Genomic DNA, 144,179 nt, shown 5'->3' on the forward strand with positions numbered 1-144,179 from the left:
TGCTGGATATCCTTATGATCCTGAAAGCTACTGAAGTTAAAGTGCATTGGGGTCTGGCTTCCCCTCCCAGGGATGGTTGAAGGACAATAGACATTCCTGATCTTAGGAATTTGGAGGCCCTTCATTTGGAGATCTGGCTGTCATTGAAGGAATGGAGGTAAGCCAATTATGATGGTGACTGCATGTGGAGATATGGTGGGATACAGGGAGTGAGTCATTCTATTCACGGGAAAAGCAAAACAGTGTTTTTTATCCTGGTTTTATATTCAGCCTCCTTGATCACTTTAGACATTCAGAGTCCTTTGCTTTCAGCTGTTCCTTCTAAATGCCAGGTTGTCTTAAGAAGGCCTCCATCATTCATGTTTAGCATTCATTACCAAACCTGGCTGGGAATAGAAGGGAGGTAGCTTTTTGGAGATATGCCTAACTGGGGTATATCTCTAGGACAGGGCTGAAGGTGTGGTGATTGTCATCCAGGAATCTCTTATGGCTTTCAGAAGCACTGCATCAGAGATCACTGGATGTAAGGTTATGTTTAATACATTGGTCTGTAGGGATCAGTTGGAATTGTTGCTGTTGTGGAGTCCTTGGTGTTCTCTTCAAGTGTCAAAGAAATTATAAGCTGCAAGCAAGTTGCAAGTATCCAGCTGCAAGCAATTTAGAAGCAAACAACCAAGCTCAGAAAGCATCAATAACTTCACAGTCCAACCCTCAGTTACATATATCCAGTTTTTGCTGTTGTACAGTCTCAATGCTGCATAGGAATTTCTTTGCTCCATTACTTCATTTCTGTGTTAGGTGAATTCACTATGACAGAGGTGGGCTGCTACGGGTTTGCACAGGTTTGGATGATCCTCTAGCTAAGATTCTGCATGGTTTGGCAAACCACCAAATCCCACCCCTGTATACCATCCAAAATACTCTTTGTGAGATGGGTAGTTATATAAATTTGACAAACAAACAAACAAATGAATAAAACCAAGCTCCTTTCAGTGCCTTCCACTTCAGTTGCTAAAACTTTATCCTTAACTTTGCAACATGCAAAGGGGATGGTGAAATTATTCAAAATCTTACTCTTGCAATCAGTTTACTTAAGAGCCTTAGAAAAATAACCTTCTGCTGCTACCTCACAAGAAAATAGTACAGATATCTCCTTTATCCCAGCTTTTGAAAATTTGTAATTCATAGGAACAAACAGCCCCATGGCAGGACATCCTTGGTAGCAAAACTCTCCCATATCTGCTGCCTGGTAACATTTTACCGAGGCTCTGCAGAAACCATCTGATATGCAGTGAAGGTTGAAGGAAAATGAAGAGTAAATCTACTGTGTCTGGTTTCCAAATTAGACAGATCTGGCTTGATCCCCAGAGCAGAAGCTCTTAATTCTCATTATTTAGTAAAGCATAAATGGATTGTATATTTTGTTTGTTTTTTCATTCATTGGAACTGAATAACATCTGATGAAAATTAAAACACTGTAAAAAGAGAAGAGGCCTGCCAAATTTCATAGTTGTTAGTACGAAGGAGTTTAAGATACATTTTAAGCCTTTTTGTGGGTGTGTGAGGTGTGTGTCCAGAACTGAAAAGTCACTTTGTGGGAGAGGACAAATTGTAACAAATTTCAAAGTGCATATAAGCCTGAGTACAGCTAGAAAGGATGAGGATTTATAACAAAATTGTCCCTTCACCAATACAGGGCTGAAGTGAAATCTAGAATAATAATTCCACATGGCTTTTCATCAGGGGAAAAAGATTCCTGTTAACCTATATATTTTTTTATGCCCTATGAAGAAGACAATGGCAAATCACTTCTGAAAATCTTGTCAGTTATGTAGAGACTAATTCTGGGAATCATAAAAGTCAAATAAAAAAATTCTACATCTTTTCTACTACCTGACATAGTTGTTCTTACAGCTCACAAAACATTGTGTGCAACCAAAATGATTGGGAAATATTATGGTGTAGAAAACAGTTTAATAATTTCTTTTTCTTGAAAGCTCTCTTCTCCTCTTTTAAGATGCTATGATTGAGACGACCATTTGTGATCTGATCCCAAGAGCCATTATGATCTGAAGGCAGATCCATCAATCCAAAAATATTTCTCATTTCTCTTGCCAACCTGGCAGTTTACATAAATAACAAACTCTCCCTCTCCTTTTTTTTTTTTTTTTTTGACAGCTGCTGTATGTAGCACTTTCATTTAGATCTGATCAAAGCTAAGCAAATAGGAGTGAAGGGTTTTTCAATCAGAACAAATGACTTCGACATATTCAAGTAAAAATACAAGTCATTTAATCTATATATGATTTGGGCTTTGCCTAGTTTTACTGCCACTATCATTGAAGTGGCTAGCACCATTGCCATAGCCTACTTTAGGGATGCTCTTTATTACCATGAAGATACCAGCCAAAATTTCTATCCTTGCTGCAGACAATGGGAAGACAGCTGCTAGGTGTACTGGTGTCTCTGTAACATATTGCCTAATCCTGGAAGCCAAATTTTCTGCTGGAAGACTCAGTCTTAATAGATGAAACAACAGGCAATAATTTGGTTGGCAGAAGCAAAGTTTAAGCAACCTAAGAAATAAATGGTTTCTTTATCAAAGGATGAAACAGAAGGGGAGTTGCTGAAGGAAAGGTAGATGAATCTTCAACAATAATTCTGAGTAGAGAAGAGTAGAGTAGAGTAGAGTAGAGTAGAGTAGAGTAGAGTAGAATAGAATTAGAATAGAATAGAATAGAATAGAATAGAATAGAATAGAATAGAATAGAATAGAATAAGGGGTGGGATTCTAATGGTTCATCCTGGTTTGAACCAGTAGCTCCAAGGATCATCTGTGAGTGAACCAGTTCAATCCTATGATCAGCTGTTGGGCCTGCCCACCTGCCCTGGCTCTATTCTAACTTTTATTTCCTGGTTTTCAAGCTCAGCAGCTTCGTGTGGCACAGTGGATTGTGGTGCATCAGCTGTTTAACACACAGGGAGATTGCAGGATTGCAGGAGAAGGTCCATAGCAAACCCTTTGTATGCACAAAGCAAACCAGTTGTTACACTGGTTAAAACACACCATAGAATAGAATAGAATAGAATAGAATAGAATAGAATAGAATAGAATAGAATAGAATAACTTTATTGTCTCTTTGAATGTATACTAATCGGCATACATTAAAATGAAATTTTGTTGCATACGTTATTTAATTGAAGAGAGTGACAATGTCAGACAGTATGTTTTATTCTTTTCACAATTGTTATTCCTTTTTGTAGCTTCTGTATTTCTGTTCTTAATGTCTCAGATTAAATTTAAGTTTCACAAATGCAAAACACAAATAAGGAGAAGAACAATGGGATTGCCTTTTTTATGTGTAACATTTGGCTCTGATTCTGCTGGTCTTGTGGCCCTTCTCGCCCAATGTACGAAGGATCTTCAGTCTTCAAACGTTTGAAAAAACTGCTGGCTTACAGGATTGCTGCAGGAGAGATTAATAAAACATTTTGATGAGTCTCCAAATAGTAAGTACAATAGCTTCTGTAAAGATTACAGTTTAAATTCATACTTCTCACAGTGAGATAAATCACAACATGTACTCATTCTGGCAAAAAATATAGTGTCCTGCTGAAACTGCTTCACAGTTAACATACAAATTATAATAACAGATTAAATAAAATGTGCCCTTCTTCTACCTTGTATTTAATTTTCTGGAAAACAACTTGGTGAAACAACTTGGGCTTTTCATCTGCAGTGTCAACTTTTATTCCATGCCAGCTTATATTTTTCCAATATTAATAGCATTTCTTTCATTTATTTCTGAATGTCCAGATGATGTTCCTCCCTACCTATTTCACTGCTGAGTTTTCTTTGTGACAGGAATGTTTTTGAAGTACTTTTTTTTTTCAAATTGCTCTTAGGGAATGACATTATCCTGACACATGCATATGGTCTCACCTGGCTTGAAGAGTAATTAGTAATGGGATGGGCCATATTTTTGTCATTGCCTGTTAACCTCTTCATGATTAAAAGATAGTGTTCCATGATGAAATATTGCATTGTTTTGTTATTTCATGTCCCACTTTCATCCATAATATAAGTCATATCTTATGAAGCTGAACAAGTGGCTTCCCCAATTAGAAGTAAGGAGATAAACCTCTCTGCAGGGGTGGGTTTCTACCGGTTCTGTCCACCTCTGTAGAACTGGTAGCTCTGAAGAGCAGCAGACATAGAGCTGGTTCTATGTCTGCTGATGTTTTTGCCCACCCGCTCACCCGGGCTCTTACCTGATGTTTATTTCCTGATTTTTCAACTTCAGCTGCCATGCGAAGAACAGCTGCAGTTTAAAACAAGCAGGAAAAGAGGGCTGTTTCAAAGACTGCTTCTCTTCACGCAGCGTGCTTATGGCGATTTACAGGCGTGCGTGTGCAGCATGCAGGGAAGCACATCATAAATCACCGAACCAGTAGTTAACCCTGTTGTATCCCACCCCTGCCTCTCTGCCAAAGAACTAGGGAAACTCTATCATTTGTGAATTAGAGATACTTATTTTGAGATTCCCATCCAGGATTGTAGGCAGCTACCTCAAACCCTCTCATTTTAGAATCCTCACAATCTGCTTTAGCTATATGGCCATTCTAACAGTACCTTTCATGGAAGTATGTGGCATCATTTCCTGCTGTGGAAAGAAATATAAAGCAGTGGTGGGATTCAAATTTTTTTACTACCGGTTCTGTGGGTGTGGCTTGGTATACGTGGCAGGGGAAGGATACTATAAAAGCTCCAGTCAGAGGTTGCATTTGCAGGTTTTCCAAACTACTCAAAATTTCCGTTACTGGTTCTCCAGAACTGGTCAGAACCTGCTGAATACCCACCTCTGATATAAAGTCTATATGTGGCCTTTCCTGCCTTATGGTCTTGAGTCCATCAATTTCTTCCACTACCCTCACCACCCATAAAAAAATTAAGTGTGTCCACGGACCTGGCAATAACTAATAAAATCCACCAATATGCAGAAATGGTTAGACTAACCATGTTACTAAAAAACAAGGAAGAGGGGAGTTTTTTACAACTTGGAATATATGTTACAAATGGTTGTATAAAAAGGAAGTAAAGATGTCTAGTGAAATAGATTAAGCAAACAACAAAGGAAAATGGAAATAAGGATAAATGTATATATAGCTATGTATATATGCAAAGTAATATAATTAAATACATATTGTATTATAAATGTAATAATAACATAAATAAGGATTTAGGAAACAAGTTATAGATTTACTTGTAGCAAATGACTTTAATTGGCACTTATAGAAATGTACACTGTGATGAAAACATTGCAAAAATGTGAGAACATGTTTCTCTTTCTTAAAATATTTTTTTGAAACTTTTTTTTACAAAGTTTTTATTTTTTACAACAAACATACAAACAAAACATAAAAACATAAAGCCCTCTTTCAATTATATACATACAGTGTGTCAGTTGGTTACAATCTTTCGTGCTATCCTTTTTTTTACCATTACTCACAAGTTATATAAATTCTCACCTTATCGATCTAGCTTGTGCTTATATAATATCAATTATTAAACATTCATTTGACTATTTTTCCATCATTTTATATGAGATATTCTAATTTTCATTATGATTTAATCTTATACATTCATCCAATGGTTATACATTTTATATTGTATTCTTTATCAGTCTATTAACTTTTATTGTAAGGCTTACTAATCTATTTCTTTACCATGTCTTTCTATCTAGCCATTGATAAAACAAATCCCATATCATATAAAATTGTTTATCCTCTTGTTCTCTAATTTCAAATATCAATTTACTCATTTCAGCACAGTCCATGGTTTTCTTAATAATTTTCTCCTGCATAGGTATTTTTTCATTTTTCCAATTCTTAGTAAATACAATTCTAGCCGCTGTTAAAACATTTACAATCAAATATTTCAATTCTTTACAATATATTTCTGGTATAATTCCCAATAAAAATACCTCAGGTTTAAAGTCTATGTGTTGTTTTGTCATTTTTTCCAACCATGTGTGGATTATAATCCAATATCTTTTTGCATCCGAGAATGTCCACCACATGTGGTAATATGAACCAGGTATCTGATGACATTTCCAACATTTATTCGATTTATTCTTGAACATCCTCGCAATCCTCATCGGGGTAAGTGCCACCTGTAAAACATCTTATACAAATTTTCTTTATGTGCAGTTGACATTGTCATTTTAGAATTTTGAGACCACAATTTTTGCCATTTATCTAAATCAATCCCATATCTGAAATTTTTCCCCCACACAATTATTGTTTCTTTTATTTGTTCTTCCTCTAATTTAAACTCTAGCCATTTTTAGCAAGAACCAAAAGTCAGGGTTAGAACTTTAATTTTGGAGGCCCTCTGAATGCTTACATTTTCCCTGGTGAAAAGAATTTGGAATGCAAGCACTGCCTTGAATTGAACTAAGTCACTAGTCTAGCAAATTCAATATTATCAACATTGATTGGAAGTAGGCTATCTCAATTTCCACTCTATTTGCTTGGAAACTCAAGGTATTGTTACACTGAGTATGCCTTTTCGATCATTTAGCCCTGCCATTGAAAGAATAAAGGTTTCATCAACATTTGAGAGTTTTTTTCCTTCAGATTAAAATCAATAGAACTTTATTTTTTTTCTACAGTATTTTAAACCATAACATGGCATCTGACTATTTTTGTTTTTTAAAGAAAAACAGTTTTGGGCTCATATATTTCTAGCTTTAGATTTCAGCAATTACTGCATTGGCACATTGTAAATGTGCCTTTTGTTGTGAGTATTTCCTGTCTTCCAACCTATTTCATATCCTAGACAAACCAAACCTGTTAATCATTATGTCATTCCTGCTATGGCTGTCACAAAATTAACAGGCTTGCATCAAAGCACAACATAATGCACTATTCATCCCTTACTCCAGTTCCATAAATTAATGTGTGTGTTTGTATGTGTGTACATACATACATACATACATACATACATACATACATACATGCATACATATTCATATATACATATGTTCTGGAACTAGTGGAGAGTTACCAACTTTCATATTTCATCCTTGCCTCCACCATAAAACTTCACCTGTTTTTTGAAACTGGAACTGATGAAATCTGATTTACAAATAACTTTTTCATTGCATGCTCAGAAAAATGCCATACGCTGATGAAGTCTCTTTCTCCACTTCTTTAGAATGTTGCACTTGGAAGAAAAAGTAAAACCTGAATGGTGGATATTCATTTAGAATTCTTCATTGCTTCTTCTTTTTCTGAGCTAATTCTATCATAACAAAGAAATGTTTTTATGACTGCCATATCTTCTTATACCAGGCAACAATAAGCATTAATGTCTACTCAAAAGTAACATCTGACAACAAGCATATGAAAGAATGTGGAAATGCACCCCCCAAATAGTTACACATTTCAGACTCAATTCAGTCAGTGTTAAAAGAAGTCCAGTTCAAATCAATGGAACAGGTGCAGAGCTGTGTGCTTAAATTTTGTGGATTTATTGTAATCAAGTGTGCATTTGTTTTCTCTGCATTACAGTGTAACCACATTCTCCAGAGAAAATGGCTCTTACAGTTGCTTAGCTGATGCAGTACAGAAAAGTAACTATAGAGATTTCCCAGTCAATTTTCATTCTTCACTTTTCAGATGTAAAGTTCACAGCATACTCATGCAATATTTGTACAAACCTCAGCCTTAGTCTTTGGGCAGATTATGTCTGCAATTGATGTATTTTGTCTTATCCTGATTACAGTTTTTTTTTTAGCTGCCTGTAATATCTACAATTTTCAAAAGGTATAAAAGTAGAGGTTTGCAGTGGCAAAATCAGTACTGGAAATTATCATCTACTTCAAGTAGAACAAGCAGTTTCTCATCTCCCATTTTACATTATCCATTTCAGTTTATTATCAATTTAAAGAGCAATATTTCACACAAGGAAATGACCTCTCATCTCCTTAATACCTTAGTCTTTGTAGAGAAACATAACTGTGTTTTTATCCTACCATTATTCAGTGGCATTTAGATTTTACATTTCTGTATGTTTCATAGACCTACTAAATTATTCTTCATATCCTGGTCCTTTTATGAAGTTGAGGTGACATAGACTAACCTAAGAACTAAGGAATTCACCATTCCTTTTTCCTGCATCACAGAGAAATGCCTTGAAGGCTCCTTCCTCTAACAGCAGAAAGAAATCTTTCTTCCTTTGGTATCCATCAGAGATCTTATATCTCCTTTGGAATGTTACAGCAAGCAAGGCTTAGAGGACATCAAACGAGGGAAAAATGGCTTAGAAAGTTGACTAGAATTGAGTAGATTCAGATTTAAATCCACAATAAACCATGAAATGAGGATCTCTGTAAAGACAATTAGTATGTCCCAGCCTAATTTCTCACAGACTTATGGAAATATGTACCTTTTGGGAAAGTCATATGTTTTTTTAGTTTGTAAGAGGAAAGATAACATAAAAATGTAACTAAATAAAAAGAGGAAGTTAAATGGGCTGAATCTTTTCAAGACTGGATGTACAAATAAACAAGAATGTTTTTGTTTATTTTTTTTAAATAATCCTGATATTAGTAAAACACTACATTTGGTTTTCAGTTTTTTAGGGATAGAGGAATCAGGAAACTAATATTCTTGTGAAACTTGTCAAACATAGTAACTATAAAAGTGTGATAAACCATGAATCCTTCTAACTGAACATGAATCCTGGTGATTTCACAGACACATCTGTGCAGTTTATCTGGCAACATTACAGAAATGGCTTCCAATTGCTTTCCTCTAGGATGTCTTACAATTTCCCCATTTTTCCTACAGTCCTGGGAGTTCCTGGATTCTCCTACCCAGGCATTAAGTGTTTAACTTCTGAGTTAAGACAAGGCTTTTCTTACCTGCAGAGGCAAAGAGGATTGAAGAAATATTTATTGTTAGAAGAGACCCACCCACAATGGGAGAATTTCTTTAAATGTTAGTTCACTTCCCAAAATGTCTACACCTGAATGTGTTGTATAATTCAGTGGACAAAATATGGTCTTTCAAAAGTTCCAGAAGAAGCTGAAGTTTTCATTTTTAGAGGTGACGAGTGGTCATTATTAGAAACCACTTCTCTTAAGTTCATCCTTGCAACATCTGCTCAGTTAAAACATTTCATGTTCAATAGCTATCAAACCAAAGTGTCAGCTGTATATTAGTTCACTTACATTTTGGGTGAGTTACCCAACTTGATGGTGGAAGTCATAGATATTTTAACAATGGAAGTTTAGCCATTATTTCTATATATCATATAGAAATTGTACCTTGCACAAAAGTTGATTGGTTCTATTGGACTGAAAGGCCAGTATGATGGAAAAAGAATTATTGTTATTAGAGCTGACAAATGGATAATCAGCTGTAGTTGGAAGACTGGCAGGTAACATTTAACATTTAGCATCATGGTGCACAGGAACAATGACCTCTTATTTTTCTTCTAGCAGGAATAATTACCTAGTTCTGCTTCACTAACTTGATTCCTATCAACTACACATTGCTTTCACTTGACAGAGAAGAAACAGCCTAACTCTGTTGCATCAAATGAAATGAAATGGAGAGAGACTAATGAATATAGAGTGAATCCCTTCTTCATATATTTGTCATGCCTTCTAAAGATTTAGACCATATAAATATGTTATATATATATGAGTGTGTGTGTTTCTTAAGTTTTCATGGGTATTTATATGTATGGTATTCAGCTTTTGGAGGCATTTTCTCACATCATTATAGTTGTGTTTTTAAAGTTGTACCAACGTTTATCAGAGAAGCCATAGAGATTGAAAAAAGACCTGAAAGCATGAATGGAAGAGGTGACTCTACCAGACTGTCAATTATCTGGAAGCCTGCATTCACAAACAAACAAAAATCTCCACACCACAAGCCAGGCAAATATCTGGGCACAAACAGACCCCGCCCCCAGATATCTCCAGCTCAAACACACCCCAACCAGGCACCCAGATGAAACCTAGCTTCCTAATAAATGATAGCCATCCATTTACTCAGAGCCAAGCTGCACTAAAGGCCTCCAATACAGGAAACACAATGTTGCCAGCCAATCAACAATAAAAAAAGCTACAAAACAGACAGAAGATATTAGAAACACCAATCAAGCAGAACACAGCAAACTCTAAGACCAATAAACACAGACCAAGACTCCCAACCAATCAGGATGAAGAAAAAACCATTCTGGCACAGCAGTAACCTAGCCCCAAATTTAAAACCGAAATGGCTATGAAAGGCTGACTCACAGACAAACACTATACAGAAGCCTGATGATGGCAGATGAGATTCTGCTGAAATGTTGCTACAACTTTAAAAGCACAACTATAATGACGTGGGAAAATACCCGAACAAAGCTGAATATCATCTATCTATCTATCTATCTATCTATCTATCTATCTATCTATCTATCATCTATCTATCTATCTATCTATCATCTGTCTTTCTTTACAATACCGTTAATAAGCTAAGAATACTACATAGACCTGACTTTGACTTGGTTTTCTCTTTAGGGTTCAAAAACATATGGATTTGGGACTACTGATATATGACAGATACATGCAAAATACTCCACTTTGTAAAAACCTTACTAAACTATATTTAATCCACTCGAACTTGAGTAATATTGCTGCTGAGAGTCATTTAAATGGCATAAATAGTGAGCAGAACTTTGCAAAACTGTTTCTGTTTCAAATTTCAAGATGAAATGGCAATCTGAACTCATGAATTGCTGCTGTTGCAAGTATTCAATTATTCCAAATCTTATGAAAAGGAATAATAGCTGCTCTCTTCTTCTGAAAATACCAGCTGAAGCATAATTTATGCCATGGACAAAGCATTCAGAGATCTTTCCTATGCTGGCTATGAATTTTTATTACTGCACAAGATAAAATGTGAATTAAGTTAACATATTCATTATTTCACAGTAACGATATTCTCAAGATCTAATATTACCTACATCTATTGGAATGTCACAAGAGTTATTCTTGGGCAAATTAGGACACTCAGTATTTGTGTGTGTGTGTGTGTGTGTGTGTGTGTGTGTGTGTGTGTGTGCACGCGCATGCCTTCTCATTCCACTTCTATGAGACAACAGGGATTTAATCAAGCCTTAAAGAAATTAGAAAGAATGTGTTAAACCTACTTAATGGCATCTTTTTTGCAACAAGAAAAATAAATAGTGTGAAAGTCCTTTCAGATTAAAAGACTAAAAGTCTGTGGAAATGACATAATCAAGTGGCAGCTCATCTACATTTTAAATGAATGTACTGTGCTTTGGGGTAAGTTGAGCATTAATAATTATATTCTGTAAAACACATTTATTTCTAGGCAAACAAAGGGGAAGATATATTCATCCATCTATCTATCTATCTATCTATCTATCTATCTATCTATCTATCTATCTATCTATCCCCAGTAATGTCTAACACCATTTAGAAGGACAGGTTTTCTGTATAGGCACTAATAAAATAGCAGAACAGTGTATTACAAGAAAATTATATTTTTCACTCCATGCAATCAGGTGCTTAAATGGAATCATTTTGAAATGAATGGATTTTCATGCATAAAGAATTAATCATCATTCCTGATGAAAAAAAAGAATACACAATGAAATGGTAAACAGGACAGATAACAGTAAAAGTATAATTACTGTGAAGATATGGAAATTTGGAAAAGGATATGTAATAAAATTAGAAATGAATAAGTTGTAAAATAAAGCAGAGGAAAGTAAATGCAGAAAAAGTTAATGAAATCTATAGTGATAAGATATGAAATTAAATATAGAAAAATGAGTATGTAATTAAGATTATATCTGTATTGAGATGTGACAACCTCGAAACATGTTCTCTAAAAAAAAAGATGTTTTATTTTTTAATATGTTTTTTTTTGAAAACCCAAATAATTTTTTTTACAAAAAAAAAAGAATTAATCATCATTCTGTGGGATAAAATAGTATAGAATCTGTGAGAACATTTCCCAAGAAGTAGTGGGAAGAGACAACATATCGGTCAAAAGTCCAAAATGCAAGGACACCAGGAGACATTTTAAATGCTAAAGAAAATGAAGACAATGACCCTTTTATCTTGAAAAATATAGGTCCAATCTTGCCACAGATGAACAAATATTACACTTGGTGCTAATATGCATTCTGTTGTAGATCCTTTGGAAGCAAAATAGCTAAATTCATTTCTGGTGGGATCCATGCAAAAACCTTGGGGAATCATCTTTCCTATCATTTTCCTGGTGGAATTCCTCTCCATAACCATCAATTTTTCTTTTAACCTTCCACCATGTTTAGCTGCAGATAGCATACCAGTGACAATAATGATTCTGTATAGAGTACATAATGGGAACTGAAATGATTCATTCTCTGAATGAAATGGTGAACACAACAATCTGGAGAACCATAAGATTGTATCTTATTATTTTTGATGAATGTATTTTTATGTACACTGAGAGCATATGCATCAAAGACAAATGTGTGTCCAATCATACTTGGCCAATTACAACTTCTATTCTATTCTATTCTATTCTATTCTATTCTATTCTATTCTATTCTATTCTATTCTATTCTATTCTATTCTATTTGCTGTGATTGCCTAGATCTTTTGCTACACAGATCTGATAGTTTAAAATAATTATTCTTACTTTATGCTTATCAAATCCAGTTTTGTCTAACTATAAGAGTTGCAGTGACTCAGTGGTTAGAATGCAGTACTGCAGGCTACTTGTGCTGATCACTGGCTGCCAGCAATTTGGCAGTTTGAGTCTCACCAGCTCAAGGTGGATTCAGCCTTCCATCTTTCTGAGGTGGGTAAAATGAAGACTCAGATTGTTGGGGACAATATTATCCTGACTCTGTAAAGCACTTAGAGAGGGCTGTAAAGTACTGTGAAGCAGTATATAAGTCTACTGATATTGCTATATATTCTTGAGTTAGAAGAAGTTTTTTTTAAAAAAAAAAACAATCTCTAGTTTTAAACCCATATACTTATACAAATAACTTCCTGGGAATGAGGAAAAATGAAGAAAATTGCCAGCAGCTCTAACAGCAGTATCCCCGAATTGAATTGATCTCAACTGCTCTTTTCCTTCTGTGTAGCTTATAACATCGTAGAAATGGAGAATTAATGGAAATTTAGCATACAGAAGGACTAGAACCATGCTATTATGAATAAAGGTGAGAAGGTAAATGGTTGAACTGTGAGTTGGGGAAGAGAATTTAATTATACAACTTCTGTTTTATTTATTTATTCATTCATCAGATTTCTACACTGTCTATCTCACATGTCTCACATGGACATGTCTCTTATTCACTACTTCCTCTATTTTTTCTCAGCAATTCATTAACATCAACTCCTTCTTATGACCTTTGAAGAGCCAGAAGTCCCTGGCTACTGATCTTTGCCTTCACTCCATGCATGGAGAGGGTAACAGTTTCTGCAGAATCAAAAAATTCTGCTGTAATTGGGTGGTGGAAGCCTTACTAACTGGTTATTTAATGAGTACCTCAGCTAATGGTGCAGCTCCGTGTTTATTTTAAATAGAGGAACAAAAGGTTTTCAATATAATCTGAACATCGCTGACGAAATGGCATCTCATTTCCAGATCCACCTATCTACATTTGGAGAACATAACACCACCACAACATAACTGATCAGCTTGATTCAGAGACAGAAGGAAAATGCCAGAGGCATTGCTGGGAGATTCAGGCAACTACTGAAAGAAGCAACTTGAACCCCCTTGTGTGTTTCCCAGCATTTGGATATGGTGAGCTGAATGCTGAACAGGAGTCTTGTTGACACAGGAGAGCAGCAACAAATGTACAAGCTGAAGCAAGGCCTACGGCAAAGAACCTCTTTCTGAAGAAACATGACCAAGGCAGAGACAGGATTGTGTTAAACACAAGCTGAAGGCATACGGCAAATAGGGAAATAAATCACCCTTGCTACAATTCTAGCCACGGCGCTTGCTTTTTCTGTTGTTGCAAAAGGAATGGGTTTCTTCTAGACTACAGAATAGAAATACATACTGATGTAAATAACTTGGGAGGTGGTTGGAAATGCCTAAGAAATTCTGAATTGACCTTTGAAAAGCTGCTGGCAATGCTTTTATTTCCACTGCCCATATTCCCAGCAACAAAACACCTTTATCAAACTTAATGAGCCAGTAGATATGGTTGGTAAATCTTGTTGGGTTTAAGATTCACAGTTCTCTTGGCTTGGAGTATTTGCTTGAAGATCTTGAAACTCCATCAATAGCTTTAAAAAAAAACACTTAGAAAAAATTGATATTTTGGGGGGAATTCACTGGCTAGTAATCTGAAACAACCAGCAAGGTCCTGATAAACAGCCAGTGAGTTTAGTACATGAAGGCTTATTAAAGGTGTCATGAGATTAAAAGAAGAAGAAGAAGAAGCACAGTTACACCTCTTTCTGAGAAGATGGAGAGAATGAAACATTTTGAAAAAGAAATAATAGGATATAGATAAAATTCACAGAAACTGGTGAAAGAGTTTTGGTCATAGAATTGTTCTTCTTCCTTCTGGTCTCTTTAGATCCCTTGATCCTTTCTGTAGAGTGCAAGATGTGATATGGGAGTGGTGTGGTGGCCTAGAGATGGAGCTCTCACCTCACAATCAGGAGGCTGTGAATTTGATCCTAGATTGTGGCAGATATTTCTCTCTCTAGAGATGATGAATAATTATCTCCTGCAAACTCCATGTAAGGGTCAGAAAGAGCATCTGATCAATAAATGCTCAAGCTATATTCAGCTACCCTGACTCCACCCCAGTGCAAGAAATTACAGGGTCATTAAAAGAAAAAGAAAAGATATGGCATGGAAAGCAAGCATACATGCTCTTGGATTCCATCCATGAACTTCCTGAATTCTCTGGAAATGTTTCAGCTGTGCATAATATTGTGATTTGTGCATAATATTCTGCATAGGGAAATAATACTGCACAGGAAGATGGAGGAAGAGGCAGTCAAAGTGACTAAGTTCTACTGTGGCAGGTGAACTTTGCAAGTGCAATTTGTTAGGGCCTGCACTTGGAGTAATACCGATTTCTAAGTTTGTAACAAAAGTGTCATATGTTGTTACTATCAAATGAGTTTAGCTAAATTGATGCATTCCTGGAAACAAACAATACCAGGAAAACAAGGAGTACATTTCTGTTCTAACCAATACATTCCAAACACATGACTGCACTGAAGGGTATTAGATTTTATAAATTGATTTCATATATTATATAGAACTTCTGAAAATAAGCTTGTTGGTAGTATGCAAAATTGATAAGATGTAACAGGTTTTCAAATCAGCACTGAGTCCTAATTCAACATGAAAAATGTGACAGCTTTTCCTTTTGCTGTAACATACATGGGAAAAATGGAATAAATATACAATAACTCTCACACCGAGCAGCATTTTTAACTGTACATTCCTTACTTGTTCAATACCACATGATTGGGAATATTTATATAATATACTGTACATGCATCATGTTATCTTAGATTTTTCATTCCGATTTCAGAATACTGAGATAAAACCATATTAATTTTGTAATCTAGTGATAGCATAAACTCAACTATATTGTGATAGGTAACAGGGCAATCATTAACAAACCGTCCTATAAATGATAGTTCAGTTTTGCTTTTAGAACTATTGAATCAGCTTTCCTTGGCTTCATTGATCTAATTCATACAAATATAATTGCAATCGCTATGTCCGATCAAAATTATAAATCATTAAACTGAGTTTCTTCTACAAGAAAAATGACACAAACAAGCTTGGTGACCCTGTGAGGAAAGTGAAATGTTGACCTGAATGTTCGGTGGGGATAGTAGCATCCTGCCTATTTCACAGCTCCAGAAAAAACACTGCCAGCCTGTTGGCAATTTCTTCTGAGGCAACAGTTGAGCTGAAAGTTAACTGGAACATTTGTTAAATGCAGTGGCAATTCCATTGCTTCATGGAGACATGGGAATGTGTGCATGGAATAGGTTTAATCCTACTATAGTATAATAGCAAATGAGTCCTCTTGGTTATTCGAGCAGCATCCAACAATGGAATACCTGAATAAAATAAGCCCTTAGATAATGAAAGTTTATATGTAAAATGATATATTAGTAACATTCTGCTCCTAGAGAAAATGGGACTTATTTGTCACAACTCTGGGCAGGGAGCATCAGAAATCCTCCTTTCCTTTCCTTTCCTTTCCTTTCCTTTCCTTTCCTTTCCTTTCCTTTCCTTTCCTTTCCTTTTTTTTAAAAAAAAATATTTAATAAAAATAAAATGTATTTATTTTATTTTTTTACCCTAACTTTATTACTTAATAAGGCAGTGATCATACATTACATTCCTTCCTCTTCCTATTTTCCCACAACAACAACTGTGAGGTGGGTTGGGTTGAGAGGGTGAGTGAGTGGCTCAAAGTCATCCAGAAGGCTTCCCATGCCTACCAGAGGACTAGAACTCACAGATTTCTGGCTTCTAGCCTAGCGCCTTAATCAATAGACCAAACTGGCTCTATAAACATAACAAACGGACTCATACATGGTTTACAGTAATTGCTGTAAATTTTAATTTCAGCATCTCCGTGACCTAGGACGTATACATAATGAGACTTATTGGTCATAACCCCTCTCCTAGGGAACATTTCCCCTAGGATTAGAACATCTTCAAAATGTTTAGAGTTCAGGAAGGCCAAGTGTTCTGGGACAGTAGGGTAGACTGAGCATGACTCTGCTTTTTGCAGAGCCAACAAACATAACTGAAATAGGAACAAGTGAAGGAACTGACTCTTTGGAACTCCTCTCCGGATTAAGGAGAAGACAAGGATTGGCCATGTTTAACTCCTTACAGATTCTTGCACCTTTCAAAGAGACACTGAATTCTTCTACTTCCTCTCTTAATTAGTGTAGGAAGTTGCTTATTATTGATTTCTTTTGAGTCAAGAACTTTCTAAAAGACAAGCTGCATTCCACTGGGAGTTGTTGTTTTTTTCTTCCACTCTGGACAAAAGAAGCTATGTGTAAGGATTAACAGGAGAAGCTTTATTTAAAAAGAAGAAGAGGAAGAACAGCAAAAGGGAGACTAAAATGTTGATCCAGTCTCCCCATTGAATTTCTTTTGGGGAAACTGGCAGGAAGCATCAAAAATCCTCCTTTCCTTTCCTTTCTTTTCTTTTCCTTCCCTTCCCTTCCCTTCCCTTCCGTTCTCTTGCCTTCACCTTTTTCTTCCTTCCAAATGTGGACCTAGAGTTTACAACATGTTGGATTATAAAAATGATTTAGAAAAAAGTGTGCATCTGAAAATAAACTTTAAAATACTGGAGCATATGAGTGATTTGTAAAAATGATGCCAAAATGGATTTACAATTGAAAACAGCCGATATTTTAATAATCAAAGGAGACATACAAATAATAAATCACACGAGTGACTTGGAAGCCTTCTTACTTTGAATTTACAAAAGAATGTGCGGAATCATGGCAACTCTTGCTGAGAAGAGATATAGAGGAATGACTCAAGCTGTTCCTGAAAGAAGGCAAAGTTATAAGAAATCAACCTGTGAGACAAAGGATCAAGTTAAGAAAATGAAAAGAAGATTTATAAAGTCATTCTACTGGATATGTGTTATGGCTTCTGGTAATTGTTATTTTTGTCTTTTTTAGGGTTTTGGGGTTTTTTTTGGCTTCTGGTAATTGTTAATGGGATTTCTTTTTTATCAGGATTGTAAAACGAGGCTTTAAAGATTTGTTTATAAGTGGAGACAGATTTATTCTGTTTTATTTTTTAGAGAAAAGGATAAGTCTGGATTATAAAATTGATTTTTATTAAGATTAAAATATATGTGTTAATATTTCTCATAGTTCTTAATAGACTTTTGCTGATTAGGATTAAATGATGTATTTTTTTTATTTATTTTTTTGTAATTTGACTACTGATAAAGGATGGGATATGGGAAGAAGAATGTTCTTTTTAATTGAAGCACTAGAGAAGATATTAAGTGACCCAAATTATTTATACTTGTCTGGAGGGAGGAGGGATATATATCTATCTCTATCTCTATCTATCTATCTCTGTGTGTGTTTGTGTATTCTGTTTTCTTTTTCTTTTTTTCCCAATTTTCTTATTTATATTTTTCTTAAATTGCATTTGTTTTTATTTTTTTCTCTTTATATTGGTGCAGTTTAATAAGATTATTGGGGAAAACATAGATTTCAAGGAAGTTATTAAGATCTGGTGGCTGCAAAAGGCCTTCAGAAACTAAATGTCAGACTCTCAACTTGGTCAATTAGAAAAAGAAGACTCTCAAATCCATTGTTAATGAAAGTACACTTTATTAAAGTCAAGTGGTTACAGAGTAGCAAAACTGGATCTGAAGTTTCACACCCGAAGCATCTGGTTTACCTTTCCCTTCTCCCCATCTGGTTATCATGGACTGTCCAATTACATTCAAACAACCTTCAAACAGCCAGTATCTCCCGTGGGACTGCACAAGAGTAGTTTTGATATCCCTTATCCCTCTCTCCCCTCTATATCCCTGCAGCTCCCTCCCCCCATTGGCTATGGCAGGCTGGTGTCTGATGAAGCATGGCATTTGTAGCAGGATGGCAGTTCTGACACTAAAGCAGATGTGTAGCCCAGCAGTTCGTTGTTTTAATCTGTATGCATTGTTTTAATTATTATGGGTGGAGTGTAGGCCAGACAAGGAACAATGGATGGAAAATGAACAAGGAGAGATTTAACCTGGAAATAAGGAAAAACTTTCTGACAGTGAAAACAATCAACCAATGGAACAGAAGTTGCCCTCGGAAGTTGTGGGAGCGCCATCACTTGAGGCCTTCAAGAAGAGACTGGACTGCCATTTGTCAGAAATGGTGTAGGGTCTCCCACTTGACAGCAGGTTGGACTAGATGACCTACAAGGTCCCTTCCAACTCTGATTATCTGTTACCTGAGTGTACTTAGTGTAGAATCTCTATGGTTAAACTGGCTTCTAAGCAGGGAGGGAGGGAAGGAGGAAGGCCAATTTATCCAGGAAATCATTTTTATATGAATTAAAAATTGAACTCTGCAAATAAATAAACTAGAAGGAAAAGATGTGGTGATGAAAATAGCATGTGGAGATGTGCAGTATTCTCACACATAACTCTTGTTCATGCTGGTGGATTCCTAAAATTCTGACTCATTCTGGGATTACAGATAGGCACAGTGTCATCTAGTGCCAACATTGTGAAAGTACACATAATGAAAATCATATAGAGTACTCTTACATTTCTGGCAATGAATGCAGAGTTTATCAGTAATGTAATATATGTATATATATATATATACATGTAATATAATCAGAAACAAGAACTTAGTGGATGATATTCTGGTAATAATGCATATGAATTGTAGAACAGAAATAATAAATAATTAAATAATAAATAAATAAATAAAAACATATATTTCTCATTTTTACTCATCACTTTAATGTACATCCCCCAATTTTTAAAATGCATGTTAAAACCTGAATGGAAGGCTCATAAAAACAACCTTCAGTTCATACCTTATTAATCACTTAACTTCTATTAATTCAACACAGTATTCATTTTTTTTATAGATACAATTTAATCATTATAATTTCAAAATTGAATTTTTTTGATGACTTGATGATTTTTCTCAAGATATAGAAAGCAAGTATGCACCGAGGTATTTTTGCATGTTTAATTATGGAGCATGGGGTAATTTTGTTTCAATTTGAAAGCTGACTTGGGATGCTTTTCACAAAAATGAACAGTGAGGGAGAGATATCACTAAGATTAATTAAGAATATCTTCAATTGCATGGTTTTTGTTTTATTCATCGCGTTTTGCATTTCACCTTTGCTCTGCATTTTTCTCCAAGCAACTTAACAGAAGTATCCTGGGATTGTGCCACTTTACCTACTAAAAATCACTTTAAAGAATAATGATTTATCCATGAAGGTATAAAAATGTGAATTAAGTTTTCTACTCTTCTATCAAAGTCCAAGATTATTTCCATTATACAATGCAGGGAATCCTCAGTTTAGCACCATAATTGGAACTGGCAACTCTGTTGCTAAGCAACGTGGTCATAAAATAAAAAGTCATGTAACTCCACCAACTTACAATGGAAGTTCCAGCATTTCTAGTTGTGGTCATTAAGCAAATCACCAGTGGTCATCAACCAAGGTATCACCAGACCATGACCTGTGATTTCCTGTGAGCTTCCCCATTGATTTTTCTAATTGGAAGTCAACAGGGAAGGTCACAAATCATGGTCATGTGACTGCAAGATCCTGAAACTATCCTAATTGTGTACCACTTGCCAAGTTCCCACAATGATGTGATCTCAGGGATGCTGCAGTAGCTACCACTTTGAGGACCTGTCATAAATGTCCTCATTCAATGCCATTGTAACTGTTGGTAGTTAAAACTTACCCCACTCCTAGGAAAATAAAATATTTTAGGATATACCAAAAAAGCAGAATATTTCCCCTAAAAAGAGAAGTAGAAACTCAGAAGCATAAACTCCCCTCAGAAGCAGAAGCTCTCCCCCACCTTTGTTAATAGGTGGGCCATTAAGGCCTGGGCTGGAGTATTCTACATAACAAAGCCCTCTACCCATTTTACCACATGGCCTGGGATGATCCAGCACTCAGGTGAAGCCATGTGGTCCAGACCAAACCTACAAAGTTAGCTAAGAAATGTAGCCAGTGGGATACATTTCTTACCACAGGAACAGGAAACACTAAGGTGGGCCCAACAGAGAGTATATAACTAAGTGTCTCTCAGCATCTTTCCCCCTTTTTTCTTTTCCTTCACCCAACATCTTGAAGCATGTGATCATCCTTTTCACTTTGGAGCTCCAAACCATGTGATCCTGTCCACCATTAAACCATCTTTCCAAACGGCCTCCAGTGTCTTTTTTCCCCACTTGGAACTGAACCCAGAAGGATATTTCTTCCAACAATCTTTAAACAATCCTGAACAAATGGTCACTGAGTGAAGACTTCCCATGGAAGGTGTTAGCCAGGAAAGAAAAAAAACTGCTAAATTTACTCAGTTTATATTTTGTATTCTATTTTTCATTCCAAACAAGTATATAATGTCTTCTTGAATATGTGCTCACACATAATGTGCAACACAACTTAAGCCTTCATTAGAGGATATGAAAAGTAGTGGAAGGGAAAACAAAGTAGAATTGACTGGGCCTATAAGCTTTTTTATACTCAGTCATATGCAGATTTATGAAGAGTTTAGCTAATATGGGGTAACATCCTTGGTGCTTGGAAAATGTTGTTTAGAGTATTTTCAGATTCAATTATGTATCTTTTATAAACAACCTAAAATGTTACAAAGTTCTGGGTGAAGAATGTAATATTTTGGGAAATATTAAAAGGCAGAATATTATATTTTCCTAAAAGAGAAATGGAGAAGCATGCTCTTAAAGATTAGAAAGCAGACTCAGTATTTCTTAATAACCCCCAGCAGATATTTTGTACCCATTAAGAAAGATTGGGCCAGGACCTCTGATTTGGACTTCTTTGGTGACGGACCGAAATCGCAATTTTCCATGGTTTTGATCTGTGCTTGCCGCTGGAGCACCCTGAGCCACCCGGACTTGGGGCTGAAGCCACCCTGTAGAGGTGGTGAAGAAGGGGGAGCCATCAGTGGGGTTGAGGAGAGCTGCATCTCTCCTCCTTGGCTGGCCATTACTCCCTTTCCCAAAGGCGGTTGCAGTGGTGGTCAGAAATGGCCACCTCAGAGTTCCGGTTTGCAGCGCTTTGGGGCAGGCAGGAATCCGCAATTGTGCATGGTTTCTGCCTGCGCTCGCCACTGGAATGCCCCGAGCCAGCCGGCTTCGGGGCTAAGCCACCCCGTAGAGGTGGTGAAGATGGGGGAGACTTGGCAGGGTCAAGGGGAGCTGCACCTCTCCTCCTCAGCTGGCTAAATTCCCTTTTCTGAAGGCGGTAAGAGCGGCGGTCAGAAATGACAGCCTCAAGGAAGCACTCAGCCAGAAAAGAAAGTGCAGGAGGAAGTTAAGAAGAGAAAGTTTTTGGCTGACCAGGACAAAAAGCAACAACTAAGGTACCCTGGAATTTAAATTTTGCAAAAGATACATTGCTCCCAAAGAAGAGTCGGAAGCAGTGAACAAAAGTGAAACGGGAAAGGTTTTTTTTTTTTCACTCTCCTTCCTAACGTTGACAGCGAACAGAAATGAATGAGAAATCGGAAAAACCTGCTTTGGCATCAATAGGTAATTAAACTGGATAATTAAATGTCAAGGAGATAATAAGGATTTCTGAACACTAAAAAAAAAAGCACTTTTTTTTCTTGCTGTAAGTGGGAAGGGAGAGGAAAAGAATAAGAGCAGGATTTGGAAGGAGGAGACTGCCTAGAACTTAAAAGAATCTAATGAAATACTAACAAGGCTTCTAAAAGATACATTTTAACTGGAATTTTGTAACTAAACAGTAACCCCAGGAAGAGAAAGTGAAAAAAGAAGAAAGTGTCAAAAGAAACAGCTTGTGCGTATTTGGATTGTTTGGTGACTTTGGGACTTTTGGAAATTATATTTGAATGACTAAAAAAACTTGGGTGGTTGTTTGAAAAAAAAATCTTTTTTACAATGGCATCACTTGTGGATGAACTGAAAATGGAATTTAAAAAATACAAAGAAGAGGAACAAGAAGGGAAGGGCTCTCTTGGCTCTCTTTTTCAATTCTTAGAAATGGCGATCTGTACCTACGAGAAACTACAAGAAAAGACTGCGCAACAAGAGGATTGGGACAAAGAAGAAGCCATCTTTAACAAACAAGTAACTTTACTTGGGGAAGAAAGGGGAAAGGAGGAAAAGAAAATGGAGATTTTAAGATCTAAAAAAACAACCAAAACAGGGATAAATAAGGAGAAAAGTGGATATAATGTTAGAAAACAACAGAAAGGGGGAATACAGAAGTGGAAAATGGAGGTGGAGAGACAAGGGAGTAAAAAGGGCAGAGAAAAGAAACAAGGGAGGAAGGAAAGGATGAGAAGCTTCAAAGGTGTCGAGCAAGATGTAAAGAAACAGGACTTACTTAGAGATAATGAGTAAAAACTTAACTGAAAAAGTGATTCTGCAAAGGAACATAAGATTGTATTGTTATATTTGTATTAGAAATAATGTTAGAAAATTGGAAACAACATGTGATTAAAAAGTGGGATAAAATACTCAGTGTAATCCAGTGAAACTTTTGTGAACAAAAGGAAGGAAATGAAATAAATGAGAGAATTGAATTAGGAAGGGATGGGAACATTTTAATGACACAATGTTTTAAAATATAAGTGAAGTTGGGGGGAAATAATTATGGAAAGTTTATAAGTGTTCCCATAGAAGTATGATACTTATTTGAAAAGTAATGTGTAAAATGTTTAAGATTTAAATGAATATTAATATTAATGATAGATTTGAATTGGTATGGACTGTTTTAATTATATTATATATTTATATTTTTTTCTCTTTTTAAAATATAGTGTGTAACTTTAGAATGTACTAAGCAGAATCCAAATGGAAGTTATGTATTATACTAAGTGTTATAAATTTAGGGGAAAGATATAAAGGCGTCATACTCCAATCAGTGATTACAGGAGAAATTTTGTTTAAAGAGAAAAGATAATAGACAGCTGGAAATAGGACAAAGAATATAAGCATAATGATCTGAACTGAGATGAGATAAATAAAATAAAACTAAGAAAGTTAAAAGAGGGGAGAAGCTATATAGAAAATGTAGAATGGTAATAAGATATGGAATGGTATATAAAATGAGCATGAATTTGAATTTGTGTCTATATGAAGAGATGTAACCTGGGATCAAGCTGCTTTCAAAAAAGATTTTTTATGTTTTGTTCGTTTGTATTTGTTTTTGAAAATAAATAAAATTTGTTAAAAAAAAGAAAAGAAATGGCCACCTCAAAGAAGAACCCACTAATCCACTTTGACATTAATAGGCTATTTCTAGCTGAAAATAAAGTGTCAAAGGGATAAAGATTCTTGGATAATTTAAAAACTTTCTTTAAAAAAAGAAAGAAAGTAGCGGAGGGAAAAGGGAAAAAAGGGGGTGGAATCTGGAAAATGGAGGAGACCACCTGGAACTTAAAAAAAATTGTGGAATTTTAACAAGGCTTGCAAAAGATGCATTGTAGCTGAAACTTTGTTACAAGAGAACAAAGCCCCTGGAAAGAGAAAGTGAGAAAAGAAGCAAGAAACAATTTTGGATTATTGGATGATTCCTGGAACTTTGGATGGAGGATCCTAATGAAATAAAATAAAATCAACTGGGGGTTGTTTAATTTTTTTAAAAAATGACATCACTCCTTGAAGAGTTAAAATGAGACTTAAAGAACAAAAAGAAGAAGCACAAGACGGAAGAGGATCTTTTTGGCTTCGTATTTCAATTTTTAGAAATGGAGATCTTGAACTATGAAAAACAACAAGAAACGCTGGCAGAACAAGAAGGGCGGGACAACGAAGAAGCCATCTTTAATGACCAAGAAATTTTAAGTGGGGTAAAAAAGGGAAAGCGGGGGAAAGGGAGTTAAAAACTTAAGTACTGAAGCAACAACCAAAAAAAAGAGTAATTTGAAAAGTAATCATAATATCAGGAAGAAGAAGAAGGGAGGATCACACAAGGGAGAATCAGATAGAAAAGGGAATAAAAAGGGGAGGGAGAAGAAGAGAGGGAAGAGGGAAAGGAAAAGAAGCTACAAAAGACAAAAACAAGATATAGAGGTACAGGAAAAATGTACAAGAATTAAAGGTATAAACCTATTTAAAAGACACAGAAACAATGTTTAATATTTAACTTAAGGAGAGGATTCTGCAAAGGTGCATGGGATAGCATTGTTATATTATATGTTAGAAGATTAAAGTGATAGAAAAAATTCCTATGGATGTGTAGTGGAATATTTGTTTGTAAAGAGAATAAGGCTCTTGATGATTTAAAAAGAATGTTTTAAAAAAATGAAAAGAAACATGGAAGATTTTTATCAGTTGGTAAGATGAACTTGAATAAGAATAATAACTTTATTGACTACTGTTAATAACTATTGTTTGGTTTTTTATTTAAAGACAGTAATAAATAAAATATGAAATATAGATGATTAAAGTGAAAAACAACTGATATTACTTGGTAATGTTTGTTAAAAGAAATAGAAATGTGAAAGATTGTTATTAATATTAATGGCAGAGCTGTACTTGAATAGAATAATTATTCCATTTACTATTGTTATACATATATACACACATACATATATATATATATATATATATATATATATATATATATATACACACACACACACACACACACACACACACACACATACACACACACACACACACACACACACACACACACACACATATATATATATATATATATATATATATATATATATATACATATATACATATATACTTTTTCTTTTAAGAATTTAGTTTTAAGGGAATGTACCAAGCAGAATTTGATTGAAAATAGGTATGTGTTAGAAAATAAAGGTTAGAAAATGAATGTTATAACTGTAAAGATGTAACTTAAATTTTTAAATAAGATTTGAAAAAAGATACAAAGGTGTTATACTCCAGTCTAGTAATTACAGGGGAAAGTTTCTTTTATGAGAAAAGATAATATGAAATTGTAAACAGGACAGATGAAAGTATAAAAACATTGACTAGAAAGATTTTAAAAATTAGAAAAAGATATGTAATTGAATTAAGAAAGGAATGAGAAAGGAATGAGATAATTTAAAGTAAGGCTATAGGAAGTAAAGAAAGGGAAAAGCTATTGAAAAAAATTGTGAAAATAGTTATAAGATATGGATTAGAATGTATAAGATAAATATATATTGAGTTTATGTCTGTATGGAGAAGTGATAACCCGGGGCCACGCTGTTCTCAAAAAAAAATATTTTATTTGTATTTGTGTTTTGTGAAAACTTAAATAAAACCTTTATTTAAAAAAAAGAAAGAAAGATTGGGCCAGCCTATTCAGAAACAAAAGGCCTTCACCTCCAGCAATCGGATTAAAATTTTACATTCTCCTTCACCCAAATTCTAAGAACAGGACATGAACATTTAGGATTAACCCACTACCATTTAGCAGATGACCCAGAGCTTACACAATTTCCTAGGGGTATTTCAGACACTGCACCACACACACACACACACACACACCCTGCAGCAGCATTTCAGGATTTGTATAAAATCCTGCCACTCATCTAGCTAGTGGTTCAGCTGACCCAGAACCAAAAACCCTGGTGGTTTTGTTCATCAAGAAATTGATATTCTTTCCAATCAGCCTCCATTTTATTTCCAGCGTCTTTCTCCCAGCTTGGAACTGAACCAGATGGATTTTCCTTCCAACTGTTCAATCAAAGGAAAGAGGTTTTCAATGAAATAGTAAGCATGGTATATAAAAATTAGTTTATTGGCCTTAAGAAAAATCCCCAAATCTATTTCATGTATTTTGTGATCTCTATATAGCTAAATTAAAGACCTCAAAAATGTGCTAATCAAATTATCTACCATCAAACTAGATGCCTTTAAAAGGAAGTTGTGCAGCGAATATTATAATAAATGGAGAATATACCCGATCAGTAAAAATAGAGAAGGGAGTTAGGCAGGGATGTCCATTATCTCCCCTGCTCTTCATATTATCCTTGGAAACATTACTAACTCGAATCAGACAGAATCCGGAAATAATGGGGTTAAAGATTAAGAAAGAAGAGTATAAATTGCAATCATTTGTGGATGACATGGTTTTTTTTCATTGAGGACCCAATAGAAAAAGGACAGAAACTAATGAATGAGTTAGAACAATTTGGAATAGTTGCAGGACTTAAAATTAATAGAAAAACTGAAATTAATAACAAAAAATTTAACAGAAAAACAGAAATTAGAACTAGAAGGGACGATGGGACTACAAGTGGTAAAGAAAATTAAATACTTAGGAATATGGTTGACGGCACAATGTTATACAATGGAAAATAACTATGACAACTTATTACAACAGGTAAAAAAGATCTAGGGATATGGGTTAAACTGCAACTCTCATGATTAGAGATGATTGCTATTATCAAAATGTCCATTCTCCCTAAATTCATCTATTTATTTCAGTCAATACCAATTAAAATACATAAAAACTACTTTGTGGAACTTAATAGGACAATTGCAAAATTTATTTAGCAAGGGAAAAAAACTGAGAATAAACCTAAAAGCAATGCAAGGTATGAAGAGCAGGGGAGGTATGGCCCTCCCAAATTGGGAGTTATATCATTGTGCAGCTTCCTTAGTATGGCTGAAAGAATGGGTGAATCTATCTAGTAAAAGAATACTAGTTTTAGAAGGTGATGATATACAGAGGAGGTGGCATGCTTTCCTATGGGATATCGGGAAAACCAAACAAAAATATTTTCATAGACATTTAATTAGAGATTCTCTATTGGCCAATTGGAATAAAATAAGGAAAAATATTATTCAAAGGTCCCGATCGGGATTTCAACAATGGAGGTGATGATTCACCCGAACAATTTGGATATTAATAAGATGTTAAGGTATAAAGATCAATTGGATATACAAGGAAATTTGAAATTATGGCAAGACCTTCAGGAACAAGGGTTACAAATTGACCGGTGGGTATATCTCCAAGTCCAGGGTAGATATAGACAGGATATGAAAGATTTTGGAATCTATAATAAACCACAACAATTCTATTAGGATAAAATTCTATTAGGCCCAGATAAAAAAAAGTATAACAGAATTTTATAGCTATTTATTAGAGATAGAATTAGAGGAAAAAATAGTTAAAGGTAATATGATAGCTTGGAGTAGGAATATAGGCCGTAGTATTACCTTAACAAAATGGGAGAAAATCTGGAACAGAAATAATAAAATTACAAAATCGGCATCATATAAAGAAAAATGCTTACAAAATGTTCTATAGATGGCACCTACCCCCTTAGAGATTAGCGAAGATGTTTCCCAACATGAGCTCTAAATGCTGGAAGTGCAAAAAGAAAGAGGGAATGCTCTACCACATGTCTTGTACAGAAACCCAAAGATATTGGCTGAGAATAAAAAAATGGATGAAGGAAATTACAACTGAGCAGATTGAACTTAAACCAGAATTCTTCCTACTAGGGATACTCAACAGACAATTCCCCACAAAAGTTAAATATATAATATTATATAGATTGACGGCAGCTAGATTGGCCTTTGCATGATGCTGGAAACAATCCACCAGAGGAAATGATTATTCAGAAAATATCAAGCTGTGCAGAAATGGATAAATTAACTCTAGACTTCTGATAGGCTCATAAACTTTTGTGGATCATAGAAAGTGGATTAGTTTTTATTATGTTTTTTGCTGCAAAATTGCACTTCAGGAAAGTGTGCAACAAAGGTTTTGTTTGAGTCACTTCACATGTTGGCTATCTATCTTCTTTTGAAACCAGGCATGACATATCTCTATCCATGCAATGCCTTCTCGCTCTGAGCAGCCAATTTCTGCTTTCCCAAAGGAATGGCTGTGTTCTGCCAAGGGCCTTTTCTGTCTGTTTTTTTTTTTTTTTTTTGCTTCTGTAAGCAGCAGGATCTTATCAGAGCATAGCTACCAACTGTCACAAGAAGTGAGAGGTTACCACCAAGTGGATATATATATTGGAAAATGTTCAATACAAAACCTCTTGCCCGTGTGATCCAACATCTGGGCCAGGTGGACATCATTTTTCTTATCCAAAGAAGAGAAGTTTACATTAATTCATCCAGTCCCAAGCAATATAGTTCTGTGAAATTTTACATCTCATTAGCCACTCTTCAGATTCACTGCTTTGCAAATTATTTTTATGGCCTCATTTGAGAACAGCTTCTAAGAAGAAAACAAGTCTGGCAATTCCACAGACCTCCTCTGTATGATTAAAGCCAGATTCTAGTACAGGACCTGATCATAATCAAGATCTTTTTCTTTCCAGAAATCTGTTCTAGATGAACCAGTGAAACGGCCTAGTAGCTCATGTAAACAGCAGCAGTTCAGCAGGCAGGAAAACACAAAAGCATTCATATTCAGAGATGGTAAAGATGGGAATAGACTTCTATAAAACAGCCTTGTGTGCCTAGATGGCTTTAAGTCAGATGGGAGCCAATTGTGTTACAGCAGAGTGGCTCAAATCTTTGGGATGATGCTCTCTGAATATTACAATACCTGTGGCTAAAAAACAATAATTATCTCAGGATAACCAGTTACTTTGAGGTCTTGAGTCCTGACTTCCTGAAGGACTATCCGGATACATCAGCCTTTTATTGCTTTTGCTTTATGATTGTTGCCTTCTAAATCTTGCTTAAAATCTTTTGAATTATAAACTGTTCTAAGTGTCCCACTAGCCATGAAGTTTGGTCTCACTCTGTATATTTTTATGTTCCCAAATACTAGCCCTGCTTGGACAATGAACAGAGGGGTGGTGGTGAAAGGAGGATCAGCATTTGTTTCTGAATCTAGCCCTGATAAAAGGTAAGGAGATTTCTGCCAAGGTCTAATATTTATAATATTTGAACACTGGGCTGTTTATCACTGAAACTCAGCCCTCTATTATTATTTTAACTTGGCAATCAGATTTAAGTAGTCCATATTTATGTCCATAAATACCTTTGTCCAGAGAGTTTAACTTACTTATTTATTTTCTCATTGTCTAGCACTTCACTTAAATAAATATTAGTAGGAAGTGCTCTTTATAAGGATGTCTAAGTTTTTTCTAATGACCAAGTGTAGGTCAGTGTAGGTTATAGTTAAGGTTAAGATGAAGCATGGCTGTAATCTGTCTTCAACCATAGAATTTGCCTGAGTGACTTTGAGTCAGTCACATTCTCACTCAGCCTCGGGGTTGTTTTTACAAGATAAATTGGAAGTGGGTGTGCTATGCCCACTGTCTTGACATTCTGGATTAAAACCAGGCTATATATCAAATAAATCTTGACTTTTTATTGTCTTATCTGACAGATATGAACATGACTTGGTAAAATGATAAGAGCCTAAATGGTATTTCTCAAGTTGTGATATTATTAAAGGACTTCCTTTTGATATAGCTTTTTTCTTTTCTTTAAGGTAAGTAAAAGTACAAATTTAAAAGGAGTTAATAGAAATCAGTTTTATCTTCAGTAATGAATGCAAGATGAAATTTAACCACAAAGTTCTCTGTAGCAATTTTGTGAAACAAAGGCTAATACATTTGTAAGTAAGTAGGGACATATTTATTGCCATCGATAAAGGTATAAATTACCCTGTCTGTGTTTTGGGTAGGGATAAAACTGCAGTTCTTGCTGCAATTTTAATCCCATTAAATTAAGATTAAATCAACAGTCCCAAGAGAGAAGAGAGGAGTGGGGTACAATTATATTCAAAGATTGTTATCTTTCCTTTATACATAGAAAAGTCTAGAGTGACTTTGAATAAGAAATGGTGGGTGGAAGAAAGCTCCGAAAAGCAGTACCAATGACTGGCAGAATGAAGAGCTGGCAAGTTGACTGGCATTTGGATAATTTCTCTTCAGACAAGGAGAGGACTTGAAATTGCCCACAAGTGCTCCAGAGAGATGCTCTCATAAGGTGACCATAACATAGAAATCTCTAGTGGGATTATAGCTCTGGGAATAACCAGGAAGTAACCATCTTGCTCAAATTGGTAATTGGCACCTTTTACTTACACTACATTTGCATACTTTCTTTATGAATCACATTTGGAAATGTTTATTAACTGTTTTTCAGCTCTTAGGAATTTTTGGATTGATATTTTGTACATTTTGTAACCAACAATATTTACATAATGTTACTTGTGGTTTATAGGAAACATTCTTTTGGAAAAAACGTTTTGACTATTGATTCAATGCATTTTAATGGTGCAATAGCTAGCTATACTTTCTCCTTTTAATATTTAAGGTGTATTGTAATCATGAATAACTATTAAATATTTAATGCATTAGTGAGTCCATCCAAATTTCTATTTGCATTCTAGTATATATATCTTAAAAGTGTATATTCTGATTGTTTTTATGTTTTTATGTTATTTTTTTTTTAATAAAGTTTTATTTGGGTTTTCACACATACAAAATACAAGTAAAACATCTTTTTTGAAAATAGCATGGTCCCGGGTTGAACTTCTTTATGCAGATACAAACCCAATTTCATGCTCCTTTTTGTGTTCTATTCCATATCTTATACTATTCTACATTTTCTATATAGTTTTTCCCCTCTTTTAATTTTCTCAATTTTATTTTGATTATCTTATCTCAATTCAAATCATTATATTTATACTTTTGTCTGTTCTGTTTCAATTTCATATTATCTTTTCTCATTAAACAAATTTTCTCCTGTAGTTACTAACTGGAGTATGACACCTTTATATCTTTTAATTGCATCCATTCAACTCTTATTTAAACTTCAATATATACCTTAAGGTCATGACCTTCAATTTAATACATAATACATAACTTCCAATCAAATTCTGCTTGGTACATTCTTATAATATACACTATATTCTTTTTTTTAAAAAGATTATAAATATATGTAATTATAAACCCTCATTCCATTCCAATTCAGTTCTATCATTAATAATCATTAAAATCTTAACATCTTTAACACTTCTTTTCAATTAAATATCATACTTCCTTAAAAACACATCTAATCTCCATAATTAATTTTGCCCTTATTTCTCTTCACATATGTTTTATAATTCATTAAATAATCATTTTGTTACATTTATTTATTGACAAGCATTCTACTGAATTACGATAGCTATTTTATCAGACATTTTAATCATACATTGTTTCATATTTTCTAAAATTATTTCTGTTTCTAATATAACAATACTATCTTATGTACCTTTGCAGAATTCTTTTTTCCATTAAATTTTCACCCATTATCTCTAAATAGGCCCTGTTTCTCTATATTTTGTTTCTGTCCTTTATGACTTCTTTTCCTTTCTTTCTTTCCTCTCATCTTCTCCCTCCCCCTTTTACCCCCTTGTCTCTCTAGTTCTAATTCTCTCTTCTGCATTTCCCTCTTCTGTTGCTTTCTGATTTTATACTTATTTTTCACTCTATTTTTTTTGGGGGGGGGGTTGTTTTTCCCAATCTTAAACTTTCCATTCTCTCTCCCCCCTTTCCTTTTTTCCCCCATCTAAGATTACTTGTTCATTAAAGATGGCTTCTTCTTTGTCGCAATCTTCTTGTTCAAGGCATTTCTTGTTGTTTCTCATAATTCCAAATCTCCATTTCTAAAAACTGAAATACAAAGCCAAAAGAAGCTCTCCCTTCTTGTGCATCTTCTTTGTACTTTTTAAGTTCCATTTTCAGTTCTTCTAAAAGTGGAACCATTTTAAACAGTTTTAAACAACCACCCGATTGATTTTAGTTATTCAAACACAATAACCAAAAATCCAGAAATCATCAAGTAATCCAAATAGTCCCAAGTTATATCTTCTTATTTCTTTTTCGACTTTCTCTTCCTGGGGTTTTTGTTGCGATATTTCAGTTAGAATGTATCTTTTGGAAGTCTTGTTGAGATTTTGCTGTAAGTTCTTTTTAATTCCAGGCAGTCTCCTCCCTTCCAGATCCTGCCCTTTTATTCTTTTTCTCTCCTTTCATGTTTTCAAAAGCTTTTAATTATCCAGAAATCTTTATTATCCCTTTGACTTTTTATTTTCAGCATTAAATGCCTATTAATGTCAAAGTGGATTTTTTTCCAATTTCTTGCTTAAGTCTCTTAGCTGTCAGTATAGGAAAAGGAGAAAAAAAATCCAAATCTTTTCCCTTTTCTCTCTCCTTCACAGCTTAAAAATCTTCTTAGGAAACAATGTTATTGTTTTTTTTAATAGTTTCAATTTCAGGGTACCTTATTTGTTGCTTTTGCTCTTTGACCCGTTCAACCAAAACTTTCTCTTCTTATCTTCCTCCTGCACATTATTTCTGGTCGAGTTCTTCTTTGTGGTGGCCATTTCTGACCACCACTACAGCCGCCTTCGGGAAAGGGAGTAATGGCCAGCTGGGGAGGAGAGATGTGGCTCTCCTCAATCCTGCAGGCAGTCTCCCCCTTCTTCACCACCTCTACGGGGTGGCTTAGCCCTGAAACCAGCTGGTTCGGGGCACCCCAGTGGCGAGCACAGATCGAAGTCTCGCAGAAATGAGGTTTTGGTCTGTTGCCGAAGAGCTCAAACTGGAAGAGCGTTTTTATGTTTTTATGTTTATTTTTCCGATAGTTGCTGTGGCAGGACTCATATACAAAATATGTCTTAAATTCAGATTGCTGATGACTTTCATTGGTTCTTCCATATGGGCCCTAATATGAATAGATGGTGTATTTTTTTCTCTGCTATACTAAAGGTGGGGAGGAAACCAAAAAAAACCATATTTCTGGAAAATACTATTGATGTCTAGTAAAATCACAGTGAGCCATGTGTCTCATTGTGCAAATAACTCATGACATGTGATCCTGTCTCTCACATGCAAACACCTCTGCCTCCTGTGTATATGTGCATTTATGTAAAATATTAATATTACCACTCATTTTATAGAATATAACCCTGTGTGGCTTATAGCAATAATAAAACCAAGGCTTTCCAGAAAGCTAAGCATTAATCTGATTTCAAATTGGAAGCCCACATTCTTATCTTATGGGAGATAACATCATTCTGAAAAAAGCAAGAAATAACCAGCCTTCAAATTCCAGGGAAATGTGTAAATCAGGATAGCCATGAGGCTTTAAATTGGTGTAATGAGACCAACAGCATGATTCAATTGGTACACAGGGATGTTAACAACTTGAAACTAATGAAGCAAGAAAGAGGTGGTGTTTTACAAAATGGATATGGTTGATTTAGATATAGATACAAGGACCATTATTCAGAGTAGATCTTTTTAAGAAAAGAAAGCAGCATTTGACCTGTTTGTAGAATCACAGAAAGGATAGAAAACCCTAAAGGGAATGTTTGCCTAGAACTTTGTATATGCACTATATTTTTATTTATTTTTTTCATTAAATTTTATTTAGTTTTCAAAATTTAAAAAACATAAAATAAAACTTTATACATCATTATATCAACATCAAGACATCTTTCACATTTCCTTATCATCTTCTATATACACATTTCTTTCATTATATAATTTCAACTTAATATATAAATATAGATAGATATGAATATAGATATAACTATTTATATACAGTAGTTTCTTATTCTTAACTGAATTGTAATCTTAATTCATTTGTCATTTGATAGAATATTTTTGGTAATGTTTTCCTTTTTTTTAATCCATATTCCTATAGTCTTTTTCTTGATTCAATATCACATTAAAGTCACCTAGCAAACATATATTCTCATATTCCAGTTCTATTAATTTTTTTATATAATTTGTCATAGAATTTTTCCTGTTTCTTATTTGGTGCATATATGACAGTTAACATTTTTTTTTAATTTACATATACTTCTAACTTTAAAATTCTATCTTCCTCATCTGCATAAACTTGTTTTGATTGTGTTTTCTAATATATATTGCTATTCCCCTTTTTTGTTGAGCAAAATATGCATATAAATCTCCCAATTTTGTTGATTCTCACAATTTGCTCTGATATTTATGTATATGTGTTTCTTGAAGGCATACAATGTCTATATTTTGTTTCTGTAATTTAGTTAATATTTTTTCCTCTTAATTGGTGAGTTTAAGCCATTGACATTTATAGAAACTAATTTGATTTTTTGATCCATTTTAGTTTGTGTTTATTATTTATTAATGCCTGTTTGTTTTTTGTTTCTCTTTTTTATCTTATTTTTATTCCTTCTCTTTTTTGTCTTTCAAATTTTTCCTGTTCTCTTTTCTCTTGTTCTATTTCTCTTTCCTTTAGCTGTTGTTCTTCTTGACTCCTACTCTCCACTTCTTTATTTGTTTGTATATGCACTATTATATGACCTTTTAATTTAGAAGTGAATAATTAGGGATGTGTTGATTGATCAAAAATCCAATGTAACCAGTGGTGGGATTTGGCTGGTTCGTATCAGGTCAGGTGAACTGGTTCTTAAATTACCCACTCACCTACCCCACTTTCAAAGTGGATCCTGGGCACTGCACTGCAATGGAGAAACAGGCAATGGAGTGGCTGGGTCAAGGGAAGGAGAAGGTCGCTTTCCCTCTTTCTTCTCCCTGCTTTCTTCATTCCTTCATGCTGGCCACTCCGTTGCCCATTTCTCCATTGCTGTGCAGTCTCCAGGATCCACTTTGATAGCAACCGGTAATTTAACAACCAGTTAAACAACCAGGGTCAGGTTGGCTGCCATAGGAGGCTCATCCTGCATGTGTGGTGGAACTGGAGGTTGGGATGGGCCATGCCTCTCAAGATAGCCAACCTAACCCTGAGTAAACCAGTTGTTCAATTATTTGAATCCCACCACTGAATGTAACTAAATAATGGCTGATGTTAGATTGGGAATTTAGGTCTCTCATTAACCATTTTAAGATGAAAAAAAACAACCTGCCCAGACTTGGCAATGTATGCCTTGAAATGCATCTTACAGGTTGTGTGATTCATTTAATATTCTGTTTTTGTATACTTATATATGCTTACCATATACTCCATCCCGAACAAGATAACATGAATATTGTTTCTCTTCTTTTTCATGTACTGATCCATTGAAATGCAGGGTAAGAAAGACTATTTCTAATGTGAACAATTTATTTTGTGGATTAACTTTACTCATGAAATCTTAAGGTATCAATCTCAGAAGCATGAGGGAAAGATTAAAATTAATTAATCCATACAATCGGTAGAATTTATTTTGGTCATTGACCAAATGAAGTAGAAGGTATATAAGATAAAGACAGAAGATGAAAGAGAAAAGAAAAATAAGTCATCCACCTAGCCCTCAGAAATTGAAAAGATAAGTATTTGTATGAATGTATTCTGCAGTATCAGAGTCCAAAATCTTAAAACTAATTAATAAATAAGTATTATAATAATGGTAGTCAGTATTTCAATCCTAGAAAGCACATTCAGAATCAGATTTACAGAATCAGAATTACAGATTTACAGGCATGAGGATGTCAGTCATGTGTGACAATCAACTGTTTGTGCACATCTACAGCAGCTATGCAGATAATACTTCTGCATAGATGAATTATATTTTACTATAATATAATTAGAATGATATAATGATTATGCTATAATAATTACACTATAACAATGCTTTTCTTGTCTGAGAAGAGTAAATTGACATGAAGTTCCTTAGGATTATTTGATGCCTGCAGCAAGAGAGGAGGATGAGTTTTCTTCAAATATAGAAAAAAGAACAACACAGCAGGATGCGGAAAATAGATTCAACTGAACTATCAGGTAGGTTTGGTTAATCATCTTTTCTCAAAAAAAAAATCTCATGTAAAAGTGCTGGGATAGATTACTATATTTGACTTCAATAAAAGTTTGTTAGTTTGGAGAAATGATCAAGTTGATGTAATTGGCACTGGTTACTACCTAACATGGTTAAATGGAGTTTGAACAGAAATCAGGTTAAGTCGTCTTTTATTCAGTACTTCAGCAGCTAAAAGCCTTTCTTCAACAATTCTCTTAGCCTGAATAAAATGAAGAGGATATAGGGAGTCAAAGGAAAGACCACATGATAGAACTTTTTACATGTTGCTTAAGTGCAAGAGGATTCAAATTCATCAGGGAGAAGGGATGGAATAAGTTCAGATAAAAAAAATAACATTTAATCCAGTAATTAAAGATTAATAACCAAGTTCTAACCTCAATCTTCAGCTAAGCAGACTTGAATCTCAAAATTCCATTATATGTGCATTTGATGGCTTGGAACACTTGCTCTTAAAGGGACTCTTGTTCAACTTCCAGAATTCATGAACTGGCATGCTAGCTGGGAAATTTTGGGAGTTTTTGTCCATCCAACTTAAAATTGCCAAGTTGGACAAACATTGGTTAAAATGCTTCATCCTTCCTGGAGGAGTGAGTATTTTATATCCAGATGAGTAAGTAGAGTTTGGTTTTTAATTGCTAGTTTATTATATTTAACTCTTAAGGAAATAGTCGACAATCCAGTTTAAGTGACTTGGATTATAAAGTTTAAGGGGAAAACCTATGAAGAAAAGACTGAATCAATGATTAATTGAATCTGATATATTAAAACCATATTGAAACCATGATAATTTTTTAGCTTTGAAAAAAGTCTGAATAAATTTTTTAAAAGAACATATGGTTTGGGGTTTTTTTAAGTGTATTTCCATATTTTTCACATTCATTGATATTTTCCTTTTAAGAGACCTATGGAAATTTTGTTCTATTTCCCCTAAAAAGGGAGTTTTGGTAAAATATGCACATAGATTCATGACAGCCAACATTGCAGGTAAAAAAAAAATCAAAAACTCCATATGTAAAGCTACCTAGAAAAAAATAATCCTACTGAAACTGCAGTCTTCAATCATTGACAGCAGCATAGATCAGCTAGTAATATATAAAATCAGTAAAATGCTCTTCAGTTGAACATTTCACTGGTGATAATATCTGCAGTTATATCCAATGTGCAAGCTGCATTTATCTTTACACCAATTTACTTTCAGAGATTCTCTTAAAGGTGGGAAATAAGGCCATGTAAAAGAATTTGGATTTCTCAAAATGATGTAAGCAGCCAAAAGGAAAGAAGGGACATGCTCCAACACATCTGACCATAAGTTCAATAAGACCAGTGGACGTGCTGCTTCTGGGTCACTAAGCTTTTTACTGGCTCCTGCAAAATGAGAAAAGTTTCATTACAGTCAGTTTCAAAAGACAATAAAAGGTCTTTTCTCTCCTGAAATTCCTGCTTTTGATATCATTCAACCAGCTCTGAATCTCAGGATTTGATGCTTGGAAGACTGTGTACAATGCAAAAATTCAGCATTTGGGCTACATTCAAATCCCCATTTTGGCATTATGCTGAATTATCCCTGCTTCACTTTGAGCTTTCTTGAATGTGAGAAATCACATAGAGATACATGACCATCTTTTCCAACTTTTTTCTTTCATTGTTATGTAAAGCCATCATTCAATAAGTTATTTCTAAACTGATATGCAAGAGGAATAGGAAATAAATTAGGTTCATCTTAATCATATATACTGAACTCAATCACTGATGACTGTAACAGCTAGCACACAGCATATGGATATACTCTCTTCCTCCAGGCTTATTATTTCATTAGTAAAGTTCAAACAAAATCAATAAATAAAGATGAATCCCAATGATTGCATTCATCAGTTGGTGTTATTGTTTCCAGATACCACATTTTCTTTACTAACTGTATGTATACTTTAAGCTACTCCATTTTAGAATTTGATGGTTTGATTCTAAAATAAGAAAAGCCCTGTAAAATACAATTGATTAAGTAGAAAATCCCACTTCCATTATCTATTTGTGACTTTCTTATCTATGAGTCATCAGGAGAAAGTTGTTGCAGCATCTCTGATGAATAAATGATCAACTGTTTCACATTTTGGAACTTTTTAAAATATGCAGCATTAACTCATGCCTGTTTTCAACTTTAACTCATGTCTATATGCGGGAAAGTAGCACACTTTAGAGAACATGAAATGAAATAGTGCTGGTGAAGAAAATAAGTATTGATTTACAATCTCAGCTGCATTTAGTTAGCTTCAATGGAGTGTCTGATTTTTGTGTGAAACAGACTTTGCTTTTATCCTCTTGTATAGAATTGAGAAATAGCATAGACTGTTAATGCTTGCATTTAAAAAAAAGTGTTACACAAACAGAAATAACAATTGAAATCAAAATAACTTAAATGCAATGTTTTATTTATTAAAGTACTTCTATACTGCTGCTTGCTGCTAAATTATGAGTCAGGATGCTGATCAATGGTGTCTAACAAGTCAATAGTAAAATTTCTGGGAAGAAGGGAAGACTATGAAAAGAAGTGTAATTTTAGTAAGATGCACATTGTGAATTAGTGATATTTCATTCAGAACTATGGACAGTTCTTTCTTTAGCTACCAATCCACATTCTATCCTAGGTGGTAATTATTTATTTTATTTATTTTATTTGTCAATCGCTTACAAGATAATAGATTTAAGTATAAACATGAGTAAGAATACAGGAAATAGGTATTAGGCAAGAGGTTACCACCAAGTAGATATATATATTGGAAAATGTTCAATACAAAACCTCTTGCCCATGTGGTCCAAGCAATAGGGCAGGGATGGTAGGCATGATTGTGCACTTATGCATGCCTCTTACAGACCTCTTAGGAATGGGGTGAGGTCAACAATGGATAGTTTGAGGTTAAAGGAGTGGGGGTTAGAGGATGTAACAACAGAGTCAGGTAGCGCATTCCAGGCATTGACCACTCTGTTGCTGAAGTCGTACTTTCTGCAATCAAGTTTAAAGTGGTTTACATTGAGTTTGTATCTGCTGTGTGCTCTTGTATTGTTGTGGTTGAAGCTGAAGTAGTCATTGACTGGTAGGACATTGTAGCAGATAATTTTGTGTGCTATGCAGGTGTAGGTGGCTTAGTTCATGGTTGTCCAAGCCCAAAATCTCAAGCCTGGTGATATAGGGTATTCTGTTGCAAGCATAAGAGTATAGTACTTTTCTTGTGAAATACTTCTGGACTTACTCAATTGCATTAATGTCCAATATGCAGTGCAGATTCCAGACTGATGAGCTATATTCGAGTATTGGTCTAGCAAAAGTTTTGTATGCTCTGGTTAGCAATTCGATATTTCTGGAGGAGAAGCTTCGTAAGATTAGATTTACAACTCTTAATGCCTTTTTGGCAATGCTGTTACAGTGAGCTCTGGCACTTAGGTAATTTCATATGAGTACTCCAAGGTCCTTGTCAAAGTGAGGATTGTCAATGAGGTCATATCTGCCTAGTTTGTATTTGGTGTGCTGATTTTTTTTACCAATGTGTAGGACAGACTATTTGTTGGTCGAGATTTGGAGTTGCCAATTGTTTGACCATTCACACACATAATCAAGGTTGCTTTGAAGGACAGTAACATTGTCGGTAGTGTTGAATAGTTTTACGTCATCCCTGAAGAGGATGCAGTTGCTTATAAGGTGATCACAAAGGTCATTTATATAAAGTATAAAGAGTGTGGGTCCTAGAATGCTGCCTTGGGGGACATCGCTGTTAACTGGAGCAGGGTTTGATATAGTGCTAGCTATTTTTACTATTTGTTGCCTGTTTGACAGCAACACAGTTATGAAGGGATCCGGAAATGCCGTAAGAGTTTAGTTTTAACAGTAGTTTGTCATGTACCTCTGAATCAAAGGCTTTGCAGAAGTCTATGTAAATTGCATCTATAACTTTACCCTGGTCAAGTAGAATAGTCCATATGTTTTTGCAGTGTAGGAGTTGAAGATTGCAAGACAAATTTTTTCCTGAACCCAAATTGTTTTTTGGAGAGTAAGTTGTTTGGCCTTAACAGCTTCATTGTTGCAGTCTTTATTACAGTCATTAATAAGACCTTAATCAGACCTGTATTTGATTTGGGATGATTTCAGTATTAGAATTATTCCTCTTTATCAGTTTTAGAGTTGCATTTTTATTCTTTATTTCCAAATGAATAGAACATTCAGTACAGTTTACATGAAAATAATGAATATAAACACATTTAAAATAATATTTAAGATGATGAAGAAAACCTAGTTTCTATTTGGAAAAACTAACTGGCACCTAATTCCAAAAGCAGAGAGAATGGAATCCAACTGTAATTTTACAAAGAAACAACTGAAGAAGATTTACTTCTACTATATATGCACACCCTTTTCTCCATGGAAATATATCAGAAGGATCTCTTCAGCAGATCTCAAGATTCAATGGGATTCAAAATGGGAGGAATGATTTCTTAGGTAGTCTAGATTTAAGTCCAGTTCATCTACCTTTCATTGTGAAGACTTATATACAGACTGAAAAAGTATGTGTCTCTTTCAAAAGCCATGAAAGGAGGATTAAATCTCAGTTCTTCAACATATTAAATTATAATCCATTATCTAGGTATTATATGAGCTTCTTCTGATGAAGGGATTCTATATGATTCCATCCAAGTTACCCAGGAGCTTGCTATTCCTGAGACCATCATCTGCGAACTGTCCTTAAATATCACATTTCAGTTCTTACTATGTTACAGAGCCCCTGATTATGACATCAAACATGCAAACAAGCTAAATACACTAACATGGAGAGCATCCTGCCCACATGCTTTTATCTTTCTTGGTGACTTCAATCTACCTCATATTAACTGGACCCTTAATGAATGTACAACTGAACCCACACATGCAACCTTCTACAATGCAGTAATAAATCTGGGACTAGAACAACTAGTAACCAACAATACTAGACTTAACAACTGCCTCGATCTCATCTTCTGCAATAGTTTGAATTCAATTTACAGAATACAAATTAAAGAACCCTTTTCCAACAGTGACAACAACATGATTGACTTTTGTCTCAACATATGTCCACATAAAAATCATCACAATGACGGAATCCCCAATTATAACTTCAGAAAAGGCAACTATGATCTTATAAACAACAATCTCTCATCCCTTGATTGGCAATTTCTATTCTCTGGATGCAATACCGTAGAAGATCATTACAACATATTTTTACTTGAAGTCAAAAGAGTCATCAAACTATATGTACCATTAACAACTCCCAAAACCAGAAAACACAAATTACCCAAAACAATAAGGAAGCATCAATCCAAAAAGAAATCACTTTAGCAGAAAAACAAATCTGGTCACGTTGCCAACTTCAAAAGCTGATACAAAAATTTATGCCACCAAATAAAAACTGAATGCATCAATTATCACATTAAACAAGAAGAAAACCTTCTATGCACCAATTCCACCCAGGCTTTCTACAATTTTGTAAACAACAAACTAAAAGACTCAAGGTCCATCCCACCCCTGAAAGGACCTAATGGTAAAGACTGCAATGATGAGACTATTAAAGCCAACCTCTTTAACACATTCTTTGGCTCAGTATTTGTAAACAGCAGTGGATCATGCCCAGTATTTCCTAATCGAAGCACAGACAACAACAATGATCAAATACATATTGATTTTACAGTAGACAATGTTGAAAAAGCATTATGCAATCTAAAAACACCTCTATCTATTTGACTGGGTGGAATATGTGCCTACTTCTTAAAAAAGCTACCCACTGCCATAGCCAAACCTCTAAGCATAATCTTTGAAAAATCTTTCAGGACCAGCTCCTTGCCAAAACTATGGTCACAAGCCATGGTCATCCCCATCTTCAAAAAGGGAGACCCCAGCCTAGTTGAAAATTACAGACCAATCTCTTTATGCTGCATCACCTGTAAAGTCATGGAATCAATTATTAACCAATCCATCATTCTCCACTTAGAAACAAACAACCTACTGTTCAATAAACAATTTGGTTTCAGGAAAAAACAATCATGTAATCTGAAACTCTTACACTGCAAAAACATATAGACTACAAAACTCGATCAGGGCAAAGCAATAGATCTACATAGACTTCTGTAAAGCCTTTGATTCAGTGGTACACGACAAACTACTCCTAAAACTAAAATCTTGTGGCATTTCTGGACACCTGCATAACTGGATAGAAGCATTCCTGTCAAACAGACAACAAATGGTCAAAATTGGGAGCATCCTATCAAATTCTGTACCTGTCAATAGTGGTGTCTCCCAAGGCAGTGTTCTAGGACCAACTCTTTTCATACTCTATATAAACGACCCCTGTGATCATATCAAGAGCAACTGTGTTCTCTTCGCTGATGATGTAAAGCTATTCAACACCACAGACAATACTGCTACCCTTCAAAAAGACCTTGACTATGTATCAGAATGGTCAAACAAATGGCAACTTCAAATCTCAATAAATAAATGGTCTGTCCTACATATTGGCAAAAAAAATCAGAAAATAAAATACAGGCTGAATAGTCAAGACCTTGTTGATGATCCAAACTCTGTCAAGGATCTTGGAGTATTCATCTCAAATGACCTAAGTACTACAGCCCACTGTAACTACATTGCCAAAAAGGCATTAAGAGTTGTTAACCTAATCTTACATAGCTTTTTCTCTGGTAATATTACACTAATAACTAGAGCATACAAAACATTTGCTAGACCAATACTCAAATACAACTCATCAGTTTGGAACCCACATTACGTATCTGATATTAACACAGTTGAGAAAGTCCAGAAATATTTCACAAGAACAGTTCTCCACTCCTCTGCTCATTGCAGAATACCTTATGCCACCAGACTTGAAATTCTAGATCTAGAAAATCTAGAACTATGCCGCCTTCGGTCCGATCTAAGTATAGTGTATGAAATCATACATTGCAATGTCCTACCTGTCAATGAATACTTTAGCTTCAACCATAACAATACAAGAGCAAACAATAGATACAAACTCAAGGTAAATTGCACCAAACTTGACTGCAGGAAATGCAACTTCAGCAACAGAGTGGTCAATGTTTGGAATACTCTACCTGACTCTGAGTTTTCTTCCCCAAACCTCAAAAACTTTAACCTTAGACTGTCTACTATTGACCTCAGCCTTTCCTAAGAGGTCTGTAGGGGGGGTGCATAAGCACACCAGTGTGCCTAAGGTCCCTGTCCTATTGTTTCCTTTATATTTTTTTTATTTTTCTTATATGTATCCATGTATTCATAACTATGTTTTTACTTATACCTGTTATCTTGTAAGCAATTGACAAATAAATAAATAAAATAAAATAAATAAATGGTGCAAGTTTTCAGTGTTCTGTATCTATTGTGATCACTGAAAACTGTAAGTGCACGCATCTCCCATACACACACATGGATACACAACATCACCATAAGTAGTGTATCTATAAACCCATTATTTCATATATGCCTATGGTAACAAACCTTCATTCTTGTTATGACACAACAGTGCCCTCTAAAGCATTTGATAATGTGTCTCCATGCTGAAAAGAGTGAGTTCTTCCCCCAGAAAAACATATTTTCCCATGTAATCCATTTGTTTAATGGCACAGATGGTAAAAATTAATACCTATATAATTTTACCAAGCGTTGTTAGGAAAGTGGGTGTATATTATTTCTGCTTAGCTGGCTAGAACAAGACATGATTGATCGAATATTTTCTTAATTGGGCAAAATAACAGCCAATTTTCCCAGTAAGGCTGGTTTTCATTTACCTTCCACACAACTGAAGCATTCTCAGAAGAATGAAAAAGAAGCAATAAATAATCTTTCTCCAGTCATCCTCTCTGCACGATACTCTCATGCTGATTCAAGAACTTTAAAGCTGATCCAAGCTTAATTTATTTGAAGTAATACAGGGTAACTATACTGAGTTTATTTGAAATTCTGTGTCTATGTTTGTTGTCTTCTCTTGGTTTTCTTGTATTTCTTTTTCCACCATATTTTTTAAAAAATATCCAGAATTCTGTTTTTAACAGAAGCTTAGCAGGAAATGTTCTTGCTAAGAAACTTTTTCATGTGTAACAATGCATGGTGAATCATCTTTCCTTGAATTTAAGTACAACATTTGTATGTTAGGCTTTGGGAAGAAAGATCCAAAATATTTTTTTTATTTCCCAAAAGCTTTACTGAAATGAAAAATTCAGGGCACAAGATCTTACAATTCACCAACAAGATTGAACAAGGGTCTTAAGAGCTTCAACCAGGCTGATGGCAGCCTATCCAAAGCCTCTTTTTTTAAAAACAGGGAAACTCTTAGAAAAAGGTAATGCCAATGAAGTTTTAAATTGGACTGTCTCCAGGGCTGTAAAGACAACATAAAAAGCAATAATGTAAAAAGGGATGTTTTAGTTTCCCTTCCATAATGTACTGAAGTGCACTTTTTGTGTAAGTGCTCCTATGAAATTGGGAGAAATATGAGTACCACAAGTTCCTAAGTGCTGGCTTTGGTTAAAATGTGGAAAAATTGATCCAAGTCAAATGATCAGGTAGATGGGGCCCTATCATGTCTCCTTCTCATAAATGTATTACCTAAATCAGAGTTCCCCAGCCTTTTTGGCTTTGCACCCAGCGGGGCGGGGGGGATGTTCTGCACAAGCAGTGGGCAAGAGCATGTGCATGCACAGCTCCATTTGCATGTGGCACGGGCATGCATGCATGCCCTCACAGAAATGGAGCATGCGCTTGCCCGCTGCTTGTGCAAGTTGGGATGCGCACATGCACACACTGACTTATAAAAAAAAACACCAGACCCCATATGTAAAGGACCGCTATATTGCTACAGAAATGCATGAAACCAAAGGTGAAAACCTCCTAGAATGCACATGGGTCAATATAAAAGAAAAAAAGAATGACATGGCCATAGGTGTATATTATAGGCCACCCAATCAAGCAGAAAAAATAGATGTCTTTTTTGCCAGCCAACTAACCAACATATGCAGGAAACACACAACAATAGTAATGGGAGACTTCAATTATCCTGATATCAATTGGAAAACTAATTCTGCACCAAGTGAGAAATCAAATAAGTTCCTAACCAACCTAGATGACAACTTTGTTGTCCAAAAGGTAAAGGATGAAACTAGAGGGACAGCCATACTGGACTTAATTCTTACAAACAGAAGAAGTGATAGAGGGAGTTGAAACTGCAAGAACCTTGGGTGAGAGTGACCATGTCATACTAGAATTCAACATAACAGAAACACAAGCAACAGAACATGACACCAATGACACCAGAGTCTTGCATTTTAAAAGAGCTGATTTCAATAAACTCAGAGAGAACTTGCGAAAGATTCCATGGATGAAAATCCTAAAGGGGAAAAGAACTCAAAAATCTTGAGAAACTCTAAAAAGTATGAACATAGAAGCCCAGACCAGCACAATACCACTGAGAAAGAAAAACAAGGAATCCAAGAAGAAACCAGCATGGCTGCACAAAGATCTCTCTGGCAAATTGAAAGAAAAAAGGGACAAGTACAAAAAATGGAAAGAAGGACGTACAACTAAGGCAGAATATTGGCAGATAGCCAGAATGTGCAAAGATGAAGTCAGGATAGCAAAGGCTCAGAATAAACAAAGACTTGCAACAAAAGTCAAAGATAATAAAAAAAAGTTTCTTCCAACATATAAATAACAAGAAAAAAAATCAAGGAAATAGTCGGTCCACTAAACAGAGAAGACGGCAAGGAAGTAACAGGCAACAGAGAGAAAGCAGAACTGCTTACCTCATTCTTTGCATCCGTCTTCACGCAAAAAGAAACTATAGCTCAACCCACCAAAAACATAACTGTAAAAGACAGACCAGAAATAAAAGTTAAAATAAGCAAAAAATTAGTAAGAGAACACCTGTCTTATCTTGATGAAAACAAATCACCGGGGCCTGATGGATTACATCCCAGAGTTTTAAAGGAGCTGGCAGAGGTCATCTCAGAACTACTGCACCATATCTTTCAAAAATCCTGGAGCACCGGGGAACTACTAGAGGACTGGAAAAGAGCTGATGTGGTTCCCATCTTCAAAAAAGGAAAAAAAAACAGACCCAGGAAACTATAGACCAATCAGCCTAACATCAATACCTGGGAAGATACTGGAAAAGATAATAAAAAAAACCAGATCTGCCAACATCTAGAAACAAGTAAAGTAATAACTAGCAGTCAGCATGGGTTTGTTAAGAACAGATCATGCCAAATCAATCTTATTTCATTCTTCAACACAGTGACTAAATTAGTAGACCAGCAAAATACTGTGGACATAATATATTTAGATTTCAGCAAAGCATTTGACAAAGTAGACCACAACCTACTTCTTAGCAAGCTAGAAAAAAGTGGAATAGATAGAACCACCACTAGATGGACTTGCAACTGGCTGTCAAACCATACTCAACGAGTAGACCTTAATGGGTCTAAGTCTACATGGAGGGAAATAAGCAGTGGGGTACCACAAGGTTCCATCTTAGGCCCAGTACTCTTCAATATCTTCATTAATGACTTAGATGAGGTAATAGAAGGGGAACTTACCAAATTTGCAGATGATACTAAGCTGGCAGGAATAGCTAACACCCAAGAAGATAGGCTCAAGATCCAGATGGATCTTGACAGACTAGAACACTGGGCCATATCTAACAAAATGAAATTCAATGTAGAGAAAAGTAAAGTCCTACACTTAGGCAAGAAAAACCAAAAGTACACATATAGACTGGGTGAAACTAGGCTCGATAGCAGTAACTGTGAGAGGGATCTTGGAGTCTTAGTGAACAAACAGCCAAATATGAGACAGCAGTGTGCAGCAGCAGCCAAAAAAGCTAATGCAATCGTAAGTTGTATTAACAGAGGGATACAGTCAAGATCAAGGAAGTACTAATACCACTTTATAAATCCTTAGTAAGACCACACCTAGACTACTGAATCCAGTTTTGCTCACCACATTATAAAAAAGATGTTGAGACTCTAGAAAAAGTACAAAGAAGAGCAACCAGGATGATGAGGGGACTGGAGACTAAAACATACAACGAACAGTTGCAGCAACTGGGCTTGGCTAGTCTAGTAAAGAGAAGGACCAGGGGAGACATGATAGCAGTCTTCCAATATTTGAGGGGCTGCCACAGAGAGGAAGGGGTCAAGCTATTTTCTAAAGCGCCTATAGGCCAGACAAGGAATAATGGATGGAAACTGAACAAGGAGAGATTTAACCTGGAAATAAGGATAAACTTTCTGACAGTGAGAACAATCAACCAATGGAACAGCTTGCCCTTGGAAGTTGTGGGAGTGCCATCACTTGAGACTTTCAAGAAGAGATTGGACTGCCATTTGTCAGAAATTGTGTAGGGTCTCCTGCTTGTGGGGGTGGTGGACTAGATGACCTACAAGGTCCCTTCCAACTCTGATTATCTGTTATCACTTCTGCAGCTTGGTTCCAAACAGCTCAAGGCCCAGTAGTGGGCTGCGGCCAGGGGTTGGGGATCCCTGACCTAACTAAGATTGAAACAATGTTTAGCTCGGATCTCTGGCCCTCATTTCTTCATTAGAGATTGTGCTAGCAATTCAAGCCAAGCAAGCAATGGATGCATCATGGAAAGACTCTATTTATAAATTCGTTCACAGTGCAAGCAAAATGCTATGCCTTTCTTTCCAAGAAAATGAGATAACTTAGTGACTCCACATCTCAAAATAAGGCTTATCTCTTAAAATGCAAGGGCCATGACCTGAATTAAAGTTCCAGTCTTAATAACATCACATTTTTATCAACTTCTCAGTTTAAGCTACAGCCTTGGGATTTCTTAAAGCTATTTCATTTAAGTGTGGTAGACCGCACTTAGTTTTTTTCAGTGTCATGTAGATATTACCATCTGCTATAAGATGGTGCTTTGTGGACACCCATTTTAAATGTTATTATGCCAAACTAATTGCCCAAAGGCAGAATATATCAGTGAAATCTATAATGATGATTATAGAAAAAAGAGGGGCTTTGAAAATTATCTAATAAACAGAAGAATTCTGAAATTAGTCCATACAGCTTAACGTATCATTTCTTGTCAATTTTTTGAAGACACAGAGAGAAACCCTGAACACAATATATTGCACAATCTATTGCTCTAAATCAAGTGCAAATTTCTCCTTCCAGTGCCCATTTTAAGTGTGTATGTGTACTTTAATATACTATTGATAGTAATGCGTATTACTATTACTCTAACAACTTCAGGAAGAAGGTCTTGTGAAGCCAGCAGCTGCCTTGCAAAGGGACAAACCAGGCATGCGTTGTCAGCAACGAGGGAAAAGAAGACAGCTAATGTCCAGGAGGGATTGCAAGGGTGGCAGAGCACAGGGTGACAGGGGTGGCAAGAATGGTGGAGTGCAGGATGGCGGGGGAGGCCAAGGGCAGGAAAATGACGGTGGCAGACCACAAAGCAGCAGGAGGAGTGGTAGAGTGCAGGGAAAGAGGGATGGCAGAGCACAGGGCTGTAGCAGTGGTGGGGCATAAGGCAGCAGGGATGGCAGAGCACAGGCTGGCTGAAAACAGCATAGTGTGAGATGGTGTGACAGCAGGAGGTGGGGTGCAGGGTTACAGGGGTGACGAAGGGCAGGGGAGTGAGGCAGAAGGAGTGGCAAAATGCAGGGATGAAATGGTCTGTGGAACACTGGGGAACCCAAAAGGCAGAGATGTGGGAAGATAGGTGGGTAGGGAAAAGTTGAAGCACACATTGTAGTTGTAAATGGTGGTGGATTTCCAAATGCCTGAATTTTGATCATGGACCATGGAGGAACTGCAGTAGCCATAATATCAAAGACTGAGTGTAAATGCCATTCATTCTGTCAAATTTTGAAAGGCTGCCAAATGAATTGTCATTAAGCGAGGACTATTTGTGTGTGACTATTTGAGCATAAAGTAAAAGCAATATATTTATCATAGTTCATCATTAGGCTTAGGATCTTAGGAACCATGGAGGCACAGTGGTTAGACTGCAGTATTGCAGGCTGACTCTCCCCACAGCCTGGAGTTCAATCCTGATGGGGCTCAAGGTTGAATCAGCCTTCCATCCTTCCGAGGTTGTTTAAAATGAGGATCCAGATTGTTGGAGCTATAGGCTGACTCTGTAAACTGCTTGGAGAAGGCTGTAAAGCATTGTGAAGCAGTATATAAGTCCAAGTGCTGTTGCTATTGCCCCTTAATGTAACAATAGAGGATTCCTAGGAATTCTTTGGATGCTTTCTTTTTAATCTGGCATGTACTCAAGGAAGTTTAAATAAAACAGGATAACAGCAGCAGCAACAACAACAACAACAACAACAATAAATTAACAAAAATGACACTAATAATGATTAAAAATTAAATATCTGCTTCTTAGGTTCTATTTTCTTAAATATTTAGAAGTGCTTCGGGATTGGTGCTCAATATAGTGTCTCCTTGGACCTTACAGCTCTTGCTCATGGAATAAGTGGCGGCTATAGTCAAGAAGGGGGCAATGCAGTGGCTCAGTGGTTGACACTAGGCTTGTTGACTAGAAAGCCAGAAGCTCAGGTTCAAGACCCAAGTGCCAGGTGTTGCTCCCGTTCTTCCCCCAGCCCCTGCCAACCTGTAGTTCAAAAGCATGCAAATGCAAGTAGATAAATAGGCACCACTTTGGTGCAAAGGTTACAGCACTCCATGATGTCTGCTGGCCACATGACCACAGAAATGTCTTCAGACAGTGCTGTTCAATGAAGCAAATGGAGATGAGCATGTCCCTTATGGTTGGCAAAGACTAGTGGAGTAAAATCCACAGGAATTCCTTTACCTTTTTATAGTCAAGAAGGCCTTTGCACAAGTTAATTTAGTGGACCAGCTGTGCCATATCTGGCACTCATGCTTTGGTCACTTCTCATTTGAATGATTGCAATCTACTAGAAATGGGACTGACTTTGAAAACCACGTGAAAGCTGCTGCTGGTCAGTTGTGGGTTTGTCATTGTAGGTCCATTTAAACACTTATTATTTATGAGCTGCACTAATTATTAATAGGCTTCCCAATCAAATTCAATGCCTTTCATGGCATATGGCCTAGTTACTTAAGGAACTTCTATATTGGTGCCAAACCTTGTATGATCCAGCAAAGTAGGCATGCTCCAAGTCCTATCAATTAATTAATGCCACCTGATGAGAGTCAAGATGTAGACTTTTCTGTCACAGATCCTGTCCTTTGGAATGACATTCCTCCAAAGATATATATAGCGCTCCCCTAAAGTTTATTCATACAAGTTTTTCAAATGTGGTCCTTTTTCCAGGGTGGAGAAAAAATGGGTTTTGTTAGTTATATGATTTGTAAACTTCACTCTTGTGAAGTGGGAGTGAGTTTGGACAGGCTTTCCTATCTCCCTGCAGTGGGGTTTGGTGCTTGCTTTGCTTCCACGAGCCCTTTGAATTGGATAGCTCCAAAAATTGAGAATTCCTTTGACATAGAAATCAAATTTTAATTATTAAAAAGAAAAATGGTATATTTATTTCTTACCCACTGCTAACCTTATAGAAATCATTGTTTTGTTCATGACAAGATCACAACTTTTACCTGTCATTTTAGGAGAGCCCAGGAAAGAATGTGAGAATCCCTGGGTTAGAATGTATTTGTAACATATTGTGGAATCTCCACTCCTATAACCTCTACGAATGGGAAGAATGGCCAAAAAAAGAGAGTAAAAAGTAATATAATTTATTGGCACACAACAATTTGGAGGTATATTTATGGCTAAATATTGATTAATGCATCTAATTTCAGTTAATATAAAGAGTAAGTTTGAAGCAGGGAAAATTCATTCTTAAGCTTGGTATGGGCAGGTTTGTAAAAAGAATACAGCACAAAAGTGACAATTAAAAATACACCAAACTAGCTTCCAAATGGCTCTGAGTAAGGTAAGAATATGTAACAGGGCTCCAAGTACAATTAAATCCAGGGTGAGACAATGGAGCAGTTAACTTGTAAGGATCAAAGGATTTGGTCTTCTTATTACCTTCAACATGATTTGAAAATTAGATTGGTTTAATGATACATTATTATAGATTCAATATACTGAATCCTTCACAGACCTGTATACTTTACAGGATTTGCAAGGCAATCTGCATCAATCATTTTCAGAAGAATGCCTCCATATATTAGTTAGATATATATTCAATATATTTATGAGGAGTCAATGTTTCCATCATCACCTTTAGTATCCATGATCATAATTAGAATCCTCCTACTTGAGGTTGCCCCTCATTTAATGTGCCTTGGGACTCCTGGCATAGCAAGATTAATGTTTTACAGGAAGTTTCTAATACAAAGTACAAAGACGAAGTAAGTAAATCTCTCTCTCTCTCTCTCTCTCTCTCTCTCTCTCTCTCTCTCTCACACACACACACACACACACACACACACACACACCCTACCACCTATCCCCCCACTCTGTTTTTCTCATATGTGGGCACTGATATATATGATTAGACCAGAAAATAGAAAAGATCCAGCTGTGCAAGGCTGTTTTGTACTACAAAAACTTTGCAAATTGCCTCATCAAGACACAGAGGCAGCTTTGTTGGAAAAGAAGTGGGGCGGGGGGGATGGCCAATTTACCAGATTTATAGAAATGTAGTTGCCATATTGGTTTGCAAAAGACCTTCACAGTGATGCTTTCTTCTGGACTCCATGTAAGTGAAACACTTCCCTAAAGATCTGCACAGCCTTAGATCTACCATTAAAGCCAACAATTATAACTTTCTCCCCAAAATTCTTCCTCAATAATTCTTTCTCAGCTCTTCTCCTATCTCCTTGTCTAAATCACAAGGGAACTCTACAATTGCAGAGTTTAAATGACTTTTGTTCTCAGCAAATAACAAATCTATAGACAGAAGCTGACAAAATGTTTGAAATGCCATGCCCCTGTCCATAAAAATAGCTGGGGTAGCAGCTACTGTTGTCTCTGGGAATAGAAACAATATTTACAAAGCATTTCCTAAGAGGTGAGCAAGTCTATTAAGTAAATATGTTCTATTTTTGTATGCGGAGTAGAGTCCATTGTTTTATTAATAAACCATAAAGCAAACTCTTTAATTTCATTACCATGTGTAATTATCATCTTTGCAGTTTACTTTCCAGAGCGAGCACGATGTGCTTGTAACTTCTTGCTCATGTTCCTCTAATAAAGAATGGGGGGAAACCTATCAAGCAGAAATCACTGTTTTCATATTTTTGCTTCCAATTATTATTTCAGAGGAGGATTGGAAAAATGCTATAATTTTTCAGAGAGATTTTGAAACATTTTTAAAGGCCTATTCATCTCTAAAAGAACCCTGAAATTGAATGTGTCACTATCTCAGAGGATCATCCCTTTCCAAGATTGGTGCTCCAAGTAACTCCAACTCCTTGCAAATGCAGAAGATTGCAAGATGCTTTTGCTTTCCATCCCTCTACGCGGCGCTTGCGTTTAACCTAAAATTATGCATTAGGCAATTGATGTAAGACATGAAATTACCTCTCAAGAGTTCACAGGAGAATCATTTTAGGCCCATGACTTATCTGGATTCACTTTAAAAAGTCATAGACCAGATGTTGGCAATCTCTCATTTATAGGACTCATTCTCCTGTTCTAGCTGAGCCTAGGGAAATTAATGTGTCTCTTATTGAGCTTCCTCTGTCCTGAAATAACCCTGGAATTTCAGACTACTCTAATCATCCAACACAAAAGCCATCCTTAGGTAGTCTTAAAAGATCACCGTGTGAGCTAAAATGGGAATGAAACAAGTAGCCCAATCCATGATGTGAAGCCAGTGAGGAATGTGAAGGCAGAGGACACAGGCAGTCCTGGACTTACAACCTCAACTGAGCCCAAAATTTCTGTGACTAAGCGAGATGGTTGTTAAATGAGTTTTGTCCCCATTTTATGACCTCTCTTGTTAAGTTGGAATACAATTATTAGTGAATTTGGTTTCCACATTGACTTTACTTGCCAGAAGGTCACAAAGTTATCACATGGGCCTGGGATATGGCAACATCATAAATGTGAGTTAGTTGTCAAGGATCCAGATTTTGATCACCTGATCACAAGGATGCTGCAAAGGCCTTAAGTGTGAAAAACAGTCATAAGTCACTTTTTTCAGCGTTGTTTTAACTTCGAACAGATACTAAAAGAATGATAGTCAAGGACTATCTTTCTTGCAAAATACAAATATTATAGATTGTCATTCATATATGGTCTGGACATAGTCATAGGAAAACACATATTTGCATGGGTACAGGAAGAGAAAAATAAGGCAGCCAGGATACAGGGTGCAAATCTACTAAAATAATGTGAATTTGCCAGTGGAATTCAAAAGATTACATTTAAAAGAAAGTCTGTAACAAATGTTCCTGTGTGTTGAGACAGTATACTTTGCTGATTGGCTAAGAAGTAAAAATAAAGATGAAAATACAAGAATCTTTTGTTGGTATTTTTGTGCTTGTGACTTGTTTGAATTCTTACCTGGTTTTTTTAAAAATATATTTGCAATATATTGCAAATTTTTGGATATATCTTCAATAATTGCAACCTTATAGCATTTCTTTGTGGTACAGCAAATGGTTATGCTTCAGTTAATCAAGAAAGGATGAAGATTTATCAAATCAAAGAAAGAACAACAAAAGCTAACAATGGAAGTGATTTTTCATAAAGAAGACAGTTAAACAAAGAAGCTCTTTTAGTAGGCAACAGTAGCAACAAGAATCAAGAGACATCAGAGGAGAAATAGAGGAGAATCGAATTACCAATATGCTTATATAAAAGCAGATTTGAGGACAGAAGAAAGCCTCATAAGTCAGAATAATAAGGATTTATGCATACCTACTTCTTGGAATTGTAGAGAAATTTTCAGGAAATCTTAAATGAGTAGTAATTGGTTAAAGATGTTAAGACTAACAAAAAGAGCTTCTTCAGAGGTATTCAAATTAAAAAGAAAATAATAAAATCAGCACACCAAGAGTTCAGGAAGAATGGGAAAATAATAACTGGCTACAAACAAAAGGCAGAATTACTCAATTCTTATTCTGGTTCAATTTTAAGTATGAAAACAAGATAAATCAAAGCAAGTAGCATCTTTGGGGGAATTGGGCAGTTCAAAAATGTAATCTACAGATAGATAAATAAATGAAGAAATAAATATTTTCACTGAATGAATTTAAATCTCCAAGATCAGTTTAATTCTGGCATACTGATCAAATTAGCTAGCTGTCTCTTGAATCTTTACACATTATCACTGAGAAATTGTGGAGCAGATGAAGTCTCAGATGAGTATGGGAGAGCAAATGATGTGTCTGTCTTCAAAAATTAGGAAAAGCATGGTAGAGAAGCTGCAAGTTATTCAGGCTGGTATCAACATCTTGAAGGATTCTAGACAGAATCATAAAAAGATCGGCCTGAAAGCACTTTTTAAAACAGTGTGTTAATTATCAAAAGTTAATTGTCAAGAAAGTATTGTCAAACATACTTTCTCAAGACAAATTTGTGGCATTGATTTAATCAGAAAACATCCTTTAAAGATTGGGGAATAGTATCAACATTATCTATATTCTGACTTCAGCAAGGCACTCAGCAGGACATTTCTGATTAGCAAGCCAGATGAGCAAAATTGGTTTAAATGGGTTTGAATATTAGTAGAATTGGTTCAGAAATCATTACTCATCATTGGTACCTCATGAGTGAGATATCAAGTAGGATGGTGCAAAGTTCAGTCCTCTATGGTTCAAAATGTTTATTCATAATTGGAAGAAAAAGTGGAATGAATACCTAGTAAATGTGCAAATGACAGAAACTTGATGAGACTGTACTCCAGAAGCGCGCGCACACACACACACACACACACACACACACACACACACACACACACTATTCATGGTAGCCTATTTAAATGGACTGAAAATAAAAGAATGATTTTAACAGAATCAAATTGAAAAAATTCTTCCGTTTCAAATGCTTCTTCAGTACTGTGTCCTATTCTGGCTACTAAAATTTAAGAAGGGTTCAGAGAAGGAAGAGATGCAGAAAAGGACAGTAGGATAAGAGACTAGAAGTGAGAAAAAGATAGAAGGCTGAGTGTGTGTGTGCAAAACACATGCCATATATGAGTGAAAAATGTTGATAAGTATATTTCAGAAAGCTTATCACATAGAATCCTGCATATTAATGTCTGTTCACCTTGCAGGACATGAAACAATGGACTTAAGTTATAGAAAGGTAGGTTTGGTTGTCATTGTTGTTGAAAGCTGAATAAAAAAATCCTTAGAGGAAAAGTAGGTTAACTGTGGAATGTATTGGTGGCCTAACTTTCACTGGATGAGTTCAAGCCAATGGAGGGATTCAGCCAGTTTGCACCACTTCGGAACAACCGGTTGTTAACTTGCTGAGCAGTTTGGCAAACTGGTTGTTGGAAGAAATCATTAGGGCAGAGAACTGGTTGTTAAATTATTTGAATCTCATCACTGGTTCAAGCCAAGGTTGGTTTTTTTCTTTGTAAAGATTATTTTAATTTATTTCCTACACTGAAGAATTGACTTGATAACCCAAATGACCATGTAAGTTTCAAACCGAATCTATTGTTAACAATACAACTGGGTGACCCAGGAAGTTATTACTAAGAAAGAAGCTAAACTTCCTCCCTTCTTACTCACCAAAAATTGAAGTGGATTTATTATTATTTATTATTACCATGATCTGTGTTCTTCCTCTTTGCCATATGTATTAGTATTTAAGCCTGACATCATGGAGAACCAAACCCAATCAGAATAGAGATGGAAGGGACCTTGGAGGTCTTCTAGTCCAACCCCCTGCTCAAGCTAGAGACCTTATACCATTTCAAACAACTGATTGTCGAGTCCTTTCTTAACACCCTGGGGGCAGGGATGAAGCATGTACTGAAAGAAAACTTTTTTTTTTCTTGAAAAACCTAATTTTTTTCAATCCATTGTTTCTTGGGAGGCAGGGAAGAGAGGAATAATCAATTGGTATTCAAGTCGAAGCTTTCATTTGCCCAAAATAGTAATCCGTTGCTATGTTGGAGAAAACAATGAATGAAATGTGGATGACAATGTGTTAATTCAGCAACAAGACAGCATTTGTCCTACAGTTACATTCCTAATTAATGAATATGAGAGAAGAAAATAAGACTATTTTTAAAAAGTTTGAAAGGAAGGTTTGAGTGTTAATTGCTTTCCAGCTGTTGGTGTAGTAATTAATTTCAGATTATTGACTGCATTTTTATGCTAATTAAGTGAAACTGATCTTCAAAAACACAACTATTTTTGGTTATGTACAGGTAGTCCTCGACTTACCACAGTTTGCTTAGTGACCATTCAAAGTCACAACAGCACAAAAAAAAAGTGACTTATGACTGACTGCTTTTCATACTTATGACCATTGCAGCATCCTCACGTGATCAAAATTCAGATGCTTGGCAACTGGTTCATATTTATGACAGTTGCAGTGTCTTGAAGTCATGTGATCATCTTTTGTGACATTCTGAGGAGCAAAATCAATGGGGAAGCCAGATTAAATTAAGAATGGTTACTAACTTAACAACTTAACCTGTGGCAAGAAAGATTGTAAAATGGGGGAAACCCAATTAACAACTGTCTCATTAGCAACATAAATTTTGGGCTCAATTGTGGTCATAAGTTAATGGCTACCTGTAATTGAAACTCCTCATTCTAAACTAACAATGCACAAAAAACTAGAACTGAACCATTATCCATGGTGGTGGAAGGAAAAGCAGTGCTTCCGTGAGATAGATATTTTCTGGAAGTATTATTGATAAATCAAAATATTTACTAATTGAATTTCCCAATGTGGGCTGTCAAAAACAACACCAACAAACATATAAACAACTCTGCTAAATTAGGAGAGGCACCTTCTTGGTCATAGCAGCTAATCGGATGTCTAGAAGAACAAGGAGCGAATTCCACGCTCACTAAAACTGAGGAAGGAAATGAAATGTCTGTGAGCTGATAAGTCTTATTTATAGATTTGACCTGGAATAGCTGTCTTGCAATATTGATAAATGAATAAGAAACTGCACTAATAAATGTTTTATTGAAATTCCAATTTCTTGAAGGTTTCTTGACAGTGCATTATTTGGAATAATAAAGAAAAAGAGAGGAGATTGTTTCCCCCCGCCCCGCCCTGAAGTGAAACGTTCTAAGTTTGATGAATTATATTTTACTAAAGGAGAACTCAACTCAAAATGGCCATCACTAAAGTTAGCGTTGGAAGGTTTGCAAATATCCAACAAGGAAAAAATATTGGGAGCACAATTTTAGAACACACACGGTTTATCTCTCCCATCCTTACTAATCATCTCTGAGCCTTATTTGGCTTGTGGGTGGAAATAAGGCTGGAATAAGCACACCCAGTCTCATGATTCTATAATAGCTATCACATCTGCTCACCTGAGCATTTCCAGTTTCAGAAAAGAATGTCGACCTGTGTCAATTGTCTTTAGTAATCTTGGAATATTGGGGCATTTTAGAGGACTGGAGAAGAACAAATATGTTCCCTGGTTTATCTAAGCAGGAAAAAAAAGATGATTGAAATAACCTAAAAGACAACAGAATCACAGGTGGTATTCAGCAGGTTCTGGCCAGTTCTGGAGAACTGGTAGCAGAAATTTTGAGTAGTTTCAAGAATCAGAAAATACCACTTCTGACTGGAGCTTTTACAATATCCTTCCCCTGCCACGCCCACCCTGCTACGCCCACAGAACCGGTAGTAAAAAAAAAAACTGAATCCCACCACTGATCAGAACACATAATAAAAGAGGTCCCTGAAAACAGTGTCACCATGTGAGACAATAGCAAAGAATTCTTCCTTCTTGTCAAGGTAACTATTTAAGTGGACAAGGAGAATGTTGTAGATATAATCTATCACAGTTTTAGCAAAGTGACATTCTAACCGACAAGTTTAGTTCTGTGATAGCAGAACAATATAGTGAATGCACAACTAAAAGACCAATTGCACTTAAATAGGATTTAATGGCTCCACATAACCAAGGGGGCCCAAAAGGATCTGCCTTAACTGTTTCATTAAGTGATCATATACTATCATGCCACGGTTAATTTTTAACAATCATATAAATGTCTCTTCTCCAGAATGATTTATTCTCAGCCTGAACCTTCAGATCACTCAGCAATGAACTCATCACTGCTATATTCAAGTCCATTTACTATGCTGCTGGTCATCCCCTTTCCTCCATATTTTTATATACTATGGACTTTTCAAAAGAACATGTCCTCACATAATGTGTCCAAAATATGATAATTTGAACTTGATCATCAGTTAAATCTTTGAAATGATTGATTAATTCATTACAGTCAGCTTTAGAAGAGACAGCAAGAGATTATCTCTCTCTCTCTCTCTCTCTCTCTCTCTCTCTATCTATCTATCTATCTATATCCCATTTTTATTTATTTTTATAAATAAGCTAAGGCAGTGAACATATCCAACACACTTTCGTCCTCCTATTTTCCTCAAACAACAGTTACATGGAAGTATTCAGTCTTCCATGTCTCCCAGAAGATCAATTATGATAGGAATCTATTTTCAATGATCTTTAAAAACTAGATAGACAGTTCAGGAACTGCAACATATACTGCAGGCTGGCTGCTGAAAACAATCGCACACTCCATCACGTTCCATGCTCCATTTTCTTTAAAAGATCTTCTGATGACTTTGGAGAATATGCCTACATCCCATCAGTTTTCTTCTCTTCATATCAGTTATGGTCTATTGCTGTCAGACTGAAGCCACTGAAAGTTAACAACTTGTCCTATAGTGACATCTTGTGGTTGTGGCCCACAGAGAATTGAGGTATGTTTTTTTCTGCCTTCCATTTAATCATGTATGATTCTGAGACTGTCTAGACTCTAGAGAAATCCCTGCAAGGTTTTTCAGAAGTCAGGGGTGGGATTCAATTTTTTTTAACAACCGGTTCTGTGGGCATGGGTAGGTGGGCATGGCCTTGTGACTGAGTGGGCATGGCTTCTGTTTTTTGCAGCCCCTCCATTTTTTTGCCTTCTGGGCTTCAGATAAGCCTCTGGGGGGGGGGTCGTTTTTGTTCCCAGGAAGCTTCCCTGGGGCCAGGAAGGCAAAAAATGGAGCACTGGAGGGCATGGGGGGTGGGGCACAGCACCTGTCCACCCATCCATGCATCCCTTTTTGCCTCCTGGGCCTCAGGGAAGCTAGTGAGGGGGATCCTGGCACAGCTGATCATCAGGACAGCTGATCGTCGGGAGGTGGGGAAAAGAAATACCTTAAGGAATGACTGGGCAGGGCAGAATGCAGTCAGCAATGTTGGGCATATACACGATGTTGCCCATGCGCGATAAGGACTGCCTGGGAGGGGAGGGGAGGGGTGGGGGGAGTGGGGCAGAGCCAGCCAGGGACACAATTTGCTGGTTTTCTGAACTGTGTAGAATCATAACAACCGGTTCTATAGAACTGGTCTGAACCGGCAGAATTCCACCCCTGGTTGTCATTCTCTCCTTCTTAGGGTTGAGAGAAAGTGACTAGCCCAGCTAGCTTTGGGCCTCAAGCAGGACCAGAATACACAGTCTCCCAGTTTCTAGCCTAATGCCTTAACCACTACATCAAAATGGGTCTCCCACAGAGAATGTTATCAAATACCAAGACTATGCAATGCTTTGAAGAGTTGCTTTGGTTCTTCAAATCTTCCCACTGGAGCAAATTATAAACTGAAGCCAGATTTGCTTCCATACACCTAATTGCACTGTGTGTGTGAACTGCTTAGCTCTGATGGCTTTTCTGCTGCTTCTGTATTGGTGCATTGTATAATAAAAACTATAGAATACTGTCACTTCATTTCCAGATATAAAAAGTCCTCGGGAATTGGGTTAAATGGTCAATGCATTTTATGATACTTACATGAGTAGCCAGCTAATGAGTTTTAACATCTCATTAAAAACTGCCAGTGGACTAACATTGCTGGACTAACATTGCTTTGGGTTTATGCATTTTCTTTGCTGCCATCTTTTTGGTCACTAGCCTTAACTTGTCTATGTTATGCTTATTAAAATGGAATTTAAGTGGATCGGCTTTGACATTATTTGTATGCCTTTAAGGATCTGGTTTATTGCTATATCAGCATTATGGAGGGCGGAGCTGGCGTTGCGACAATATGGCATGTGATCTTGGAGGTCTGAGATAGCTGCCGATATCTTTGCTCCTGGACGGTCCAATTGGATCTAAACCATCCCGAAGAGACAGTGAACGTAAAGAGTGCATCCTGTCGATCCCAGGGATACTGCAAAGTCCCTGGTAGATCCAGGAGAAGCTCGTTTTGCCAGCAGGAAAGAGGCAGCCATTAAAGCTGCTGAAGTTGAGACAGCTCCGAAATGAAAGAGAACGGAAAGAGACAGTGTGCCGGTTTGGTGATAACTTTTTCTTTATTCTAAGTTTTGAAAGGACGCCCTAGGGAAAAGAAAGAATCTGTAAAAGTTTTGACAGAAGTGATTAAGCGGCGATTTTAAACAGGAATGTCAAAGTAATATTTTTATTTTTTCTTATTGCTGGATTTTCTACACATGATCTTATATTTTGAAACTGGACTGGTTTTTTTCTTCTTCTTTCATCTCTTCTTTTTCTCCTTTTTGATTTTATAATATTTTAGGCTAGAGACTCCCTTTTAGTTATTTTTTTAAAATATCTTTTTCTTTTTTTAATTAATTCTTATTATATTTTGCTTGGAAAAGGAGGGGAAAAGTGAAAGCAAAAGAAACTTTGTAACACTGCCAACTAGAGGCTTGGAAATATTCTATTTCTCTTTTGACCAGACAAAGCTGAGAAAGAACTGAGACTTCTTTTCAAGGACATTGCTATTTGATAAGATAGAGGGAAGAGCATGGGAGAGTATTATTGCAGTCCTCTTCTGGGTTTCTATCAACAGCTGGAGTCTGGTATTGAAGCTTACAGGAAAAGAAAAGGTGATAAGTCTCTGGAGAAGAGAGTTATAACAAGAGCCTTGGATAATTAAACAAAGTGCAGTGTGCTCTTTTTATTTTTTCTAAGTTGAGCTACCCCTCCTCATCAGTTTACTTTTTGTAATAGCTATTTAGATTTTTGGCTCTTTGGAACTTGTTTCTGTTTTGGTTTTCTTGTCATTGGAAGTTAAATTTCTATGTTTGTTTTTTATTTTAAAGGAAAAGCTTTAGTATTAAAGATTCCCTTCCCTTTCTTTTTAAGGGAGTAGCCTTTTTTCTCTCTCTCCCTTCCTGGTATTTTTGTCTTTCCATCTACCTTCCATATTGTTTTTTTTGTTTGTTTGTTTATTTTTCTGGCCTTTTTTTTCTCTTATGCATCCTTTTATATTTGAGACCTCTTAATTGGATTAAGGTGTTGAAGAACCTGAAGAAGTTGTTTTTTTCTCCTTATTAGTTTTTTACCTTTTACTTTTCTGCCTTTTTCGGGATTTAACATTTTTTTCTTTTTTGTGTATGTTTATGCTTTTTTCCTACCATTTTTGAGTTTTTACTGCTACCTAGCCAATCGATGGGATTAAGGTATACAAGAACCTGAATAAATTTTATCATCATCATCATTATTATTATCAACACTATTTGGTTTCTTTTTTCCTACCATTTTTATTTGGAATTGCAGTTGGTTATTTCACAAGTGGATTAAGGTCTAGAAGAACCTGAAGATTTTGAATTGTTTGAAATGAGTAGGAAACTAACAGCCCCTGGTTCCTCAACTTCTGCTCTTCACCATCAGGAGGACAATGTTCAATACAGGCAATGTTACAGCAAGAAAAGGAACAGGAAAAAGTGACCCTGCAGATGATTATGCAAGGAATTCAAAATATTCAAATAAGAACAGAGAATATTGAAAAGAGAACAGAGAACATTGAACAAAGAACAGGGAAAACTGATCAAAAGGTGGAGAACATTCAACAAATGATGATGAAGTATGATGAGAGATTCCAAAAAATTGAAGAAGAAGAGATAAGAAGATTGGAGACATTGATAGCAGATTAACTGTGGTTGAACAAGATAAAAGTGGGATACTGAGATGGGAGATGGACAGATCAGAATTTTATCTCAGATTCCAAAACATAGAGAAAGAAAAGGGACAAAACCTAGCTGAGATAATGATAGAAATTTTGGCTGAAGCTTTGGAAATAACTAAAGAGAAGATGATGGAATAGATGAGGTTTATCGAGTCTTCACAAAATATGCAATGAGAAATAGCTTACCAAGAGAAGTTCACATCAGATTTACAAAGAAAGCCATTAAAATGCAAATATTGCAAGTGGCAAGAGAGAAAACATTGAAATACAAAGACAAGGAGATTGTGGTCTTGAAACAAGTACCCAGAAGAGTGAGAGAGATGAGAAGAGAATACCGATTCTTGACCAAATTGCTACTTAAAAAAGAGATGAATTATAGATGGCTGATTCCAGAAGGTTTAATGTTCACATGGCAAGAACAGAGATATAGAATTGACTCAATTGAAAAAGCTGAATCATTTTACACAGAATTTTTCAGAGGGAAAGAGGAAGAGGCAGAAAAAGAAATTTCACTAATTGAATTCCAAGAGGATTGCCAAATGACGACTGAAAAAGAAGGTGCAGTAGGTGGAAAAGAGGAAGCCAAAGAACAACGTGAACCAAGATCCATGAGAGCTGTCAAACCTAACTACAAAATCTAACCATGGAAGAGAAAAAATTGATTACAATGGACTTAATTCAGCCATTAAAAGAAGGAAAACCTTCCATAAATTAGAGAAATTAAAATTTGATATAATCTGCCTAGAAGAAGTACATATTAAATAGCAATATGAACAATTGTTGATACAGCCAAAATTAGGGAAAATATTTACTTCCTTGACACAATGCAAGAAAAGAGGAGTGGTTTTATATATTAAAGAGACCATCCCAGCGAAATTGATTTATACTGATGATGACGGAAGAATACTAATGGTGGAAATAATGGACAATAATATGAAAACACTCCTGATTGCAATCTATGCCCCGAATGAAAATGAAGAAGAATTTTATAAAAAATTACATATGAAAATAATTGAACTGGACTATGCTAATATAGTTATGATGGGAGATTTTAATGGAATTGTAGACAATAAACTGGACTATACAGCACAGAAAACAATAAAGAAAAACAGAAAGACTCTCCCTAAATCTTTTTTTAAAATGGTAGATGACATAAACTTAAAAGATACATGGAGAGAAAGAAATGTTAAAACTAAACAATACACCTTCTACTCAAATAGACATTTATCATGGTCCAGATTAGATATGATATGGATGTCAACAGAATTGTTAACTAATATTCAAGAAATAAATATTGAAACAAGTATTTGGACAGATCACAATCCAATGACAATTAAATGGAAAGGACAAAGAAGAAGATCTAGATGGACGTTAAATAATACTATTTTAAAGAAAAAAAGACTTCACACAGTGGATGGAGAAAGAACTGGCTTTTTTCTTTAGAGAAAACAAAAAAGAAGATACATCAATCCAGAATGTATGGGATACAATGAGGGCATATGCCAGAGGCTTAATAAGATTATAGACTATAGAAGGAAAAGAAATGCCATGAAAAGATTAGCCTCTAAGGCATGAAAGGATGAGTATAAAGGACTTGAAAAAGAGCTACAGAAAATACCACAGAAAACGGACATTGTTAAAAATGGATATAACCAAACATAAAATGGGTCTAATAGAAAAAGAAGAATTAGCACAGAAAATTAGAGGTGCTAAACAGAACTACTTTGAAGATGCAAATAAATAAGATGTAGGTAGATTGTTAGCATATAAATTGAGAAAGGAGAAAGAATCAAGGAAAATATTGCAATTAATAGATGACCAAGGCCAAGTTTGCTGTGGTAGTAAAGAGAAGAAAGAAATCATTCGAGACTATTATGGGAAACTATACACACAAGAGAATATTGATGAGGGAAGAGTTAAACAGTATTTACAGAATGCTAATTTACCTCAGATACTTAAAGAAATTGAAACAATGTTAGGAAGCAATATAACAATGATGGAGTTAATTGAAGCACTCAAGAAGCAAAATAATGGAAAGGCACCAGGCCCAGATGGACTTCCGGCAGAATTTTATAAAACATTACAAGAATCGTTGAATCTTCCATTGCTAGAAGTTATGAATGAAGTTATGTTAAAGAAGAGGATACCTAAATCATGGCCATAAACTTATATTACACTTATTCCAAAAGAGGAGACCGATCCATTACAAATCAAGAACTATAGACCTATTTGCCTACTAAACACAGATTATAAAATTTTTGCTTCAATATTGGCAGAAAGACTTAAAAATATTTAAATAATTTTATCCATCCTGATCAAAATGGATTTTTGCCAAAGAGACAAATTAAAGATAATATGAGAGTAATTTTGGACACTTTGGAATACTACAAGGCACATCCTGAAAAACAAATGGCTCTGATATTTCTAGATGCACAGAAGGCATTTGATAATGTGAATTGGCAATTCATGTTATTACTGCTGGAACAGATGGGCTTTGCTAGAAAATTTATTCAAGCAATAGAAGCTACATATCATAAGCAAACGGCAAAGGTAATGATAGAGAGAGAACTGACAGACTCTATTGATATAAGAAAAGGAACAAGACAAGGGTGCCCACTATCACCTCTGTTGTTTGAGTTAACTTTGGAAGTGCTAAATAGAAATATTGGAGATGAAAAGAATATAAAAGGGATGAAAATTAAAAAGGAAGAATTTAAGTTGCAAGCATTTGCAGATGATCTGGTTTTCATCTTAGAAGACCCACTAGAAATAGCATCAAAATTGATAGAAAAGATAGAGACATATAGAAAGGTGGCTGGTTTGAAAATAAATAAAGATAAGACAAAGATCTTGACAAAGAATATGCTATCAAGACAAAAGGAAGAACTGGCAGACCTATTGAAAATTCAGGTCACGAATAAGATCAAGTACTTGGGGATATACTTGACAGCAAGATGCAATACACTAAAAGAGAATAATTATATCAAACTTAAACAGCAGATAGCGCTAGATTTGGCGAAATGGGAAAATTTACAACTGTCATTAATAGGGAGACTATCAACAATCAAGATGAATATATTGTCCAGACTTTTATATTTGTTTCAAACAATTCCAATTAGGCTTGGAAAAGATTACTTTGAAGATTTAAATAAAACTGTTGAAATATATATGGCAAGGTAAGAAAGCGAGAATAAAGTTAAAACTTTTGCAAGATGCTAAAATAAGAGGAGGATTTGGTTTGTCTAATTGGGAGTTCTATTACCAAGCTACAAATTTGATGTGGGTTAAGGAATGGATAACATTAAGAAATACTAGATTGTTGATACTAGAAGGTCATGATTTGTTGTTGGGGTGGCATGCTTTTTTATGGTATAAAGGAACTAAAAAACAGGGGTATTGTAGAAGACATTATATATGGGAGTCTCTGTGGTTAAACTGGGAGAAGATTAAAAGACAATGTTATTTGAAAATTCCAGTCTGGCTATTGACTATTGAAGCATTTTCTTATCCTATAATATACAAAAAGGAACAAACAGTTAGATATGGTGAAATATTGAATGAAAAGGGTGAACTTAAATCTATACAAAAACTAGAGGAACAAGATATAAAGATGAATTGGTTTTCATATGTGCAAATACATTCAAGGTATGGTAAAGATTCTAAAATGGAAGGTTTCTTTGATAAACTGACTGACTTAGATAAGATTTTTACAGGTACTGATGAAAATGTGATTAAAAAATTGTATGGATATTTATTAGAAATTAAACTAGAAGAACAAGTTAAAGAAACTATGACTGCTTGGGGGAAGAATTTTGGATATGGGATTGATTTAGAGAAATGGCAAAAATTGTGGTCTCAAAATTATAAAATGACAATGTCAAAAGCATATAAAGAAAATTTGTATAAGATGTTTTACAGGTGGCATTTTCCTGCAACAAGAATAGCAAGAATGTTCAAGAATAAATCTGAAAAATCTTGGAAATGTCATCAGACACCTGGCTCATATTACCATATGTGGTGGACTTGTGCGGATGCTAAAAAATACTGGACTAAAATCCACATGTGGTTGGAAAAAAATGACAAAAAAACCATATAGATTTGAAACCAGAGATATTTTTATTGGGAATTTTACCTGAAATATATAGCAAAGACTTGAAATACCTTATTATAAATGTATTAACAGTGGTTAGGATTGTATTTGCTAAAAACTGGAAAAATGAGAAAGCACCATTACAGGAGGAAATCATTAAGAAAATATTGGAACGTGCTGAAATGAGTAGATTGACATTTGAAATTAGAGAACAATATGATAAACAATTTTATAAAATTTGGGATCTATTCTATTAATGGTTAGACAATAAAATATAGTAATGAAATATGTAGACTTTTAGAAAATAATAAATGTATAAAGATGTATTCTTTTCTTATTATATCTATGAAATGATTCTAGGATAGATTTGGGATGATAATATGAACTATCATAAAACAAATTAAGTAAAATATGATTATTTCATAAAACATGAATGAATAAAAGTATAGTCAAATGATTGATTAATAATTATATTAATGTATTTAATATTTGATTGAAAATACGAGATTATATACAATGTAATTGTAATTGAAGACTACGAAATGGAAGCACAAAACAATTTGTAAACCAACCGGCACACTGTATGTATAAATATGGAAGATGGCTTGATGTTTTTATGTTTTGTTTGTTTATGTTTGTTTTAAAAACCAATAAAATTAAAAAAAATAAAAATTAAACAATAATAATAATAATAATAACAACAACAATAGCATTATTAGAAATACTTTAGTATAAAATCTTTTTTTTAGGGAAGGACCTTAGAACTACAACTCAAAACCAACACCATTTACAAATCTGGTTCATAAATTCAATCTGTTCTTTGTCATTATTATATGTTATTTATAAGTAGACCAGATATAAAATCTGTACTGTATACTCAAAAGCCACCAAGAGTTATATAACCAAAGTAGCATAGAAGTGTTTGCAGTGAATAAAAAGGCAAGCAAGGGAGCAAGCAAACTTATTCTTTGAGGATTGAAAATACTGAAACAATATTTGATAAATATAAAAATATTTCCTTTGAATGATTTATTAGAAACTTTTCCACTAAATTTAACATTAGACTGAGATTAGAATGTTTTGTGGAGATAAAAATGCAGTGCAGTTTTCAACACACACACATACACACAAGATAAAAGTAGAAACATCTTTTCTAAGTTGAGCATCTTTTCTAAGCTTTTTCAGCAATTTGAGAGCAATACAGACATTGCAATCAATCACCAAGTAAACTGCTATGTTGCCAGGGAAAGTTGGAAACATTGTGATGTAATGTTGTTCCAGAAACATTAATGAGGAGAAAGCATTGTTCCAATCAAATGTTTTTAAAAGAAAGATACCTAGTTCATCACATCTATTGCCAATCTGGTATTTAAAGTAAAAAGAAAATTTGTTGAATTCTACATTGTATTTTCTTAGAAAAAAATCATTGACACTAGCAGAGTAAAGTCTGAAAGAGCTGCTGTTGCTACTGCTGTGGTATAGATATTATGCTTATTATTTTAGCAACTTTTAAGAACATAAAAATTCTAGTTAGCTTAATTATGGATTTTCTGCTCACTCATTTATTTAGTTCATCAATAAATGCTTTTTACTTTCCTTCTGTAAAACAAAATATACCATATCTAGAAATCTCTGGCAATTCTCCAAGAACAATATAATATATTTAGATAAATAGACATTTATTAAGCATATAAAACTGAAATTATGGCAGCTAAATGATTTTGATAAAGTTGTTAATGTTCTTATTTATACAAACACACACACACGTACACCCCAACTTTTATATATGAAAAAACACACTAGATATTGTCTTGATGCATTGCATGCACATGATTGAGTTTTGTATCAGTGGTGGGATTCAAATTTTTTTATTACCAGTTCTGTGGCCATGGCTTGGTGGGCGTGACAGGAGAAGGATAAAATCTCCAGTCAGAGGTGATATTTGCCAGTTCTCTGAACTACTCAAAACTTCTGCTACTGGTTCTCCAGAACTGGTCAGAACCTGCTGAATACCACCACTGTTTTGTATGTATTTCAATAAAAAGAAGTCAGCTTGAGAACTCTGAGACTTGAATGATGAACATTTTATCATAATTATTTATAAGGATGATTAATGATTACTTATTAATGAGTAGAGTATGTACTATCTGTGAACTGACATACTTTTTTAATAACACATTTGTATTCACCATAAGAAGAAATAAACACTAGAAAGAATAATAATGAAATTGTGATATGAGCATGCTACCAACAGTACAAATGTGATGTAAAGCTAAACAAATGACTAACTGATGAAGTTTTACAAAAACAAGGCTTCAAAACTCTTGTTATATATAGAGGCGCTTATTATGAAAAGTACACGAAGGAACTCATGAAGTTATTTATTTTTTAGGATTGTTGAAAAATGGTTGGACTGTGTAAGTTGAAAAACATTAAAGTATGAATGTGGTTTGCTCGTGGGAAGAGGCAACATGCACAATATATGCTTGAAGACTACATCTGCACCTGATAACTGGAAGAATATGATTTCTGTTCTTCATTACAAAGACAGCAAGAGTGAGTATAAAAATAAGTTGTGCCTTAACAAGATACTAGCATTATTCCAACTCAAAGGGTGACAATGAGTAAATATGGAGACCCCAGCATGGCTTTCTTCTTGAAAGGACTATGCAGACCAGAGCAGAATTGTGAAAAGGAAAAAAAATGTTGCACATTTGTTAGAGGTTTAGAGAAGGCATAAAATAGGCAATGAATTATGGAATGTTTTGCACAGATATGAAGTTGAAGGTTGATTGCTGGGGGCAGTAAGAGTAATACATTCCAAAAGTAAAGCATGCATGGAAGTAAATGAACATGGATACTTGTTGTCCCATTGCATGTTTAATCTATTTATAGAGAAACATTTAAGAAATTCTAGTGGTAATGTTAGAGATGTTGTGATGTTGGTTGAAAATATGATTGTGGGTTTGTTTAGTTATTCATTTTTTTTATTTATTAGATTTTTGTCCCACCTTTATTGCTTTTATAAGTAAGCCAAGGTAGCAGATATACATAAATACTCCTTCTGCCTCCTATTTTTCCCACAACAGCCCTTATTATACTGAGAAAGATTGACTGGCCCAAAATCACTTAGCCAGCTTTCATGCTTAAGATAAGTCTAGAACTCCCAATTTCCTGGTTTCTAAACCAGCACCTTCATAGAGCACCAAACTGTATTGCTATCAGTGTCATACTGTTGGCTGTGAAAGTGAAGTAATGAATGCTAGAATAGACTATATAATATATAATCTGGAGTATGGAACTGAAAAGTAATATATCAAATTGTGGGGTTTTTTGTTAGCATGTGGTGGAAGCAAAGATGGTTTGCAAAGCTAAAAAGGTGAGGAAAGATATCTGAAATGCTGTGGGTATAAACTATATCTAGCCATGTTCCTTTTATTTTTGTTTCTTTTATCTCATTTCTTCAATTTCTTTGGGTTACTATTTATTACTTCTTTCCTGCAATTTTGTAAATTGCAAAACATTGAAAAAGAATTACATGCATACAAGGGTGGTTTTAAGAGAAAGTAAAGGAAAAGAGAGAGACGTTTAACAGTTCTGCAAGAACTTTGGCTGATGATGACTCACTATCTCATTGCCTCCATGTTCTTTTTGTGATTCAGATGAAAACAGATTAAAACTAATAGGAAAAAATACTTGATACATAAGTGCTGAGACATGTGGGTGGTACATTCTACTTTTGAATTTTTTGTCATAACCAGATTTGACTATGCCAGACCACAGAATGGTATGATTAAGTGGGATTATATAAATGTTCTATCTAAGCTTTTTCCATCTATATCTACATCTACATCTACATCTACATCTCCTCTCTCTCTCTCTCTCTCTCTCTCTCTCTCTCTCCTCTCTCTCTCTCTCTCTCTCTCTCTTATATATATATATATATATATATATATATATATATATATATATATATATATATGTTTTCTGAGGTTCTCGGTATTTGTATGTGATCTTTGGTTGTTGGGTTTTCTCGTAAGATTCAGTGTTTAGGCACGCGATGAAGTCTCATTCTCATCATCAGGCCTCTGTCTTTGGCTCTGCTTTTCAGAGTGATGTGAGGTTGCAGCTGCTTTTTCTTTTTCTACCAATTTTCTCTTAGGATTCAAGGCATGAAGAGTTTTGTAGAATAAAAGAACAGCTCTTTGAATGGTATACAGAAACATTTAAAAGCTACTGAAATGTCTGCAATTTCAAAAGAAAAAGCAGCTGCAACCTCACATCACTCTGAAAAGCAAGAGCCAAAGACAGAGGCCTGATGATGATGAATGAGACTTCATCGAAACGTTGCCTAAACACTTTGAATCTTACGCGGGAGAAAACCCGAACAACCAAAGATCCACATATATATATATATATATATATATATATATATATATATATATATATATATATATATATATATATTTATTTTGAATTGGGTCTATTGATCCATGCATTTTAATAATTGGTTCATAACACAATAAAGTGCAAGGAACTTCCTTGCCAGAATTGCTATTTTCTTCTGAAATAAGTGTTGTGAAATCTGGGGTATCCTTAGGTTACAAATCATCTCAGTCCAGGAGATAGTAACCCATTCCATAACTGAAGACAGAATATCACTATATATATTTGGAACTGAATTCTATGCTGTTCAGCTTTCTTATTGTTCAGTGTTTATGGATGCATATGAAATCTATTGTGGTCTAAGTAGTCTCCATGAAACTGGATGATGTGTAATGCAAGAAGTTTGCAAATGGAGAGCTTGATTTGAAGATAATTAATGTAACAACTCAGCCCTGAACAGAACAAGAGATGCATTCAAGCTACTTCTGCTATTGTCAAGATGCTTTTTCGGTGTCTGGAGGCTACAAGAGCTGGAAGGGAATAAAACAGTCTCAGACTCAATGTGGCCAAGACAAAGTAGATAAAGATCAAAAGTCAAGCAAAACTATTGATATTCTGTCTTCAGTTATGGAATGGGTTACTATCTCCTGGAATGAGATGATTTGTAACCTAAGGATACTCCAGATTTCACAACTCTTATTTCAGAAGCAAATAGCAGTTCCGGCAAGGAAGGTCGGTGCTCCATTTAAAGTCATGTCTGTTGGTCCAGCAGATCCGCTCCCTGCAGTAGGTGACTTTTTTCCTAGTAGAACTGATATTCTCTTGCCAATGTCCAAGAAGATGATCATTACTGAGTTTGGAGATCTGCTTTTTCTTTCTCTTAATCTTTTTTCTTTCAGTTTTATATAACTTGTAATATTATATTCATTTTAATTAGCAGTTTCATATGGTCACCCATTTCAAATACACAATACTGGAGGGCTAACAATTTTTTTAAAAAAGATTTTTAAATAAATATACAAAAATATGTAACATGTAACAGCAAAGAAAAATTTACAAAAACATCAGAACAAATTCAACTTAGCTAGGAGAGAGATAGCAAGATAGCTAGGTAGCTAGGAAGCTAGATAGCTAGATAGAGATAGTAGGTAGGTAGGTGGGTGGGTGGATAGATAGATAGATAGATAGAGATAGATAGATAGATAGATAGATAGATAGATAGAGATAGATAGATAGATAGATAGATAGATAGATAGATAGATAGATAGATAGATAGATAGATAGATAGATAGATAGATAGATATAGATAGATGAGATATATAGTAGAGAGATAGTATAGATAGATAGATGATAGATAGATGATAGATAGATAGATAGATAGATAGATAGATAGATAGATACCGTAGATATACATTTTGCTGAATTCTTTGCAATCCAAGATTCTTGTTAGTCAGAGCAATAAGCTCTTCTCAACAGGGACTTTATTGGTTTGCACAAACCTACCCAGAATAATAAGAAAGCTCCTTCCTAATGAACTGATGGTAAAAACTGCAAATCTTGATATGTTTCAACTGTTTAGCTTAAACAGGGGCTTTTTCCATAAGAGCTCAGCTTGAAACCGTTTTTTATAAAACTTGTGAATTTATCCAGAAACTTCAAGGACTTCAACAAATGTTATATGAGTGCTACATCCTGTTTTGAGATGATACTAAAGGTTAAAATCTTTAAATGAGCTTGCCTATTACCTAAAACCCTTTCTCCAATGTTCTCATGTTAATCTAAAGTTGCCTAGTAACATCTTTAAAGTGCTGCCATTAGTGCTGCCTCAATAAGGAAGAAAGAGATCTCTCTATTAAAGTGAATGCTCCATTGTAGGAAATGAATTATTACTTAGCATTTTCATGTAAAAATGTTCTGTAACTGGAAAATTGGCTTAATCAGCTCTCGACCAGAAAGAAAAGGAAGATGGATTTGTTTTGAAGCACTGTCCCTTTTTCTGCAATGATTAAAAGCTGGTAATCTACAGTCATGAGCCCTTTTGAGCATCCCATGAATTACTCCTGACTCACCTCCATCGAATTCTCTACAAACAGAAATACAATGATTCTATCTGTTGTGAGTTTAAAAAGTTGCTTTAACATCTGCTCCATGTTTCAAATTGCACTCTCAAGCCAGTTGTCTAACACTGACGTCAGAATGCATTAAGCTGCCTCCATCACCTTAATAGAAGAGTCGGATATTCCACAGCAGCTGCACAGATATATTTGGGTTCATATACACAGGAATAAACAGTTCTCAAGAAATTATCTATTATTTAAAGTTCAGCAATTTATTGAAAGTTTGGAATAAACATTCCAGGAAAAGAATCATTTCAAACTTGTCCCGTTGGGCTTCCTTACTGAATGTTTACTTTTATAATGAAGAAAGCACTGAGAAATTTTCTCCATGGCGAAACAATAATCTGTTTAGATTGTAAGATTGCACTATTAACAAAATGAAATTAAGAACTGTTGAGCTTTTTCTTATACAGTGCTCTTTCACATTCAGTTAATTCTAACACAGGTAGTCCCGGCTTAACAACAACAATGGGGAGCCTGGGATTTCCATTGATAAGCAATGCCATCATAAAGCATGAGTCACATGACTACATCACTTAATACTACATTCCCGGCACTCCCCACTCCCAACATAAAGCAAAACTTGCAGGTCATTTAGAAAATATGTCATGTGATAGTAACTTGTGACCACCTGTGGCTTTCCACAAGCAAAGTCAATTGGGAAGCCATTTGGAAGCTGCAAATCCTGGATGGTTGTTTCATATTGAGGTATCTGAATACCGAGCTTCTGGACTGCCAGGACTTTAGCATACTTGGCTGGGAAGTTTGATTCCTATGAATAAGGATTACCTCATCACTAGCTACAGTGGAGTCCCAGGTTGTGAAGGATCATTAGCAAAATATTGTCTCTTCTGGTCAGGTCAGTTTTTATATATCTGTCACAATGCCTGCCCTTTGGAATACCATACCTTGAGACTTGGTGGCTCTGATTATTCCAGCCTTCTCCAAAGCATTCAAGATGTGATGTGTTCCCAGGCTTGGGTGAGTTACCGTTGTATAGAATGGAATAGGGCAGGACAAGAAGCAATGGGTGGAAATTAATCAAGGAGAGAAGCAACGTAGAACTAAGGAGAAATTTCCCGACAGTTAGAACAATTAATCAGTGGAACAACTTGCCTCCAGAAGTTGTGAATGCTCCAACACTGGAAGTTTTTAAGAAGAGATTGGATAACCATCTGTCTGAAGTGGTGTAGGCTTTCCTGCCTAAGTGGGAGGTTGGACTAGAAGACCTCCAAGGTCCCTTCCAACTCTGTTATTGTATTGTATTCTATTCTATAAATACATATGTAGGCAACTCTTTGGTCTCTTTCATTCACTTAAGTACATTCAATAGAATAGTGTCAGTCAGAAAAATTGTCCTACATCTTTTTTCTACCAATTTTTCTTCTTAGGATTCAAGGCATGAAGAGTTTTGTAGAATAAAAGAACAGCTCTTTGAATGGTATACAGAAACATTTAAAAAGCTACTGAAATGTCTGCAATTTCAAAAGAAAATTGTATTTGATTTTATGCATGGTAGTTGATTGTGTGCTTATTGTGGGCTTATAGATAACTTGTTATGCAAGTCTTTATGATGAAAACAGAAAATAAGGCAATTATATATCTGAGAGCTTTTACTGACATGCTGTTAATCTTCAGATAATAACAGAGATTGAAATGAGATTTGGCTATTTAGACAGAAAACAATAAAAGCTCCTAAAGAGTTCAAACAGAGGTTGCTGTCTGGTAAATTAAGTAACTGGCATCTTTATTACAGAAAGTTGTGTAATTTGAAAGCAAGAATGATTGGTAGTCAAAAGTCTGGCAGTTGAGAACTTGAGAATTCTATGAAAGTCAATAGGAAAGTTAAAGGTTTGACTACATGACAAGGAGCAAAAGAAACCTGGACAAATTAGTATAGGAACACAAGTTCCAAAGAAGAAGAATGGTTTACAACAATGGGAGGAGGAAGAGTATGGGGAATGGTATTATACTGTATAATATATACAGGATGCCTTTATATTATACACTTGATATTGCACTAGTGAGGCCACACTTGGAAAACTGCACCCAATTCTGGTCATCACAATACAAAAAGATGCTGAGGTCTTTAAAAAGAGTTTAGAGAAAAGCAACAAAAATGGTAAGGGTCTAGAGGCTAATGTTTCACTTTAATATATCTTATAAAGGGAGCACAACTTATTAAGAAAACTTGCTAGACCAGTGAGCTCCATAAGGACTGAAAACCAGGTGTCTTTTTCTTGATAAAGATGTTATGTCTCAAAGCTCCAAGGCCAGAGATAGTGCTTCGAGGTTTTTGTGATCTGTCCAGACCCAAATATGGTGAACCCCGGATCAGGGCTCAACATTATGTTTTGTAGAATGTCTATTCGTTTTTCAAATAATGAGTATAAATGAAACCAATGTGATAAATGAGATCAATATTTTTGATGGCACGAAGTTTCTCTTCTCTTTTTATTGCTGTTGCTCCAAATCTTTAAAATCAAATTAAAAACTGATATGAGTAGTTCCTCAATTTAAATTGAAATGATGTAAATTGTTTAATGTTTTGAATGCTACTCTAGAAAAGTGGGCATGAATATTGCTGGACTTTCTTCTCATTGATTCAGCATACGACTGTCTAAGCAGTGAGTCCTACTTTTTCCCAACAGATGATCTTTCATTAATGAATAAAAATATAAGGCATTTCTTGTTCAGTTTAAGTGAAGAGAGTTTGTGACACAAAACAGTGCAGTGTACCTTTCAAATAAGGAGCAAATCACCTCCTAACATTAAAGGAAATTTACATATACCCATTTTCTGAAACTATAAACCTATTAACTATATAAAACTATAAACCTATTAAGGCTAATAAATACGGATATAGTTAGCAAAACTATAGGATAATCTCCTTTCTCTTGATCTCCTTTTCTTATCTAAAATACTTACTTTTCATGTCTTACTTGATCTGTCCCCTCGATTGATAAGATTTTTATGGTTTTAAAAATTCTCAATTCAGCTCTTTTTCTCTGTTAACACTAAACAATGTAGTTCAGATTCTCATTTGAATCACTCTGGAACTGCATAATGAAGGACCATGCATTTTAGAGAAGTATTTCTCAATTTTGCAACTTTAAGATATGTGAACCTCATCATATCATATCATGCTGGCTAGGGAATTCTGGAAGTTGAAGTCCACATATCTTAAAGTTGACATGATTGAGAAACACTGCTATAAAGCCATCTCTTAGCTGTAGACGAATTTAAGTAACATGCTTCCTATTATTATATTATTTCCTAAGTAGCTTGATTTCCCTTCATTTATAAATGCTAGCTATGTTATAGTACATAAAAATGGTATTCCTAATGTTAGTGTTTTATTATTATTATTATTATTATTATTATTATTATTATTATTATTATTATTATTATTATTATTATTATTGCTGCTATACAAAACCACCTGTTATCAAACATAAATTTGATGGTGGAGTCTTTCTCATGATTACTCTCAGAGATATGCTAGAACTGTCACCTTGTGAGCTTCATCACTCAACTTTGATTGTTTAAAACCTTGTGTGAAGCTTTATTCTACACCGGCTCCAGATAATCTTGCTGTCAATTTGTTGAACACAGAGAGTTCATGCTATCTGACTCAGAACTTTGATATCCTAATTTCTATGGCATCAACTGCTTTTTGTTAGCAAAAGATTGGGAATATATACAGGGTGTTCCAAAAGTCCATGCCCATAAGTCAATTACAATATGTTTCATAAATTAACATTTTCCCCGTAGGGATGTTGTTGAATTTAGGAATATTCAAAGGCCATCCCTGAAAGAAGTACGGAAATGTTTAGAAGACAATGTCAACCCTTTAAAATAATTGTCTATGAGGCCTTAATTTTGTTCACCCTGTATATAATTAACAAATGCCCTTTTCTCTGGAAAGAAATATAATAAGGGACAAAAGTAACATCATGATAAAATGAAAATATAAAGATCTAGGTCGTCTCCCTGACTACTATATAGATCCTTGCATGCTGATAATATTCTCTGTTTCTTTCAGTAGTCAAGCAGAGGTGGTATTCAGTAAGTTCTGACCAGTTCTGGAGAACCGGTAGTAGAAATTTTGAGTAATTTGGAGAACCGGTGGTAACCTTCCCCCTGGAGTGGGGTGGGAATGGAAATTTTACAGTATCCTTCCCCTGCCATGCCCACCAAGCTATGCCCACTAAGCCATACCATGCCCACCCAGCCGGTAGTAAAAAAAGTTGAACCCCACTACTGTGGCCAGGTTATTAGGCCTGTGGAAATCATCAAAAGGTTTTTCATTTCCACAAAGGTTCAAGTGAAATATCCCTATCAAAATGCTGATGCACAGTGTCCTATTGCAAACAGCAGAGCAGAACAGTCAGATTACTAAGAGCTCTTTTCTAAACATAGGTGTTGAATGTCGTGGGAGTATTTCAGGATCATACAGGTGGAATCATGGCAAGACAAAAAGCATCTTGTCAACCAGTTCAAATTTTTTTCATTTGCAACATGGCAAGATATAAAACTTGAGAATTCACTAAAGCACATTAAAGAAAGAAAACTTTAGATTCCCCCCTCCTTCTTCCTATGAGTTATGCACTAATTTGAATTAAGTAAAAGCAATAAATTATTTTGAGATGCAATCTGCTCAGTGATTTCTCTGCACACAAAAGTAACACTTTGTATCTTAAGTTATATCTAATTACCTGTAGTTAAATTATCCTTAAAATTAATCAAGAGTCTCAGATAAGCATATCTGGAAGTTCTGTTTAAAGTATATTGATCTCTCAAAAGATGACCTTCCTATATGTATGTTTGTATGTAGGTCATATGACAGAATTATGGAGAATGTCTAACTGTTTCATTCTCTCATAAAGAAGAAATATTTTTCAGAAATGACTTGGCAGTAATTCCTTCTTAGAGTGAGAAACCATTGCCCGCCCCCCAATAATCCAAGGTGAGACTAGGATTTAGCTTCTCTTATTTTGTAATCAAATTTGTTAATCACTGCATCATACATACAGTATAAATGAATATTTAAAAGGTGTTGGAAGCTGTTCTTACCAAGGCTTCCAAACCATAATTACGCACACGTCTTTTAAAAACAAGACTTATTTTATTACAATGCTGGGAATTGTTTTCATTTCCAGCCGGAATTAATCTCAAATAGTCCCCTGAGATAAGCACACACCTTTCAGTTCTGTGAAGTGCTACCAAAAACAGAAGTATCAAATGAACTAGAAAAGAAACCAACCAAAGTACAAAAAAACCCCAACTGAAGTACAAAGATCTTTCAGAATGACTCTGAACTGATCAAACTACTTTGCTTCCTGCAAAGGTATCATCATCTTGGCCTTATACCTTATGAGAAGGGCAATTACCTCTCAGCCTTACTCCCAAGTCGCCCCTTTTGTTTCAGCTGCTCTCGCCTTCTAGCAGCTCTGCGCACAGGCACACTAGGAATAGACTCCCTGGGTCCTCTGCCTCACTGCTGCCAGACTCCAAAGGCTCCGAAGGCAGCACCCCACTCCCAGATAGTCCTGGCCCCATCTCTACATCAGATGCAGGACCCTCGTTCAAGTCCTCTCCAGACTCCCTGACTGGTCCCTGTTCTTCCCCACTATCCAATTCTGCTGCCATCTGCACTGGCTGCTGGTGAACCACAACAGAAATCAATGTAAAGGTTAGCTTTTATCATCTTTGGTGAACATGTAAGACTGCCAAGAAGTATTGGGATCAAACATGTTCTTTGATTCAAAAAATATTAAAATGTAAAATTGAACCTAGAAGGCTTTCTTTTAGGTATTGCGGATAAAAAGATTGAAAGAAAATATAGGATTTTGTTTCACACATATAACAATGGCAGCAAGATTTTTTATATGCACAGAGGTGGGAGTGTAAACAATTTCCCACAAATGAAGAATGGATTTTTGAAATTCAGGGAATTGTCAGTGATGGCAAAATTGACTAGTTTGATGAAAGACAAATGCCTATCTAGTTCTGTTTCTATCTGGAGACAACATTTGGACATTTGCTTTAGAAAGATAGTAATAAACTTTTGATTTTAGGATTGAACTATTAGATTTGCTATGCTTATAGAAATATTGTGTATTTTTATTCTAATTATTGGATGTGAAAATTATATTTTTATGCTTGAACCTAGAGCAAGATGTTTGTAATATATAATTTTAATGTTATCTTGATCGTTTTACTGTATATTTTTTAATGATGTTTTTGTGTTTTTGTTTTAGCTTAAAGTAAGACTCATGTCAGGATTCCAGCAGTTACCCCCATTTAAATCATCAGTCTCAAGCCAAACTTCCAAAACTTAAAAAGGATTTATTGGGAGTTAACATGCCGGCACTGCCTGGATATAGTCGACTCTGAGACACATAATTCATTCTCACCCTTGACCCTGGTTTTTCCCCCACTCCCTGGGTGTATCATAATTCATATTCTCCAGTGGGACACATCCATAGCCAAGAGTCATCAATCATGCTCTCCAGTTACAATTTTGCATGGCAGAAACTTCAGTCACCTAGTTACTATTTTTGAAAACATTTATGGAATGCAGTTTCAGTTTTGCAAACTGCTGCCCTTCTCCCCCCTCCCTTTCTGTTGGCAACTCTAAAAAGACCAGAAAAATATTTTATGAGTTGACAACTTACTTTTCTATATATTGGTACCTGTACTGAAGAAATTCTGAAGACAGTCCCCCCACTCTGTTTAAAAGTTTTCCCTTTCTGATTCACTCCTCACCAAATTTTTCCCTTTTGTTATTTGTATTTATTCCTTGTTCAACTAATACATATTGCCAACCTTTCTATTACACAAAATAGACTGAACTGATGTTGATAAAAGAAACTTGGAAAGCAGTCAAGAAAGAAAACTTAATATCTCAAGCAAGTTCTAAAAAGGAATTGGTCAAATACAAATTTCTATTGGGGAGGATATGATTGAGATAAAGGAAGGAGGGAGAGAAGGAGGGAAGGAGGGAGGAAGGGTTAGAGAGTCAAGAATAAATTGTTCCAAAGGCAATCCTACTTTGGATGTAGTTATTATGGAGGTAGGCTTGGCACCCACTTTATCGACTCTGCAGAGGCCTCAAAGTGGCTTCAGGAGGCTTCCAATGATTGATTATAAATATTGATTATTCTGATGTTTCATCAGGGAGGGCTGACTTTTCAGTCTTTTTTGAAATTCTGAAACAAATTTTTCAAATTTTAAGGCTGAACTAGAAATGATGGTCCCTATCCATTCATTATTCTTTAAAAAATTGAGAGAATAGCATTCATAAATCCTCCTGGGATAAATAAGAATGCTTGCTGTTCTTAGTCTGCATAGCAGCTTCGTGATTTTTGCTTAACTAACAATGGATTGTTGTATACTATCCAGAGATGTTTCTTATGAGATGGGCAGCTAAATAAATGCAAATAAATAGCAAGCATGTATTTTCTATTCTGATTGTTAATTCTAGTGTACATTACCTTTTTATGTCCCAAAGGTGCTTTTCAAAAGGTAACTGAATTTTTTTTGTTTTTTCCTTGAAAATATTTTACTTCTCATCCAAGAAGCTTCTTCAGTTCCGGCTGAGTGGTGGTGAATGAAAGGATTTATATTCCTTAGCAGACATCTGGTCATTAGTACTCTGAAGGTCAAAGAATCAATTCTCAACAAAGGAACCAGCAAACATGTGAAAAACTCTTAAAAACATCACTGGCTTCAGCAAACCTCCTTCCCAGGCAGAAGGAAATCAACAATTAACAGATGACCTGAATGTGTTTTACTGCAGGTTTGAAAATAAACTACACATCTCAAACACACTAACAACAGCCAAGCCTCCTACAACTGGCCCCAATCCATTGGGCTCACAACCTCTGTTGATCACAGAAAAAGAAGTGCAAGATCTATAACACAGACAGAAGCCAGGAAAAGCACCAGGGCCAGACAAGATAACTCCTTCTTGCTTAAAAGTCTGTGCTGACCAATTGGCCCCCATCTTCACCCAAATCTTCAATAGATCACCAGAGATGTGCTATGTTCCTTCCTGCTTCAAATATTCTACCATTATCCCAGTGCCAAAGAAGCCCTCCATCAAGGAACTGAATGACTACAGACCAGTTGATCTAACATATGTAGTTATGAAAATCTTTGAAAGGCTTGTGCTGTCTCACCTGAAAACCATCACAGATCTGCTGTTAGATCCCATGCAGTTTGCATACTCAGCAAATAGATCAACAGATGATGCTGTTAACATGGCTCTGCATTACATCCTATAGCACCTTGAATCTCCAAATACCTACGCAAGGATCCTCTTTGTAGATTTCAGTTCATCATTCAATACCATCATTCCAGACACTCTTCTAAGTAAATTAAACCAACTAGCGGTACCTGAACACACTTGTAAGTGGATCATAAGCTTCCTAACAGACAGGAAGCAGCAGGTGAAGATAGGCAGAATCACATCTGATACTTGTACAATCCTCACAGGGCCGCCAAGGCTGTGTGCTATCTCCACTTCTCTTCTCCCTATATACCAACGACTGCATCTCAAATAATCCATCTGTTAAAATACTGAAGTTTGCTGATGACACAACAGTGATTGGTCTCATTCAAGACAATGATGAATCCACATACAGACAGGAGGTTATACAATTTGCCTCTTGGTGTAACCGGAACAATCTGGAACTGAACACACTCAAAACCGTAGAAATGGTGGTAGACTTTAGAAGAAACCCTCCCATACTACGACCTCTTACAATACTAGACAACACAGTATCAAGAGTAGAGATCTTCAAATTTCTAGGTTCTACTATATTACATGACCTAAAATGGACACCTAACATCAAAAACATCATCAAAAAGCACAACAAACAATGTTCTTTCTGCGCCAACTCAGAAAGCTCAAACTTCCCAAGGAGCTGCTGATACAGTTCTACAGAGGAATTATTGAGTCTATCATCTGCACCTCTATAACTGTTCTGCAACCCAACAGGACAGACACAGACTTCAGAGGATAATTAGGACTGTAGAAAAAACAATTACTACCCACCTGCCTTCAATTGAGGACCTGTATACTGCACGAGTCAAAAATAGGGCTCTGAAAATATTTACAGACCCCTCACATCCTGGACATAAACTGTTTCAACTCCTTCTCTCAAAACAACACTATAGAGGACTGTACACCAGAACAACTAGACACAAGAACAACTTCTTCCCGAAAGCCATCACTCTGCTAAACAAATAATTCCCTCAACCCTGTTCAACTATTACAAAGTCTGTACTACTATTACTGTTACTCTTCTCATCTCTCCTTATCACCCATCCCCTCCCACTTGTGATTGTAGGACTGTAACTTTGTTGCTTGTATCCTTATGATTTAGATTGACTCTTTCCCCTAGTATGATTTCATTGTTGATTGTACCCTATGACTATCATTAAGTGTTGTACGTTATGATTCTTGATTCTTAAGAAATGTACCTTTTCTTTATGTATACTGAGAGTATTTACACCAAGACAAATTCCTTGTGTGTCTAATCACACTTGGCCAATAAAGTATTCTATCTATTTTTACAGAGTCTGTCATTAGCTTTTGAGTTCTTGAGGCCGCTTGTGGGGTGGTGGTTCTGTACCCTCAGGGTCACCTGAATCAGAGTGCAAATGGGTGTGGAACTTCTTGGTATTGCTGAAAGGATTGTGCTATAAATAGGTGTAGGTCATGTCATATCCCTCACTCTCTGTTGAGAGAGGGCTGTTCAATTTTAGTATAGATGACCTCTTTGACCTCTTTCAAACCAGTGGCCCTCTCTGTCCAGAATGTGTACTTTGCTGTCTTCAAAAAAGTGTCTTTCAGATGCAGATAGATGGCTGAATCTTGTCCTCATGGGTTTCTTCTCCTGTGTTGGGAGCACCCAGGATCTTCATGATTGAGAATCTCCATAGACATTTAGTCCTTTTTATGTTTATGTCAAAGTGTAACAGCACTGCCAAAAAGGCATTAAGAGTTGTAAATCTAATCTTACAAAGCTTTTCCTCCTGAAATATCGAATTGCTAATTAGAGCATACAAAACCTTTGCTGGACCAATACTCAAATACAGCTCTTCAGTCTGGAATCCTCATGTATATCAGACATTAATACAATTGAGTGAATCCAGAAGTATTTCACTAGAAGAGTACTACATTCCTCTGCTTGCAACAGAATACCCTATATCACCAGGCTTGAGATTTTGGGCTTGGACAACCATGAACTAAGCCGCCTACAGTTAGACTTAAGCATAGCACACAAAATTATCTGCTACAATGTCCTACCAGTCAATGACTACTTCAGCTTCAACCACAACAATACAAGAGCACATAACAGATACAAACTCAATGTAAACCCACTTCAAACTCGATTGCAGAAAGTACAACTTCAGCAACAGAGTGGTCAATGCCTGGAATGCACTACCTGACTCTGCTGTTACATCCTCTAACCGCCACTCCTTTAACCTCAAACTATCCACTATTTACCTCACCTCATTCCTAAGAGGTCTGTAAGGGGCAAGCATAAGTGCACCATCGTGCCTACCGTCCCTGTCCTATTGTCCTCATTTATTTGTACCTATTTCCTGTATTCTTACTCATGTTTACACTTATACCTATTATCTTGTAAGCGATTGACAAATAAAATAAATAAATAAATAAATAAATAAAAATTTACAAGAGTATTTTTCAATTCCTGCAATATTACCAATGGTGTATCTGTATGTCTCTTGCAAAGGGAAAGGGGAATAATACGTGATTGCATTTTGCATTTATCTCCTTTTAGAAGGGAAACAATAATCCTTCTCTAATTATTGTTATATCATTAGCGGAAGGGACCTGCAGTTTAGGATAGCCAAGGAATGAGTAAAACAACACTTCACTAATTAAAATAAATGCAAATCTCCAGAGCCAAATGGATTACGGTCCAGAAATCTGAAAGAATTGGCAGAGGTATTTACAAAACTGGTAACTAATCTTGGAGAATTCCTAGAGAACTGGTGATGTCGGAGGACTGGAGAAAAGCCAATTTTTTAATGTTCAAAAAAAGGAAAAGAAAAGATTCACGAAATTGCTGCTTGATGTCTATATTAGTCACGTTTTGGGGCAGATCATGAAATAGTATTGGTGAACAAGTAAGCAAAGAAAGTACAGTATATATTTTTCACAAACAACCTTATATTCTTTTTTAAAATCAGATTTATTAAATTTAAAAAAAGGTATAAAATATAAAATAACAAAAGGGAAAAATCTGCTGGAGAGTAGATTTAAAAAGGAAAAAGGTTAAACAGAGGCAAGGAAAAAAAGGAGGGAGAACTGATTTCAGAATTTCTTCAGTTCAGATAAAGTATCCTCTTACTCTAAGTTAAAACAAAAACACAAAACCATCATATTAAAATATATAGTAAAAACATAATATTATACACACACACACACACACACACACACACACACACACACATATATATATGGCATTCAGCTTTGTTCGGGTATTTTCCCACGTCATTATAGTTGTGCTTTTAAAGTTGTAGCAACGTTTTGGCAGAATCTCATCTGCCATCATCAGGCTTCTGTATAGTGTTCATCTGTGAGTCAGGCTTTTATAGTGGTTTCAGATTTAAATTTGGGGCAGCCTATTGCTGTGCCAGAATGGTTTTTTCTTCACCCTGATTGGTTGGGAGTCTTGGTCTGTGTTTATTGGTCTTGGAGTTTGCTGTGTTCTGCTTGATTGGTGTTTCTAATATCTTCTGTCTGTTTTTTTGGCTCTTTTTGTATCTTGATTGGCTGGCAACATTGTGTTACTTTATTGGAGGCCTTTAGTGCAGCTTGGCTCTGGGTAAATGGACGGCTATCATTAGTTAGGAAGCTAGGTTTCATCTGGGTGCCTGGTTGGGGTGTGTTTGAGCTGGAGGTATCAGGGGGGATCTGTCTGTGCCCAGGTGTTTGCCTGGCTTGTGGCGTGGAGATTTTTTTGTTTGTGAGTGCAGGCTTCCAAATGATTGACAGTCTGGTGGAATCATCTCTTCTATTCATGCTTTCAGGTCTTTTTTCAATCTCTATGGCTTCTCCGATGATTCTGTGGCTGGGGTTTTCTATAGTGGCTAGGGTTTTGGTGCCATTGAAGTTGATGCTATGACCTGTGACTTCCATGTGTTGGACTAGTGAGGAAGTGTGTTCCAGCTTTTTGACTGCATTTTTGTGTTCATCCAGGTGGGTACTTATTCTTCTATTGGTCTGTCCAATGTATGTGGCTGGGCATGATGCACAGGGGACTTCGTATATGCCTTGGTTTTCCAGGTTGATTTTATCTTTGGGGTTTCTAAGGATGGCTGCTATTTTTCTGTCTGTTTTGAAGGCAGTCTTGATGTGATGTCTGTGCAGTATCTTACTAATTTTGTCTGTAGTACCTCTTATGTAGGGCAGGACAGCTGTTCCATAGGTCTGTTCATCTTCTGGGTCTCTATTATATCTCAGTGTGTTTTTGTGGATCAAGCCGGTGATTTTGCTTTTGTGGAAGCCGTTAGCTGTCAGTACCTTAGTCAGGGTGCATAGTTCAGTCTTAATGTGTGTCTTGTCTGCCAGGCGTTTGGTTCTAGTAATTAGTGTTTTAGCCACGGAGTTTATCTGTGCTGGGTGGTGGTGGGATTGGGCGTTGAGGTAGCGGTTAGTGTGTGTTTTCTTCTGGTATACGTTGTGTCCTAGTGTGCCATCTGTTTTTTTGTAGATTAGTACATCTAGGAATGGTAGTTGTTTGTTTCCGTTTCCATGGTGAACTTGATTTTGGGGTGTGTGCTGTTTAGGTGTGTTAGGAAATTGTTTAGGTTTTCTTTTCTATTGGGCCAAATCACAAATGTGTCATCAATGTATCTTAACCATAGTTTGGGTTTGTGGATGGCATTGGCCAGGGCTCTGGATTCGAATTCTTCCATGAACAGGTTTGCAATGACGGGTGACAGTGGTGATCCCATAGGGGCTCCTTCAATTTGTTTGTATCTTTGTCCTTTGTATATGAAATATCTGTTGGTTAAGCAGTGTTCTGTTAGTTCCATGAGGTATTTAGCTTGTTGGTATTTATTTTTGATGATTTCAAGGGTCTCTTTTATCGGGACTTGAATGAATAGTGAAACCACGTTGAAACTTACAAGCAGATCTTCTTGCTCCACATGTAGAAATCATCCCTTGAAATCTGGAACTGAACACACTCAAAACCGTAGAAATGGTGGTAGACTTTAGAAGAAACCCTCCCATACTACCATCTCTTACAATACTAGACAACACAGTATCAACAGTAGAGACCTTCAAATTTCTAGGTTCTACTATATCACATGACCTAAAATGGACACCTAACATCAAAAACATCATCAAAAAAGCACAACCAAGAATGTTCTTTCTGTGCCAACTCAGGAAGCTCAAACTGCCCAAGGAGTTGCTGATCCAGTTCTACAGAGGAATTATTGAGTCTATCATCTGCACCTCTATAACTGCCTGGTTTGGTTCTGCAACCCAACAGGACAGACACAGACTTCAGAGAGTAATTAGGACTGCAGAACTACCAACCTGCCTTCCACTGAGGACCTGTATACTGCACAAGTCAAAAAGAGGGCTGTGAAAATATTTACAGAACCCCTCACATCCCGGACATAAACTGTTTCAACTCCTACCCTCAAAACTACTCTATAGAGCACTGCACACCAGAACAACTAGACACAAGAATATTTTTTTTCCCAAAAGCCATCACTTTGCTAAACAAATAATTCCCTCAACCCTGTTCAACTATTACAAAGTCTGCACTACTATTACTGTTAATCTTGTCATCACTCCTTATCACCCATCCCCTCCCAGTTGTGACTGTATGACTGTAACTTTGTCACTTGTATACTTATGATTTATATTGACTGTTTCCTAGTATGATTGATTGTACCCTATGTCTATCATTAAGTGCCATACCTTGTGATTCTCGACTCCTAGCGAATGTATCTTTTCTTTATGTACAGTGAGAGCATTTACACCAAGACAAATTCCTTGTTTATCCAATCACACTTGGCCAATAAAGTATTCTATTCTATTCTATTCTATTCTATTCTATTCTATTCTATTCTATTCTATTCTATTCTATTCATAAACTGTAAAGGTAGATTATTCTGAATTGTTTTGAGCCATTTTTCCAAGTGCCGAAGAAACTGGCCATTGATCACTGTTTCCCATATATGAAAAAATGCAAAGAAGGATCTGAAATGTCATGAGTAATAGATGAGTAAGGGAGTTTGTGTAGAATGTTAACATAATTTTGAAGTTAGCCTATGGACATTATCTTTGGCCAGAAGAAGAATTGACTTGCACTTTGGAATTTGTTTATATGATAAAAGCAGATTAAATGAACAAAGTGCATTTGTTCTCTATCAGGTTGTGCGCCTCAAATCTAACCCAATGTTTTTCCATGCAAATTCCATGAGAAAAATAAAAATAACAAAAGCTAAATCCACTTACCTCTACTTAACAAAATGTTCTTTTCTAAAAAGCCTGGCAATGCCACACAATGGATCATTTTCTTTTATTCTGTAAAGCATGTCTACTGTCAAAAACAGGTAAATAAAGTATATTAGCTTTTTTTTAAAAAAGGAACAAAATATTCCATGGTCTGGTATAATGTCATGATATGATTGTCTGTCTCTTTTTATATCATAAATAGAAAATATGCTTGTTTCTGCTGTTGTTTCAGAACAACCGTGAGTGGTATTGCAACATAAATCACTTTAGAAGATTATGGCATTTTGGATCAAAAGAAATTCATGACAAATTTCTTTTGCACCTCTGGCTATGCCACTGAAAAGGGACCTGCAACACGCTCATCCATTCCTTAGCAATGGTCTTTGCTATTTCTAATTCTTTATCACTTCCCATGCTGAACTCCACATTAAGTTAATTGTAAATAGATTTCATATCTGTTAAGGATAAAAAGGTCACTTGCAAAATTCTCTCCCAGTCAGTAGATAATGAGGGCCTTGAACTACATTCAGAAGTTTGGAGAGAAAAGAAAGGAATAAAGTCAACACTACTTTCCTTTATGCCGTGCTTCCAATCAATGGACTTCCTCTTTTGTAGATCCCTGAAAGTCGTGCAATCAGAAGATTGATCCCACTTCCTTCAGCAACATGCAACTGCTTCAATTATTTGCATTATGCATTCTTATAAGCCATCTCTCCTCCATGGATTCCTCACAATAACAGGGATTTTCATTATTTGTTCTGCTTCTGACAGTCTTACACTTTTATGCACTTTGCTAAATTTGCCTCCTTCCAGGGTCACAAGAAGGGCATTTTCAATGTTTGTCACTGATGACTCATGAAACAGCCCGTTCTCCTACCTACTATCAGAGGTTTCATAGGATTGGAAGCAAGGGTGAGATTCAACTGGTGTAACAACTAGTTTGCTGAGCGCATGCTTTGTGCATGCAGCGTTTGTAACTCATCTTCTGCTGCAAGCCCTGTGTGTAAAACAGCTGACACATGGCAATCGGCTATGCTGCATGAAACAGCTGAGCTGGAAAACCCGGAAATAAAGCACAGACTAGAGCCAGAGTGGGCAGGTGGACACAACAACTGATCATTGGAGTGAACCAGTTTGCTACCAGCTGATTTTCAGAGCTACCAGTTCACCTGAACTGGGCTGAACCAGTAGTATCATCCCTGATTGGAAGCTATCATTACAAACTCTGCCCCTTTTATATGTCATGAAACATTATGCTGAAGGGTGGAGATTGAGTTAGGATGGCATGACCTTGTTTAATCATTTTCCCCTTTGATCATCCCCAATACCTCAGCTTACTATACTATTGTATGAAGTAACAGGAGATTAATACAACGTTGTACTATGAGCCGTTCTTGCTTCAAAGTCAGGAAGGCCTATATAAGCTAGATATTATACACATATATGCACACAAACACAGATGCAGAGTCATACATTTGGAAAGTACTGTGTTTGTATGTGAGAGTTTGGGTGAAGATCAGAATCATGAAATTCCCTATGGCATTCTATGGAAGTGAACGTTTGAACTTTTGAATTGAATCCTTGTTCTCACCAAAACTCCTTGAGAACATCATGGGCAGCCAAGAAATCATCCAACAAATCAATCAAGAGTTCTCACTCAAAGAACAAATGACCAAGCTTAAACTATCCTAATTCAGACAAGTTATGTGAAGCCCCTGCTCTCTGGAAAAGTTTCTAATGATGGGAAAGGAACAAAAGAGAAGAAGATGACAACCAGAGTAGGGTGTATGAACTTAGTTACAGTAGAAATGAGTGCACTATTAAGAGACTTGACAAGGCTAGCTAGAAATGGATCACGATGGAGAAATCTATTTTTGTGATCTCTAAGAGTTGGAAATTACTTGGTGGCACATCATCATCATATATAGATATTGTCAGTGGTGTGATTCAACCAGTGTTACAAACTGGTTCAATGAGTGTGCACTTTGAGAGCACACTCCATGTTTTAAAAATCCCATTTGTAGCTCTAATACTAACCATCTACTACAGCCCCTGTGAATAAAACAACCGAGGAATGGCAAACCACTCCGCCACACGAATCAGCTGTGCTCTACAACAACAACATAAAGCACAGGGAAGAGCAGGAGCGGGTAGGTGGGGCCAAATGTTCACTGGAACTACCAGTTCTCCCAAACCAATCCGAACTGGTAGAATCTCACCCCTGGATATTGTGCATGTGTGTATGTGTTTGTGTGCTTACTGACGGCTTGTTCAGTGACTGTTCGAAGTTATCACAGCCCTGAAAAAAAGGATTTACAACCAGTCCCAGACACTATGGCCAGTGCAGTGTCCCCACAATCATGTGATCATGATTTTGGCTTTTGGCAACCAACACACATGTACATTAGTCATAGCATCCTGAAATCACATGATTGTGGACACCTTTTGCAACCCTCACAGATGCTTTCTGATAAGCAAAGTCAATGGGGAAGCCAGCAGGAAGTCACAGACTGCACTTACATGATATTGCACTTAATGACCATGGGTAATTTGCTTCATGATTGCAATTAGAACTAACATTGTAAGTTGTTGTGGTTATGTGCTGTTTCAATTTATGACACTTGACAACAGATTTGCCTATCCCAATTTTGGTTGGTAAATGCACACAAACATATTTATATTTATTTGATTGTATTTAATTGATAATCAGTATTTATTTTGAATCAATATAAATGATGAAACATAGTCATTTAAATTACTTAAGATGAAGAGATACAGAGGAATGCACCACCAGGCATGGGATAGCAGCATCAGTTTTATGCTGTAAGTTAGGTACTTTCTAGAAATTAACAACCAAAATGTTATGAAGACAAATTATATTATGCAAGAATTATACAGTGATGTCAAAATGCAAAACATCAGACATTTTATTAGACTTTTATTCCTTTAGGGCAAGTAAGTATTTAAAATATCAAAATTCCAAACTATAGAATTGTACTCATCATTTAAACAAATCCACCACCGGAGGTCAGTCTTGTACTATAGATCCAAGTCAGATCCTCTTTCCCCCTTGCCTGCCCCCAGTTTTGTTCTCTTGTGTGAGAATGTAGATATTATGTTTTATATTCACATGTATTATTCGACAGTTCTTGACCATGCACTTAATGAACAAAGATATTCACAAATTCTGGAAGGATCATTCAATTTCATTGTACACATATTGCACACTGACAATAAAGGTTTGAACTTGAATTTTGGCTGGCAGCCATTCATTGTCTATGGTCTGTAAATCTATGAAATGTTTATTTAAGATCTTGGTGGGGGGCAATGAATACGATTGCCCAGCTTTCACATTAGGAATGTTCACTTTTAAATGTAGACATGAAGGAGCTAATGAAATTCCTTACATCCAGTGGTGGGGATTCAAAAAATTTTACTACCAGTTCTGTGGGCATGGATTGGTGGGTGTGTCATAACTTGGTGGGTGTGGCTTAGTGGGCATGGCAGGGGAAGGATATTGTAAAATCTTCATTCCCACCCCACTCTTGGGGGAAGGTTACTGCAAAATCTCCATTCCCTCCCCACTCCACTAACCTGCTTTCCAGCTCTGTTCTCCTGTGCAGGGCAACAAAAGAAGACCCAGCCGATCAGCTGGGACTTGGGAGGAAGAGAATAGATGGTGGTGGGGCCAGTCAGAGGTGGTATTTGCCAGTTCTCCGAACTACTCAAAATTTCCGCTACCGGTTCTCCAGAACTGGTCAGAACCTGCTGAATACCACCTCTGGTGCCATGTCAATTCTTCTCGTGGAAGAGAGAGGGAGAGAAGGAGAGAGAGCGGGGGGAGGGAGAGAAGAGGAAATAGACTTTTTTGATACGATTCTTACTTTATATGTTTCAAGTTCTTTTTCTCTCCAAAACTCATTGAATCATAAGAGCTGGACGGAATAGAAGCCTGTACAAAGACCTTAATAATTAAATAGCAAAGCCACTATTAGATCTCCCAGTACAAAGGAAAGAAAGAATGATTGCATTTTATTTACTAAACATTCCCACTTGAAATTATTTATCTGAATCTACTACGGAAGAAGGGTGGACCGGGATGCTTCAATGGCCCCAAAGTGGCAAGCAGATAGATTTAACCTGTCCAACAATTGCAAGCAGAATCTTAGGGATCAGGTCTGTACTGTAAAAATGTTTTTTAATATTCTGTGTTAAAGATGATTTTTTAGTGGCTCTTAATTCTACCATGCTGGGGTTTACAGCTGAGACATTGTTTAAAACTGTACGGTGTAATTTGCCAAGGGACCTCTTTCTGAGCTAAAAGATGACTCAGAAAATATTTTTTTCATTTACAACATACAAATTAGTTTGAGTGTACAGCTAGAGTGGATAGCTAAATAGATGCCTTTCATTTTGAAGCAGAAATGTAGCATTGCACCATTCTTATCTATTCAGCCATACAATAGGGCATGCCAGGATGTTATGCGACTTTGAGTGAAGTCCAAATAGTTTTTCCCACCTCTGCATGGACCAATCTTTCTAAAGAGCCTTTGTGTGTTTCACTCAAGGCTTTTTTTTTTCATTTAAATAAGTAACTCTGTTCTATTTCAGAATGACCTAAGGAGCACAGGAATAGAATTAATAAAAAAAGAGAGAGGGTTACTTCATAATTACTGACCAGCCCTAGGCTTGCAAATTCTCCATTTTGTAGTTTCTCTGTTTCCAAAAAGAGCCCACTTAAACAGCAAAGCATTCACTGCAGTTTCCAGGGAGATGTGTGATTTGTGTGGAGTCAGTTGAGCTTCACTACAAGCATACAAGAGAGATTTTCCTTTGCTCAGATTTTTGCCGAAATATATATTTTTTTAATGGAGAAATGACTCACTAGTGCATTTCTTTTCAGTTCTCCCTACCGAATAACATATGAAAACTATCATCACTCTATTGCCCAAAGCATGAGTTGGAGTGAATATATATATACAATTTTTGTTACCTGTGGTGATTTTATACTTTACCACAATTTTTTCACATTAACCTCTTTGTGCAGTAAAAAAAAAAAAGAACAGTGGCAAGAATGTGTTCTCCTAAAGGTTGTCCTGGGCTACTACTAATAGCTAATACTACTACTAATTCTCTTCTCCTAAAATCCACTGTTTCAGTATTCTCAATTCTTCATTCTCCAAATAAATTAAGACATAAGGACAATAATCATTAGGACTATGAGTGATGACACTTCAAACTAGGGGACTCACACTCTTCAACTTATTGACCTCTTCAGAAGGTTTTAGGATTGGTCAGCAACTCCAAACATTTATTATATTTTATTACTTTAGCTTTGATTATATTAGATTTTCCCCCACCTTTATTATTTTATAAGTAATTCAATGCAGCAAACATACCTAATTCTCCTTCCTTCTCTTAATTTCACCAAACAATAACTGAATTGGGCTGAAAGAGAATTACTGGTCCAAGGCCGCCCAGCTACGAATAGTACTATGAATGATATAAACAAGAATAACAAGAATAAAAAGAATGGATAGTTCCATCAACCTTTGAGGAATCAATATTCACCATTTTGGGAATCTTGCTTTAGACTATTCTAGAGGAACTGCAAAAAAATAAAAAGGCAGAAGTTGAATGTTCACAAGGTGCTCTGTTCAAACCAGCGTCAGAAGTCAAAATAGGGAAGTTTTCTCCCTGTTTTGTGATGGATGATAAATCACGATCTCAGTGGTTAAAAATAGTCAAAGTAGAATATTCTTCTGCTTTTTAAAAATTCATTTAATTATTCTTTCTGTCTCTGGTCCAACAGCAAATAAATCAATGATTTCAGCATTTTCTCATAACTGCAGCTGCATCCCAAACTGATACAGTTTCCCCACAGAAAACTATAATCCCATCAAATGTAAGGTTATTAAATTAGCACTGAATATTTCATAAGGTAATTATAAAACATTTACACATTGACATTATCAGCTATCAGCAGGGGGAAAGTGTTTAATATCCTGCTATGTTGTTGACAAACCTATCATGATTACACAATGACGTCTTTCTGTTCCTAAAGAAATGATTTAATATTAATGGCTTTAAGATTGACTCAACATTGTGTGAGAATTAAGGACAGGTGGAATGTGAATTAGACTAGCAATTGCTATAACTTTTAGCCTGTTTCTAACAGCAGGTACACCAACAAAAATAGTAGAATCTGGCTACTGAAACAAATGGATTGATAGATTGGATTATGATCCTCAGTTCCAGAAAGAAGCTTGCTTGAGAATTGTTTGAGACAACTCAAACAACTTGTTTTTGCTTGAGAGTTCTTTGAGACAACTTTTAAAATGAGAGTATTAGTACAAGGTGGCAAAAATCAAGAGTTTAGTAACCCCTTATCTGACTGACACATTTCATCAGATACAGCTTCATCAGATATTTGTCAATCTAAAAAAGTGCTACCTAACCTTGGGTTTATTCTCCAAGCTTGTGGGTTGGTTTCTGAACATTTCATTACCAGGCTAGGTAACATCTTCAATGGAGTTTAGGGGGTGTCAGTTTAGGGGATGTTCTTCTGTTTATAAGGGCTTGAGGAGCTACCTAACTCAGAACAGAACAGAATAATAGAATTGGAAGGGTCATCTAGTCCAACCCCCCCACCCAAGCAGGAGACCCTACACCATTTCTGCAGGGGTGGCACTCAAAAATCCCAGCAACTGATTTGCTGCCTGGTTGCTGTGTGGGTGTGGCCTACTGTAACTTCCTGTTTCCGGCTTCCAGTATGCCATTTTTGCCCTCCCATGGATCCAGAGGCCTCCCCCGGGCCTCTGGGAGGGTGAAAACCGCTTCCCTTGGGCTCTGGAGGCCCACCGGAAGCTGGGAACAGGCCCGTTTCATGAATTTCAGTACTTCCAAAGGGCCATTTTTCACCCTTCTAAGGGTCCGGAGGCCTCCACCGGGCCTCTGGGAGGGCGAAAACATCCTCCACCGGGTTCTGGAGGCCCTCCGGAAGCTGGAAACAGGCCCATTTCTGGACTTACGGAAGGCCCATTTTCCCCCCTCCCAGAGCCTCCACATGGGCCCTGCATTTACCTGCATTACTTGGAAATTCCTGGGAGGGATGGGATAGGATGGGCGGGGCCAGCCAGTAAGTTGAAATAAGTTAAACCAGTCAATGCTGTGCTAAATATTATTATAAGTTAGTTATATTCAGGGCAGGAGGAAACAAAATTAGCCAATGTTGCCTAATCTTGACAAATAGGCCTGATCTTGACACACTACGGATAATGTCAACTTTGTGGTTTATACAGGTACCCCTCCGACGTACTTGGACTCAGTATGTGTGATCTGCACTCTTGAAACTTGTTATGTGGTTCAAATATAGGCATTACTCTGACTGTGTGTCAGTATACCTCATGTTGGTAGGATGCAAGAGTTAATATATTGGTCTGTAAGGTGGTCTTTAGATTAGTTATGAAACTTCTCCAGAGTAGCATGGGAATGCTTGGGGTAAATCTGAACTAAGATTGTGTTTGTGACACTTCATTTAAAATGATTCAGATGTTGCAAGGAATTCTTCTTATGTCCATCTTCTCATTTCAGAGGTGACTGGTTTGCACTTGCTTGCCACTTAAATCAGCCCCATTTGTAACTGGCTATAGATACAAATGGGCGGCACTGTGGCTCAGCAGATAAGATGCTGGGCTTGTCAGCTGGAAAGTCAGCAACCCAGGTTTGAGACATCAGCATCATGTTAAAAAATTTGAATCCCACCCCTGATTATAGGTTTTAATTTTCAACCTGAAAATAATTTATGTCAACTGTGTCATAATTTTGTGCACCAGAAGATTTTAGAAGGGAACGGAAGCAGGGGTGCGATATGATAGGGTTAAATACCGGTTCGGGATTTACGAGCTTCCTTGCATGCTGCGAGCTGCGTGCCTGTAAATCGTCATCAGCACACTGCATGCAGAGAAGCAGCCTTTGACACAGCCCTCTTTTCTTGCTTTTTAAACTGCAGCTGTGCCTCATTCGGCAGCTGAAGTTGAAAAATCAGGAGATAAAGATCAGGTAAGAGCCCAGATGGGTGGGTGGGCAAAAACATCAGCAGACATAGAACCAGTTCTATGTCTGCTGCTCTTCAGAGATACTGGTTCTTCAGAAGGAGACATAACCAGTAGAAACCTATGCCTGAACTGAAGGTATCGTCTAATAGAGATGATGGTACAAATTTATATATTGCTACAATATATATATATTGGGAATTATAAGATAATCCCCAGAAAATAAATATTTTTCTAGAGAGGCTGGGAATTATCAAAATCTACAAGAACTGTATTTTTAAAATGTACATGTTTCTTTAGGGTACAGAATCCGTCTGCAGAGATATGCACAATCATAAAAGGGTAGTATCTCTGCTTTATATTTTCCCTATTTAAGACCAATCACAAAAATAATTACACATATACACTTATACAGTATTTGCAACAGTAAAAAAGAGGAAATTTGGTTTTATAAATCTTTCCTGAAGCTCAGTTTTTTCCAAAGAGTCTGATATAGAAAGAAGCAACATATAACAGTTCAGTATAAGAGATTCATAAACTTTGTTTATTTACTGGTATTTTATGCCACTCCAAAAAATATCAGCTCTGTACCTCATGATATTTGTGTTTTAATTTAGAGTTCATGATAATCTACCATCATTGACAGAAATACTATAATAAACTATGTGATATTATTTTATTGATCAGAAATTGTAACACAATAAAGATCTGTAATGCAGACTGCATTAACCCTACCATTCTATTATAAACCAGATATGTAGTCAATGACGCAATTCTTTTAATAGAAAAATATAGATAAATCATTCTAAATTAAAGAATATCAGAAAAAATCATGTAAGAAGTAAAATCATCCCTCATTCATTCAGTTCAACTATAATTAATGATTAAATATGGATCCTAAATGACTTTTGAAAAAACTCAGTTCCCAGTTCTGTAAGAATCTCATCCATGACCTCTGTAATATTAAAGCATAATGAAAATAATGCATTAAACTTGTAAGCTGCCCTAACACTCAATGACTCTGGGCAGCTCACAACAACAAAGAAATTACAATAAAATAAATAAAACATAAAATTTGACCCCACATTCCTATCGATATATGTGCTGTTCTCTAAACCAGTGAATGAGGACACAAAATGAGCTGTGAAAACCAAATAAAATTGTAAACAACCAATGGAGGTCATAATGGTTACATGATTAAAAAAAACAGGCACATAATACTTAACTAAATGTGCATGCAGAGATGAAAAAATCTATTTTAATATGTATATCTTTGAGATGTTGGATGTACAGAAAGCCCACTGCATGACCATATTTGTCACCAAGGGTGATAAAGTGGAATAATAATATTCAAAGCTGTTCTTGCTATGCGAACATTTGCTAGTGTGAGTAAACTGCTCTTAGACACAATCTACATTCTTAGTCATTTTGTGACTGAGTAGTAAAAATAAAAACACCCGCTTTACATAATTGGCCTATAATTTATAAAGTTGATGAAAAGGAAGAAAACTCTTCACATAATTGGTTTATAAATCATCTCAGGACTGAATAATGAGTCAAGGACAACCCATTTATTTTAAGAATTTGATATTTTATTCACAGGAAATGCACCAGTTTAAGCTATATATAAACTCTTCCATTGGCGTTTGCTGTGCAAGGTGACAACTGCGGGAAAATGATTTATTTGTTGCTTTCCTTTTCATAAACTTTGAAGAAAAAGGCATGTTTTGGTGGAAAAACCTTTATCCAATTAATATGCAGGGTGATTTCCTTCACTGAAATACAAGACAAGAATTTCAGGGCTGTTGGGACATTCATTTATCGTGGGATGACAACTTGTTAACTTGTTTTATCCTTAAGAATTATTTGTTGATATGATCCAAGCACAAATCCAAGGTTAAACAACTTAAAGTAAAGCAAAACATAATAATAATAATCCCAAGACTATCAGGCTGGTGTTTCTTGATTCCACATTAAATAAGGAGAAAAGTACAAATTAAAGTAACTGCCAACATGTACCAAATGCATCTGTATTTTTAGTGCAGCTTTCATTGTCTTAATTGCTTTGATATAATGGGATTGATCTGTGATAACTGAGAATAACATTCATGTTGTCAAGTGATTTGTCTGCTGTATTTATATTATGAATAATAGCAGGAGATACACCAATGCATTCTTATTGGAGTAACTCAAAATGGTAATATCTACAGACCCCTCACAACCTGGACATAAACTGTTTCAACTTCTTTCCTGAAGACAATATTAAAGGGCATTGCACACTAAAACAAACAGAAACAAAGGAAGTTTACCCCATTGCTATCACTCTGCTAAACACCTAATTCCCATAACACAATCTATGCTCTGGGATGTCAAACCACCTAGTAGGGTTGTATTACTTATTATCCTTCTCATCTGTCCTATTACCTATTTCCTTAGATTCTTATGACTATAATTTGGTGTTGTAAATGATTTGTGTTAATTGCTTTTATTTAGTATCCAGTTATGATTTATGTTGATTGCTTTAGTATCCTATGATTATCACTGTGTGTTGTATCTATGATTTATGATGATTGTATTTTTATAATTATGATTATCACTTGTTGCTTGTATGTACGCTGAGAGTTTATGCACCGGAGACAAATTCCTTGACTGTGTCCAATCATACTTAGTCAATAAAGAGTTCTACTGATTCTAATTTGGAGAGTGGGAAGAGGAAGAGGAGCTGCTTGTAAAAATCCAGGTGAGACTAGATACAGGTAATCCCCAATGTATGACCACAATTGACCCCCAAATTTAAGTGCTTTAGATCCCCGTTTTAGGATCTTTCTCGCCATAGTTAAGTGAATTACTGCAATTATTAAGTTAGTAATATCATTGTTAAGTGAATCTGGCTTCCCCGTTAAATTTACTTGTCAGTTGGTCACAAAAGGTGATTACTTGATCCTGGAACACTACAACCATCTAGTGCTACAAGCACCCAAATTTTGATCACATGACGACGGGGATGCTGCAACAGTCATAAGTGTAGAAAATGGCTATGTCACTTTTTTTTACTGCTGTTGTAACTTCAAATGGTCAGTAAACAAATGATTGAAAGTTGAAAACTACCTATAGTCATTATTCTCATGGCTAGTTATTGTGAGGCTTTCATGTGTAGACAAACCCCAGACAAATTTAGAACAAACTTTCAGGGATAGGAAATGGAATCTTTAGCCATAACACAGATACAATTTGAATTTTATCTCCATACCTCCGTTTTTCACAAAGGGGAAATTGGTTTTGTGAGTAAAGATGTCTTTCTTTTCATATATGTATTTTTAAAGATAGAAGAGTATGAATGGAGAACCCATTCTGATAAAACTGATTGAAAAAATAAAATTAATTTCTTAAAGCAGTCTTTTTTTTTTGAGTTGCCTATCAAATAAGCAGAGCTTTCATCAAGAAACCTTGTAAAAGTCAGCTACAAGGCCATCTAAAAAAATGCACTTCACCTAAAATTTTTATGTGATTTTTTTTAAAACAGAAAACATGGATCAAAAATGGTCCAAACAGGATTTCTCTTTAAAAACAACACAAATAAAATTTTTAGATTAAGTACATTTATTAAAATAGTAGCTGACTTTTGAAAGGGTTCTTGGTGAAAGGTCTACTTATTTGATAGGCAACTCAAAAAAATAAACAAAGACTCCAATGACATTATTTGATAGTAGTAATTTATATTAAGTAGTTGGAGAATGATATAAGAATGAGGCAATGGCATATACATTAAAGTGTAATTAATGTTACTTGACCTGGAAAACAGTACCTGAGAATTGTACCAACTGGATCACTTTTGTTTATTATAGAAGATTAATAGAAGCCATTCACTGTAACATGAAGCATCCTAAGCAGTAAACACAAGGACAGTAGGCCCTAGTCACCCCTTACCCTTGAATGAAACTTAAGTTTTGAACAAAAATATTCATATAGCCCTGAAGGTGTTCAGAATGCAGGAACTAAAGTTTTGAGCTTCACAATGTACTGTAGATGTTAATCAGGCTGGCTGGGGGCAATGAAAACTGTAACCCATCATATCTCAAAAATCTCACACTAAAGTATATGTGTTTCTGCTATTGCTCAGCATTCTTTTGGAAATAGAGTAAAGGCTAGCATACTAACAGTGTGAGTCATTAAACAAAGTCCATTTCAAGAAAAAATATTCCATTACCTAGTACATGAACTAAAGAAGAATTTTATTGGCATGGGCTTACTCACAAACTGATGCTATTGATAAAAAGGCTAATTTTTTTTACTTTTCATCAGAATAAAGAGTTGAAAAACATCATGGGCCTGCAGAGGAACGCACCCTGGCAGAATATTTACACTGAAAGTAATAAATGATTTATTCTTCACTTTACTGGTTGATGGATTCATATCCTGCTCCTAGTGGCATAAATAGTGCTCCTTCTTCTTATTAAATATGTTAGAGATTGTCCCTGCTCCAGTAGTTTGAGTCCTTGCAGCATGTGGCAGAGTGAGCTGCCATCACTTGCCCCAGATTCTGACCTCCTAGCAGTTCGAAAGCATGTGAGTAGATAACTAGGTACCACTTTGGTGGGAATTGTGGTGGGAGTTTCATGCAGATGGTTGGACTGCTGCTGGAGTTGGATCTCCCAGATATGATGCCCAACTGCGAGGAGACAGAGCTCGTTCACTCCCTGTGGCGCAACCTGGATAAGCAGGTGAGCACAAACTAAACTAGCACTCTTCAGCAGCCAAATAAGTACTATGTACTAATGTTGTAGTTTCCAAGTGAACTGTGCCATCATCATACACTAATTAAATAAATAAACCCTCTTATTTTTCTCACAAAATCAACCCTGTGAAGTAGACTGTAGAGAAAGTTGAAGAGCTTCTGTGGCCATGGGTGCATTTCAACTTGGATTTTTCATGTTCCAACTTGAAAGCTTAATCAGTGCATTGCACTGTTTCTATTCTTAAAAACAAACTATCAAAACTACTACATGCATTTCACAACTGCAAGGGCAATATGAAAATATTATCAAAGCCTGATTTATGGACTGCATCTATCACATCAATTTAAATAGCACAGAAGGCAGATCTGAAAAAGTTTAACTCTTCAAAAACAGAGTTCCAATTAAATTCAAAAGCTTGTTTACATTAATGGCTATAAATGATGGAAAAAAAGCAATCATTTGTTTGCAAAATAGAGTTTGACCTAAACAAAATGCTAATGAAAGATTTCCCCAGACAGAACTTGCTTTGGAGAGTATTTTTAAGTAGTAGAAAGAAAAGGATTTTCTCAATGATAATACCATTTGAGGAATTCCATAGCTAAAGTACCATAGAACTACCATTTTTTTTCTCTTTAATGTTAATCCCATCCATATGATAATATGTTCATAACATTTACTGAAAGTTAGCAAGTGCAGGTAGTCTTTGACTTATGATCCCAATTGAGCCCAACAATTCTGTTGCTAAGTGGGACAATTGTTAAATGAGTTTTGCCCCATTTTATGACTTTTCTTGCCATAGTTGTTAAGTGAATAAGTGCAGATGCTAAGGCTGTGAAGTGAATCTGGCTTCCCCATTTGTCAGATGGTCACAAAAGGTGATCACATGAAACCAACATAACTATGAAGCGAACGTCCAAATATTGATCATGTGACCATGGGGGATGCTGCAATGGTTATAAGTGTAAAAAATGATCAGGTAACTTTTTGCAGTGCCATTGTAATTTTGAACACTCACTAAGCAATTGGCTACCTGTAGGCTGCTACACTTGGCACCAATTGTAGTTTCCAAATGGTATGTCAAGGCAATGGGAGCTCGGGATGCACCAGAGAGACTTAGCAAAGGCTTCCTGGTCATGGTCTTTACTTGTTTGTCTCTATGGAGATGTGAATCCATACTGAATTTGACACACACACCTTTTACTGCAAACTTCAACATTAATCAAATATCTCCTATGTTAAAGAACAATTAGATGCTAGGGACTTGTTCCATATAGTCAATAATAGATCTCATGCTGAGTTATCCTAATCACAGATATTACTTGGAAAACAGAAGGTACAGATCTGCTTAGGAATAAAAAGACATTTATTTTTCCATTTTATAAAGACAGAAGAAAAACAGCTGACTGGTTGCATAATCTATAGTATAGATTGCATAATCTACTATATAGATTAGTTTATGGAAGCTAATTTATATACCATGAAAACTCTCATACTGTAACCTTTAACTGGACAAAATCAGTGCAAAGGACAAAACATTTCCATAATACAAAAGATTTTGAACTGAGATACCTCAAATGGGCTAATTTACAGAATACATCTAGAATATGGACCCATGACTCCTCTGGAATGGAAACGTGTCAAATTTTATGACCAAAAGTTATCATGAAAATTTTTATGACATAATACAAAATGCCATAAAACATTTCATATGATCAACTCCTGATGTTCGTGCAATTTATGTCAAAATGGCTTACTTTCAAAGCAGATATCAGTCTGAATATCTCCCTGGATTTTTAAGAATTTTTCAAGTAGATTGGAAGTTCTGTCATTATTGAAGGTAAGGAAATTGTGATGACCCAGGGTGTGGCACAAAGTCACAACACAGTCAGATAATCAGTAGGAGTCGCTTTATTAGCTCCAACTTTGCCCCCAATGTCCTGGTTACCTGCTTGCTGGAGAAAAACTCTCCCAGGACCAGCCTTTGGCTGCAGAGAATCAAGTCCAAAATGTAGTCAACAAAAACTGTAGCTATAAGTCCAATCAAGGGCAAAATGAGGTAATTAGTTTAAAAGGGCAGGAGCAAGAATTCTAGACGTGAAGGCACAGCAATAACTCCACATGCTGGGAAGATGCCAGAAACACAGATAATTAAAGTCAACACAAGATAAACTCACGTTTGCTCCCAGCAGCCGCTGCACTTAGCATGCATTTCTTTTAAATTCTCATTCCCTGGTGTGGCTAATGAAGGGAATCAGGGCCCTTTCCTTCCCCAGAAGCAATGCAATCCACATTGCTCTCTTCTTCTCCATTCCTCCCTGTGTGCCCTAGGATGAAGAGGGGGTGGGCCTGGGTCTTCCTCTGAACTCCCTCTCCCTTGTTCTATCTCCCCCCTGCTCTGCCCAGCTTTGTCCTTCCCCAGTTTCCTCCACAGCCAATGGAGCCACACTCCCACTCCTTATCAGCTGTTTGTCTTCCTCCTTGGATTCAGACTCCAATAGGGGCATGACAGAAATATTGCTGAAATGATAATCCCAGGGGTCATGCGTTATCTAGTGTATTTTAAAATTTGAAGCAGAGCATGGCTAGATTTTATACTAAAATGCCTTTCAGTCCCATTCTTAGAAAATAAATCGATGGATGGCTGCTGCCCACCATTCTTTGTTTCAAAGTGAGTTCAGAGGCAATAGAGAGCACTATGGGAGACCAGAGAGGATGGCAGATTTAAAGTGCTCATAATATGCTTTCACAATTACAGATATACTAACAGCAAAAAAGGAGGAAAAAAGCTCGAGTATCTAAATCTTACATTACTGGCTGTATAGGCTGAAATCATCAAATAGGTGATACAGAAGCATATGTCTAGGGATGAACAGGCCTTATTGGATGTTTCATGTAGCAGCTTAAAGCTGCTTATCTCCTCTGCTGAAACTGACTGGAAATGATGTCCATATAAAACATGGCAATCCAGATTTCAGTCTAGTTTTCAGTCAGGGAATGATACTGACTAGGTGTTCTGTCCAACTACTAAACCTGATTGACGGATTCCCCTGCTTCTTTACCTCTTCCACCCTTGCTGGGTAAGACACTACCAATCGCTTTGACAGACCTTTGGGGATATGTGGTTTCCTTTGACAGAGCTTTTGAATTAGGCCCCTTCAGATGGTACACCTTATGGACTTTTTGTGGAAGAAAAGAAATATGAACTCGTGATTTTTGAGTTTGAAGATTAAAAAGGAAGCCTATGGAAAGAAGAAAATCATGATGTAACTTTAGAGAGGGGGAGATAACATTTAATGCATCTATAACTGCTGTGAAGAAGATGGAAAGCTGTTTTTTTTCAGAATCCTTTTTTAATTATGTCCCTTTTTTAAAAATATCTTTTTCACATTGTTCTCTTTTTTTAATTCAAAATGTGTACCATTTTTAATTCTGTTGGAAAAGTTCAATAAAAATACTTCAAAGAGATCTTTACAAGTATTAAATTTCATCAATTTCATCAATAAAAATATTCATCAATAAAAATAATTAATATCAAGGATTCTGCCAGTTTCCCTTTCCATTTTTCATCATCGAAACAAAATAATATCTCTGTGCAAATCAACGCTAATTTGATTTGGATACTTGAGATTCAACGAAGTTCTGATTTGATTTGATTTGATTTGATTACTTAAAAGTTGAAAAATTGAGCCACTCCACATTTCAGGCTTTACGTTGACAAGATTTACCCACGACTGTGGGTAATGGAGAAGTATTAACATGCCTAGTTATGTGTCATTTTTAGAGCTAAGTGAGATGGAAATAGCAGGAATGGTAGATTCCAAAGAACATTAATCCTCCTTGCTTTGGAAATATCACAGAGGTTGGCAAAACTGTTTGTCAAGCTTCTTCATTCTGTATGTCACACCCCTTCATCCCCGGCTTTGTGGTGAGGAGAGCTACTAGGCTGGATTGGAAATTTTTATTATTTTATTTTATTTTGATTGTGTACTGCTCATCTCATCTTATAAAGCTGCACCTCTTCTGGGCAGGGGATAATTGTGCCAGGGTTGTAATTTATTGGCCGTAGTCTATGGCAATGATTAATTTTCTTTATTTATATAGTCTGCTTTCTATCTTATCAGGTATTTGGCTAATAAATATATAAACAACTTACAGACTGATAAATCATACAAAAATCAATTAAAAATTAAAAGCAAAGCCTATGTAAAAGCAACACACATTTCAAGATTTTTGAAAAATTAAGAAGATCAGGGCCAATTGCAACTCTCAGATTACAGTAGTGCCTTTTATGCTTGGGAGCAATGCTTCTGCTGCAATTAGTTAATAGGATGGCACATTTAAAGACAGGCAGAGCCTGCCTAGAAAGAGATAGGTCTATAGCAAGTGCTATTTGCAGTCTCTCCATGCACACCATCTTCTTAAAAGTAGCAACATGTTTGGGCCAACACTTGTGTTAGCCTGGCATTTTCCACTCATTGTTTGAAAGATTTCAAGATACAGAGGCCACTTTCTGCCTCTGCTAATTCTACCTCTACCCGATGTGTGTCTCCTTATTTATTCACTATTGATATTTAAATTTAGCCCAAGCCATAACATGTTTTAAGATTGACAGATCATACAAAATAATCAAAAGGGGCAGTAAGCAGTTTTTTATGGCTCCTATGAGAGATTGATATATGTACATTTCTTACCTCTGGCCTTTGCTATTTTGGTTGCCAAGCCCTCTTTAAGTTTGATAGCTTACTTCCTTTAAAAAATGACCCAGAAGAATGCCAAACAGCAAATCCCACTACAATGTAATTGAACTTCAGGGTTGAGGTTTGCTGGAAAATAGTGAAGTCCTATTTTGACAGGATGTCTATCTCTTATAACTTTATTACAGAGAGGTGCCAGATTGCCTAACAGACTGGCAAAAATGGGCAGGGCAAGAAGTTTGCAATATAGTGCCAAAGTATCAGAATAGATACTGACAGGTTATAGAATAGTGTGGGTGGGCAGAAGTAAGCATTGGGTTTGGCAGCTAGATGAAAACAAGGGCTGTCCTGTCAGGGTTGGAAAATGGTGTCAAATAGAACAGATAGGCAAGTTAGCAGCAGAATTAGTAGAGTAAGCAGAGGGAGATGGATGGCACAGAGTGCCTGTCAGAATTGGGTGGTGTACTGGGCAAAACAGGTGGGTAAATTGAAGAGAGGCTGCAGTGATAAGCAATGGCAGTGGGGGACTAGCAAAGGTGCCATACCAGTGATAATATTCTACTGGTTTGACCCAGTTCAGGCAAACCAGTAGTAAAAAAAATGCTACCAGTTCAGCCAAACCAGTATTTCTGATGATCAGCTGTGCCACGCGATTTAGATTAGCTAGAAAGCAGGAAGTCATTGAATTTCTTGCTTTCTAGCTAATCTAAATCACGTGGCACAGCTGGTCGTCCCCTTGCTGTTGTAATTACCTCGCCAGGAGGCTTTTCTGAGGCCCAGCAGCAAAAAAATGGAGTGCGGGCAGGTGGTGCTGCACAAAAGGAAAAAAACACCACATAGCCATGCCCATCCAATCACATAACCACCTGGCCATACCCACCTAGCCACTCCCACAGAACCAGTATTAAAAAAAAAATGAATCCTACCACTGTGCCATACTACTAAAGTTGGGAGGCTGAAACAAAAAAAAAAATATGGCAAATTCTAATAGATAAACAGGCAGACAGTGAAAGTTTAGGAGAAGGATAGTTGGCACAGTAGAAATTATACCCATTTACTGGAAGATTGCATTCTTCAGCTCTGCTAGCTCATCATGGTGAAATGGACACACAGGAAAAGGTAGCTAGCAAAGGAAGACTAGCAGAGTTTCAGCTCTTCAGAATCAAAAGATGGTGCTATGCAGATAGAGGAACAAATGATTATGCTAAATTCTGGCAGGCAGCTACCAGATGGAGGGAGGGAGGGATGGAAGGAAGGAAGGAAGGAAGGAAGGAAGGAAGGAAGGAAGGAAGGAAGGAAGGAAGGAAGGAAGGAAGGAAGGAAGGAAGGAAGGAAGGAAGGAAGGACAGATGGTGCAGAGGAACAAAATACCATTCTTTTTACAGATGAAAACATATGCCTTGGCACCCCAAGCAGGTAGACAAGATCTCTTTCTCTTCATACACACATGAATTAGTCTTTTGTCATCAACAGTCAGATAGATCACTGTCGTATAGAACTTCTTTCTTTGTATGACTAGGATCAATTAACAGGTGTGACACAGATCTTGGAGATTTAATCTTTCACCTATTACATTTGAAAATTAGAATTTCCTGCCTAAAGGAAGGAAAACATTAGCATCTCAGTTAAGGGTGTTTGCATTGCTCTCTATTTTTCCTTAATAGAAACAATATGCATTAATGACCAGCCCATCACTTACTTTGATTATAATAGTGATGGCTGCATCATTGGAAGATCTGAAGGGTCAGAGTGGGGATAGATCTTCCTGGATAAAATAGCAATAGCTCTTAGACTTATATACTGCTTCACAGTGCTTTTACAGCCCTCTCTAAGCAGTTTACAGAGTTAGGAGATTGTCCCCAACAATCTGGGTCCTCATTTTACCAACCTCAGAAGGATTGAAGGCTGAGTCAACTTTGAGCCAATCAGAATCAAACTGCCAAATTGCTGACTTGATGGCACATAATCAATCAATCCTTCCATCCATCAATCACCTAGTGTTGTAGTTAGTATCCATTTTTTTTAATAAAAACTGATAGGCTTTTGCAAGGTAGAAAATCAGAGATGATCAAACGATACTTCCAAATTTATCAGGGAAGAGAGCACTAATGATGTGTCATATTATGAGTTTATTCTTTCTTACTGTCCTGTTCCAGACCACATGCACACACACAAAGAGTTTAAGGAACTTTATTTAAACATCAGAAGCCCTAATGTCAATCCCCAAGTTCTTTTTACAGTAAAGCTGCCTGCAAACAACTCCCTACAAAGTTTCAATAAAGCAAAATCCACCAGTTCAGAAAAAAGTCAACCAACCAAATACAAAATTCTCAGTCTAGGCACCAAAGGCATGATATCCAAATCCAAGGTACAAGTCCAGAATTCACTCACAAGTCCAAAATCCAAGCATAGGACCAAGAAACAAAAGCAGGAATCCACAAAGCCAAAAGATATGCACAGCAGGGAAATGAATGTTTGTTTCCAGCATTGTTCTGCTCCACTCGTTGGACTAAATTGACACATACTGGTGTAACTCATTAGGAGGGGTGAGGTTGCCTTCTCTCAAGTAGCCTCACCTATCTCCATTGCTCCTACCTCCATTCAGCCCTGCATACCCTGGGATGTGGTAGAAAAAGAAATTCCTCCTCATCCCTGCTGGCCAGCTGCAGCTGCATTCTTTGTCCACCCTTCCAGATCTCGGCTGCAGCTGTGCCTCTCCACTTTCTTCTCCAGCCAGGTGTTCATTTGATCACTCCTCCTGTGACTCTTCTGATGTTCCTGGCCTCTGCATTATTTGCTCAGGGGGCTCGGCATCTTGCCAACACTCCTCCTTCTTCCTGCTCCAAAGTCCCCCAGAGTCAGAACTTTCTCATCATCCGAGCTGGCATCTGAAAAGCCATCACACTTCCTGCTCCCTTATACAAATATACATATATGGGTTTAGAAAAAGAGGGAACCATACAGTGGTGGTATTCTACCAGTTCGGCCCGGTGAGCCGGTAGCAGCGATGAGCAGCGGAGACCGAACCGGTTTGCTCTGCTGTTGGGCTCACCCTCCTGCCCGGGCTCCCATACTCACTTTTATCTGCTAAATTTGAAGCGCAGCTGCTTTGCGCGGCACACAATAGTGCCGTGCGGCAGCTGCTGAAGTGACCGGAATCATGCAGGCTTTCAGGAGGTGAGTTAGAACGTCTCTGTGCCTATGCAAATGCCTCTGTGTCTGTACAAAGTGTGTGTTTGGTGCATGCATGCATGCAAAGTGTGTGCATGCGCACAAAGTGCACCCACCAAGCCACGCCCACTGAACCAGTGGCAAAAATATTTGAATCCCACCATTGGAACTATACAATAAGGAGCCAGAACAACGGAATACTCCATTCCCTAAAGACATTGTTAAGCAGAGTATTTAGTGAAGGGATACAACTCACTGGCCAAATAATAATAACAGTCTATCACATTACTCAAGCCTTTTTTAGCATTTCTACCTACAGAAGTTATTGTTACTTGAAACACTGGATATTTTCAACAGAAAAGCAATCAAATCTGCAAAGCACTTTGCAATGCTCTGTGCCACCTGATATAATTTGCTACATCAAAGCAGACTCTCATTTCAAATAATAAATCTGCTTTTATTAAATTGAGTCATCCCACCACAAATCTGCAAAGTCCTAGAAAATCATATTAAAATTTGGTTATATTTATGACAAAGATTCCTGGCAATTTAATCCTACATACGTGGCTTGAAATTTTCCTGTCATCAATGGATCTTCACTTTCAACATTCAAATTCCTAAGATTGAGCCTTCCTAGACAGTCAGTTTGATGCAGTCATTAAGATGCTGGCTGAGGAACAAGGAGAATTTTGTTTTAGCCCTCCATTCAGTCATATTTAGTTCTGAGTAGGTCTGCATGTAACAACAACAACCTGGATTTAATCAAGTAACTTTAAGCACGGAAATCATTTCTGAATTCTGAACTCTTCCTTCCAATTATCTCCCAGCTCTCCTCTCTGGATGTCAATGTGTTCATGTCCCTCATCTGAATTAGATAATGTCTCTAGCAACATTTGTAACGATACGGTTCAGCAGTACATGTGTCAAGAGACAATTGTAAATTGAATTATTTTTAGGACAAACTCTCATCCAAAGTCACCACCCACTTGCTTGCCTTTTTTGTTTCTCACAAAGGCAGCAAGTCATGTAGTAGTGGAAATGTTCCTGGGGTCAGGTCTAATCAGTTGAGATGCTATGGAAGAAGAAACTACCAAAGAAAAACATTGACACAAAAAGGTGTTTATAGTAGGACAGAAATAGGCTGGGGATGTATTGATATCAAATTACCAAATACAGAAAAAGATACGTCTTTAAGGGGAAAAAAAGAAGTGCCTCTTATTTCCAGGGATACTTAAAGGTTGCCTGATTTGAGAAATGTGAGAATGTGTATTTATGTCAGTTAATTCCCTGTGGCTTTGCGTTTCCTTTCAAACAAAATAAACAGAGGGTGATGCAAGAGCAGATATTAGTACAAGGATAAGCCATCATTCCTGCTGGAAGAGTTAAGAGAAAATAATGTATATTTGGTTCTGTCAGAACATAAGATATATAGAGAAGGATCACATGACATCTCCTGTGGCATTTTGATTTCACTCTAACCTAAAATTCTTTTCATTGTCAATCACTTTACTGGGCTTTGAAACATTTCTAGATTTTTTTTTTTTTTTTGTTACCTGATGTTGCACTGCTTGTGAATCAAGGCTAAAGACTGACATGGAGCAATGCTGTGCAATTTAAACTGATTTTCTTGATCCAATATCCTTTATGTTTCTTGTTCTTTAAAAAGAACATACTGGACAAGATGTTGAAGAAATGGTGCTTATATATACATAATAATATGGGCGTTACAAATTCTTTGTATGGGAAATGATCAAGCAGGGTGGAGTGGTACTTCAGAAGCACTTAGTAAATCACACAATAAGCTCAGCAGTTTCAGGGCATAATGTGCTTATCACTTACTGTGTTAATAAACAGCTTATCCGTCACTGATCAGTGTAACTGCTATGCTAAAGATGAATATTTTCTAGGTTTCTCCTTCCATTTCACATAGCAGCTGGTTGCATGAGATGAGTAGATATTCTGTACGGGACTCCAAAATTGTTTCCTATGGTGAACTCAGACAGAAGCGCTAATTCGTGTAGCAAATATTTTGCTTCCCTTTTTTCAGGACAGAGAAAACTAGTGGAACTGCTTGGAACTTGTTCCACAATTCAGAACAATTCTCATGGATAGTACAGAGTTGGTGGCTTACACGTGTTGGTGGCTTGTTCATGTAGCTGGCATACGCAGCTTGTGCTCTGCTACCTTGGCTCAGTTTTTACTTTGTTATGAAAAAGGCAGCCAAATTATGAAGGATCTGCCAAGAACAAGAGTTACTGTTGTTTTAAACCCTTCCACTTAATTGAATCAATGAAAGATAGTTTTCTTTCTGGGATGAAGGAGCTTGAAGAGAGAACTTATTTGATTTTGCCTCCCAACTTGCCAATAAATTCATGCTAATTCCCAACTCACTTCAGAAGCATTACTATCTTTCTTGCAGTTTTATTGTGGCAGCTCAAAAGTAGTTCTCAATTATCCACTTGTTCCACCTGCCTGACTCTGTTGTTCTATTGATAGGCTGGTGGCTGGGAAGGTATAGGTGCGTAACAAGGAGCAATTTATAGTTGCCCCAGTAAGAATAGGCAGGAAGGACATTTATTTTGAGATAGATTTATGGGAGTAGATTCTTCCTAACTTGGTTGGTGTGTGTGTGTGTGTGTGAGTGAGAGAGAGAGAGAGAGAGAGAGACAGAGACAGAGACAGAGACAGACAGAGACACAGAAATAGAGAGAGACAGAGGGACAGACAGAGACAGAGAGGGAGAGGGAGAGAGAGGGAGAGAGGGAAGGAGGAATGGATTCTTACTTAGGTATTGTTGTTATTCTTATTTACCATACAATGGCAGTTATGCAAGGGCATGACAAATGTTTCAACTTTCAATTTCCCAAACAAGCCTTGGGAAATGTAAAGATATTTTGGTTACTTTAATATAATTTAGATGTGTTTGGTAAGTAACTACATACATATCATGACTTTTTAATATTTTGTTTGTTTTATAATCTGTAAATTTAAATGTTTGCAAACCTGATTTCTACTAAAAAGCAGAAGCAGCTACTAAAGGGGCAGATAAAGAGTGATAAAATAATATGGGTGTCTACAATGTAATGGAATAAAACAAAATATGGAGAAGCCAGTTTGGAATTCATTGTAAGTGAAAATCAATTTAGTTTAATACCAAGAAAATTAGTATTAAAGAAAGAAATAAACAGAAGGGTCCATTGGAAAAGCCATGGGCATTGAACTCTTCTTACTAGAGAATCTTGAATGAGAACCCAGTTAATTTCCTGTCCAACTGCCAGAGCAGGCAAAAATCATATACAGTCACATAATGGCCATTATAGATCATAAGACTTTGGAGGCACCATTTGGACAGTCATGACCGAAATCCCTGCCCAATGAAATAATTTTACTATATTTCCTTTTCTTATTAATATCCAAGTAGCTCTCCTGATGTCAAGCACTGTAGATCTAATTTTTCCAACCAACTTGAAAGTCCTCACTGCTCCTGGCAAAATTACTATGGTGAGGAGGAATGATTTGATATGACATTTCAGCATAATCTAGATTCCAAACAATGCTTCTATTATGGTGTTATTTATTCTTACTACTACTGCTACTGCTGCTACTACTACTACTACTACTATTAAATAATTTAAATGGAAAAGAAAACAAACAATAAAAGAAAATAGGAGAGACCGTTCTCCCCCTGTACACATGCGCACATCATATATTTTAAGAACTTCACAAGCTTTGTGATATTGAATAAAACTGAAAGTTAAATAAGAATTTTCAGTACAGTATTAATTTTGTTTAACACAGATAAATTCTTATATTGCTCAAAAATTGCAGATCATTATCAACATCATATCTGAGTTTCCATGAAAGTAATCAATGTAAAGTAAAACATGAAGCAGAATAGGAAATTGCAGTAATTTTTACCTAGTCAATAAGAGAGCTATCCTTATTTTTTTTATTTAACTGAGAATTAAATAAAGATTTTATGTTAGGAGAAACCATATTACAGATGTGGTACAAATTCATATATGAAATTATAGGCCAAAAATATGTTCATGTAGTGTTAAATATTGAGTTTTTTCAGATGCAAAATTATTGCACACATAAGTACTCTCCAAACTTGATTTTCAGAGGGAATTGTAAGTGAGTGAGAAGCAGTTACTATTTACAAAATTCAGTATATATTGCGGGCTTGTAAAGTATAGTGATATTTAATAGGAAGATCGGAAAGAAATTCTCTTTTTAGAATTTGTTTCATTCAGTTTCATATCATTTTTCAAAATTATTGAGCTTCAAAACATTACCCTGAAATATTGAACAGTGATCCAACTTGATTGTTACATTTCCGACATCTTTAAGAAAATGAACTGTCAGTTTCAGTATACAATTTATACTGAAGTAGTATTTTATCAGTAAAATTTCTGATAGCAGTGTTCTCTAAGTATAATATTCTCTGTAAATTTAATATTTTTCTTCCACTAAAATTCCCGTGCTGCATGTCTATTATTCAGTCTAAATTCTACATTTATTTGATGATACAGTGTTTTACATTTTATTATGGCATTCTCACATGATTGAATTAGATAATTAAAGGGGAAATAGAAATTTGTGATAACAAATATCTAACCATTACAATTGCCCTGTATGAAGTATATACTGTAGAAAGGCTAGCACACTTACTATTTATGTATTGTTAACGGTGAGCAACATAACTTTTATGCAATCAGTTTGTGCCTATTAATGAAGGCTTACATACTGAATCTCTAGTACCTCAGTCCAATAATACTTGTGCAGCTAAACAATCCAGTCAGGTTTTATTTTTCAGATTATTAAAAATATGTGAAGGAAATCTGACTGGGTTCAAAATCTGCTCTACAATATGTTAATCTTCCTTTACATTTTTAGACAGTGATTGAAAACTGATTTCCCTTACAATTTACTCTGCTATTCTATGACAATTTTAATTTATTTTAATTTTACTCTATGTACTATATGCAGGGATGAACAGAGTTTGTGTTAAGCCAGCAAGCAATTTTTAATTTTAAAAATCAATGTGTCTATGTGTTAGAGAGCAGAGAAAAGTATTGTAATGAAAAGAAAAAACAGTGTACAGTATCAGAGAGAGAATGGGCAATTCTATTCACTTCTGATGTGTATAAGCAACAGTTATACCTTGACTGAAACAGTTGAATCCAAAAGGAAAATAGCTTCCCAGGGCAAGGGGAGGAAGTGATCATTTCTGAATCCATATTTGTCTAGCAAGACCATGGTACATTTGTAGCAACAGCATACTATGCTTACTAATTTATTAAATTTATATGCCATCTGTCTGAATTTTTCCTAACAACCGGATTATTTTCCTCCATGTTCATTGATACTATTTTTATAATAGTTATAAAGGAAACAGATATGTTCTTCTTGGCACTGAATAAGTGCTTGGGGGAGCCAAACTATCTTTTCTTCCTAGATTCTAAAGAAAGGTCCTAAACAAAAAAATGAAAGATGAATCCCAGAATACTTTTATTAGGAAGATGTCACTCTGAATACATATTGCAAAGCTAATATATCATCTGGAATTCTGCAGGAAGTGTTGGTATTAGTAACAGATAACACAGAACTGAAATTGTGAAGATAATACAAAGCAAATGCTTCCTAATTTCCATCATTGCTATAAATATAACAATGTTGGTGTGAAATTGATTCCTGTCTCCTTTACCAGCAATTCAGATAAGAACTCCCTGGGGTTCTTCGGTGGTAATTACTTATTTTTCTGAACCAGAAAGACTGCTTTTTTCATTGCTTCGAATCTCTTATTCTTTGCTGCTTGAATTATGCCACGAGTTATTATTGTGAGGAAGCTTTTTAAATAAACTTTGGGCTCTCACCAAGTACTTGCTGATATCCACCATCTTTTTTCCAAATCTCTTTCCCAGAGGCAAAGAGTTTTTAAAAACTTTCCAAGAGATTATCGAAAGAGTGAACTGAAACTAGCAAAACATGATCTGCAACACAAATAAGGCAGTTCAGAACATGTTCTCCCACAGTCTCAAGCATTTTTTTAAAAAATACTTGTTTATTAAGATAAGTATCTGAAAATAAAATCATGCAGATGTATACATGTATACTTTTCAATTCTAAATGACAGCATTTCAGGTATTTCACTACAACATATGTAATCACAAAGCATGAAGTCCATACAACTGAGAAACAACCTGATTTGAAGGGGGCAGCATAAGCATGGCAATGTTTACTACCATATGTCTGTCTTTACTTTACTCTCGTTACTACCTTTACTGCTTCTACCTTCTCCTTCTCTACCCGCTCCTCTTTCCCATCAATGTTGCCCCTTATCTCACTCTCTCCTATGGTTTTGCTGTGCTGCCATTATTTTGTTTTTCCTCCACTTTCTCTTCCCTGCTCTCCCTGTCAGTAAAAGGTTGGTTGATTCGGCTGTTTCCTACAGCTGGAAAATAGATAGTACTTTAAAGATTCAACATTAAGTTGCCTTCTTATTGACTACTTAGCCAATGGATGGGTCATTGCACTTACTTTCTTTCACAAGAAACAAGGATTTTGCCAGCCCTTCAAGATAGGCTTGGGCAGGAAACGGACAATAAAGGACTATTGGGATGGTACGTTAATTATACAGAATTTGAAAGCCTGCCTAAATATCCTTCTGCCCCGTCTTTTACTAAGCAAACTGTCTCATTTTTTTTTCTTTCCCATTATTGGGTTATTTTTTTTTTTACAAAATAGTTCTTCTCATCAGCATCATATCTATACTCCTCCACTACATTATGCTGGAATTTATATTATCAGAAATTGCTAGAAGTCTATGGGACTCTCTACATGTTATATTTAGGCTATAGTGATACTTTTTCCAGCTTTGAAGCTCACAGCAAATCAACTTTAGTTTAGAGGCGGCTGGAGGGTGAAAATTGTGCCATGTAGAAGTACCCTATGTCCACCTAAGAACATTTTTTAAAGGAGAGAGAGTGGAGAAGAGGAACAGCCTTGTAAATTGCATTTTAAAAAGTCATTACAAACACGCATACACAACTCACAAAAATGCATAAAATAGTCTCCCAAATATTTCCAAAACATGGTCCCAATGATGGAAGGAGACATCTTTGAATACCAATTTTAAAAAGACTCTCAGACATTTGGTTTCCATGTTATCAATAGAACAGTTGCTTGTGCAGCATCATCAACACTGTACAGTATCCAAGGGTACTATCATTGCAAAATGCTTAGTTTTTAAAATTGATTTCTAGAGCAAACTATCTTCTTTTTCTTGCTGAAAAAAGAATGTTTGTTAAGATTCCAGAAAGACAGATAAGAAGGCATTAATACCAGCCACCTTCATGTTAGCCACTTATTGGTAAGCTTGCCCCTCTTCTTCTGAAGATTTTGTTGCAGCATAGTTACTGAGTAGAATATTAGTATGCACTGAGAGAAGTTTGTGCCCCTTCTTCAATTTGTTTTTTAGTACACTGCTGTCCAATGAGTCAAGTTTAGCCTTAAATAATGAATTAGGGAATGTAATGCATTTTAAATTAGGTGTCAGCTACAGGGATGGCTATTCAGAGGGGAATGTATGGTAAGAAATGGGCCCAGTTCTGCTGAAACAGTCTTTTCTAAAAGGGACTTGACTGGCGTAGCACATCATCTACTTGGATTCCAATAGACAACTTTTAATAGAGATTCCTATGTAAATTGTTCATTTTTCACAGAACATTGTTGATTTAGCAGCTGGACTAAAGAAGCAGCCAGAAAGAATATAAATAGGAAATGACACCTGCTTTCCTAACCAACACTGAGCCAGTCCAAGTGAAATAATAAATCTTGTGGCACTGAGAATTCTGTTGTAATTAAAAGTGTGAACTTCCCTAACTCTGCTTTGATCTATGGCAATGTCTCGTTTGATCTATGGCAATGCCTCCTTTGCTCCTATCAGTTTTGAGCTATTCCAAATTTTGTTCAGCAGGAATGCTTGTCCCATGGATGTATGCAAGCCACCATATCTAATTCCATAACTCTTTTGAACTTCTTTTTCTTTTTTTGTGAACCCCTGATTCTGTTCCTCTGTGTAGTTTGGAATTGCTGATTTTTCTAGATAGAGTAAACTACAATTATAATGGCAACATGTTTGCCTTTTTCTTTTCTTTCTTAGACAGCTCGTGGATATGAATCACTACTGATATATCATAGGCTAATACAGTTAGTAGAATTTATTTAGGTAAGAAATTTCTAGCATGATTGTTTAATTTCATATGCACAAATCTTACTTTAAACCAGGCTATTAAGCCATTTATTTCTTTTTGTTTACTCTTTCTTCCAGCCTTCTGCAGCTAAATACAGTAGAACTACACTTCCCAGATGTCCTAGCTACATTGTTCTAATTAAACAGACTCTGAGAGGCAAAAGGTCATATACTAGAATGGACAATCTTCTCTACCAGCAATAGTTTTCCCCTTCTCCTTTAAAAAAACTTATCAACACACCTGTACTTTATCTCTGAATCCTTGACTAACATATTTTCTTTTGCCTCTCCTTCCCAGTACTGAAAGAAGGTAATTGGCCCAGAGTCACTCACTGACTTTGTGCCAAAGGGAGGACTATCACTCATAATCTCCTGGGTTCTAGACTGATGCCTTAACCACCATACCACAAAAAAAAATATCTGATATTAAGTAAAATGAAGTCTGTAGTAGTTGATTTGTAATAGCCTTTCATGGATAAAAGCCAATACTTAATAATTAATAGCAACATTTACTGGATTGGAGCCAATTATACATAATTAAATTGTTAAACACCCAACTATACAGCACAAATTAATTGAAGGCATTGTTCTGTCTCATTGGTGCTCCTTGCTGAAACACAACAGTACATTGGTTACATCCTACATTAGCACATTTAGTGTAGATGCCCTGAGGCAGGGAGTACTGACCTTTTCTGCAATGGTCTCTTATTTTTAACAAAGCCATTGGATGTATGTAACCGCTGTGCTCTGATGTGAATAACTCTACAGCCTGTACCTTGTCTTGGGTATCTAATGCCCTTCAATGGAGCCAAGTTAGCTTTTCTTGGGGCAGAATTTCCATATATGTCCAGTTCTCATTTGGAACAATAACTGAATGCACTCTTTAATTCTGGATGTACAATCATTCAGTTTCAGAAAACTGCTTTGGGAAATTTGTTTCTCTTCCAAAATACATTACTGTTTAATTTTTTTTAAAAAACCATTCATTTTCATTAAGAATAAAAGTAAAGTATCATCTTGGCAAAGAAAATGGGTAATACAATGGAAGCTTTAGCTGACTTGTAAAAATATATTAGCCCATGCCAAATTATCTATTTTAATTCATGGCTGACAGGGAAGTTCCAATATAGCAGAAAAGAATGACAGAGAAGTATTATTTGCCCAGGGATAATTTTTCTGAAGTCAACCTGACTGTTCGCATATTTCTGTCCCCATTTTAGGTAAGCCAAAACAATGGTCCTAGCCATCTGCTGTACTGAATTGTATTTCACAAGGGTATAGGCAAGAATGACAGAATTGGGTTAGGATACTTAGAAAATCTGAGAAGGGAAAAAAGTAAACAAATTAGAGTTTGTTCCTTTAGCTATTTCAAGATGAAATTCTAAAATTCTCTTTGTATCTCAGAACACTTGGAACATTTGGGAGACCTTCTGAGGATTTGATCCCAAAGAAATGTATGCACAAAGCCTCTGTTTTGACTTTTGCTATTTCAGAGTCTCCAAATGTCCAGATGGTCCATTAATCTCTTTTTGAATATTGTGCATTGGAGCTCACTTGATGTGTGACTTAGGTATGGATACACTGATTACTAGCTACAGTTGTTTTGCAGTATTTGATATGCAATTCTAATATCTTTGTGCAAAATATTCACATTGGGAAGATATAATCAAGTCAATCTTTTGTGAATAAAAACTGGAGTTTCTAGAGCATTTTCTATCTGTATGATGAGTGTATGTGAGTCAGTGCCATGCCTCATGCCATCAACTGTGAACTGAAACTATATTATACAATATGCAGAATAACTGTAGACAGATTGGTTACAGAATTAAAGATTACAATCCTGAAACCAGGAGTCTCCAATCTCGGCAGCTTTAAGACTTGTGGACTTCAACTTCCAGAATTGCCCAGCCAGCATGACTAGCTGAGGAATTCTGGGAGCTGAAGTCCACAAATTTTAAAGTTGCCAAGCTTGTAGACCCCTGCCTTAAACTCTTTAAACTAGGACACATGAAATTGGGGAAATAATCATTGAGCAATGATATTAGACAATATATCTGAATATTCCAACAGACCATTGTTGCCACTTTATCATACAATTGACTGTAGTTTGTTCAATTTTCGTGCATCAGCTAATTCGATGACCCACTGTGTGTTGAGCTAGTTTGATTTTTCCAATATTCAGGACATGGTCTACTCTACAGTACTAGCTTTAGGACTTCAGGGCATCTCCTTCACTGCCTTTCTTCCAATGTCCCTCTTCCCCTTCTTCTATTTGCTGTACTTGCAACATTCCATGCCTACCTATGCCCCTTGGTAAGTAAAGTCTATCAACATTTTTGCATAAATGAAGGGTATGATTCATTGTTCTTATTTTTCTGGGGTTTCTATCCAGGCATTTAGTTGTGCTTGAGACTAGTCCACTATTCCAGCTGTTTTTCTAATGACTGAAATTGCTTAGATGTTAACTCTCTTCATATTTCCTCCACTGACTTTGAACTTTAAGATCTTTTTCAGTCTCATAATATATTTACTTCTCACCTTCTACCATCAGTGTGTTTGATGTTGTCAACTTAAGAATGTCCGGGAATTTATAGTGATTACCTTCCTCTAAACCATGGATATCAAACTCGTGGCATCGCATTGCTGTTATGCAATGTTTCACAATGTCTTTCCCTTTGCAGAGCTGGGATGGGCGTGGCCTGCTTGTGATGCATCCGGCCCGTGGACCACCAGTTTGACACCCCTGCTCTAGACTTTTATTGTTATGTCCATAGGGAATCTTGATTCCTTTGCTGCTTTATTATTTCCAGTACTTACTTGTACTTCCTTTCCAGTACTTCCTTTTTTTGTTTCTAGATAATATTTCTTGATCAGGTATACTTGGTCTTTTTATTCTTCAACTTTTCTTTCATATGTTTGAACTTCCATTTTTGTAGTGCATTGTTTGGTTTTTCTTGGTAGTTGATTTTTGCATTCAAAATATTCAGTTATAACTTCAACCATGCTGTCCATTACTTAGTTTGTTTCTTGTGGTGAGTTGGTCCTTGTATTTGATATTACAATATTGGCATCTTTTAGTATTTGTGTTAGATGTTTCTTTGGATCAAACTTCAATGCAGGCAACCTTATTCTGTTGTTTTGTGCTGTTCTAAATGCCCAGATATTCTTTTTTTCAATTCATCTTCTTTGTTTAATTATAGGGCTTTGATATTTTTTAAAGAGAAAAAAAGGAGAAGTGTACCTAGTTTGGAAATGAAAACCATTCAATAGCTACGCTGGGTTCCTCTACTGCTGTTTATTCCTGACTTGCCTCTACAGCCTGAGTTTCTTTTGGCAAGGGTCTGGTTTCTTTGTCCTGAGTAGATCTTTAAAATTCTCCCTTTTCTGCTTCTATGAATAATTTATTTCAAATTATAAATCAACGTTGATCTGCTAGCCTCCTTTCTGTTATTTCTCATCATAAATGTTCTTTCCAGAACTGGACCATTTTTTTCAGCTATACTCTTATTGTTGGACTTGATTTGTAAGAACAGATCATTATTTCTTTTTTCAATTTTTATATATTTGTGATGGGTAAACAACTTTTCTTCCATATTCCTGCAGTGCTGGCCCTGGTTGCTTATTTCAACATTGAAATGTTGTCAATGCATGATTTTCTAACTGTCATCCAAGGCTTTTGGGTATGACATTCAGTGTGCTGATAACCCCTGGGAACACCACTGTCATAATTGTTCAACTTTGATTTTCAAATCTTCAGCTCAGGCCCATGTATGAAGCTGGAATGGTCCCCTGCATAAGATCAGCTAATCTTTTGACACCAGCTCTTTGACATGTTTTTAAAAAGTTATACTTAAAGCCTGCCAAAATCAAAACAGTCAAGAGATTCTGAGACTTAGAGAGTTCTCTCTAAGAAAGTTTCTTCTCTTTAATCAGCCAAGTTAGGCATGCAGTTGAGCACACCGCCATACTTATAGAATCATTGTTCCAGCATCTGTGCAGTGGCAATTTTATTCATAGAAATGGAGCATGAGATGACAAAACATTCCTTTTTTTGGTCAAATTAAAATGTTTATTTATCTGCTGTGAGATCTTTGAGGTATGTAAGGGCATCGCCTGTCAAAAATATGATATACAGATCAAAGTTGAGTTTCTCTTCACTTGTCTGCCTCAGACTGAAGTTCTCATACTAGCAAGTCATTTTAAATGGACAAAATATATTTAAAAAGTATCAGTCCCCATCTAGCCATCTATTATCTGACCAGCCCAAAACCCAAATTGATTATTTGTCTTTCTTGCTTTCCCTCCCTTCCTCCAGTTTAGAGAAATTGCTAAATTCATAGCTTTATTTATCATGAGCACCTTACCTTCAATTTATATGCAAATTCATAGCAATGTGTAATTGAAAGAAATTGGGTAAACAATATCACTAAAGTTATGTAAATAATTACAGATGGCAAAAAAAATAATGCTTTGTACACTAATCTTCCACAGTATTGCAGGCTGAGTCAAACATGCATGATAATCAGTTTTGTCCCGGATTATTTCCTGGTTCAAAATTCTTAATCAGAACAGATAGCATTCTTCATTTTCTATAAAGTAAATGTTTCTAACATATTGGCCTTTTGTTTATATTATTAGCCATTCATTTTCCCTCATTAAAATGTGATAGGAAGTACAAGATATAAAGCTAAAGCTTTTGCTGTTTTTGCATAGAAATATGAAAAGTATTTTGCATTTATATATAATTTTTACTGAAGATTTTAATTACAATAGTAAAAGCAAATATAACTAAACTCTGAGAAAGGAGAAATAGAAATAAAGAATAAAAATGCAAAGAAAGAAAAAGAAAAAAATATATATAAAGAAGTTATTTCCCATCTTTGTCACAAAACATATTTGATAACTCTTTACCTGCTACAAGATTATAAGCAAATATCTCTTCTTCCCATAACCCATGTGCCATCTTCTTAAATTGAAATAGATAGAACACCTTAGCAATAATGATTGAGCTACAGTCTATCATTATGCTTGCTTTTTTTTTTTGGTATATTTTCAAGGTCTACAATTTCTTTTTTGAGAAATGGTCATTAGAACTTGTGCAGTTTACTCCAAATACAACAATGTATATGTGTATGGATAACTGAAATCTAGATTTGCATGGACAATGGAAGAATTATAATTATTAATTGATTGATTTCTTATCAAGTCAGTGACAACTTTAATGACAGATTCTTTCTATGACAATTTGACCTTAGTCCGGTTCAGATCTTCCAATGTTGCACCCATCCCCACTGTAAAAGAGTCTATCCACCTTACTGTCCTCCTCTTCTCTTTTCTTTCTCACTATTAAAGCCTTCTCTAGAGAGATAGGACTTTGCATAAGGTGACCAAAATAGGATAATTTGAGCCTGGTCATTTGTGCCTCAAATGAAAATTCTGAGTTGTTTTGTTCAATGAACTATTTGCTTGTTTCTTGGCTGTACATGCTATTTCTCAGGAAAATCTCCAACACCAAAATTCAAAAGCATCAGTATCCCTCCTGGACATTCTTCAATGTCCAACTTTCATTTCCATAGAGTTTCACAGAGAACACAATGGCTTGTTATAATCTTATATTATAGGTATAGAAACACATCACAGCATCTGAATATCAAGAACTTCATGGGTGCTCTACTGAGTGTTAGTCTTTTTTGTTATTACTGAACTTTTTCATGAAATAGATTAAGCCATTTATTCATGGTATCATTTTCAGTGAAGCAAAGTAAGGCTTTGAACATCCTCATATAGAATTTTTACAATAAATTGTGATTTATGTTTGTTTTTATTATTTATATTCACATTTTATATAAAGCTTTAAAAAACAGCCATTTGATTTACCCTCCAAAGCACTCTTTCCATTGTCAGCTGTCAAACATTGTCTGCTTATACTTCCTTTAGCCCAAGCTTGGTTCTATTCTTTGTATCTCTTTGTCCTTGTCAATCTCATGGAAGGCCATAGGGCTGGAAAATTTTCCTTTATTTTAAGGCATGATTTAAATGTGATGTGACAACACCGTGATGTAAAATGCCAAAGTATCAGATCTAGCAGAATTCTCAAAAAGAACATTTCACATGGCTGTAAATGAAAGCAGACATACTAAAAGCTCGTGTGCGCCTTTTATACCCCACTTTTTCACTGCAAGAAGTAAGTTTCAGTTCAGGGAGAACTCTGTAAGCTAGGATTCAATTAATGTTGGAAACCCAGGACCTTTCAAAATCTATAATTTTGTATGGCAGTAACATTCTTTTTTTTTTTTTTTCCAGAAATAAATCATGCAAGCATTCTTTGGAATTCACACCCTACTCTAAATTACTTTGCTTTTAAAAGGGGGCTTATCTAAGAACATTAATGTAAAGCTAGCCCTGAATTAGATGTGGTGGCATCAGAAGTAGCTAGAGTTCAGAGATGCTATTCAACCGGTTTGCACCTATTCGGGCGAACCAGTAGCGGTTATTTGGCATGGGTCACCGAACTGGTGGCAATCCCTGACTGGCCATGCCCCCAACCTGGTCGCCCAGTCACTCACTTGCGATCGCTCTCCTAGCTTTCTGTTCCCCACATCCTCTTTCTCCCCAGGGAAAAGGAAGAAAGGCACGGACGCTGCAAGTATCACTTTCCCTGTGTGAGTTAAAGTGCCTGGAGTGAGAAAGAGTGCGGTCTGACAAAAGGGGGTGGGGATGAATCGAACCTTGGAGCATTTTGGAAGCAGCAGTTCCTTTAAAAACTTCTCCAAGGATTCTCCATGGATGCTGCAAGTATCATTTTTCCCTTGTGAGTTAAAGTGCTAGAGTGAGAAGGAGTGCGGTTTGGCAGAGGGGGTGGGGGAATCCACTCAAGCCTTGGAGAAATTTAAAGGAGCTGCTTCCAAAATGCTTGTCTGTTAAGTGCTGTGTGTGTATGTGTGTGTGTGTGTGTGTGTGTGTGTGGGAGAGAGAGAGAGAGAGAGAGAGAGAGAGAGAGAGAGAGAGAGAGAGAGAGAGAGAGAGAGAGAGAGAGAGAAAGAAAGAAAGAAAGAAAGAAAGAAAGAAAGAAAGAAAGAAAGAAAGAAAGAAAGAGAGAGGAAGGTAGAGAAAGAAAGAAAAAATAGGAAGAGAGAGAGAGATAAAACTCTGTGCTATTATTTCTAATTGTTCCATTATTTATCATGTGTTAATATTTTACACTGTCCCTACACCTAGAGTGATTTTTCTGCCTTTCTTTTGCCCAGGGCTACCACATAGTTTTCAGGGTTTACATGCATTCAGTGTCTATAGTCCAGAGCATAAATACATGTGTATTTAACAGAGTTGAAAGGGACCTTGGAGGTTTTCTAGTCCAACCCCCAGCTCAGGCAAGAAAACTGAGGATGCCAAACTCTGGGTAGAAATCCTGGAAAAGGTGTCAGAATAATACTTAGAAGGGACCTTGGGGTGAACCCCATACCATTTCAGAGAAATGGCTGTCCAGTCTTTTCTGAAAAACTTCCAGTGATTGAGCACCCAGAGCTTCTGGAGACACGCAGTTCCACTGGTTAATTGTTCTCACTGTCAGGCAGTTTCTCCTTAGTTTTAGGTTGCTTCTCTCTCTGTTCAGTTTCCATCCATTGCTTCTTGTTTGCATTCTGCTTCTTTGGAAAATACATTGTCCCCCTTTCTTTGTGGCAGCCCCTTAAAAGCCTGTTGCCTATCACAATCTTGAGTAAAGCATGTGAGCCATTTCCTCCTTTCAGTGGTCCATGAAAGTACATCTATAGTATGCAGATAATAAAGTCAAAAAAGGTGAACAACATTTTTACAGAACTATAGATAAGTTGAGGCTGGGTGACAAGGAATGGCTGGGAGGGGAGGGGCCAGGTGAGGCACCCCTTGTTGTGAGTAACATTGAATTGGCCACGCCCACCCAGTCACATGACCACCAAGCCGTGCCCACCAGTGACATGACCACAAGCCACGCCCACCAAATAAGCCACGCCCACAGAACCAGTTGTAAAAAAAATTGAATTCAACCACTGCTAGAGTTGGAGCAATGCACGTTTGCACTATGCACATTTGGTGAAAAGATAGTACAGGATCTTGCAGTTGCCTTTAAGTTAGGATCTTAGTGGAGCCTGACCATTAGAGATAAAAACTGGAACAACGTTAAACGAGCTGCCTCAAGTACAGCCATCCCTGCTCTCCCAGTGCATTCTGTAAACAAATTCAGGGGTTGTTAAGCAGAGCTCTGGCTGGGGGGGTGGGGGGTGGGGGAAGATCCTGAGAGGCCTTCCACAGGGCCAAGCCCACCTACTTCAGATCTCTCAAGGCCACCTCACCCTGCATGCATGCATGCCACACAGCTGTTTTGCCAAGAAGAAACAAAGCAGTCCATGCCTGCCTTTCCTAATTCTGCCCCTGCCCTTCTTCCTTGGGGCAAAAAAACTACCAATTCTCTAGTCTTTCAGAGCTTTCTGTGCTGATGAGCTGGCCCCCTATTAGCTGGCTATGGAGAGCCTGCAAGCTTCTTTTCTCTCCTTCATGGCATTGGGAAGCCCATCTTTGCCTAAAAGGCAACTGCAGGATGAGCTTCCCCAAACCTTTCCCTTGATTAACATCCTTCTCTCCCCCAGAAAGCCACATTTCTTCAATAAACAAAAAGCTGGGAGGGACAGATTGTTGGTCTTCACTCTCCCCTGCCCCAATAAGGTGCTAAAATTAAACTGCCCCTCTGCTCTCCAATATCCATCTCTTTTAAAAACTACTTTGACTCCAGAATAAAGAGTAGAAGAACCAAGAAGCAAGGAAATAAATTCTTTCTGCAGCTTTTCCCCCTGAACTAAAAAAAAAAAAATCATCTCTAAAAATTTGGGTGGGGGATAGAGGACTCTGGGTTTTTGCAAGCTTTAGCTGTCCATTTGACTGCCAGCAGTGGGTAATCTATTGTTTAGCCTAGCCTTTAAATCATAGTTGGGTTTTATAGGGTATCAGAGCAAAATGATCTAAACAAAAATTTATTATTGGATCCACAAGAGTTTCTAGAGCCTTGAATAAATATTTGAGATGGAAGAAAGAAAGTTTAGATGGAGATTTAATGCTATGGACAGCATGAATTAAAGATGAATTAAAGATTAAAGGCAAAAGGAAGGGATATAAAGTCAATCTATTTGATCAGAGTTAAAATATAAGCTAATTATACAATTCTGGAAGCTCTGCCAATCAGAGGTGGTATTCAGCAGGTTCTGACCAGTTCTGGAGAACTGGTAGAGGAAATTTTGAGTAGTTTGGAGAACCAGCAAATATCACCTCTGATTGGAGATTTTACAGCATCCTTTCCCTGCTACGCTCACCAAGCCATGCCCACAGAACTGGTAGTAAAAAGTTTTGAATCCCACCACTGTTGCCAGTTCCTGGATAGAAATGAAAATGATTTTTTGTATTTGTGACTATTAAAGATATAGTGGTACAGAGTTCACAAGATCTGTGTATGTTGTCAGATGAGAGGGGAAAAAAGCAATGGCATAGCCATTAGTAATGTAGAAGGTTTCTTGCTTCTAATCTGCTGTCAGTGTGTTTTGTACGCATAGGGTTTTCAGTCCTATGATTTAAGAGAACCAGAAAAATTAATGGCAACACCCACTAAGATAATATATAAGAAACCAGATAGCTGGAAAAAAAGTTTCCTTTTTCACACGGTCAGGACTGCAAATAAAATTCGTGTTACAAATGAATGAACATTGACTGCTGATCAAGGAAGCCAGGAAGCAAGCCAGCTAGTGTGAAATAATGGAAGTAAACAAAATGTAAAATAATGACATGGAATTAGACTTTCTCTAATAGAAAATACAAGGATTTATTATCAAGAATAATAACCGAATCTATAGCAATTAACTGCAGGTGACCAAGACAAAAAAGAAAAAGAAAACCAGAAAGGGTGTTTTTTTATAGATGTTTCTCAATAAAAGGAAAAGGAACTGAAAAATTGAAATCAATATAATTAAATGTAATTATTTCTATTTTTGCACATTTTTTCAAGTGTTTGAAAAGAAAGCACATAATAGAATGGTGAGAAGCAGAGGTGGCATTCAGCAGGTTCTGACCAGTTCTGGAAAACCAGAAGCAGAAATTCTGAGTAGTTTTGAATACCATCTCTGACTGGCCGAGCCCCCATCTATTCTCTGCCTCCAGAGTCCCAGCTGATCGCTGGGTCTTCTTTTGGTGCCCTGCACAGGAGAATGGAGCTGGAAAGAAGGTTAATGGGTAGAGAGGGAATGGTGATTTTACAGTATCCTTCCCCTACCACGCCCACCAAGCCATACCTACCAAGCCATGCCCACAGAACTAGTAGTAAAACTTTTTGAATCCATTACTGGTGAAAAGCAATGGAAAGTCATTGTTTCCACAACAGTAAAAAGCCACATAGCCTTCTGCTTCCAGGTCTACCATGTTTCAAAGATTCCCTGATTTCTTTTCTGTATTTTGTTTGCAGATTTATCTTTTTATTCCAAAGACATATGTGCACATAATACAGATGTATATTTCAGGGAATTGGGATTGGTTGCAGCTTTCTGGCAATGACAGAAGGAAGCAACTTGGTATACATGATACAGGAATGAATCCTTGAAATATTTCTGGTCTCCTATTGCAATATTTATGTCATATTCTCCCCTCCAATATAATCTTGCTGGATTTATCTGAATAGATAAATCAAACAGATTTATCTCAACAGTTACCATGGAGAATACTACCAGACTATCACAAACTTACAAAACACTATTGCAGGAGCATGTGGTGAGTAATTATATTACAATGGTTATTAAAATATCGTTAAGTCTCATATTACCTACATCAGATTGCTACTTCTAAACAAATGCTTTAGAAAGTTTTAAAAGTCTAAATCAAATATGTAGCTTTCTTAATGCTGTCAGTCATAAAAGAAAGAAAGGGGGGGAAGGAGAAAGGAACCCCTACTTGGATTGATTGGAGTTAATCCAACCGAAAGTCTAAATCCATGTTAGCATTTAATCCAGTTAGTATGGCTTTAATTTAGAGCTTTGGTAAATCCTTTAATGTCTTGCTTAAGGAGCAGCTTAAAAGCTCAGTGTTTGTGGGGGAGCTTGTCAATAGTCCTGCTAGAAATGTACTGAGGAGGATTTAAAGAAAAAGGGACACCGTCATCATAATGCGGCACTTTCCCTTTCTAGGGTGATGGTGAAGATTGCTGATTTATTTCTATTGATTTGGTGAAGATTATCCTCCTTGAGTTCAAGAAGAATCAATTCATTTCTGTTTTAAAACAGGTCCAGCTATACACTAATTCCTATGTTCCTCCACCATTAATAAACATTTGCATGGTTTACCAGGAGATAGATTTATTGATGATGGATAGGTAGATAGATATAAATGGATGGATAGATGAAAATGAGAGAGAGAGGGAGGGAGGGAGGGAGGGAGAGGAAGAGGGAGAAATGGGCAGGCAGGCAGATATCCTGGTAAAGCTGTTTAAATATAAATATAAGGAGATAGATAGATATAGGGAAATTGCACTCCAAGAAATAGCATATGGTTTTTAATGAATTCTAAGGAATCACACTTAAAGACACATTCACGTTTGATTGAAACAAGAAAATAAACAATGGTTCTCACTGAATCTGGTCAAAATGGCAGAACACTGTAACAACTGCACAGGACTTCCCTTCTCCTTTTTTGATTACTATTTGATCCTGAAATCACTATCAGTTAAAGCTGCATGGGACTGAGAGTTTGGCAACCTTCCATTGGAACGTAATTGATATAAATTCTGCTTTTATTGTATTTAACATTCTAATTGTTCTGTATTGCATGTACTGTTCTTTGAAAAATAATTTTTAAAACCTCAGTATTTCTGTGCTGTATTGGATTGCTCAGCAAACAGATCACATAGGAATTTGGGAACGATGACATTTATCTTTTCAATGGGAAACAAATGAGAGATGTCTTAGGAAATCATTCTGGGTACATAAGGTCTTGACTAAACTAAAAGTTAAAAGTGGCCTGTGTAAGAAATTGAAGTTGAATGTAATTACCAAAGAGGTTTATCACATAATTTATACCTGCAATTAGAAAGTGGTGGTTGTACAATGACTTGGAGAGAATGGTGGGATAGATCTTGGTAACAAGAAAAAGTTGGAGTATTTCAGCTCCTATATTGTTTCAATCTTCTTTCAAAGAATTTATAGGATTATGTGCCATCAAGTCATTGTCAACTCTTAGATACAACATAAATAGATCCCCAGCATAAAAGAAATGGTTAGGTAAAAGATAATACTAATTTAGAAAACAAACAACATTGCTGTAGGGACAAAGTACAAAGTACTAATCTCAATCTGAATGTATAATTTGATTTGATGACAATGTATACAAATATATACATTTTTAAATGTATTCAATTAAATGTATTCAATTTCATTGCATACATGTTGTACATTGACAATAAAATTTTGATTTGATTTATGTAATATATATGAAAAATCCACCTAATTTTGAGATGTATCTGAAGGTATGTAATGGGTTGCATCAATTCAGCTTTATATTACACAGGGTGATTTGACTGGATTATTCTCAAATTAAATCTTGCAGGCAGTTTCCCCAGCCATAAGAAATACCATCTAGTATCTCTGAGCCTACAGGGATGAAAATTCAGCCCTAAGACTTTCTTACTGAGCTAAAATTAATGCATATGAAATAGTGGTTTCTGACAGTTCATATGAAAGCTTGTGTGGTGCAGTAGTTATGGTTTGGGAGTAGAAATCAAAAGACAAAATTCCAGTCTCTCTTGACCACTCGTTGCATTGCTTTGGGTTAGTGCAATGACCTCCTGGGGATCTTTTTGTAAGGAAAAAGAAAAGAATGGAACACTTTATGAACCAACTTTCTTCATTTGGGATCAACCTAAAAAAATAGTTTCTGGGCAATTTCTGTACTGGGTAAGGCCTTAATACATGTATTCATGGTTTCCCTCATTTATTTTTGGACCTTAAGGTATTTCCCTAGATTTGTGAACGTTAGTTATTATCAAGGAATAACATGAAGGAAATTTTCACCTTAAAAAAAAGGACCTCATAAAGCGCCTCAGCCAATTAATCCTAAACTGGACCTAAAAGCAATTGCTGCAGCCACCACAACAATAAAGCAATAATATGAAATAATATACCTCTTTTTCTTCTGTTTAATCATGTTCAGTTCTCAGATACTACCTAGACAAGTCCCTGCAGTTTTCTTCGAAAGGTTTTCCAGATGTGGATTGCTGTTGCCTCCTGTTTAGGACAGAAAGAAATTTAGGACAGAAAGATCATTTTCTCAAGATTACTCAATTGGCTTTGTGCTCAAAGTGGGATTAGAATTCCCAGTCTCCCAGTTTCTTTCTTGATGCCTTAACCATTACATCAAACTGGCTTTCTACAATAATATAGAATAAAACAAACACAAAATAAATACAAAGCAAATATAATCAATAATTACATTTAAGACGAAGGGAGGAAGGAAGGAAGGAAGGAAGGAAGGAAGGAAGGAAGGAAGGAAGGAAGGAAGGAAGGAAGGAAGGAAGGAAGGAAGGAAGGAAGGAAGACTGATAACTGCCATTGACAGTTCCCCAAAGACTTCCAGTTCAGCAAGATACCAATGAGAAAATGGTGTCTACATTATGAAATGAAATTCATGAGGTTCCTAATGCTTTTTGAGATGATTGCTATCTGAACTTTGAGTACAAAGATGTTTTCTTTTCTTCCTTTATTACTGTCCACTCCTTCCTTTTTACTGTAAATGATATAAATTATTATTTTCTATTGCATCTTTTATGTTATGTAATATCATGGATTTGCTTTTGCATGGACAATGATTTTTTATGAACAAGGATATAAACGTATATGTGTAAATGTATGGGTATAAATGTATAATAAAGAGAAGGGAGAGGGGGAAAGGCAGAATCATTTATTTACCATGTAGATAATAATGATGAAGATTATGGTGGAAAATAAAAAGAAGAGACCATTCAATCCAGCTCCCCATACATTAAAAATAAACTCCTATAATTCAAAACTTTTTGCTTTGCTTTTTGCTTTTCTCTCACAGTAAATCTGCAATTATTTGTAGCTTTTGTTCTAAAACATTGGGTAAATATTGATATATTCTTTTTTTATAAATAAATAAATAAATAAAATAAAAATGTTCATGCAACCTCAGGCTCAACTAAACTATTTTAATGAGCAGAGATAACTATTCCATGTAACCACTTCAAATTTGGTTTCTAGATTCTAGTTGGAAGCAGCTAAAAGGGCATTCCTCTTCTTCCTAACCATGACATGTACTTTTTTATTCTCCCCTGCCATATCTCCATGATATTGTCTTGACAATCTCTCCAGCTCATCACTGAGATAATCTTAAATTAACATTCACTGTATCAGCATTAGAAGTAGTCTTTTGGGGGAGAGAAGTAACATCCTATATTGAATGGGAAGAGAGAGAAAAAAGAGAGGGCTGAGATCAACATAGCAAACAATACAGTTTAGATCCATGTAGTTTTCTACCACTTCAGGACTAGATTGGAGAACATTTCAACTCAGCTCAGCTCAGTGGAAAACGTTCGTGAAAATCACAGCCACTTATTTGGTTGCAGCTAGAGGTGTCTGATAAATAGCCACTAGAGGGTGCACATAACACAGGCATTGCAAGATGGTGGTTTCTGGGCTCCCCACTAGGAGTTTACAACGCTGTTTGGGTGGAAACTGTTTTGCTGGATTTTAAATCACATATTACGCTCTTCCTGCTTGCTAAAATGTGTCACTGGGTTTATTTTTCAGGAAGCATCAGCTCATGTAAGAGAATTCCCAATGCAGTATTCCCTCTTTAGTTAGTGTTTCCCTGGAGGTTATCCTTCAACCATCTGTCTGGCTGACTACACCTTCTGTTAATTTTGCCTTCTGAGAAGCTCGGTTAATGTTGCCAAGCTCTTCTGTTTTTTACACACACACACACACAAAAATAAAATAATAAAATAAAAATAAAATAAAATAGGAGGAAGAAAACTGTTGTCAGGAGATAATTCTTCAAAGAGCTGAAGCGTGCTTTGCACAAAGTATCCAGAATCAAGGCTAATACATGTTTGCGATTAAAGCTGCCGGTATTGTATACTTCTGTTGGTGGTTTTTTTTTTTTTTTAAATCAATCACATCAGTAAAATTTGCCAATCCAACAGATAATTTGCTGTGTTATGCCTCTTTTTTTCAGGCCACATGAATTCTGCGTTACAATTAAAGCAAAATAAAAAGACGAAAGGCTATGATAGTCAGAAATGACATAGAAGATAGCCTAATTATCACACACTTTGGCTTTGAAATAAGTGTCCAGTTTTGAGCAGTGAAAGGTATAGGAAAGGGGAACAATTTTCAAAATAAAGCTGTTCCTATTTTAAAAAAAATCAGTTGAAGATAATGATGATTCTGCCTTTTCATAGACTAGAAGACACAGAGATGTTCATGGTTCCTGAATTCCTAGTTGATTAATGTTATTTATAGGTATTGTTATGGAATAAAAGGGAATTCACTTTCTTAACAAGCCCAACTGAATGTAGAACTTTCGAACAGATATACATACATAGAGTTGCTGGGTCCCATAGATTTTGCCAAGCAAGGAGATTGGCAAGGGTTCTGCAAAGTATTCCATTCCATTGCTTCCTTTTCTGAGAAAGTGACAGACCAAGGACAATAATATTTATTATTCTCACAAAGCAACTTTCAGCAACAGCTTCTGTGATCAGAAAGTTCCACATTACAGCCATATCCAGTGCATGGCAGCTGTCACTTCATTTGGTCTTACACACACACATACACACATGTTGTGACTGGAAGGGTTGAGCCTGCTGTGAGTTTTGAATCTGATGCATCTGAAGATAAAAGGTTTGAGCCTGCTGTGAGTTTGGAGTCTGATGTATCAGAGGACACAGGTGTGAGTGATGAGGAGGGTTTGGCATTGGAATTGGAGCCTGCTCTAAGGAGAGATGCAGACGTGAGCCAGGAGGATGAGAGAGTGTCGGAGACACGATCATCTCCAGAACCTTCCACTTCATTCATACCTCAGGTGTCAGCAGCTGATCCACAGAACGTGCCAGAGGCTTTGAGTGATGACGAGACTGACGGATGTTGGCTTGATGTTAGGACTAGAAGAAGATTGAAACGTCAATCACAATTTGAAAAGAAACGTCAAGCCAGAGATTAATTAGAGAGACTGACACACCCCTTCAGGGGATATAAGGAAGCATGCTAGCTCTTAATCCTTGTTCGAAGCAAAGTGTCTTTTGGTTTGGAGAATGCGACTGACTCTCTCGGCTGCAGCATCTTGATTTATGGTTAGCTCGGACTTGCCAGACAGATTTCAGGAAGTCTGCCAAGGACTGTGTAAACAGAAGCAGTTAACTCTGCCATGTCTGGGTTTGTCTGTTTGAGCATTTGAACTTTGGAACTTTGGATTCTCACCCGTGGATACAATTCTCAAAGTTCTCATGAATTGAGCATCCATCTCAGCCAATATTTGCACATAACTGAGCCAATTTCTGATGGGTGTTTAGAATCAGAACTGGACAATAAACAATAGGCAAAGGACTGATTTTTTTTTTTTTTTTTTTGAGGAGGAAGAAGTTTTGCTTCCTATCCTGGAAGCTTCATCGTTTGTACTGGATGGTGTGCGAGATAGAAGGACAGTTAATGGCAGTTGGTATTAGTATGGTGTGTGTGTGTGTGTTTGTGTGTAAAGATTGTTTTTCTTTGCAATCAACTGGTCTTAACACTCTCTGAGAGTCATTGTGGTTACTTGGCATTTTATCTGTGACATTAGGATCACCTGAATCAGAGGTGTAGCATCTTCTTGGAACAGCCAAAGGGACCTGCATTGTAAACTGAGGACAGGTGGTATCTTATCCCTCCTCCTCTGTTGAAATTGGGCTGCTCAATGTTAACATAAATAGCCTTCTTTTACCCTTCTTTCAAAGCAATGGTCCCTCTCTATCCAAAATGTGAACTTTGCTGCCTTCAAAAGAGTAACCCTTATCTTTCAAATGCAGAAGGACTTGCTCTGGTAGGGATTCTGATATCCCAAGGAGAAAATGCAAGTATCAGCAGATCCAGGACTAGGCAGATCCAGCACTAGGCAGCCAGAGTGTTAACTAATGGTTTGCTTATACAAATTGAAGCAGGGAAGTTGTTTCAAACCACACCCCAAAGCGCTGTTCTTTCATGTGTGGCTCTTCTCCAGCTGTTGGTATCTCCCCTACACTGCATGTAGCTCACTTCATAGTCCAGGTGGTGATTGGACCTTTTGTTTGCATTCTCCTATGAAAGTCAATCAATCAATCAGAATAGAGCTGGAAAGGATCTTGGAGGTCATCTAATCCATCCCTTGGTCAAGCTGGAGAGGACAAGAAGTCTGCTCAAGTAGTTGTTGGATGAGACCGCAAGATTTTGCAAAGTTTCTGCCAAACCCCAATCCCTACCCTGCCAGTTTTGGCTGACAAATGTAGACCAGACCTGTTGCTGGACAATCGTTTTTCCTTTCTGCAGGATCAAAACAGGTAGTCATCAACCACAACTGAGCCTTGGAGTGCTCAGTGTCAGTACTCCCCTGCCTCTCCAATTCCCTGCTGGTGCTTATCTGAAGGTGACCAACTCTGCCTCTCAGGCATTCTAGATCTTCTTTTCAAAATATGTGGAGAGAAAAGTCTGCTTCTTCTTCTGAAGTGGAGAGCTAAAGTAAGATGGTTACTTTAGGATAGGAAACTTCAGACCTACTTCCTAATTAGAACATCTGGAGACTACCTTTTCTCATCAGTTTAAATTTCAATAGCCAAGAAAAAGAGTTAAAACTGATGTAAAAGTAGATTTCTAGTGCAGTGGTCTAGAAGTGAAGATGCTTGCCTCTCACTCGGAAGGTTGAGAGTTCAGCCGTAGGTGCTGACAGATGTTTCAATATCAGGATGCAAAGAAAAATTATCTGCTGCAAACTCTACATAGACATCAGGAAGGGCATCTGGCCAGTAAATGCTCAGCTACATTCAGTCACCTTGGTAAAAGGGATTACAGGGTTGTAAAAAAAAAGATTATGGAGACTGTTGTGTAAATAGCCAACTACAGGCTTCTCCACAGGAGTGCAATTCAACCGATGTGAGTGCATGCTTTGTGGACGCACATGTACTTTACACGTGTGCAGACTGTTTGCCACTGACCTTCTCCAGCAATCTCTGTGTGTTAAACAGATGGTGCACGGCAATCCGCTGTGCCACACGAATCAGCTGAACTTGAAAATCAGGATATAAAGCACTGATTAGAACCCGGGTGGGCGGGTGGGCCCAACAGATGATTGTTGGAATGAACTGGTTCACTCACAGCTGATCCTCGGAGCTACCAGTTCACCCAAACTGGCAGAACTGGTAGAATCCCACCCCGGCTTCTCCATTATCTGGACTACAAGCAGGCTGTTAGAAAGACTATCTAAAAGTCCCCAGGTAAAATAGTCTTTTAAATGTTATCAAATTATTTTTAACAAGGGCTTCAAATATTACACAAAACATAAGGCTTTATTTACTCAAAAGAAAATAAAAACACCCACATTTGTAGAACTATAATGCAAAGGAACAACAAACAATACACTTTAACCATGTTGAAACGGGATGAGGGAAGAGCTGATGGCAGCAAGTCAATGGTGGTATATCTGCCCATACATTGGACCAAAGGTATTATAAGCCTGCATCCATTTTATCTAAAAGGAAAGGATTAGTAATATTTAAGGATAAATCCTATTACATAAAAACAACTACCTCATTATAATGTGCAATTGGAGGAAGACAAGTTATACATCAATGGGAGAGGAACAAGACAAATTGATATATATGTGCATACTTTCAGGCTGTCCAGTCTCATAAACCAGAGAGTTCCGGTTTGCAGCGCTTTGGGGCAGGCAGGAATCTGTGATCGTGCACAGTTTCTGCCTGCACTCGCCGCTGGAGTGCCCTGAGCCATCTGGCTTCAGGGCTAGCCACCTCCGTAGAAGGTGGTGAAGATAGGGGGGGATCTGACAGGGTCGAGAGAAATCGCACCTCTCTTCCCTAGCCGGCTAAACCCCCTTTTCTGAAGGCGGTAGAGCGGCGGTCAGAAATGGCCGTCACAAAGAAGCGCTCAACCAGAAAAGAAAGTGCAGGAGGAGTTAAGAAGAAGTGAAAGGGTTTTTGCTGACTGGGACAAAGCAACAACGAAGGTATCCTGGAACTTAAAATTTGTGCAAGATACATCGTTCCCAGAGATCTACAAGCAGCAAATGGAAGTTAAAAGGGAAAGTTTTTTTTTTTTTTCACTCTCCTTCCTAATGGTGACAGCAAACAGAAATACATGAAAAATCGGAAAAAACCGCTTTGGCATCAATAGGTAAACTGGATAATTAAATGCTAAAGGGATAATAAAGATTTCTGAATAGTAATGTGTAAAATGTTTAAGATTTAAATGAATATTAATATTAATGATAGATTTGAATTGGCACGGATAGTTGTTTTAATTATATTACATACTTATAAATTTTTCTTTTTTAGAAACAAACTATACATTTTAACCATATTGAAACGGGATGAGGGAAGAGCTAATGGCAGCAAGTCAATGGTGGTATATCTGCCCATACATTGGACCAAAGGTATTATAAGCCTGCATCCATTTTATCTAAAAGGAAAGGATTAGTAATATTTAAGGATAAATCCTATGACATAAAAACAACTACCTCCTTATAATGTGTAATTGGAGGAAGACAAGTTATACATCAATGGGAGAGGAACAAGACAAATTGATGGTGCATTGTGCATACTTTCAGGCTGTCCAGTCTCATAAACCAATTGGACAAGGATCCCAGGTAGTCTACCAGATTCACCAAAAGCTTACTGAAAAAAGAAATGCACATGAGGTGAGAATCACTTGACTTGAAACAGTGCTTTGCCAATCCTGTCTAGAGCTAATAGGACACTGTGCCTTCCCTGTCAAGTCTTTCATCTCCAGCAGCTGCCCTATTGAAAGAGAAAAAATACAGCAGAAGGCAAGAAAATTTATAGTTTCTATTTCTCGCTAGGGGCCAGATTATTCCAACCTCATAATTTATTGAGGTCATTAAATTTGCAGCTGAGGCACACATGCATGTACACTCAACTGGAAAATACTGGAAAATATTGAGAAATAGGATTTTTATCGGTAGCTTTTGTTTTTCAGTTTGGTCAAGTCTCTTTCATGGTCCTTATGAAGTACAATAAAAAGAGTTCTTCTTAGTTTTAAAATGTTTGCAAGATCCACATTTAAGATCTTCTTTATTTATATTTATTTCATTAAATTTATTGCATGATTCTGGGCAATTCACAATTTAAAACAACAACACTTCAGATAAATGACTTCTGGAAAAATAAATACCAGACCGAAGACAGCTCTGCAAAAAGTGGAGCCAATGGCCAGAGTAAAGAAGAAAGAGAGCATGTAAACCAGCTCCTTGAACTTCTCTGGACAAATACAGGATGGGAGGTTGCTCACAAGTGCTCCAAACAGCTTCCCCTTACAAGAAGACAGCAAGACAACAATCTCCAGTAGGTTTTCAGCATTGAGGGAATGAGGGAATAGTCAACTTGCTTAACCCTTGATTAGTGTCCTTAAAAGAATAATGACTTCACATACTTCCTTTTCTAATCACATTCAGAAATTGCTTATTAATTACTTTTCAGCTATTAGAAACCTTTGGATCCACAGGTCTGGTTTTATAGTTCTTTTTACTTCTAACAATATTTCTAACAGACTATATAGGAAGTAAAATAACAGATTGTTAGAAATAAAAAGAAGGAATATAAAGTTAGTTTCTTTAATCAAGTTAGTTTATTTTGTCAAGGTTAAAATATGGTGCTGCTTCATAGAATCAGTGGCTGGCAATCAGAAAGCCCAGAAAATCCTGTTGCCATTAGAAGAGAGCAGAGCAAATCACAGAGTTTATTTCATTATTTATTCTAATAAACATTTTAAAAGTCAAGAAAAAAATAGAATAAATAAAAGAAACAAAAAAAGATGGATTCATAAGCATTATAAGATTGAAAAAACTTTCAAGGTAATGCTACATTAGTGCTACATATATAGTATTGTATATCAGCACAATTAATATTATAGTATTATATATTAGCACTATTTAATATTTTAAAATAATATGAGTGAAAATAATATCCATAAAAATATAGGACTTGAATAGGACTTGGAAAAAAATTAATTTGGATGATAATCCATGTTGGACTTTGAATTGAACATGCTTGGTTAACACACTACTAATTACTGATAAAATTATGTAAAACAAGTAATGCATTAGATCATATCAACAGTTATGAATCAGGTTAAAATATAATTCTGTAGAGAACCAAAGCCAAATCTGGCCCAAATCCATATCTCACATTATAATCCAATTATCAGTTCCAATTAGAACTAAATTCTGCATCAAATTTCTATTTATGTGGGGAATTATTGTAGATATGCAACAATATTCCCACAATTGGAATAGCCTTTCTCCTAAAGAGGGAATCAAGGGTCTTTTCCAGTAAAATATTCAGAACATTATTCAAATTGTATCAATATGCAATAATAATCAGCTGGTTTATCATAAATCAAAACAGGGAACTAACAAATATTGCTGTCTAATGTAACACTTCTTGTACTAATTAACTCTGAGAGAATAGACTGCCTACCAAATGGTCAGCACCTGTGCTGCTGTTGTTCTGTCCCTTTAAGTCATCTCCCTAGACAGCACAGAAATTGTAGGCTATAAAAGCTGAGCAGAGAGGCAGCTGGCTGTGGTGATGTCGGTGTGTGGGAGACAGGGAAGGTGATGTGTGTTTATTGGTAAAGCAGCCTGAAGCATAGAAAACTATTGTTGTTCAGCAGTGGGACCAGGGGTGAAATTCAACCACCTCGGACCACCTTGGGAGAGGTGGTAGGGACAATTTGAATCAGTTGACCCATGCCCACCCACCTTCTTCCTTTTAAGAGACTGCATCCCACCAAGCATAGCCAGCTGTACCAACAGGTTGAAGAACAGTTTCTACCCATGGGCTGTCAGACTTCTGAACAGAAAATAACAAAGACTTGAGGGGCCAGCACATTGTACAACAAGGGCACATAGTGTAATAAGATTGGGACTGGGTTAGGAACTTCTGCCCTCACTGTGAGTTGTGTTGGGGGGGAGTGTATGAAGGGAGGCTCAGCCAATCTCATTGTACACATGTTGTACTCTGACAATAAAGGTAATAATAATAATACACACCCACCAAGCGATGCCACAGAGCTGGTAGGGAATAATTTTGAATTTCACCCCTGCTTGGGACTAATAAGTAGTAGTAGTTGGAGGAGCAGTAGAAGTGGGAATGAGAGGGGTTACGAGTAATGAAGCCATAAGTACTGGCCATTAACTCCTTGTGTGTATGTGTTGCCTAAGGACCTGGGTGGTTGTGTTGGTTGTGTTGGGTTTTGGAGTCCATGACATGAAAGAATCAAAACAAAATTAGATATTAACAGCTTAAGAGAAGTCCAAAGTTCAGAGTCAGCATGAGCTACAGAACTATAATCTACATGTAGTTTTCAATTCTGTGTCAGCTTGTTTTTCGGATATGAGGTGAGGTTTGTTTTTATATTGATGCATACTTCCACAGCTTAATTTGCCCTTCTTTTATAGAGGGAATTAGAAGCTACACAGATACCCCTTTCTTTTTGTCTACACACAAAAGAACTTTGTGGTTTGTTTTTATTGGTCTGAACCTCATACTAGAAACTTTGAGACCACCCGCCTTTAAAGGAAGAGGGTCTTTCATAGCTTTTTAGACATATAAACTATATTAATTAGTACAAGGCACTACATGATGTGATTCATACTTATTATGACTCTTCAGGCATAGGGTGACTATACATGAAGAGTCCCAATAAAGGTGAAACCAATTGTGCAATGCTTGGTACTGTTCAGTAATTAATATAACATACAAAATAGATGGAATTATACAAGATTTTTTTTAAAGGGCATCTCTATTACCATAAAAAGCCAGCTAAGTATATTTTGCAGAAATAAAAGGTCTAGTGATTTTTAACAGAAAAATAGCTGATTAGAAAGACCACAATTTCAACCTTCAGAATTACTTTTATTATTCTAGACTTGCCGGGTTTCACATCACCATCCAATAAAAGAATGATTCAACCTAGTAATTACATTTCCAAAAATTTAAATTAGTTTTTGGTTTTAGCAAGCAGTATTGAAGTAACAGACCATGAGTAAAACATCTTGTGTCAATTTTCCGTAAGTTGTGATATTCACAGGAAATATAATACTTGCTGCCTTCTGATATTCCCATTGTTGCATTTCAATTGTCTTCTTTAAATTCTATATCCAGGCTACTTCATTCTTTCAGGTTTTCTAAAATCTTAAGCTTAATCATTGTTTTTATTAACCATAAGGAGTTTGTTCTCTGTCTGCTCCACTTATCTTGTCTTCAAGAAAACTAGGATTCATAAATAACAGCAGATATTGTACCTTTTTTTTTGTTATTCCCTCATGAGAATAGAGTAGACTTTTCTTAGGGTGAATTTCGCATCTGTCAGATACCTACATATCCTGAAGGTATAGCATGAGAACATGGGTATTATTTAAATCAGGCAACAACCAATATGTGACCTGATAAATAGCAGGGCAAGCCAAGCAGCAGAAGATAAGGCTGGGTGGAACTTGCACCCTAGAGGTATTATTGTGGGAGACACTGGGAGAATGTTCCTCCTTCCAATCAACTCTCTAGATAGTAGAGTAGCACCCCATTTCCTGCTGAGTGTCTGGAATTTCTGGGTTTGCATTATCAGATATCTTCTGGGGATCTGTGCCATTGTTATTTTGCTCGTGCAGTTATACTAAGCATGTGCCAGCAGTGTGCTTCAAGTGCCAAAACATCCAACAAAGTCCTAGGATGCATCAATAGAGAGACAGCATTAAGATCATGAGAAGTGATAGTATTGTTTTAGAATGCACTAGTGAGATCACATTTGGAATACTGCATCCAAGCCTACTTTTTTGGTACAAAAAAATAGTTGAGAACCTATAAAGAGTGCAGAGAAGATCAACTTAGATGATAAGGGGTCTAGAACAGATGTAGTATTCAGCAGGTTCTGACCAGTTCTGGAGAATTGGTAGTGGACATTTTGAGTAGTTCGGAAAACCAGCAAATCCCACCTCTGACTGGAGATTTTACAGATCTTTCCCCTGCCATGCTCACCAAGCCACGCCCACAGAACTGGCAGTAAAAAAATGAATCCCACCACTGGTCTGGAGGCTATGGTTAAGGGAACTAGGTAGTATGTCTACCTTAATAAAGAGAAGGATTAAGGATGTCTTGATAGCTGTATTCTGATACTTGAGAGGCTTTCAAAGACAAGAGGGAATCAACTTATTTTCCAAAGTTCCTGAGACAGGACAAGTGGGCGCAAGCTCGTTAAACAAATATAACCTGAAACTATGGAGGAATCTCCTGACAATGAAAACAATTAACCAGTGGAACAGCTTACCTCCCTGAGTTGTGGATGCTCCATCACTGGAAGTTTACAAGAAAGAATTGGACAACCATTTGTCTGAGATGGAATAAGGACTCCTGCCATGGGAAGGGGGTTGGACTAGAGGTGTTCTGTCCTCACTACACATTGCTCTGTGTGCAGCTTGATAGGAAGCTTAACCCACCTACCCTCCAATAAAACAGACTATGTATGTAGATCTGGATGCTTTATTAAAGGAACAGGATGGGTGAAACTGAGAAAATAGAAATACATACAGTAAGAACCAGGGGTGGGATTCTACCAATTTGGGCCGTCGGGAAAACCAGATGTTAATTGTACATCCAGTTCGGCGAACCGGTAGTGCCGAAGACCAGCTGGCCTTGCCCACCCTGCCCCGCCCCTTCCAGAAGTCACCATGCCCCTGGTTCTGGCTCCCAGGTAAGTGGAGGTTTGCAAAGCCAAAAACAGGGCAGGGAGAGGGGCGGATGTGGAGGGGCGGGAGTGCTCCCACACCCCTTCCCCCACGCCCCCCCTGTGCCTTTTTCCAGCACGCCATTTGGGGTCTCCTGAGGCTCCAGGAGAGACAAACTAATAACCTAATTGAACAGCCCATTTTTAGCATAGCAAGCCTCCCTGGAGCCTCAGGAGACCCAAAACGGCTCAGAGGGAGGGTGCGGAGGGGCAGGCCAGGGGGACATGGGGGGACGCCCTCGACTCCATGTGCCTTTTGGGTCTCCTGAGCCTCCGGAGAGGCTTGCTATGCTAAAAGTGGCCTTTTTTTTTGCTTTGGGAGGGTTGCAGGAGGAGTGCTGCCTGTCACACACCCTTGGCCATGCCCACCCAGCTGGTGATTAGGGCCGAGAACAGGCTGCTCAATTGGGTGGTTAGTTTGCCTCTCTCACCAGAGGGCTGCCTGCTCTTCTTCCCACGGGCCGGCATTTAAGGGCTTCATTCAGTTTGTTCCTGCCCTCAAACAGTAAAGGTTCTCTGGCAGCTGGGCTTGAAATTGGCTTGCAACAACTGAGTTCCAGGTCCTTCCTCCTCCTGCTCCTTTTGCTATGCCTGCTTCTGCCTCCTCCTCCTCCTGCTGCTTCCTGTTTCTCCTGCTGCCTCTTCTTCCTTCTTCTTCTCCACTTTCCTCCTCTCCTTCTCCCAGCATTGCAACTGGGCTTGCGTTCCCTTCCTGCCACTTCTCCAAGTTTGCAAGACAAACACACAGCAGCCCAACTTGCAACCAAGTGCTTTCCCAAAGCCTTGTTGGAGGGAAACAAGGTATGTGTGTGTGTGGGAATGTCACCTTAAGTGCTGGGTCTCCAAGGGAATCATCCTCTCATTTGCACCAAGAGTGCTGAATGCTGACATAATATCTCTCTGTCTCTCCCCCTCCCCGCCTTCTCTCTTTTGAATGGTTTTGTCAGCACTTCCCCAATGTGCTGGATCTTCAGTTTATTTTGCTGGAAGGGTGAGTAAGAATTGTCTCTTCTCCCCACCCCCCTTTTCTTCACACACTCTTAGAAGAAAGTCACAGGTCTAATCTGGAAGAGAATCACTGTGCTGAACCATTGAAAAGTGCAGGTGGTGGTCATTTACCCTCTTCCTACTTTCCCAGATCTTTCATTGGGGGTTTCCTCTGGAACAAAAGCAAAGAGCCTCTTCCAGTGAGGATTTCTCTCTGTGCCTTCTAATTTTCTTCCAGAGCAGAACAAAAAAGCCTCTTCCTATGAAGGCTTTTCCAGTTCTTTATTCTGATTTTCTCCAGGAGCAAAATAAAGTCCTTTCTACTGAAGTCTTCCCTGTGTGTTTATTCTGATTTTCTCCTGGACTGGAGCAAAATCATCTGGTGGCAGGCTTCAAGTAACAATCCCACACTTATTTTATTCCATGTGTGGCCCACCCACTATTTAATTTATACTTCTTTTTTTTGCAAGTTTTATTGGTTTTTAAAGACAAACAAACAAAACATAAAAACATCCAACTTTCTTTCATAAGTGTACAAGCAGTGTGTCCATTGGTTTACAAGTTTTTTGTGCATCCATTCCATAGTCTCAGTTACAGTTACATTGCATAATAACTCATATTATCAATCAAAGATTAAATACCCTAGTATCACTGTTAAACAATCAAACAATTGACTATAATTTCATTCATTCATACTTTGCGAGATAACTATAATTTACTTAGTTTATTTCATAACAATTCATATAATCCTCCCAAATCTATCCTAAAAACATTTTATAGATATGATATCAAAAAAAGAAATATATCTTTATATATTCATTATTTTTTAAAATTCTAGATATTCTATTATTGTGTTTTATTATCTAACCATTGATAGAAAAGGTCCCAAATTTTGTAAAATTGCTTATCCTCTTGTTCTCTAATTTCAAATGTCAATCTACTCATTTCAGCACATTCCAATATTTTCTTAATAGTGTCCTCCTGCGATGGTATTTTCTCATTTTTCCAATTTTTAGCAAATACAATCCTAGCCGCTGTTAATACATTTACAATCAAATATTTTAAAACTTTACTGTATGTATCAGGTAAAATTCCCAATAACAATATCTCTGGTTTCAAGTCTATATGTTTCTTTGTCATTTTTTCCAACCACATGTGGATTTTAGTCCAGTATTTTCTAGTGTCCGCACAAGTCCACCACATATGGTAATATGAGCCAGGTATCTGATGACATTTCCAACATTTTTCAGATTTATTCTTGAACATTCTTGCTATTCTTGTCACGGGAAAATGCCACCTGTAAAACATCTTATACAAATTTTCTTTATATGCTGTTGACATTGTCATTTTATAATTTTGAGACCACAATTTTTGCCATTTCTCTAAATCAATCCCATATCTAAAATTCTTCCCACAAGCAATCATAGTTTCTTTAACT

General features: G+C 36.5%; 1 long non-coding RNA gene across 1 annotated transcript; it reads right to left on the reverse strand.

Moving 5' to 3' along the window:
* Positions 1 to 3,216: 3,216 nt before the first annotated feature.
* LOC148126907 (uncharacterized) lies at positions 3,217 to 82,421 on the reverse strand. The gene is made up of 3 exons (XR_015741418.1): positions 82,325 to 82,421; positions 80,760 to 80,920; positions 3,217 to 3,467 (listed from the first exon to the last, which is right to left on the reverse strand). It is a non-coding gene; the product is annotated as an uncharacterized LOC148126907 (long non-coding RNA).
* Positions 82,422 to 144,179: the final 61,758 nt, after the last annotated feature.

This window comes from Pseudonaja textilis, chromosome 2 (assembly GCF_049901715.1).
Source record: "Pseudonaja textilis isolate UNSWEBS1 chromosome 2, rPseTex1.2, whole genome shotgun sequence".
Taxonomy (NCBI): domain Eukaryota; kingdom Metazoa; phylum Chordata; class Lepidosauria; order Squamata; family Elapidae; genus Pseudonaja; species Pseudonaja textilis.